Below are 128,496 nucleotides of genomic sequence, written 5' to 3'. Positions count from 1 at the left end.
GGACATGGAGGAACATAATGGAATTATTTTGGGAAATACAGTGTATGTGCAGTTTATTCAAACCGTGCATTATCATATCCCCTTCACAAATAGCTGATGTCAGGGCGGCACGGTGGTGCAGTGGTTAGCACTGCTGCTTCTTGGCACCGAGGACCTGGGTTTGAACCCGGCTCTGGGTCGCTGTCCGTGTGGACATTCTCCCCCACGGGTGTCTGTGTGGGTCTCACCCCACAACCCAAAGATGTGCAGGGTAGGTGGATTGGCCACACTAAATTACCCCTTAACAGGGAAATAAAATTCCTTCATTGATAAAAGTCTTTATTAGTTTGATGCTCTTTGAACCTCGGAGCGCAACAACACAATTGGTCTCTGTCAGTATTAATGCTCCACATGAGCCTCCACCCACCCCTCTTCATCTCCCCCATCAGCATATCCTTCTATTCCTTTCTCCCTCATGAACGCTTCCAGGGGCCAGTACAGGCTCGATGGGCCGAATGGTCTCCTTCTACACTGTAAATTCAATGATTCTATGAATCTCGGTTCCCTTTCAATGTATTCATGCTGTTCCCCTTAACCACTCGCTGTGGTAGTGAGTTCCACATTCTCACCACTCGCTGGGTAAAGAGGTTTCTGATTGAAATTCCTATTGGATTATTGAACCCCTTCATAATCTTAAGGACTTCCATCAGATCACCCTCTAGTCTTCTTTTATCTAGCGAAAAGCAGCCCCAGCCTTTCCTGAGGGTTAATGTGCAATGGGGCGGCAGGTAGCACAGTGGTTAGCACTGTTGCTTCACAGTGCCAAGGACCCAGGTTTGATTCCCGGCTTGGGTCACTGTCTGCGGAGTCTGCACATTCTCCCCGTGTCTGCGTGGGTTTCCTCCGGTTGCTCCGGTTTCCTCCCACAGTCCAAAGATGTGTGGGTTAGGTTGATTGGCCATGCTAAATTGCCCTCAGTGTCCAAAGGTTAGGTGGGGTTACTGGGTTATGGGGCTAGGATGGAGGTGTGGGCTTAAGTAGGGTGCTCTTTCAAGGGCCGGTGTAGACTCGATGGGCCTATTGGCCTCCTTCTGCACTGTAAGTTCTATGATAAAAATTCTCAGTTCTGGTATTATTCTTGTGAATATTTGTTGCATCTTCTCCAGTGCCTCAATTTCCTTTTTCTGTTATGACCCAGGACAGAAATTTATTTTTGATTGGTATAGTGCCATGGGTGTTTATAAATGGGTGTGTATATAAGTATCTGTAGTGAGAGTACCTTTAAGAAATGGGTGTTTATTACTGCAGTGATCTCAGAGAGTGGGTGGAGCTGGGCGGTCTGTCAGCTTTTTACTTTCACTTTAGGCTGTTTGCTGCAGGGTGGGTTTGGTTTCATTTTAATTTTGGAGAAGCTGAAATCACAGCTGGATGTGTGTGAACCTGCAAGCTTATGAATGTTCATTTGGGATTTTCAAAGGAGTAAATGTTCTCAATAGTGAATTTAAACCCGATCTTGGTGTTGAAAAAGGTATTTTGTCTTCTGAATGTTGTTTGGGAATTTACTAAGGATTACGGTAGTGTAGTGGTTAGCACAATTGCTTCACAGCTCCAGGGTCCCAGGTTTGATTCCCGGCTTGGGTCACTGTCTGTGCGGAGTCTGCACGTTCTCCCCGTGTGTGCGTGGTTTTCCCCCGGGTGCTCCGGTTTCCTCCCACAGTCCAAAGATGTGCAGGTTAGGTGGATTGGCCATGTTAAATTGCCCTTCGTGTCCAGAATTGCCCTTAGTGTTGGGTGGGGTTGCTGGGTTATGGGGATAGGGTGGAGGTGTTGACCTTGGGTAGGGTGCTCTTTCAAAGAGCCGGTGCAGACTCGATGGGCCGAATGGCCTCCTTCTGCACTGTAAATTCTACGATTCTACTTAGTGTTGTATTCTTTGTGGGTTGTATTTGAATTAATGGTTGCTAAGATGTTCACTGTTGTTTTAAAAAGGTTAACTTGAGTTCATAGAATAAACATTGTTTTGCTTTAAAAAACTACTTTTCCATTTCTGCTGTACCACACCTGTAGAGTGAGCCGTGTGCTCCCCATATCACAATCTAGTAAAAGTTGTGGGTCAGGTGAACTCCATGATACACTTTGGGGTTCTCTGAACTTTGGCCCATAACAATAGCTGTGAAGAAATAATACTTTGTTCCAGGAGTGTTTCCACACACAGATAGGGAAATGGTTTATTAAGACAAACTTTATTGCCACAGCATTAAACTAACTTTAACATTATAACATAAATAGCTTAAAATTGTGAGTTAAACAATGCTTAACAATAAAATGAAACACAAACTCCTGACTGCTATTTTCTTCATCTCCAATCAGGCAAAACCTATTTCAGGTCAAAGCCCATTTTAAATACAGTGAGTAAACACAGGAATACAGGCCAGCCTCTAAATAAATCATTCCTTTCAAAGACTGCTTGCAGAAAGAGGAACCCTGGAGAGAGAAACAGCCCTCAGATTCTTGCCTGTGTCAAACCACTGTTTAACTTTCCAAAAGCTGCTGTTCTGTTCACAGCCAAATCTCAACTGACTGACTCAATGCTACAGGCATGGTACAAACCTAGCTCCTTCCATTAGTTACATAATCCATGTCCCACTCAAATCCCATGACCAGATCAATTAAGTTGAAACACAATGCCTCTAATTATCTACTCTACAGAAATCACAACAAACATCCATTCGGCTTGTCCTTTTACACATTAACATGCTTGAAATAAGGATGATCTCATTTTTATGGAACCTTAATTACCTGTTTTGTAGCCACAGTGTCTGCCTGTCTTTTAAACCAGGATTTGTTTTCATACTGCAGCAGATATGTACACACACTAACCTGGCTTGTAACCATTCTGGTACCAGATGCATATAATACATACATTCATCACACTATATGGAGATCACAACTGTTGATAGTACTCCCAGTGTAGTCTAACCCTGGTTCTAAACAAGTTGAACATAACCTTTTCAGTTCTATCCCTCTAGATTGGAACCCTATATGTGGGCCCCACACTTTAGGAAATGTGAAGTTCTCAGAGAGGGTACAGAGGAGATTTACGAGAATGGTACCAGGGATGAGGGACTTCAGTTAGTTGGAGAGACTGGAGAAGCTGAAATTGTTCCCTTTATATCACAGTCATTGGTCAGAGAAGGAGGCCATTCAACCCATTGAGTCCACGCTGTGATATAGATACAGCTCTGATACATAACCTGAAATCTGTGTCCTCCTCATCCTTGTACCATCAGCTAATGGGAACAGCTTTTCTTTGTCCACCTTATGTAAACCTATCATAACCTTGTCTACCTCATAAAATCTCCCCTCAACCTCCTTTGCTCCAAGGAGAACAACCCCAGCTTCTCCAGCCGAACCTAGTGGTTGAAATCCCTCCTCCCTGGAACCATTCTGGTAAATCTTCTCTACATCCTCCCTAAAGTGTGGTTACCCAGAACTGGATTCAATAATCTAGTTGTGGCCCAACCAGAGCTTTAGAAAGGTTCAGTATAACATAAGAACTAGGAGCAGGAGTAGGCCATCTGGCCCCTCGAGCCTGCTCCACCATTCAATGAGATCATGGCTGATCTTTTGTGGACTCAGCTCCACTTTCCGGCCCGAACACCATAACCCTTAATCCCTTTATTCTTCAAAAAACTATCTATCTTTATCTTAAAAACATTTAATGAAGGAGCCTCTACTGCTTCACTGGGCAAGGAATTCCATAGATTCACAACCCTTTGGGTGAAGAAGTTCCTCCTAAACTCAGTCCTAAATCTACTTCCCCTTATTTTGAGGCTATGCCCCCTAGTTCTGCTTTCACCCGCCAGTGGAAACAACCTGCCCGCATCTATCCTATCTATTCCCTTCATAATTTTATATGTTTCTATAAGATCCCTCCTCATCCTTCTAAATTCCAACGAGTACAGTCCCATTCTGCTCAACCTCCCCTCGTAATCCAACCCCTTCAGCTCTGGGATTAACCAAGTGAATCTCCTCTGCACACCCTCCAGTGCCAATACGTCCTTTCTCAAGTAAGGAGACCAAAACTGAACACAATACTGCAGGTGTGGCCTCACTAACACCTTATACAATTGTAGCATAGCCTCCCTAGTCTTAAACCCCATCCCTCTAGCAATGAAGGACAAAATTCCATTTGCCTTCTTAATCACCTGTTGCACCTGTAAACCACCTTTTTGCGACTCATGCACTAGCACACTCAGGTCTCTCTGCACAGCAGCATGTTTTGATATTTTATCATTTTAAATAATAATCCCTTTTGCTGTTATACCTACCAAAATGGATAACCTCACATTTGTCAACATTGTATTCCATCTGCCAGACCCTAGCCCATTCACTTAGCCTATCCAAATCCTTCTGCAGACTTCCAGTATCCGCTGCACTTTTTGCTTTACCACTCATCTTAGTGTCGTCTGCAAACTTGGATACTTTGCTCTTGGTCCCCAACTCCAAATCATCTATGTAAATTGTGAACAATTGTGGGCCCAACACTGATCCCTGAGGGACACCACTAGCTACTGATTGCCAACCAGAGAAACACCCATTAATCCCCACTCTTTGCTTTCTATTAATTAACCAATCCTCTATCCATGCTACTACTTTCCCCTTAATGCCATGCATCTTTATCTTATGCAGCAAACTTTTGTGTGGCACCTTGTCAAAGGCTTTCTTGAAATCCAGATAAACCACATCCATTGGCTCCCTGTTATCTACTGCACTGGTAATGTCCTCAAAAAATTCCACTAAATTAGTTAGGCACGACCTGCCCTTTATGAACCCATGCTGCATCTGCCCAATGGGACAATTTCCATCCAGATGCATCGCTAATTCTTCCTTGATGATAGATTCCAGCATCTTCCCTACAAACAAAGTTAAGCTCACTGGCCTATAATTACCCGCTTTCGGCCTACCTCCTTTTTTAAACAGTGGTGTCACGTTTGCTAATTTCCAATCCGCGTGGACCACCCCTGAGTCTAGTGAATTTTGGTAAATTATCACGAGTGCATTTGCAATTTCCCTAGCCATCTCTTTTAGCACTCTGGGATGCATTCCATCAGGGCCAGGAGACTTGTCTACCGTTAGCCCCATTAGCTTGCCCATCACTACCTCCTTAGTGATAACAATCCTCTCAAGGTCCTCACCTGTCATAGCCTCATTTCCCTCAGTCACTGGCATGTTATTTGTGTCTTCCACTGTGAAGACCGACCCAAAAAACCTGTTCAGTTCCTCAGCCATTTCCTCATCTCCCATTATTAAATCTCTCTTCTCATCCTCTAAAGGACCAATATTTACCTTAGCCACTCTTTTTTGTTTTAGATATTTGTAGAAACTTTTACTATCTGTTTTTATATTCTGAGCAAGTTTACTCTCATAATCTATCTTACTCTTCTTTATAGCTTTTTTAGTAGCTTTCTGTTGCCCCCTAAAGATTTCCCAGTCCTCTAGTCTCCCACTAATCTTTGCTACTTTGTATGCTTTTTCCTTCAATTTGATACTCTCCCTTATTTCCTTAGATATCCACGGTCGATATTCCCTCTTTTTACCGTCCTTCCTTTTTGTTGGTATAAACCTTTGCTGAGCACTGTGAAAAACCGCTTGGAAGGTTCTCCACTGTTCCTCAACTGTTTCACCATAAAGTCTTTGCTCCCAGTCTACCTTAGCTAGTTCTTCTCTCATCCCATTGTAATCTCCTTTGTTTAAGCACAAAACACTAGTGTTTGATTTTACCTTCTCACCCTCCATCTGTATTTTAAATTCCACCATATTGTGATTGCTCCTTCCGCGAGGATCCCTAACTATGAGATCCTGAATCAATCCGGTCTCATTACACAGGACCAGATCTAGGACCGCTTGTTCCCTCGTAGGTTCCATTACATACTGTTCTAGGAAACTATCACGGATACATTCGATAAACTCCTCCTCAAGGCTGCCTTGACCGACCTGATTAAATCAATCGACATGTAGATTAAAATCCCCCATGATAACTGCTGCACCATTTCCACATGCATCAGTTATTTCTTTGTTTATTGCTTGCCCCACCATAATGTTACTATTTGGTGGCCTATAGACTACTCCTATCAGTGACTTTTTCGGCTTAATATTCCTGATTTCCACCCAAATGGATTCAACCTTATCCTCCATAGCACCAATGCCATCTGGTGACATCGGTGTCATGCCCGGATGTCATCCTTAAATAACAGAGCTACACCACCTCCCTTACCATCCACTCTGTCCTTCCGAATAGTTTGATAACTTCCCTGCTTTTATTCTCAATCCCTCTATTTCTGATGCCCAAGATCCCATTTGCTCCAAAACAGGAAAATCAAACCTTGTCGCTTGAACATAAAAAGCATTTGAATGATATTCTTAAAATGCCGAAAGGAGACGGATGGTCTTTGAGGCTGGGAGCAAAGTGTGAGACTGGGCAGTTCCGCAGAAAGAAACCATCCAACCCTCCCAATTTCCAGAGTTGGTTAAAGTTTGGGAATCTTTATTACAAGCACGCAGGGGAATGCTTCAGCGAACCACTCAGAGTAGTTACAATAACACATTTATACACAGTACGGTTGCAGCTGTTTTGTCTGCAAATTAGTGAAGTACAGGACGCAAAGGAAACAACTTGAAAACAGCTCACTTATTGACTACAGTGACTTCATCTCTCACAAAACACATCTCGGAAAACAATAGCCAGACTAGTAATCCAGAGACCCAGGGTAATACAATAGGGATCCAGGTTCGGCAGATGGTGAAATTTAAATTAATTAAAAATCTGGAATTAAAAGTAATCGATGACCATGAAAGCATTGTCGATAGTTGTAAAAACCCATCTGGTTTATTTTGGATCCATCGGTAGTGGGGGAAAAACACTATTTACTATCCAGGATAAAATAAATGTACTCCAGCCTTTGTGGATCATTCCAGTGGAAACGTGCTCTCCCCCAGGCTCAATGGGCATCAGCCCACTGGAAGCAAAGTCGTGAGACCGGCCAATCCAGCAGAAAGAAACCCTCCGACCCTCCCACTTCACCAAGTGTCAGAATGAACAAAGTTTGATCTGATTAAATTTATTCACGTGCACCGAGGTACAGTGAAACGTATTGTTCTGCGTATAATACAGACAGATCATTTTATACATGAAAAAACATAGGACATATGATAAATACACAATTTAAATACATAGACATCGGGTGAAGCATACGGAGTGTAGTGCTACTCAGTAGAGAAGATGTGTGGAGAGATCAGTTCAGTCCATAAGAGGGTCATTCTGGAGTCCGGTAACAGCGAGGAAGAATCTGTTATTGCGAGTTCTCAGACTTTTGTATCTCCTGCCCAATGGAAGAGATTGGAAAAGAGAATAACCTCGGTGGGAGGGTCTTTGATTTTGCTGCCCGCTTTCCCAAAGAAGAGGGAGGTGTAGACAGAGTCAATGGATGGGAGGCGGGTTCGTGTGAGGGACTGGGCTGTGTTCACAACTCTCTAGTTTCTTAGTCTTGGGCTGAGCAGTTGCCATATCAGTGTCATGGGAGTGTCCCTTTAAGAAATGTTTTGTCTTATCACATGGCTTCAGTGATGTCATTGTGTGTGTGGAGCTGGGCTGTGGCTCTGGGTGTTGGTTTTACTTTCGCTTTGGATTGGGGCTGTTTTGTGGCTCGGAGTATTTTGCTTTCGTTTTCACATTTTTGGCTGCTGTACTCAGAAAGAGGAGTATTTTGGCCTGTCTCGCGATCTTCATTTTAAAAGCTGTTTCCAGATTATTTGATAACTTGAAAATAAATAATTGTTTTCTGGAAGGAATTCAAACCTGCTGTTTTGGAAAGGAAACAAGAGCATCCATACCAGGTCTTGAGTGCTGTGTGCTGGGCCACACCTTTGAACAGGAGGTACTGGTTTATGGGATCTTGTTATTTAATTGGAACAGTTAAAGGGGGGAATTTATTAAGGGTACATAGATTACTGCAGCTGTGTGGGGTATTTATGTTTGTAATTGATAAAAGGGCTTACTGTGTGTGTTTATAAAAATGTTAACTAAATTCGTAGAATTAAGCTTGTTTTGATTAATAGTGCTTAAGGCCTCTGTTGAATAACAGCTGAAAGGCAGGCCCTTGTGCTCATCGTAACCAAAATCAATAAACAATTGTAGGTCAGGTGAACTCCATGATACACTTTGGAGTTTTCTGAACCCTGGCCCATAACACAAGCTGTGATGCAGCCAGATAAGATGTTTTCTATGGTGCTCCTGTAAAAGTTGGTGCTCCTGTAAAAATTGGTAAAAGTCAATGGTAATAATCTTTAGAATTGTCACAAGTAGGCTTACATTAACGCTGCAATGAAGTTACTGTGAAAATCCACTAGTCGCCACACTCGTTCACCTGTTCGAGTTCACTGCGGGAGAATTCAGAATGTCCAATTCACCCAACAAGCATCTCTTTCGGGACTTGTGGGAGGAAACTGGAGCACCCGGAGGAAACCCACGCAGACACGGGAAGAACATGCATATCCCACACAGATCGTGACCCAAGCGGGAATCGAACCTAGGACACTGGCACTGTGAAGCAACAATGCTAACCACGATGTTATTGTGCCGCCCATGTGGTAATCGCTGTGGACATGCTGAATTTCCTTTGTTTTCTGAGGAAGTATAGGTTTCTTGGTCGTAGCGTTGATGTGGGTGGACCAGGACAGAATGCTGGTGATGTGCACACCTCGGAATTTGAAGCTGCGAACCATCTCCACCTCAGCCCCATTAATGCAGACAGGGATGTGTACGATACTTTGCTTCCTGAAGTCAATGACCAGCTCCTTAGTTTTTCTGACATTGAGGGAGAGATTGTTGTCATTACACCATGCCACTAGGTTCTCTATCTCCCTCCTGTACTCTGACTCATCGTTGTTTGAAATCAAACCCATTACGGTCGTGTCATCAGCAAACTTGTAGATGAAGCGGGAGCCAAATTTTGCCACACAGTCGTGTGTGTATCATGAGTGTAGTAGGGGGCTAAGTACGCAGCCTTGTGGGGCTTGGTATTGAGGACTATCATGAAGGAGGTGTTGTTGTTTATTCTTACTGATTGTGGTCTATGTACTAGGAAGTCGAGGATCCAGTTGCAGAGGGAGGAGCCAAGCCCTAAGTTTTGGAGCTTTGATATGAGCTTGGCTGGGATTATGGTGTTGAAGGTGGAGTTGTAGTCAATCAATAGGAGTCTGACGTAGGAGTCCTTGTTGTCGAGATGATCCAGGGGCGTGTATAGGGCCAGGGAGATGGCATCTGCTGTGGACCGGTTGTGGCGGTATGCGAATTGCAGTGGATCAAGGAATGCTGGGAGTATGGAGTTTATGTCTCCAATATCTCGAAGCACTTCATAATGATCGATATCAAGGCCACCGGACGGTATTCATTGAGGCACGTTGACTGCTTCTTCTTTGGCACCGGTATGATGGTGGTCTTCTTGAAGCAGGTGGGAACCTCGGAGTAGGGAGAGGTTGAGGATTCCGCAAACAGACCTGCCAGTTGGTCCGCACAGGATCTGGGTGCACGATCTGGGATCTCGACAGGACCCATCGCTTTCCGAGGGTTCACTTTCAAGAAAGCCAATCGGACTTTGGAGGCTGTGATGGTGGGTATGGGTGTGTCCAAGGCTGCTGGACAGTTGACAACAGATTGTTGGTTTCCTGCTCAAAACAAGCATCAAATGCATCGAGTTTGATGGGGAGGGATGCGCTGTTGCTGAAGATTCTATTCGGCTTTACTTTGTAGCCCGTTATGTTGTTTAAGCCCTGCCACAACCAACAAGAGAGTCCACGTTGTTAGTCTGTGACTCTAGCTTAGTCTGGTATTGTCTCTTGGAGTCCCTGATGGCTTTGTGGAGGTCGTACCTAGATTTCTTGTATCGATCCGGATTTCCTGACTTGAACGCCTCAGACTTGGCGCCCTTGATGTTTGTGTGGCAATGGTCAAGGATGTTAGGGTCCCTGTCGGGACAGGAGATGTGTTGGTGGAATTTTGCCAGTACACTCTTGAGGTTGGCCCTGTTAAAGTCCCCGGCCACTATGCACAAGGCCTTCGGGTATTCTGTTTCACTGTTATTGATAGCGGTGTACAATTGATCAAGCGCCTTCTTCTAATCAAAGACCCCTCCCACCCGGCTTACTCACTGTCCACCTTCTTCCATCGGGCAGGAGATACAGAAGTCTGAGAACATGCACGAACAGACTCAAAAACAGCTTCTTCCCCGCTGTTACCAGACTCCTAAATGACCCTCTTATGGACTGACCTCATTAATACTACACCCTGTATGCTTCATCCGATGCCGGTGCTTATGTAGTTACATTGTATACCTTGTGTTGCCCTATTATGTATTTTCTTCTATTCCCTTTTCTTCCCATGTACTTAATGATCTGTTGAGCTGCTCGCAGAAAAATACTCTCACTGTACCTCGGTACACTTGACAATAAACAAATCCAATCCAATCCAATTCACTTCCGCCTGGGGTGGGATGTAGACCGCCGTGATGATGGCAGAAGTGAACTCTGTGGAAGGTAGTATGGACGGTAATTCACAGTCGGGTATTCCTGGTCCGGGGAGGAGTAGTTCACCAGGGTCGCCACGTCCGAGCACCAGGAGGAGTTGATGAGACGGCAAACCCCTCCACCCACTCCATGTTCAGTCCTGGATGTGATTAACAGCAGGAAAAACAGCAGAATCCAACCCGTCATCCCTTGTGAACCCTTTGATGTCTCAGCATGTTGGACGACTGAGTGAATCCCTCCCCACAGTGAGAGCAGGTGAATGGCTTCTTTCCAGTGTGAACTCGCTGGTGCCTCCGCAATGTGGATAATGTTTGAAACCTCTTTGTGCAGTGAGAGCAGCTGAACGGTCTCTCCTCAGTGTGAATGCGCTGGTGGGACATCAGTACCCGAGAGCTTTTAAACCCACTCCCACAGTCGGAGCATTTAAAGGGTCTCTCATTGGTGTCAGTGACATTGTGGTTGAGCAAGTGATGACCGAGTGAATCTTTTCCCAGTCGGAGAGGTGAACGGGCTCTCCCCGGTGTGACCTCGCTCGTGTTTCATCAGGTTGGTGGAGGTTCTAAAGCTCTTTGTGCAGTGAGAGCAGCTGAACGGTCTCTCCTCAGAGTGAACGCGCTGGTGGGATATCAGTAGCTGAGAGCTTTTGAAACCCCTCCTGCAGATAGAGCATTTAAAGGGCCTGCCTTTGGTGTGAGTGACATTGTGGCTACGCAGGCCGGATAATTGAGCAAATCCCTTATCACACACAGTGCAGATGAATGGCTTCTCCCCGGTGTGAAGTCGCTGGTGTACCTGCAGGTTGGAAAACTGAGTGAATCCCATATCACACACAGTGCAGATGAATGGCCTCTCCCCAGTGTGAACTCGTTGGTGTGTCTGCAGGTGGCATAACTGAGTGAATTCCTTCCCACATACAGTGCAGGTGAATGGCCTCTCCCCGGTGTGAACTCTCTGGTGTCTCTGCAGGTGGGATAACTGAATGAATTCCTTCGCACAGTCCGAGCAGGTGAATGGCTTCTCTCCAGTGTGAACTCGTTCGTGTCTCCGCAGGTTGCCAATGTCAGTGAATCCCTTCTCACACACAGAGCAGGTGAAAGGCTTCTCTCCAGTGTGACTGCGTTGGTGCCTTTCCAGCTTGCATGGGGCTGTGAATCCCTTCCCACACACAGAGCAGGTGAATGGCCTCTCTCCAATGTGACTGCGTTGATGCCTTTCCAGTCCGTACGGGCCTTTGAAGCCCTTCCCACAGTCCTCACATTTCCATGGTTTCTCCATGGTCGGGGTGATCTTGCGTCTCACCACGCTGTACGATCAGTCGAAGTCTCGTCCACACACAGAACACCTATACAGTTTCTCCCTGCTGTGAATGGTGAAGTATTTTTTCAGGCTGTGTAACTGGTTAAAGCTCTTTCCACAGTCAATGCACTGGAACAATCTCACGTGGGTTTGTGTGTGTCTCAGTGCTTTTCCAAACAAACTGATGTTTAAAATCTTTTGAAGTAGACAGAATAGACAAACATTTCTCCTTCTGGATTCAAAGGTTGATGATATTCGGTTCCCAAGAATTGAGTGACTCAGTTAGTTCTTGACGTGATATTTAGTTTGAGATATCGGCCTCAAACACCTCTCGTTCATACTTCCTGTAAAAAGATTTTACAAAAATCATCACTGTCAGTACAGGATAGAAATTCAGAACAGACAATTCTAGTTTCTATCGAACATTGTTAGCTCTCTCCCTTTCCCTCAAATGCTCTAAATCTCGATTCCACACGCTCTCCCTCCAGTCTCACTCTGCTGTATCTAATATTCACCCTCCCAATTCTCCTGAAGGCACTGATTCAGGCTGATCGATATATCCAAGCTCACTGCTTCCTGTCCTGGACACAGAGGCTTCCAGACAGATATATGTCTCTGTTACTGGATGATAAATGTGTGTAATATACAGACTGGATTCACTTCCTTCCCCTCCCAATTCTTATGAAGGTGCTGATTGATGCTGATCAACAAATCTAAACTCACGACCAACCTGCACAAGAGTAGAGAATCTCCATTTAAGTATATTTACTGATTAGAGATGGGATGATTCTGAGGAAGAATTTGATTTAGTCATGGAGTGGGCATGATCAGGAACCCACTGTCCACAAGGGTTGTGGAAGTCGAGATGATCAATAATTCAAAATAAAATATGAAGAAAATAAGCTTGCAGGGGAACAGGGATATCGAGGGGGAATGGGACTGACTGGATTGCTGTACAGAGAGTCAGCATTGACTTGAGTTCCCAAATGGATTCTGTCAGTGCTGCAATGACTGTATGACTGGAAATATATAATGTAGGTACAGTACTATTTACAAAACTAGAAATAATAATACATGTATTTTATTACAGAACCATCAATAATATATCTAATACATACCATATAACACTAGATATATCTCTGTACGATATAACATTTTTAAAAATTCATTTACGGGGTGTGGACGTCGCTGGTTCAGCCAGCATTTATTGCCCATCCCTAGTTGCCCTTCAGAAGGTGGTGATGAGTTGCCTTCTTGAACCGCTGCAGTCCTTGAGTTGTAGGTACATCCCCTATGCTGTCAGGGAAGGAGTTCCAGGATGTCGTCCCAGCAACAATGAAGGAAGGGCGATATATTTCCAAGTCCGTCTGGTGAGTGACTTGGAGGTGAACTGCCAGGTAGTGGGGTTCCCAGGTATCTGCTGCTCTTGTCCTTCTAGATTGTAGTGGGCTTGGGTTTGGAAGGTGCTGTCGGAGGAACCTTGGTGAGTTACTGCAGTGCACATTGTAGATGGTATACACGGCTGCCGCTGTTCGTCGGTGTTGGAGGGTTTGAATATTTGTGGAAGGGAGAGCAGTCAAGCAGGCTGCTTTGTTCTGGATGGTGTAGAGCAGCATCTTGAGTGTTGTTGGAGCTGTACTCCACCAGGCAAGTAGTGATTATTCTATTACACGCCTGACTTGTGCCTTGTTATGGTGGACAGGCTTTGGGGGTCAGGACATGGCACCGAGGTCCCAGGTTCGATCCTGGCTCTGGGTCACTGTCCGTGTGGAGTTTGCACATTCTCCCCATGTTTGTGTGGGTTTCACCCCACAAACCAAAGATGTGCAGGGTAGGTGAATTTGCAATGCTAAATTGCCCCTTAATTGGAAAAAATAAATTGGGTACACTAAAAAAAATTTTTAAAGTCTATTTATAGTTTAAGAGATACATTCCTCATAAAAATAGTGTTCAGGCATTGTTTCGTCTAGTTTTTTGCAGTAAAAGAGATAAAACTGGAAGTTTTTGCCTTATGACTCTTTAATTTGTTCACTGGGTTTAGAATTTATCTTTTAAAGTTCCTGATCTTTTCAGAAATCTTTCACAGTTGATTTAGAGCTACAAGTTTCAACTTCCCGTTAAGCCTCAGGCAACTTCTGTCTCACCATTGCTCATGTCAATGACAGCCCAGCAGCAGAGCTGAGGGTTGGATATGCCGTCACTCCTTGTAGGAGCTGGAATCAATAGAAAGAAGAACCATAGTTTCTGGTTGAGCTTTGTGTTATCTGTCTGACCATGATGACCATATATAAATAGCTAACCAGGTAATATGCTGTGATGAGGGTTTAGAAACAAACCCTGGGTAGACGAGTTCGCTGAAGCTGTGGGCTTGTCAGCTGTACAGTGAAACCAGGCATCCAACAGCCACAGAGACCTCTAATATTGGACACTTGTTTAATACTGTTCTGTATTAAACAGACCTATCTGATACTGGGGTTGATATAGTTAATCTGACCCTTAATTCATTCAATTCCAAAAGTGAATAACATTGATTCAAGTAGTGGTTACTCTGTTAATCTGTGAACTCAAAGTGGTGTCAGTTCATGCAGATCTCTGTCTGAACTCGATTTCATTACTTACTTTTGTTACTGACTGGTCTAGTGTTCAATCTAAAAGGACAGTAGCACAGTGGTTAGCACAGTCACTTCATAGCTCCAGGGTCCCAGGTTCAATTCCCGGCTTGGGTCACTGTCAGTGTGGAGTCTGCACGTTCTCCCTGTGTGTGCGTGGGTTTCCACCGGGTGCTCTGGTTTCCTCCCACAGTCCAAAGATGTGCAGGTTAGGTGGATTGGTCATGATAAATTGCCCTTAGTGTCCAAAAAAGATTAGCTGGGGTTACGGGGTTAGGGTGGAGGCATGGGCTTATGCTCTTTCCAAGAGCCGGTGCAGACTCGATGGGCCAAATGGCCTCCTTCCGCACTGTAAATTCCATGATTCCTCTGACACAGCTCAGAATAAGGATGTTTGATTTCTGTTTCCTGTCTGCAAAGCCTCTCTGCTCATCGCCTGGGAAAGGTGATTACAAAGGACATCGTTGTAAGTAAAGGGTAGAAATCCAGAACTGACAATTCTCGCCATCAGAGAACATACTTTTCCCTCTCAAACTATAAATCACTGTTCCCCACACACTCCCTATTGATCATAGATCAAATACATCCTCCTATCACATTACATGGGCACCTCACCAACAGAGACAGGAAGGTGCTGGAGGATGGACTGGAAATGGGGCTCTACCAATTAGGGCATGAGGTTTGGGACGATGTGGGGGAGGGTGGGGGGGGGTTACGGTATCGTGACCCACAGGGTTCAGTTCTCATGTCCAAAGCAGGGAGTCACGGGAACAGGGTACAAAGAGAAATAATTTGGATCCTGAACATTGGGAACATCCTTTTACTCTGGTTGTCTTTGATCCTCAAGTCATTTTGTCTTTATCACCTTGTTTGTTTCATTAATTAACATTTATTATAAAAATGTTGATTTTTCGGACTTTTCATGATTAGACTGATGCACTTTCGGGAAAGTGGGTGAGAGGGGTTGACAGGCTCTTTTTTCAAATAAATTTCAAGTAGCGAATTATGTTTTATCCAATTAAGGGGCAATTTAGCAGAACCAATCCACCTATCCTGCACATCGAGGTGCGACCCACGCAGACACGGGGAGAATGTGCAAACACCACACGGTCAGTGACCTGGGGCTGGGATCAAACCTGGGGCCTCAGCGCCATGAGGCAGCAGTGCTAACCACTGCACCACCATGCCATCCCTGAGACTCTTTTATCAGAAAGTGAGTCCCTCTAATGTAATTGGCAAAGGAGCCAGAGAGAGAGATGAGATTTTATTTTTGACACATGAAGTGTGTGTGATTCTTTAATTTTGGAGATGCACTCATCCAGGTAACTGGAGAGTGATCCATCACACTCCTGACCTCTGGATAATGGATAGGCTTTCAGGAGGTGAGTGACTCACAACAGGATTCCCAGCCTCTGACCCACTCTTGTAGCCACAGTATTTATATGGCTAATCCAGTTCAGTTTATGGTCAAAGGTAACCCCCAAGATGTTGATAGTGGGGTATTTAGCAATGGTAATGCCATTGAATGTCATGGGGAGGTAGTTGGATTCTCATGAGGGAGGTGGTCATTGCCTGCCATTTGTGTGGCTCAAAGTTACTTGCAGGACTGCAGAGCTCAGATCTGATCCATTGGTTGTTGGATCGTTTAGCTCTGTCTGTTGATTGCTGCTTTTGATGTTTGGCATGCAAATAGTCCGGTTTCATGCATAATAACACTCCTCCCTCGCAGTGCCAGAAACCCGGATTCAATTCCAGCCTTGGGTGACTGTCTGTGTGAAGTTTGCACATTCTCCCTGTGTTTGCATGGGTTTCCTCCATCACTCTGGAGTCCTCCCACAGTCCAAAGATATACAGGTTAAGTGAGGTTATGGGGATATGGCGGGGGAATAGACTGAGGTAGCTGCTCTGGGTACGGTTGGTGCAGACTCGATGGGCTGAATGGTCCCCTTCTGTACTGTAGAATTCCATTCTATGGAATAAACATCCTTGCAGATTCTTACAGCTTTGTTGCTGGGCCATTTCAGAGTCAACCACATTGTTGTGGATCTGGAGTCACATGTAGTCCAGACCAGGTAAGGAGGCAGATTTCCTTCCCTAACGGGCATTAGTAAACCAGATGGGTTTTTTCACCAACAATGGAGAAGATCATTAGACTTATAGTTTGTGTTTTTAATATATGTATTTTATACCAAACACAATCAATTATACAAACAAACAACAACCAAATACCGTTGGCTTTCAAACAGTTTCTAATTTTTCCCCTTTTCTTCCCTAAACTCCCCCAACATCCCTTTCACAACTGACCAGCCCCCCCCCCCCCCCCCCCCCCCCCCGGGCGACAAACAGAATCTTAAATAGAGACAGAAAGACCCTCCGTCTTATGCAGAACCCTCTTCACCCTCGGAGAACGTACTTAAGTCTTCTCCAACTGCAGAAATTCCGCCAAATCCCCCAACCATGCCGATACCTTCGGTGGGGCGACCGACCTCCAACCCAGTGAGATTCGCCGCCGGGCAATCATAGTGGTGAAGACCCCCTTCCCCTCCAGCAGCTCTGGCAGATCCGAAACACCAGAAAGCCCCACCAAAGAGCACGGCGTCATCGTCACCCCCACAATTCCAGCAGGGTCTCAGAAATCAATGGCCAGAATCCCCCAACTTCGGGCACACCCAAAACATGTGAACATGATTGACAGGCCCCCTCCTGTACCTCTCACACCTGTCCTCAACCTCAGGGAAGAACCCACCCGTACGAGCCCGAGTCACAAACGCAAAAAACATAACATTTGCAAAACTTGTATATACTTGTCGAGACAGAAATTTAGAAGGATTCCCAAGGCAGCGGGAGGTGTTGACAGTCAATGGATGGGAGGCGGGTTTGTGTGATGGACTGGGTAGTGTTCATGACTCTCTGAAATTTCTTGCAGTCTTGGACCGAGCAGTTGCCAGGCCAGGCTGTGATGCAATCAGATAAGATGCTTTCTATAGTACATCTGTTAAAGTTGGTAAGAGTCAATGTGGACGTTCCGAATTTCCTTAGTTTTCTGAGGAAGTATAGGCGCTGTTGTGCTTACAGCAGAATCCAACCCCTGTCATCATTCGTGAACTTGCTGGTGCCTCACCAGGTATGTTGACCGAGTGAATCCTTTCTCACACACCGTGCAGGTGAATGGCCTCTCCCCGGTATGAAGACACTGGTGTGCCTGCAACGTGGCTAACTGAGCGAATCCCTTCCCACAGACCGAGCAGGTGAATGGCCTCTCCCCAGTGTGAACTCGCTGGTGTGCTTGCAGATTGGGTAACTTAGTGAATTCCTTTCCACACACAGTGCAGGTGAACGGCCTCTCACCAGTGTGAATTTGTTGGTGTACCTGTAGGTGGGATAACTGAGTGAATCCTATCCCACACTGAGAGCAGGTGAATGGCCTCTCCCCAGTGTGAACTCGCTGGTGTGCCTGCAGATTGTGTAACTGAATGAATTCCTTTCCACACACACTGCAGGTGAACGGCTTCTCCCCAGTGTGAATTCGCTGGTGTACCTGTAGGTGGGATAACTGAGTGAATGCTGTCCCACACTGAGAGCAGGTGAATGGCCTCTCCCCAGTGTGAACTCGCTGATGTGCCTGCAGGTTGGATAACCGAGTGAATCCTGTCCCACAATCAGAGCAGGTGAATGGCCTCTCCCCAGTGTGAATTCGCTGGTGCGTCAGCAAATAGGCTGAGGTTCGAAACCTCTTTGTGCAGTGAGAGCAGCTAAACGGTCTCTCCTCAGTGTGAATTTGTTGGTGTGTCAGCAGTTGGGATGAATAACTGAACTCCTTTCCACACGTGGAGCAGGTGAATAGCCTCTCCGTGTCGTGGACTGGCTGGTGCCTGTGTAGGTTGGATAACAGAGCAAATCCCTTCCCACACATGGGGCAGGTGAATGGCTTCTCCCTGACGTGGACTGACTGGTGTGTGTGCAGGTTGGATAACAGAGCAAATCCCTTCCCACATGTGGAGCAGGTGAAAGGCCTCTCTCCAGTGTGACTGCGCCGATGAGTTTCCAGTACAGATGGGAATCTGAATCCCTTCCCACAGTCCCCACATTGCCACCGTTTCTCCATGGTCCAGTCACACTTGTTTAAAACCTTCTGAAGCAGTAAGAAGATAAACCTTTATCCTCGATTCAAAGGCCGATGATATTCAAGTCCCGGTGAATTGAGTGACTCAGTCAGATCGAGACGTGAGGTTTGGTTTAAGATTGCTGTCTGGAATTCTTCCTCTTCTAATATCCTGTAAAGGAATTTACAAATGTCATCACTGTCAGTACATGCTAGAAATTCAGAACAGACAAATCTAGTTTCTCTGGAATATTTTTTCCTCTCTCATTCCCCAAAACGTGTAAATCTCCATCCCACACACTCTCCCTCCATTCTCACTCTGCTGTGTCTAATATTCACCCTCCCAATTCTCCTGAAGGTGCTGATTCAGGCTGATTGACAGATCCATGCTCACTGCTTCCTGTCCAGGACACAGACATCTGAAAATATTTGTGCAGGCTGCCAGCCTAACGGAAATATGTAACTGGACTAAAATTGTGTTTAATGTACAGGATTGTTTCAGATGATTAAGATACAGGGGGCTGTGATTGATCACGATCTTGAACTTGCTGCCAGTGAGGGACCTCAAGCAGAGCTGATCAATAATTTCTAACTGAAATTGGATGGATGCTGCAGGGTTACAGAATGGGACCCACTCCAGACTGACAGAATTGGTCGACATCAACTCGAGTTGTCCTTCTGTGCCACAACGACGTTATGACTGGAAATCTGTTGGGTGAAAATATTCACGACTAGACCTTTCTGGTGAGCAAGAGAAGCAATGTATTGTTACAGAGCTCTGGGAGAAGAGTCCCAGACCCCGTGGAAACATCTTCCCGTTCGAGCCAGGGCTTACGCTGGTTTAATATACAGTTTCAAAAAGCGGAATTAGTTTGTGTACTCATTTACATGTAGCCAATCGATTCCCCTATTAACACATTCAGATCACATTTCTCCAATCAGGTCCTTACACATTAGGTTTGTAATTGATAATGTGGAAAGATGTGTCATTTGAAACATGGAAGTCTGACAATACCTGATTTAAGAAACATAAGAGGATGCAGGGAAAGACCCCACGAATGGTTAATAGCAGCTGCAAAGAGCAGGATTATAAAATGCAGATTCCTTCTTCCAAACAGACTTAGCAAACAGACAGGATTTTTGTAAGCATCTGGAAAAGCATGGATGAGGGTTTCACTTGAGTTAGGTGATAAATGTAAACCTTTCAAGTTATAACCAAGTGGATTTTTAGCATACAGCTAAAAGCAATGTTTCACACCTTCATTGAAATTAACTATCTTAGTAAGCAGCTGGAAAGGAAAGGATGAGATTCAGTTGAATTTGGTGACAATACCGTGTGAAATGTTGCTAATATCAGGTAAATTAAAGAAAATTGGAGACTATCAGTCTACGAGAAACATAATTTAAAGCTAAAATCAAAGTGAAAATTATGAAAATTATGGGGACACAATTGGAAAATAAAACTATAGAAATGACAGGGACCAAGATTCACACCCCTCTTGAAATCAAAGCATTTTGAATATCACAAAGGAACTTTGAACATCACAAAGGAACTTTGAACATCACAAAAGACGATGTAATCAGATCTGAGGGCTGAGGCCATGCCCAAAATGAATACTTAGTCGTGTGTTAGAAAAATTCAGATTAAAGGTACCTTTTACAATCCAAGTGAAATAAAAGTTACTTTACAATAAAGACATAAAAACTTAATAACTGTTTGAAAAATATATAAACCCAGAGACCAGAGCAGGAACTACAAGAACCAGAGGGAGAGAGAGAGAGAAGGGACAAGAGAAGCAAGCAGAGTCAGCTTACAGTCAGCTCGGTCATGGGGCAAAGCAAGGTAGCCGAGCTAAAACAGCTAATACATCTAAGGAAGACTAGAATTTAAAGAGGAGGCAGAGTCAGCTCAGAGACAGCCAGCAGAGCCAGCTCTCACAGCTCGGTACATGGGAAAGATAGGACATAGCAACCGAGCTAACCAGCGAATACATCTAAAGAAGACCAGATTTTAAAAAGATTGATTGTCAAGTTGGGCCTGAAGGTCCCTTCAACCAACCAGAAGGATCCAGAAGCAAGATCTTTTTACTTTTCTGTAAAGACAGTGATTGCATCTTTTAAAAGAAAAAAATATATAATAATAAATTAACTTAAAAGTTTTAACCTGAAATAGTGGTTATTCCAAAGTCTACTTTACTTACTTTACAATGCGTGACCCAGGATCGATACTACTAAGTGGTAAGTAAATGAAATCTTCAGTGAAGGTATGGGTTATACCGGGGGATAACTTGAAAATATAGTTTGACCTGACTTCCGGGTGCGGCGATGACCAGCTGAGTCGCACGTTTCGGCAGCTCCCTGTGAAACGGACTTTTGGGCTCTTGATAGGAGCCCCAACGGCAATTTTAAGGGCTAAAAACACCGTGCGGTAAACCAGGAGGGTGTTCCCCCTGGACACGGATGGAAAAAGGAGAGGAAAGTGGCCGGATTGCAGCGGATCCTTTGGAACAACGGCAAGGAAGGCAAGCAAAAACCAAGATGGCGTCGGAAGGTGGCAGTTTCATATGGGGCCCTGAACAACAAGAGTTCTTGAAATGCTGCGTGGAGGAGATAAAAAAGGAAATGAAGAAAGAGTTGTTGGCCCCAATACTACAGGCGATCGAAGGGCTAAAGGAGGAACAAAAGACCCAGGAGCAGGAGCTTCAGGTCGTGAAGGCGAAAGCAGCCGAGAATGAGAACGATATACAGGGCCTGGTGGTGAAGTCGGAGATACAGGAGGCACACCAGAAACGATGTGTGGAGAGGTTGGAGGCACTGGAAAACAACGCAAGGAGGAACAACCTGAGGATTCTTGGCCTTCCTGAAGGTGTGGAGGGGGCGGACGTCGGGGCATATGTGAGCACGATGCTGCATTCGTTAATGGGTGCGGAGGCCCCGACGGGTCCGTTGGAGGTGGAGGGAGCGTACCGAGTTATGGTGCGAGGATCGAGAGCAGGAGAAACTCCCAGAGCCATAGTGGTGAGATTCCTCCGTTTTAAGGATAGAGAAATGGTCCTTAGATGGGCGAAGAAAACTCGGTGCAGTAAATGGGAGAACGCGGTGATCCGCGTTTATCAAGACTGGAGTGCGGAGGTGGCGAGAAGGACGGCGAGCTTTAATCGGGCCAAGGCGGTACTTCACAAAAGGAAGATAAAATTTGGAATGCTGCAACCGGCAAGACTGTGGGTCACATATCAAGGGAGGCACCACTACTTTGAGACGGCGGATGAAGCGTGGACTTTTATTGTAGAAGAAAAACTGGAATGAGTGGAGTATGAAAAAGAACGTTTGGACAAAGTGGTGGGGCGAATGGGGGGGGCGAAGAGGGGTTTTATGTTCTAATCCTGCGGTATGGTAACTTTTCTTTCTCCCACAGGTGGTGATGGGGGGAGGTGGGGAGGGAGAGGAGATGGGGCGTTGGCCATGGGAGGCGGGGCCGAGGGAGAGGCGCGGGCTTGGTTCCCGCGCTATGATAATTATGGCGGGAATAGAGAAGCAGGAAGGAGGGGGCGTCGCACGGTGCGAGCCGTGGTCACGGGGGGAAGCCGAGGTCAGCCAGAGTTTGCTGACTTCTGGGAGCAACATGGGGGGAGTAATTACGCTAGCGGGGGGTCTAGCGGGGGGGGGGTGGGAGGGGGGAATTACTGGGTTGCTGCTGCTGGGGAAAGGGGGGAGTGGGTACGGGAGAGGATGGGCGGGGGGGCACCGCCTGGGGGTGATACAGCTGCGTGGGAACTGGGTGAGAAGCTGGAAAAAGATGATGGCTAACCGGCAAGGGGGGGGGGGGTGGGAAGCCCCCCAACTCGGCTGATCACGTGGAACGTGAGAGGGCTCAACGGGCCGATAAAGAGGGCACGAGTACTCGCACACCTTAAGAAACTTAAAGCAGATGTGGTTATGTTACAGGAAACGCACCTGAAACTGATAGACCAGGTTAGGCTGCGTAAAGGATGGGTGGGGCAGGTGTTCCATTCGGGGCTGGATGCGAAAAACAGGGGGGTGGCTATATTAGTGGGGAAGCGGGTAATGTTCGAGGCAAAGACTATAGTGGTGGATAACGGGGGCAGATACGTGATGGTGAGTGGCAAATTACAGGGAGAGATGGTGGTTTTGGTAAACGTGTATGCCCCGAACTGGGATGATGCCAACTTTATGAGGCGAATGCTAGGACGCATCCCGGACCTAGAGACGGGAAAGCTGATAATGGGGGGAGACTTTAACACGGTGTTGGAACCAAGGCTGGATAGGTCGAAGTCCAGGACTGGTAGGAGGCCGGCAGCAGCCAAGGTGCTTAAGGATTTTATGGAGCAGATGGGAGGTGTGGACCCGTGGAGATTCAGTAGACCTAGGAGTAAGGAGTTCTCGTTTTTCTCCTATGTCCATAAAGTCTATTCGCGCATAGACTTTTTTGTGTTGGGTAGGGCATTGATCCCGAGGGTGAGGGGAACGGAATATACGGCTATAGCCATTTCGGATCATGCCCCATACTGGGTAGACTTGGAGATAGGGGAGGAAACAGGAGGGCGCCCACCCTGGAGAATGGACATGGGACTAATGGCGGATGAGGGGGTGTGCCTAAGGGTGAGGGGATGTATTGAAAAGTACTTGGAACTCAATGACAATGGGGAGGTTCAGGTGGGAGTGGTCTGGGAGGCGTTGAAGGCGGTGGTTAGGGGGGAGCTGATATCAATAAGGGCACATAAAGGGAAGCAGGAGAATAAGGAACGGGAGCGGTTGCTGCAAGAACTTTTGAGGGTGGACAGACAATATGCGGAAGCACCGGAGGAGGGACTGTACAGGGAAAGGCAAAGGCTGCATGTGGAATTTGACTTGCTGACTACAGGCACTGCAGAGGCACAATGGAGGAAGGCGCAGGGTGTACAGTATGAATATGGGGAGAAGGCGAGCAGATTGCTGGCACACCAATTGAGGAAAAGGGGAGCAGCGAGGGAAATAGGGGGAGTGAGGGATGAGGAAGGAGAGATGGAGCGGGGGGCGGAGAGAGTGAATGAAGTGTTCAAGACATTTTATAAAAAATTGTATGAAGCTCAACCCCCGGATGGGAAGGAGAGAATGATGGATTTTTTGGATCGGCTGGAAATTCCCAAGGTGGAAGAGCAGGAAAGGGTGGGACTGGGAGCACAGATTACGGTAGAAGAAGTGGTGAAAGGAATTAGGAACATGCAGACGGGAAAGGCCCCGGGACCGGACGGATTCCCAGTTGAATTTTACAGAAAGTATTTGGACTTGCTCGCCCCGGTACTGACGAGGACCTTTAACGAGGCAAAGGAAAGGGGACAACTGCCCCCGACTATGTCTGAAGCAACGATATCGCTTCTCTTAAAGAAGGAAAAGGATCCGCTACAATGCGGGTCCTACAGACCAATTTCCCTCCTAAATGTGGATGCCAAGGTCCTGGCCAAGGTAATGGCAATGAGAATAGAGGAATGTGTCCCGGGGGTGGTTCACGAGGACCAAACTGGGTTTGTGAAGGGGAGACAGCTGAACACGAATATACGGAGGCTGTTAGGGGTAATGATGATGGCCCCACCAGAGGGTGAAACGGAGATAGTAGTGGCGATGGATGCCGAGAAAGCATTTGATAGAGTGGAATGGGATTATCTGTGGGAGGTGTTGAGGAGATTTGGTTTTGGAGAGGTGTATGTTAGATGGGTGCAGCTGTTGTATAGGGCCCCAGTGGCGAGTGTGGTCACGAATGGACGGGGATCGGCATATTTTCGGCTCCATAGAGGGACAAGGCAGGGATGTCCTCTGTCCCCATTACTGTTTGCACTGGCGATTGAGCCCCTGGCGATAGCGCTGAGAGGTTCCAAGAGATGGAGGGGAATACTTAGGGGAGGAGAAGAACACCGGGTATCTTTATATGCGGATGATCTGCTACTATATGTGGCGGATCCGGCGGAGGGGATGCCAGAAATAATGCGGATACTTGGGGAGTTTGGGGATTTTTCAGGGTATAAATTGAACATGGGGAAGAGTGAGCTGTTTGTGGTGCATCCAGGGGAGCAGAGTAGAGAAATAGAAGACCTACCGTTGAGGAAGGTAACAAGAGACTTTCGTTACCTGGGGATCCAGATAGCTAAGAATTGGGGCACATTGCACAGGCTAAATTTAACGCGGTTGGTGGAACAGATGGAGGAAGATTTCAAGAGATGGGATATGGTAGCACTGTCAATGGCAGGGAGGGTGCAGGCGGTTAAGATGGTGGTCCTCCCGAGATTCCTCTTTGTGTTTCAGTGCCTCCCGGTGGTGATCACGAAGGCTTTTTTTAAAAGGATAGAAAAGAGCATCATGGGTTTTGTTTGGGCCGGGAAGACTCCGAGAGTGAGGAAGGGATTCTTACAGCGTAGTAGGGATAGGGGGGGGGCTGGCATTACCGAGCCTAAGTGAGTATTATTGGGCCGCTAATATTTCAATGGTGAGTAAGTGGATGGGAGAGGAGGAGGGAGCGGCGTGGAAGAGATTAGAGAGGGCGTCCTGTAGGGGGACCAGCCTGCAGGCTATGGTGACAGCCCCATTGCCGTTCTCACCGAGGAACTACACCACGAGCCCGGTGGTGGTAGCTACACTGAAGATTTGGGGACAGTGGAGATGACATAGGGGAAAGACCGGAGCATTGGGGGGGGTCCCCGATAAGAAACAACCATAGGTTTGCCCCGGGGGGAATGGATGGGGGATATGGAATGTGGCAAAGAGCAGGAATAACGCAACTGAAAGATCTATTTGTGGACGGGAAGTTCGCAAGTCTGGGAGCGCTGACCGAGAAATATGGGTTGCCCCAAGGGAATGCATTCAGGTACATGCAATTGAGGGCTTTTGCGAGGCAACAGGTGAGGGAATTCCCGCAGCTCCCGACACAAGAGGTGCAGGACAGAGTCATCTCAAAGAAATGGGTGGGGGATGGTAAGGTGTCGGATATATATAGGGAAATGAGGGACGAAGGGGAGACTATGGTGGACGAACTAAAAGGGAAATGGGAAGAAGAGCTAGGGGAGGAGATCGAGGAGGGGCTGTGGGCAGATGCCCTAAACAGGGTAAACTCGTCGTCCTCGTGCGCCAGGCTAAGCCTGATTCAGTTTAAGGTATTACACAGGGCACATATGACTGGAACACGGCTCAGTAAATTTTTGGGGGTGGAGGATAGGTGTGCGAGGTGCTCGAGAAGCCCAGCGAATCATACCCATATGTTTTGGTCATGCCCGGCACTACAGGGGTTTTGGGTGGGGGTGACAAAGGCGCTTTCAAAAGTAGTAGGAGTCCGGGTCGAACCAAGCTGGGGGTTGGCTATATTTGGGGTTGCACAAGAGCCGGGAGTGCAGGAGGCGAGAGAGGCTGATGTTTTGGCCTTTGCGTCCCTAGTAGCCCGGCGCAGGATATTGCTAATGTGGAAAGAAGCCAAGCCCCCGGGGGTGGAGACCTGGATAAATGATATGGCGGGGTTCATAAAGCTAGAGCGGATTAAGTTCGTCCTCAGGGGGTCGGCTCAAGGGTTCACCAGGCGGTGGCAACCGTTCGTCGAATATCTTGCGGAAAGATAGATGGGGGAAAAAAGAAGGCAGCAGCAGCAGCCCGGGACTTGGGGGGGGGGGGGGGGGGAGGGATGGGGTGGGGGGGGGGGGGGGGTATAGCCTGTGACAAGGCAGTTGCCAATTAGGGCTAGTTTTCATTTTTGTTATTTAATATTTATTTATTTGTTGTTTTTTGTTGATATAAAAAAGGTCATTATTATCTGTATTGTTATAATGTTGTGTAAAGGATGCACAATGTACTGTGTTGGTTGACCAAAAATTTTCAATAAAATATTTATTTTAAAAAAAATATATATAGTTTGACCTGAATAGCACCCACCGAATCCCTGTTCACTATTTAGAATGTCGGCCCTTTTTGGTATAGGGGGACTTCGAAGAATAGTGGTGAGTTTTCAACAACAGGTTACATTGTTCCAATCAGCTCTTTACATTTGTGATTACATATTGGTCATGGTGTCTCAGGTAGTGATGCACAAAGAGGGCCTCTTCCTCTTTTGGTTGCTATTTTGAGTTTGGTCACTCGCTCCTGTGGTTGTGGAGCAATGGGTCAGTTACATACACAGGATGCACCTGGTCAGGGGACACTTGTTTTCATCAAAGTTTGTGTTCAGCAGAATTCAGTGTTCATACATTCGAAGGTGACAGGGTGTGTATTATACGGCCTTTGGGGCATGCGGCTTCACAGATGTTCCGTATCTACACCTTACCTGTAGCTCATCAACTACCCTTCACATGAAGTCCTCCGCACATTGCTCGATATTTCTGTCATCTTTGTTGTTGCCAGGTGCACATATCAAAGGGTTCAATGTTCCAGTCTCATCGTCTGTCACTGCGCTAGCAACAGGCATCATCTGAGCCACCATGACTTTACAGCAAGTATTAAAACATCCAATAATTAAACAACATATTACAAGGATTATGGCTCGCCCATGTGTCAGGTATGATCACAAGGATCCTCCCAGTAACCAATCTAACCATCCATTCCCCGGTGATTCGTGTAACTTTTTAACCTCCTGGTGGATACGATCCGCAAGGTTAGTGATGTTCTCCGAACTGTCAGGAATATAGGTACAACATTTGGAGCCAATTCTGGTACAAGTCCCACCCTCACTAAGCAGGAGGTAATTTAGGGCCATTCGGTTTTGCAGGGTCACTGTCCTTATTGCTACCATTTCGGTGCTTATCTCGATCAGTGCCTCGGTAGTATCGTTTGCCACTTCTTCCAGAATGTTAGCGACCTTTCGTAGTTCTTTTATGGCAAAGGCCACTCCTATGGTGGTGGTGGTGGTGGTGGTGGTGGTGGTGGTGGTGGTGGGGGCGGGGGGGGGGGGGGGGGGAGTAAAATTCCAAAGTATCGCTGTGTCTCGGTCTCTTTTCTGTAAGGCCTGGGTTCTCTCTCAGGGTCCGTATGTGGTGTACATAGGGAACAACATATCCTAAGTAGCAGGATCCTGTCCACTTACTGGGAGCCATGGGTAAGCTTTGTGTCCACAAATAAAGTGGACATTATAATGTACCGTTATATGCTGTGTATTGCATCGGATTAGTTCCCATTGTCACTACCCAGATCCACTCTCTTGCCCCTGGGTATGTGTTATTGGGCAACTCTTTCAGCTATGCATATCCCTTGGAGATGTCATATGTCCATCGGCATGTGCTGTGTCCCACGCTAATCACCCCGGGCCATCCCGTTGGGGTTCTTTGCAGACACAACACCTCATTAGTCCACCTCATATCAGTGATTGCGAACCATGGTGGAGCTTGGGTGAAATTATACCGGGGTTGGTAAAACCCGGTGAACACCCCTGAGATGGTACCCTGCCTTCTTCCATTGTTCTAGATGTATGGCGTATATATCTATCCCCGCGATATCGTCCATCGATTTCCCCCCCGTCTCGTTCTGCTTAATTATTCACGCTGCCACCTCCGTTATATTAAAGGGCACTGATCTCAGGGGTATTCCCCCTTTTGCATGGATTGGCACATGGGCACACACCCAACAGCTAGAGACATCTATGCCTTTCGCATATAAACATGACATGTACAAGTAGGTATTTACATGCAAGTCCCGTTAATTCTGCGTTGGGAGTCTACTCCCGGTTACTACCATCAAACATATTATCATTCTTACAGCAAACATCATGGGTCTTCTGCAGTTTTTCGGAATTTTGGTTGTGTGGAGTTACCTGATTTGAACATAAATACATATTTTTACTCTCGGTATACTTTTAATTGTGCCCAATGTTTCCATCGTCCCATACCCTTTATGTTCACACATACACAGGTATCCCCACTGATCAGGACTTGATACGGTGCTGTCCATCGGGGGCAAACCCAGGCTTTACCATCACCTTTGTCTCTGCTGTAGGGACATCAGGGAATGCGGTCCAAAATAAGTCCAGATTTTTCTCCTTTGTCTCCTGCCCAGTCCACACTGGCTGCCGCATTTCCTTTAACTGATTACTGAGCTCTAATATGTATCTACGCGTCCTGTCCCTTATCGGACTATTTCTTCTCCCCGTTATTATCCCCTGCACAGTTGCATAGCTCATCCCGTCGTCACCTCATAGGATGATAATCCAGTTGTTCGGTTTGGGCTCGCTCTTAACTTCATTAGGACAATGAGCAGCACATCTACCCATTGCTGCTGATTCTCCCCTAGAGCCTTTGTCAGGGCAGTTTTTTAGGGTCCTATTCATCTGCTCTACCATTCCTGAGCTTTGGGGATGGTCAGGGATGTGGAATTTTTGTTCGATCCCCATCGACTCACATGTTTTCTTCATTACTGTTCCAGTAAAGTGTGTTCCTTGGTCCGAATCTAGTTGCAAAGGTATCCCCCAGCGAGGAATCGCATCCTTGTCTAATATTCGTGCCACGGTTGTGGCTGTGCAGTCGCGGGTTTGGAATGCCTCCACCCATCTGGTAAATTGGTTAATTATTACTAGGCAGTATCGTTCTCCCTGGCTCGGGGGTTGTGATCCGGTAAAGTCAATTTGGAGATTCTCCCAGGGTCCCTTTGGTCTCGGCTGATGTGCCACCCAGATCTTTACGGGGCACCCCGGGTTGTACTGCGCACATGGGATGCATCTCTGACAGTGCTTAGCTATATCTCTCCCCATTCCTGGCCACCACCATTAAGTAAGTAGTCTTACAACATCAGGTTAAAGTCCAAAAGATTTGTTTCAAATCACCAGCTTTCGGAGCACAGCTCCTTCCTCAGGTGACGGAGCTGAATTTTCCTCAGCTGAAGGTGAACTTTCACCTGAGGAAGGAGCTGAGCTCCGAAAGCTAGTTGGACTTTAACCAGGGGTTGTAAGACTTCTTACTGTGCCCACCCCAGTCCAACACCGTCATCTCCACATCATTAGGAATTAACACTGTTTCCCAGTGGGCCTGTTGTAGGTTTGAGACTGATCTGAGCTTACTGTTGTTCAACATTTCTACAATGGTATGCCTGGTGTGCAAGATAATATCTCCGTTCATTACTGTAGGTTCGCTGACTCTGACCGCCCATGCTGCGCAGTCCAGAACTGCCACGCAGCGAGCCAAGCCCGTCTTGTTGAGTAATATGCCACTGGTCTTCGCCTGTCCCCGTGGACTTCGGTCACTACTGCGGCATGGAACTCACCTTCGTTCCTGCAATGTATGTAGGTCGGCTTTCTCAGGTCTGGTGGACCGAGGCCGGGGGCAGAAGTCAATGCTTGTTTTAACTTCCCGTGTGCTTCTTCCTGTTCCGGTCCTCATTCTATGGAGCAGACTGATTCCTATTGGCTGATTGCGGCAAGGCTCCCCGTGACGTCACAATGCGGAAGTGACATTTTGAGCCTCACAGTTATTCCTATTGGACAAGTGATCCACTGTGACGTCTAAAGGACGGAAGTGACATTTTGAGCTTCAGAGTGATTTCTATTCAGAGTGATTCGTACAGGATTGCATTGTGACGTCACAGGAATGGAGGGGCGTTCGCAGTCAGTTTGGGACAAACAAAATGCTGCAGATTGGAAATGAGCTCAGTGCGTCCGGCGGTGAAAGCCCCGCCCACTCCCACGTGAGGCCCGAATCCACCCTCTATTGGCTACAGGAACAATGGAAACCTGGGGAGGACCGGAAATACGCTGGGCCTGCAGCAGATCAGTGTCCGGTCTTTGTGTCAATGGCTGCACGGAGCTTCCTCCACTGGTCTGCCCAGCAAAGCTGCTGCTCCTCTGTCTGAGTGAATATCGATCTTCACACAGACTGAAACTTCCTCCTGTCTCCAACATCTGGGAGTAAAACACTTTCTTTTCTTCCCCTGTCCATTTCTTTTCAAATTCTGACCTTCAATTGCTTTTTAAAAAAAATAAATTTAAAGTATCCAATTATTTCTTTATTCCAATTAAGGGGCAATTTGGCATGGCCAATTCACCTACCCTGCATATCTTTGGGCTGTGGGGGTGAGACCCACGCAGACATGGAGAGAATGTGCAAACCCCACAAGTATAGTGAAGTGACCTGAGGCCAGGATCGAACCTGGGACCTCAGCGCTGTGAGGCAGCCATGCGATCCATTGTCACCGTGTCACCCCTGACCTTCAATTGTTGACTTATTTAAATCCCCAGGCCTCCATGGGAGGCAAGGGAGGAGATTGAAGAGGATCTGACAATTTCAAATCTTCTCTGGTCACAGGAGCGGAGCTAGAGGACAGGAGGACAGATAATGTAGTACCATTATTCAAAAGAAGTAAGAAAATACCAGGAAATTACAGACCAGTGAGTCTAACTTCGGTGTGTGGAGATGCCGGCGTTGGACTGGGGTGAGCACAGTAAGAAGTCTTACAATACCAGGTTAAAGTCCAACAGGTTTGTTTCAAATCACTAGCTTTCGGAGCACTGCTCCTTCCTCAGGTGAACGAAGAGGTGGGTTCCAGAAACATATATATAGACAAAGTCTAAGCTGCAATACGATGCTTTGAATACAAGTTTTTGCAGGTAATTAAGTCTGCAGGTCCAGACGGAACAACTGGGGAGAGGGAGAATCACAGGTTAAAGAGGTGTGAATTGTCTCAGGCCAGGAGAGTTGGTAGGATTTTGTTTCGATTTGGATTTTGGTCTGACATCAGTGGTCGCTAACTATTGGAAAAAAAACTCTGGGGCAGAATTGATCAAGGATAGTCAATATGGTTTTGTCAGGGGGAGATCGGGTCTTTCAAATTTGATCTGAATTTTTTGAGGAGGTGACTAGGTGATGAAGGCTGTACAGTTAATGTAGTTTAAGTGGACTTCTGTGAGCCTTTTGATAAAGCCTGACACAGAAGACTAGTCAGGAAGATAAAAGCCCTGGGGATACAGGGCAATTTGTCAAATTGAATCCAAAATTGGCTTTGTGGCAGGAGGCAGAGGGTGATGGTCGAAGATTGTCTTTGTCACTGGAAGTCTGTGTCCAGTGATATTCCGATGGGATCAGTACTGGGTCCCTTGTTGTTTGTAGTGTACATTAATGATCGGGTGTGAACGTAGGAAGTAAGTACGTTTGCAGATGACACAGAAATTGGTGGTGTGGGAAATAGTGAGGAGGAAAGCCTTAGATTACAGGATGATGTGGACGGACTGGTTAGATGGACAGAACAGTGGCAAATGGAATTTAACTCTGAAAAGTGTGAGGTCATGAATTTTGGGAGGATTAACAAGGCAAGAGAATATACAATGAATGGTCGGACCCTAGGAAGTACAGAGGACCAGAGGGACCTTGGTGTGCATGTCCATAGGTCCCTGAAGACAGCAGGACAGGTAGATAAGGTGGTCACGAGGGGATATAAGAGTATAGGTCAGAGGAGCAGAATTAGGCCATTCAATCAATCGGGTTATGGGATTCATGCTTCTATTGGCTGAGGTATAGAATATAAGAGCAGGGAGCATTTGATCGGCCAAAGCATACAAGGCTGTGGACCAAGTGGTGGGAAATGGGATAAGAATAGATAGGTACTAGATAGCTGATGCTGAAATGATGGGCTGGAGGGCTTCTTGTTCTGCTGTAAAACTCTGATTCTATGAGGACAGAGAGATGTCTGGTGTTGTTTTATTGCACAGATTAGATATATTATTGGTTGTTCTGGAATAAAGTACATTGATTATTCTGGTTTTGTAATATAGTCCTGTAGCTACGTTATATATTTCCAGTCAGATTTATAACAGAAGACGAGGAGTCCATTGGACGTTTCAAGTCGATGCCCACTCTGTTGAGCAATTCTGTCAGTGTCGAGTGGGTCCCATTCTGTGACCCTGCATTGCCCATCCAATTTCAGTCAGAAATTATTCATCATCTTTGCTTTAAAAATAAAGTTTTTCAGTTTTACAAATTCTTACAGAACATGCAAATTTTTATAAAACCCCAAAACATCCACCAAGAAAAAAAGAAACAAAACACAATCCGACACAAGACAACTCCACCCCCCCACCTCCCAATCCCCCCCACCTCCCAATCTCTTCCCCCCCGCCCCCGCTACAGCAACTGATAGTGACCAACTCCTTGAAGTAAGTAATAGAAGGCCACTACCTTGAGTAAAACTCTGGACTGATTCCCTCACGGTGTATTTAATCTTTTCAGTATAAAAATTTCATTAGATCCCCACACCATGCTGGGGCAATTGGTGGGGTTGGAGACCTCCACTGAGCAGGACTCACCTCTGGGTGATCAACGAAGGGAAGGCAAGGACATCGGCCTCCGCTCCCCCGTCTGCAGCCCCAGCGAGTCCGACACCCCAAATATGGCAACCAAAGGCCAGGGCTCCAGTTCGATATTGATAATCGCCGACATGGTACGAAAGAAGGAGACCTGAAAGCTCACTAGTTTGGGACAGGACCAGGACATGTGTGTGTGGTTGGCCGGCCGGACCTCTGGAACACCGCTCACACCTATTGTCCACATCCAGGAAAAAACTGCCCATCCTCTCCTTGGTTAGCTGTCCCCTAAACACTACCTTTAGCTGGACCAAGCCCAGTCTCGCACACGATGACGTGGAGTTCACCCTGTCAAGGACTTCACTCCACACCCCATCATCTCCTACAGGCCCCACATCCTCCTCCCACTTCACTTTCACTCCATCCACTGAGCTTACTTCTTCTGAAAGGATCCGCCCATAGATTCCAGACGTGTTACCCTCCTGCGATCCCGCAAGTAAAAGGATTCTTTCCATTAGAGATGCTGGCAGAGCTTGCCCTTGTTTCTCAAAGTACTTCCCAACCTGCTTCTCAAACTCCGACGCCAGTGCCCCCACCAGCATATCCACCGTGATAGGAACGGCTGCACCCACTGGAGTCAATTCCACCAACCTCCCTCCTGGTGAGCCACACGCACTCACCAAATCCGTCGAAGGGTTTCCTCTCGTAACTTCCTTCCCATCAGACTTTTTTAAATTTTCAGCATGATTTTGTCGACGTGTTCACTGAACCTTCAGCTTGACCCAAGTTTGTTCACATAAATTCCCCGGGAATTGGGCAAAAAGGACGAAAAAAACCAACCATCCTGATGGTGCGACGTAGTGTGTGACCTTCTCCAACATACAGCCACCGGAGATCTGACAGGAAGCAGTGAGCATGGATCTGTCAGTCAGCCTGAATCAGCACCTTCAGGAGAATTGGGAGGGTGAATATTAGATACAGCAGAGTGAGAATGGAGGGTGTGTGTGGGATGGAGAGTTACAGCTTGTGGGGGATGAGAGAGGAAAGAATGTTCCAGAGAAACTAGAATTGTCTGTTTTGAATTTCTATCCTGCACTGACAGTGATGTCTTTTGTTAACTCCTAGTCCAGAATATTCAACAGTGAGGATTTACAGAAAAAAATCTCAAACCAAACATCACATCAAGATCTGACCGAGTCACTCGGTTCATTAGGTCCTGAATATCATCGGCCTTTGAATCTGGAAAGAGAAATGTTTCCCTGATTTGTCAGCTTCAAAAGATTTTAACCATCAGTGTGACTGGAAAAGCACCAAGACACACACACCCGAGTGAGAGTGTTCCAGAGCATTGACTGTGGAAAGAGCTTTAACCAGTTACACAGCCTGAAAACACATCACACCATTCACAGCGGGGAGAGACCGTACACGTGTTCTGTTTCAACTGATTGTCCGACCTGGAGAGACACGAGGAGACCCAAAACATGGAGAAACCATGGAAATGTGGGGACTGTGGGAAGGGATTCAGGGCCCCATCAAAGCTCGAAGCTCATAGACGCATTCACAGTGGGGAGAGGCCGTTCACCTGCTCTCAGTGTGGAAAGGGATTCATTCAGTTATCCAACCTGCAGAGACATCAGCGGGGTAACACTGGGGAGAAACCTTTTACCTGTTCTCAGTTTGGGAAGAGATTCACTCAGTTATCCAGCCTGAACTCACACCATCGAGTTCACACTGGGGTGACGCCATTCACCTGCTCTGAGTGTGGGAAAAGATTCACTCGGTTATCCAGCCTGAAGTCACACCAGCGAGTTCACACTGGGGAGAGGCCATTCACCTGCTCTCAGTGTGGGAAGAGATTCACTCACTTATCCAGCATGCGGAGACATCAGCGAGTTCACACTGGTGAGAGGCCATTCACCTGCTCTCAGTGTGGGAAGGGATTCACTCACTTATTCAATCTGCAGACACACCACCGACTTCACACCGGGGAGAGGCCATTCACCTGCTCTGACTGTGGAAAGGAATTCTCTCGACTATCCCACCTGCAAACACACCAGCGAATTCACACTGGGGAAAAGCCATTTAGTTGCTCTCAATGTGGGAAACGATTCAATGATTCATCCGCCCTGCGGAAACATCAGCGAGTTCACACTGGGGAGAGGCTGTTCACCTGCTCTGTGTGTGGGCGGGGATTCACTCAGTTATCCATCCTGCAGACACACCAGCAAGTACACACTGGGGAGAGGCCATTCACCTGCTCTGGCTGTGGGCAGAAATTCTCTCGGTTATCCAGCCTGCAGAGACACCAGCGAGTTCACACTGGGGAGAAGCTATTCACCTGCTCTCAGTGTGGGAAGGAATTCACTCGGTTATCCAGCCTGCAGACACACCAGAGAGTTCACACTGGGGAGAGGCTGTTCACCTGCTCTGACTGTGGGAAGGGATTTACTCAGTTATCCACACTGCGAGTACACGAGCGAGTTCACACTGGAGAGAGGCCCTTCACCTGCTCAGTGTGTGGGAAAGGATTCAGTCAGTCATCAGACCTGCTGAGACACCAGCGAGTTCACAAGTGATGACAGGGGTTGGATTCTGCTGTTATTGCTGCTGTTAATCACACCCAGGACTGAACCGTGTTGATTCTGACACTTGGTGCAGTGGGAGGGTGGGAGGGTTTCTTTCTGCTGGATTGGCCATGACTTTGCTTCCAGTGGGCTGATGATCATTGAGCCTGGGAGAGCACATTTCCACTGAAATAATCCACAAAAGCTGATGGAAGGACATTTATTTTATCATGCAAAGTAAATAATGTTTTTCCTACCACTACAGGCAGATCTAATATAAATACATTTGTCTCTTTGGGAAGGATGCATCATCAATGGGTGCACACTCTCCCCGTGTCTGCGTGGGTTTCCTCCGGGTGCTCCGGTTTCCTCCCACAAGTCCCGAAAGATGTGCTTGTTAGGTGAATTGGACATTCTGAATTCTCCCTCCGTGACCTGAACAGGCGCCGGAATGTGGCGACTAGGGGCTTTTCACAGTAACTTCATTGCAGTGTTAATATAAGCCTACTTGTGACACTAATAGAGATTATTATTAAAGAAGGAAGTAAAGGATTAAACTGAAAGTGCTGCACAAATTTGAAAAGGTTTGTGTTCGGTCAAAGGTGGGACCGATTTTAAGAAGCAGCAAAAAATGAACAAAAATATAATAAAGAGGTAGGAAGGAAGTAGAGTCTGAGGGTAAACTAGCTCGAATATATAAATAGATAGAATCAGATGTGGCATGATTTATACAGTTGGGAGTTAAGGTCAGAACTTCAGCTTGGAACTGCCAACAAACAGCCTCGTCCATAGTACTTGAGGAAAAGGACAGTCACATTGCTGGGTGTTTATTGTAGACCCCCAGATAGTCAGCGGGAAATTGAGGAGCAAATATGTGCGCAAATCATGGAGGTGTGTAATAATAATAATAGGGTAATTATCTAAGGTGATTTCAACTTTCCCAACATTAATTGGAATAGTCATCAATAGTCATCATGTTAAGAGTTTAGTTAATAATCTTTATTAATGTCACAAGTAGGCTTACATTAACACTGCAATGACGTTACTGTGAAAATCCCCCAGTCGCCACATTCCGGCTCCTGTTCAGGTACACTGAGAGAGAATTCAGAATTTCCAATCCACCCAACAAGCAGATGGAGTAGAGTTCTGAAAATGTATGCAGGAGAACGTTTTAGCTCAATATGTAGAGGGTCCAACAAGGGATGGTGCAGAGCTGGACCTAATTCTGGGGAATGAAGCCGGCAGGTGGTTGATGTGTTGGTGGGGGAGCATTTTAGTGATGGCGACCACAACATGGCACAAAATAAAATGGACAAGTTGCAAAAAAAGGTTGTGTATTGGGAGAGAGCGGATTTTAGTAAAATAAGACCATGGAAGTACAAGAGTTACTTGTGGGAAAATCTACAGAAGAGCACTGGGGTCATTCAAAAAGGAAATGGGGAGGGTATAGGCCCAACATGTTCCCTCGAGGGTAATAGGAAGGAATAACAAGCACAGAGAACCATGGATGGCCAGAGACATTCAGGATAAGATGAGAAGGAAAAGAGAGTCTTTTAGCAAGTACAAAGGGAGCAATCAACAAAGGCATTAGTGGAGTATAGAAAGTGCAGGGTGGAGTTTAAGAAAGCAATTAGGAGAGCAAAGAAAGGACATGAGAAAGTTCTGGCTGGTAAAAGTAGGGAAAATCTCAAGATATTCTCTAAGTATATCAATAACCGGGGAAAGAGTCGGGCCCATTCGGGATGAGGGGGAGTCTGTGGGTGGAGCCAGAGGACATTGGCAGGATGTTGAACAAATTCTTCACATCTGTCTTCACCCAAGAGAATGAGGAGGTAGATATGGAACTCGGGGAGAGAGACTGTGAGGTTCTTGAGCAAATAGGGAATGACAAGGTATTGGAGGTGTTGGCAGGCTTAAAAGTGGACAAATCTCCATATGCAGATGATGTATGTCCCAGGATGCTGTGGGAGGGAAGGGAGGAGATTGCACGGACTCTGCCCCAAATTTTTAACTGCTCTCTGGCCACAGAGGACTGGAGAATAGCTAATATGGTCCCACTATTTAAGAAAGGTTGTAGAGATAAGCCAGGGAACTACAGAGCAGTGAGTCTCATGTCAGTGGTAGAGAAACTGTTGGCGAAAATTCTGAATGAGAGAATCTATTTCCACTTGGAGAGGCAAGGATTGATCAGGATTCGTCAGCATGACTTTGTCAGAGGGAGGTAATGCCTAACAAATTTGATTGAATTTTTTGAGCATGTGACCAAGTGTGCAGATGAGGGTAGTGCAGTTGATGGTGGTTAGGGGCTGTTTAGCACAGGGCTAAATCGCTGGGTTTGAAAGCAGACCAAGGCAGGCCAGCAGCACGGTTCAATTCCCGTAACAGCCTCCCCGAACAGGCGCCGAAATGTGGCGACTAGGGGCTTTTCACAGTAACTTCATTGAAGCCTACTTGTGACAATAAGCGATTTTCATTTCATTTTATATGGATTTCTGCAAAGCCTTTGACAAGGTCCCACATGGGAAACATATTACAAAGACAAATGCACATGGGATACAGGGTAACTTGATACGGTGGATTCAAAATTGACTTGGCTGTAGGAGACCAAGGGTGATGACAGATGGCTGCTTTAGTGACTGGAAGCCAGTATCCAGTGGTGTCCCACAGGGATCTGAGCCGGGTCCCCTATTGTTCATCATTTATATAAACAACATAGATGACGATGTGGGGGGTACGATCAGTAGGTTTACAGATGACACAACGATTGGCCGGGTGGTTAACAGTGAGGTGGAGTGTCTTGGGTTGCAGGAAGATACAGACGGGATGGTCAAGTGGGCAGAAAAAAGGAGATGGAATTGAACCCTGAAGTGTGAGGTGATACACTTTGGAAGTTGAAATTTGACTGGGAAGTATTCACTGAATGGCCTGACAGTGGGAAGTTCCAAGGAACAAGGGGACATTGGCGTGCTGTCCATAGATTTCTGAAGGCAGAAGGGCAGGTTAATAGGGTGGTGAAAAGAGGCATATGGGACACTCGCTTTTATTAATTGGGGCATAGATTACAAAAGCAGGGAGGTCATGTTGGAGTCGTGTAGAGGTTTGGTGAGACCACAGCTGGAGTACTGTGTACAATTCTGGTCACCACATTATAGGAAGAATGTGGTTGTACCGGAAAGTGGAGCTGAGTCCACAAAAGATCAGCCATGATCTCATTGAATGGTGGAGCAGGCTCGAGGGGCCAGATGGCCTACTCCTAGTTCTTAAGTACTGGAGGGGTGCAGAGGTGATTCACCAGGATGTTGCCTGGGATGGAACATTTTAAGTTGTGAACAGAGGTTGGATAGGCTTGGGTTGTTTTCGTTGGAGCAGAAAAGACTGAAGGGCAGCATGATTGCACAGTGGTTAGCACTGTTGCCACACAGCGCCAGAGACCTGGGTTCGACTGTGTGGAGTTTGCACGTTCTCCCTGTGTCTGCGTGGGTTTCCCTCGTGTGCTCCAGTTTCCTCCCACAGTCCGAAGATGTGCAGGTTAGATGGATTGGCCATGCTAAATTGCCTCGAGGTGGGGAATTGGGCCGAGATAAGGTGCTCTTTCAGAGGGCCGGTGCAGACTCGATGAACTGAATGGCCTCCTTCTGCACTGTAGGGATTCTATGACCTGATCAAGGTGGACAAAATTATGAGTGGCATGGACAGGGTGGATCCAGGGTGGACAGCAGCTGTTCCCTTTAGTTCAAAGGTCAGCTACGAGGGGACAGAAGTTCAAGGTGAGGAGCAAGAGGCTTAGGGGGATTTGAGGAATAACATTTTTACCCAGAGGGTGCTGACAGTTTGGAATGCACTGCCAGGGAGGGTAGGAGAGGCGGGTTGCCTCACAGCCTTTAAAAAGTATCTGGATGAATACTTGGCATGTTCTAACATTGAAGGACCAGGTGCTGGCAAATGGGATTGGGGAGGCAGGTCAGGTGTCTTTCATGCTTCGGTGCAGACTCTGATGGGCTGAAGAGCCTCTTCTGCACTGTATTATTCTGTAAAGATCTGGATGAAGGTTTTGAACTTCAATCGCTTTAATTGATGGGCGGGGGGGGGGGGGGGGGGGGGGGGGGGGGCTGGAAAGGACTCTCGCTGGAAATCACATGAGAGAGGAAAAAAAGACCAGTCGTCAACCTGCTAGTTGTGAAGGCAGTCTCATTGGGGAACAAGCTGAGGAAGGAAGGCTATGTTTGCTGGCTCTCTCTCTCTGCCTTGTCTAAAATTGTGTGTGGCTCTCACCCTGCAGTCAGAGAACTCTCAGTGTGACTGGTCTGCATTTAAACCTGCAAAGCTGGGACCAGTTGGTGATAAATCCCAGATTTATCCACCTGGACCAGCTTTACACGGGAAACTCCAGGTCAACAACCTGGAGACCCTGCAAACTTTATCCTTTGTTTTGTAACAGCCTCTGAAGCGAGACTCTATCTGTTTGTTGTTTGTTTGTCTATGCGTGTACTCGAGGAATTCTTCAGGAAGACATTGATAGTTTTACTTCCCAATTACAACCGTGCGTTTATCAATGCTTGCAACTTGTTAAAAGTACTTTGTTATATAATAAACAGTAGTTTATTGAAAGAAGCCTTGATAAAGACCTTTTTTGGGGAGATTGGGAGAGAAGTTGAACCGTTGGCCATTTTGGTGAGTAAATTGAAGCTTTAGGTGAATGGTACAACCTGCGGAGTTGTGGGGCGAGATACTACTCACACTCCTCCCATCCCGATTGGAACAATTTGAAGAGGAAAAGAGTAACTAAAGCTGGCATTTGTCCTCTGGAGAGTGAGTCTGGGGAATTGATAGTGGAAAACAACAAAATGGAGGAGGCTTTAAACGGGTATTTTGTGTCTATCTTCATGGTAGAAGCCTTAAAAAAATTCAGAAAGGTAATTGAAAATCAAGAGATGATAGAGAAGGATGAACATCGAACAATCACTGAGAAAAGTTCCAAGGAAACTATTGGACCCAAAGGCTGACAAGCCCCAGGGCCAGATGACTTGTATCCTAGGGTTTTAAAAGTAGTGGAGGCACAGAGAGTAGATGCATTGGTTATAATCTCCCAAAATTCCTCAGATTCTGGAAGGGTCCCAGTGGATTGGAAAATAGAGAATGTAACACTTTTGTTCAGGAAAGAAGGGAGGAGAAAGCCGGAAACCATAGGCCAGTTAGCCTAACATGTGTGTCATAGAATCATAGAACATACAGTGCAGAAGGAGGCCATTCGGCCCATTGAGTCTGCACCGACCCACTTAAGCCCTCTCTTCCACCGTATCCCCATAACCCAATTACCCCTCATAGAAATGATGTAGAGATGCCGGCGTTGGACTGGGATGAGCACAATAAGAAGTCTTACAACACCAGGTTAAAGTCCAACAGGTTTGTTTCGATGTCACTAGCTTTCGGAGCGCTGCTCCTTCCTCAGGTGAATGAAGAGGTATGTTCCAGAAACATATGTATAGACCGATTCAAAGATGCCAGACAATGCTTGGAATACGAGCATTAGCAGGTGATTAAATCTTTACAGATCCAGAGACGGGGTAACCCCAGGTTAAAGAGGTATGAATTGTGTCAAGCAGGACAGTTGGTAGGATTTCGCAGGCCAGATGGTGGGGGATGAATGTAATGCGACATGAATCCCAGGTCCCGGTTGAGGCCGCACTCATGTGTGCAGAACTTGGCTATAACTTTCTGCTCGGCGATTCTGCGTTGTCGCGCGTCTTGAAGGCCGCCTTGGAGAACGCTTACCCGGAGATCAGAGGCTGAATGCCCTTGACTGCTGAAGTGTTGCCCGACTGGAAGGGAACATTCCTGCCTGGTGATTGTCGCGCGATGTCCGTTCATTCATTGTCGCAGCGTCCGCATGGTCTCGCCAATGTACCACGCTTCGGGACATCCTTTCCTGCAACGTATGAGGTAGACAATGTTGGCCGAGTTGCACGCGTATGTACCGCGTACCTGGTGGGTGGTGTTCTCACGTGTAATGGTGGTATCCATGTCGATGATCTGGCACGTCTTGCAGAGATTGCCATGGCAGGGTTGTGTGGTGTCGTGGTCACTGTTCTGAAGGCTGGGTAGTTTGCTGCAAACAATGGTTTGTTTGAGGTTGCGCAGTTGTTTGAAGGCAAGTAGTGGGGGTGTGGGGGTGATTCCCAAGATGTTCATCTTCATCGATGATGTGGTAAACACTGTGAAGAAGATGTCGCAGTTTCTCCGCTCCGGGAAGGTACTGGACGACGAAAGGTATTCGGTCGGTTGTGTCCCTTGTTTGCCTTCTGAGGAGGTCGGTGCGGTTTTTTGCTGTGGCGCATTGGAACTGTCGATCGATGAGTCGAGCGCCATATCCCGTTCGTACGAGGGCATCTTTCAACGTCTGTAGATGTCTGTTACGCTCCTCCTCGTCTGAGCAGATCCTGTGTATACGGAGAGCTTGTCCATAGGGGATCGCTTCTTTAATGTGTTGAGGGTGGAAGCTGGAGAAGTGGAGCATCGTGAGGTTATCCGTGTGTTTGCGGTAAAGCGAAGTGCTGAGGTGACCGTCCTTGATGGAGACGAGTGTGTCCAAGAATGCAACTGAATTTGGAGAGTAGTCCATGGTGAATCTGATGGTTGGATGGAACTTATTGATGTCATCGTGTAGTCGTTTCAGTGATTCTACACCGTGGGTCCGAAGGAAAAAAATGTCATCGATGTATCTGGTGTATAACGCCCTCATAGAAATGTTCCAGCACAGAAGGCCATTCAAACCATCTTGTCCGTGCCAGCCCGAGGACTCCCAGGTGCCCTTTCTAATCCAACCTTCCTGCACCCGGTCCATAGCCCTGTAGCTCAGAGCACTTAAGGTGCAAGGCCAGGTACTAAGAGTTTAGGGTCTCTGCCTCCTCAAACTCGTGCAGCGAATTCCAGATTCCTACTAACTACCCTCTGCATAAAAAAGTTCTTCCTCATGTTCCCTCTACACTTTCTGCTTCTTATCTTGAATTTATGTCCCCTGGTTCTAGAATTCTCCACCAAGGGAAACAATTTTATCCTGTCCACTCTATCTCTCCCCCTCATAATTTTGTACGCCTCAATTAAGTCATCCATCAGCCTTCGTTGTTCCAAGGAAAATAACCCCAACCTAGCCAATCTCTCCCCGTAGCTACAAGTTTTTCTAGGCCCAACAATATGCGTACTTGTACACCAAGATCTCTCACTTCATCTACCCCTCTTCATACATTCCCATTTATTGTGTACTCCCTACAACTGTTTGACATCCCTAAATGCATGACCTCACACATCTCTGTGTTAAATTCCATCGGCCACTTTATCACCCACTCCACCAATTCATCTTCATTCAGGAGATTGTATCTGTCCTCTACACAGTCCACCACTCGGTCAATCTTTGTGTCGACTGCACATTTCCCAATCGTGTTTCCACGTTCACGTCCAAATCGTTAATCTATAACACAAACAGTAAGGGTCCTAAAATCGAACCGTGTGGAACATCACTTGAAACAACTTTCTAATTGCAAGGGAAGCCATTACCCTTTGTTTCCTGTTCCTAAGCCAACTTTTTATCCAGTTTGCCACATACCTCTATATCCCATGGGCTTTCACTTTCTTGACCAATCTGCCAACTGGGACTTTGTCACACGCCTTGCTAAAATCCATGCATACCGCATCCACTGCACTACCTCTATCAACCTTTCTTGTTTGTCACTTGCTCAAAGAATTCAATCAAATTTGTGAGGCAAGACCTTCCTGTAACAAATCCATGCTGACTATCCTTGACTAGTCCATGCCTTTCTATGTGACAGTCAATCCTATCTCTCAGGATTGATTCTAGTAATTTGCCCACCAATACACAAGACTAACTGGCCTATAATTGTTTGACTTTGTGATAGGGAAAGTCTGAGAATCCATTATTAAGGTTACAGTAGGTTACTTATAAAATCATAATGTGATCAGGCAGAGCCAACATGGCTTTGTGAAAGGGAAATTGTGTATAACTAATCTGTTAGAGTTTTTTCATGCAATAACATTCAAGGTGGATAAAGGGGAACCAGTAGATGTGGCAGACTTTAAATTCCAGAAAGCATTTGATAAGGTGTCACATCAAAGGTTACTGCACAAGATAAGATGCCATGGTGCGGGGGGGTGGGGGGGGGGGGGGGGGGGGGGGGGGGAACGTATTTACACGGATAAAGGATTTGTTAGCTAACAGGAAGAAGAGTAGGGATAAATAGATCCCTTTCTGATTGTCAAGCTGTAACTGGCGGAGTGACACCGGGATCAGTGCTGGTTCCTCAAATATTTACAATCTACATCAATGAGTTAGATGAAGAGATCAAATATATGAAAGTTAAATTGAGCAATGACACCAGGGTAGAGAGGAAAGATGTCAACAGGAGGTGGAGATTCTGCAAATGGATGGGGCCAGGTTCAGTGAGTGAGCAGACATCTGGCAGATGGAGAATAACGGGAGTAAATGTGACCTTGTCTGTTTTGGCAGGAGGAATGGAAAAGCTGTATATTAGTCAAATGGAGCGAGATTGCAGAACTCTGAGGTACAGAGGGATCTGGGTGTCCTGGTACAGGAATCACAAAAGCTTAGTGTGCAGGCACAGCAGGTGATTGGGAAGGGAAATGGAATATGGACATTTATTGCAAAGGGAAAGGATTACAAAAGAGGGGAGTTTCACTGCAGCTGTACAGGGCCTTGGTGAGACCACATCTGGAATACGGTATACAGATTCAGTTTCCGTATTTGGGAATAAAGATATAATTGCTTTAGAATCAGTTCAGAGAAGGTTCACTTGACCCAATCCTGGGATGAGGGGCTGATTGGATGAAGAAGTTGAATAGGTTGGGCCCAATCCCACTGGAGTTTGGAAGAATGGGAGGTGATCTTATTGAAACATGGAATATTCTGAGGGGACTGGACAAGGTGGATACCCAGAAGATGTTTCCCCTTGTGGGGGACAAGGGAACTCAGAGGCAGATTTTAAGAATAAGAGGTTTCCCGTTAAAGACAGAGATGATGATTTTTATTTTGTGCCTCAAGAGGGTGATGAGAGTGGAATTCTCTTCCCAGACAGCAGTGGATCATTGGCTCACTGAATCTACTCAGGGCTGAGTTCCACAGATTGTTGACAGACGAGTCCAGGGTTATGGGGGTGGGAGCAGACAGGAAGGTGGAGCCAAGACCACAGTCAGATCAGCCACGATCTTATTGAATGGTGCAGCAGGCTTGAGGGGCCGAATGGCCTACTCCTGCTCCGAAGTCCAATGTTCCCCTGTTGCTTTGCAAACTTCAAACTACCATCAGGTCACCCTTCAGTCTTCTCTATTCTAGGGAAAAGCCCCAGCTTTTCCTGAGGGTGAAATGCTCTCAGTTCTGCTATTATTCTTGTGAATCTTTGTTACACCTTCTCCAGTGCCTCGATTTCCTTTTTCTGAATGGAAATCATAAATGTTGTCAGTGCTCCCAGTGTAATCTAACCCTGGTTCTAAACAACATAACCCTGCTTTTCAATTCTCTCCCTCCAGAATGGAACCCTATATATGGGCCCCACATCGCAGGAAAGATGTGAAGTTCTCAGAGAGATTGCAGGGAAGATTGACGAGAATGGCACCAGGGATGAGGGACTTCAGTGAATTGGAAAGACTATAGAGGCTGAAATTTTCTCTTTAGATCAGAGCCATAAGGACAGAGAAGGAGGCCATTTGGCCCATCGAGTCAATGCCAAATTTCTGTAGAGCCAACCAGTCGGTCCCACTGCTCTATTCTCTCCCCCAGCCCCACAAAGTGAAATTGAGTGAGGGGTCGGAGAGAGTTTCCCTCCCGCTCGAGGTGTGGGCTGGAAAAACCCTGGGGGAAGCCCTACTTCAGGTTTTCTTGCTAATTAGTGAACATTCAATTAAATTCAATGACTGGCTGTGGATTTATTTTGAATTTGATTGTTACACTTCTCCTGTTTTTATTCCTGTTCTGATTACGCTCTGGGTAAGGATGGTTGACAGGTGACAGGATGGGAAATTGTGGTTTGGGTCTTCACTGACCAAATGTTTTATTGATCTGAACTGTGTAAAAGGGACCAAACTGCAGCAGAAATCGAGCAGAGCTGAGAACAGACGACTTGCTCTGTGGGAACAGGGAGATAAACAGCTCCCAGAGGACAGAGAAAACAAGAGTGCCTGGAATCCTAGACAACACCTGGGTATCAAGGCCATCATGTTTTCACTGCTTGGCATGGGAATGCTGACTCCCCGTACCGGGGACGGAGCGTGGGGAAGACAATTGTTTGCGAGTTTGACGTGGTTTGGGCGGGTACAGACGGTTCAATGACAGGCTTTATAATTGGTCCGTTCAAATGTTAGCTCAGCAATGATTGGGTTAAATCTGTCTCCATAGACTTTGTGATGTAATAAAGTATAAGAAGGGATTCCCCGAGCACAGAGATTTGTTGAGGTTTTACATATTCCACTGGCTGGGACCATGGCATCTGGGGCAGAACAGGGAGCATTAACCTGGAGATGGTGCTTCCACCCAGAGTGTAATGGGAATGCTGCTGCACTTTGATACTACTGCTCAGACATTAGCATGTGTCAGCTCTTATTTATACTGAATAACATCTAACCACTGTCACCAATAAGGGTTATCACTGTGAATCATTTCAGAGTTTGGGGAAGCGGGTGTTAAGGGTCGATACATACAAATTAGGAGAAGTGGGCCATTCGGCCCCTCAAGCCTGCTCCACCATTCAATAAGATCAGGGCTGATCTGATTGTGGTCCCAACTCCACTTTTCTTCCTTCACCCTTTCACTCCCTCGTCAATCAAGAATTTATCAAACTCAGCCTTAAAACCTATTCACTGCCCCTGCCCCTCCACTCTCTTGGGAAGAGAGATCCACAGTACCAGGGCCCTTAGGAGAACAAATATCCTCATCAGCATCTTAAATGGGAACCCCCTTGGGCTGGATTCTCCGCCTTGCCAGCAGCGCACCCATGCTGGGGATTTCCTGGCGGCATGGGGCTGCCCACAATGGGAAACCCCATTGACCGGCTGGTGAGACGGAGAATCCCGCAGCCAGCGGGGCGCACTGCACCAGAAAACTGAATCACAGCCCCGGTTTTTAAACAGTATCCCCGAGTTCTAGTCTCTGCCACAAGGGGAAACATCCTCCCAGCATTCTCTCTGTCAATTCCACTCAGGACCTCGTGTTTCAATAAGATCCTCTCTCATTCTTCTCAACTGCAATGGATACAGTCCCAACCTGTCAAACCTGAGGATAACCCCCTCATTCCAGAATCTGGGGGTCAACCTCTTATGAACTGCTTCTAATGCAACTATCTCATTTCTGAAATAAGGAGACCCAAACTGTGCGCAGTGCTCCAAATATGGTCTCACCAAGGCCCTGTACAACTGCAGCAAAACATCCCGACTTTTATGTTCCAGTCCCCTTGCAATAAACAACAATATTCCATTGTGCTTCCCAATCACTGGCTGTACCTGCAAACTAATTTACTGAGATTCCTGTATCAGGACACCCAGATCCCCCTGTACCTCAGAGTTCTGAACTCTTTCTCCATTTCTATAATATGGTGTTTTATTTAATCCTTCCTGCCAAAGTGGATACGTTCACATTTTTCCACATTATGCTCCATCCTTAACATTTTTGTCCATTCACTTAACCTATTTGTTGTCCTTTGCAGACTCCTTAAGTCCACGTCACAAATTACTTTCTGACCTATCTTTGTGTCATCAGCAAATTTCGCTGTCAAGGACGTCATGGTGGTGCAGTGGTTAGCACTGCTGCCTCACAGCTCTGAGGACCCAGGTTTGATCCAGGCCGGGTCACTGTCCATGTGGAGTTTGCACATTATCCCCGTAATTGTGCGAGTCTCACCCCCACAACCTAAAGGTGTGCAGGATAGGTGAACTGGCCACACTAAATTGCCCCTTGTGGAAAAAAAAGAGAATTGGGTACTTTAACTTTATTTTTGTATAAATTAGCCGCCATGCATTTGGTTCCATCATCCAACTCATTATTATCGATTGTAAATAGTTGTCAATAGCACTGATCCTTGTGACACTCCACTTGTCACATCTTCCCACCCCAAACATGACCCTTTATACCTACTGTCTGCTTCCTGTCAGCAACCAATCCTCTATCCATCCTGAAACGTCAACCCCTACACCAGGGTTTCTCAAAACCTTTTTGCCCGGGACCATTTTTACTAACCGACCATCCTTCGGGACCCACGCTGGCCGACCTTTTTTCTTACCTTCAATGCGAGAGGTGAGCCTGGGCTTATATTCTATACTCTAGATTTCATTGAATTTACAGCTCAGAAGGAGGCCATTCGACCTATCGAGTCTGCACCGGCCCTTGTAAAGGGTAGCGAAGAATGAGAAATGACCTCATCGAAACAGGCATTATTCTCTCAGGACTCTACAGAGCAGATGCAGGATGTAAGTTTTCCTCACACAAGTGGTTTACAGCCTGGGGATATAGTCTGCAAATTACAATGCGACTATTTTAGATATAGATGAGGAGGAATTACAACTCAAAATATTGTGAAACTTTTTAATCTCTAAAATTCACTATCAAAGAGAGTTCTGCATGCTCAGCCCTTGAGCATGTTCAAGACCAATCCAGGAAGACTGAATTGAATTTAAAAAAAAAATCTTCTCCTGGGTCAGGAGGAGGCGGTGTTTCTCTCTGGGCTCCGCGTGCCCGTATTTCTAAAGCCTCTTGCAGCCGCCATTTTTAAAAGCTGGACGCTGCGGCTGTTGCGCCTGAATTAACGCAATCGGGAACGCCGCGATTGATGGCTCCGTGACCCTCCCGATACCCGCCCGTGACCTACCTGCAGGTTGCGATCTCCACTTTGAAAATTCCTGCCCTATACCATGAGCTCTTATTTTGTGCAGTAACCTTTGATGTGGCACCTTGAGAAATACCTCCTGGAAATCTAGATAAACCACATCTACAGGTACCCCTTTATTGACATCCCTTGTTATTCCCTCAAAGAACCTTGATAAATTGGTCAATCATGATTGACTCCCTGAACCCCATTTTCAAACACTATGTGTCAAAAGAAAAAGAAAATCTCATCTCCCCCTCTGGCTCCTTTATCCATTACCTTTGAGGGACTCACTTTCTGTTAAAGAGCCTGCCAACTCCTCTCACCCACTTTCCCTTAAGTGAATGAATTTGAAAAGACCAGAAAAAAAATCAAATATTTTTAACAAAACAAGTTTATTAATGAAACAGAACATGGTTTAAAAAAACAATACTTGTTGATCAAAGACAACCAGAGTAAAAGAGTAACCAGAGTAAAAGGATGTTCACAATGTTCTGGACCCAAATGGTTTCTCTTTGGCGCCTCTGTTCCTGTGACTCCCCACTTTGGCACAGGGGTACTGAACTCCGGGGGTCACGGAACCATTAGCCCTGGTCACCCGCTCCAATTCCCAGTCCATCCTCCAAGCACCTTCCTGTTTCTCTGTCAGTGTGATGCCCACGGCAGTTTCCCAACTAGGGCACATTATTCCAGCTAAGGATCACACAACAGGATTTCAAGTTTTATGCTACAAGTGTGAAGTGATGCACTTGGGCAGGTCAAACAAGGCAAGGGAATACATGATAAACGGCAGGACCCTGGGAAGCACCGAGGATCAGAGGGACTTGATGTGCATGTACACCAGCCCATTAAGGTGGCAGAGCAGGAGGATCCAGTGGTTAAGAAGGCATATGGCATACTTGTCTTTATTAGCTGAGGCAGAGAGTTTAAGAGCAGGGAGGTTATGCTTGAACTGTATTAAACATTGGTTAGGCCACAGCTAGAGTATTGTGTGCAGTTCTGGAATCCACATTATAGGAGGGTTGGGATAGCACTGGAAAGGGTGCAGAGGAGATTTACCAGGATGTTTCCTGGGTTGGAGAGTTTTAGTTATGAAGAGAGATTGGATAGACTTGGATTGTTTTCCTTGGAGCAGCGGAGACTGAGGGGGACATGACTGAGATGTAAAAAATTATGAGAGACATAAATAGAGTAGACAGGAAAAAACCTTTCCCTTTCCTGGAGGGATCAGTGACCAGGGGGCACAGATTTAAGGTTAAGAGGCAGGAGGTTTAGAGGGGATGTGAGGAAAAGCTTTTTTACCCAGAGGGTGGTGGGAGTTTGGAACTCACTGCCTGAAAGGCTGGTGGAAGCAGAAACCCTCATAACATTTAAGAAGCATTTAGATCGGCACTTGCGATGCCCAGGCTATAGGCCAAGTGCTGGGAAATGGGATTGGAATAGTTAAGAGGTTGTTTTGGACTGGCGCAGACTCGATGGGCCGAAAGGCCTTTACTGTGCTGCATGACTCTATGACCCATGTGAAGTTGAAGTTACAAGCAGATCAACTGGTGTCTCTGATGGATAATCGAGTGATTCACTTCTCACATTGAGAGCAGGTGAACGGCCTCTCCCCAGTGTGAATTCGCTGATGTTTCCGCAGGATGAATAAATGTCTGCATCCATTCCCACATTGAGAGCAGGTAAACGGCCTCTCCCCAGTGTGAATCCGCCGGTGTCTCTGCAGGCTGGATAATTGAGTGAATCCCTTCTCACACTGAGAGCAGGTGAACGGTTTCCCCCCAGTGTGAACTTGCTGATGTCTCTGCAGGGTGGATGAATGTCTGAATCCCTTCCCACACTGAGAACAGGTGAATGGCTTCTCCCCAGTGTGAAGTCGCTGGTGTGTCTGTAGGTGGGATAACTCAGTGAATCCCTTCCCACACTGAGAGCAGGTGAATGGCCTCTCCCCAGTGTGAACTCGCTGGTGTGTCCACAGGTTGGACGAACAACTGAATCCCTTCCCACACTGAGAGCAGGTGAACGGCCTCTCCCCAGTGTGAACTCGCTCGTGTGACTTCAGGCTGGATAACGCACTGAATCTGTTCCCACATTGAGAGCAGGTGAATGGCTTCTCCCCAGTGTGAATTCGCTGATGTTTGTGCAGGCTGGATAAATGTTTGAATCCCTTCCCACATTGAGAGCAGGTAAACGGTCTCTCCCCAGTATGAACCCGTTGGTGTCTGTGAAGGTTGGATAACTGAGTGAATCCCTTCTTACACTGAGAGCAGGTGAATGGCTTCTCCCCAGTGTGAATGCGTCGATGAGCTTCCAGCAAACATGGGGCTCTGTATCCCTTCCCACAATCCGAACATTTCCACGGTTTCTCCATGTTTTGGATCTCCTTGTGTCTCCACAGATTGGATAATTGAAGCCTTGACCACACACAAACACGTGTAGTCTCTCCCCGCTGTGAATGGTGCAATGTAACTGGTTAAAGCTCTTTCCACAGTCAGTGCTCTGGAACACTCTCACTCGGGTGTGTATGTCTCGGTGCTTTTCCAGTCACACTGATGTTTAAAATCTTTTGAAGTCAACACTTGGGGCAAACATTTCTCCTTCTAGATTCAAAGGCTGATGATATTCAGGTCCAAAGGAATCGAGTGACTGCCAGATTGAGATGTGACGTTCGAGATTTCTGTCTAATTCGTCCTCTTCTAATATCTTGCAGAAACAATTTACAAAAGACATTACTGTCAGTACAGGATAGAAATTCAGAACAGACAATTCTAGTTTCTATGGAACATTCTTTCCTGTCTCATTCCCCAAAAGCTGTAAATCTCTGTCCCCCACAGACCTAAAACATGGAGAAACCATGGAAATGTTCGGTTGTGGGGATACAGTGACCCATCTTTGCGAGAAGCTCATCGACGCATTCACACTGGGAAGAAGCCGTTCACCTGCTCTCAGTGTGAGAAGGGCTTCACTCAGTTATCCAACCTACACAGACACCAGCAAATTCACACTGGGAGACCATTCACCTGCTCTCAGTGTGAGAAGGGATTCACTCAGTTATCCAGCCTGCTGAGACACCAGCGGATCCAATACAATCCAAATTTTCTCAGGGAATGTATAGGGCATCCATCGCACTATCAGAAGGAAAATGATTGTCTCCTTTCTCAAGGAGAAAGTCGACATAGCTTTATTCCAGGAAACTCATCTCGATTAACCTCAATTGGGGCGACACAGTGGCACGGTGGTTAGCACTGCTGCCTCACCGCTCCAGGGTCTCAGGTTCAATTCTGGCCTCGGGTGACTGGCAATGGGGAGTTTGCACATTCTCCCAGTGTCTGTCTGGGTTTTCTCTCAGTCCAAAGATGCGCAGATTAGGTGGATTGGCCATGCTAAATTGCCCCTTAGTGTTCAAAAAGGTTTGGTAGGGTTACTGGGTGACTGGGATAGGCTGGAGCATGGGCTTAAGGAGAGAGCTCTTTCAAAGGCAGATGCAGACTTGATGGGCCGAATGGCCTCCTTCTGCACTGTAGGGATTCTGTGATGAGGAACACTTTAAATTGAGGCAGGATCGGGTGGGGCAGGTTTTTTTGCCTCCTTTTCATCAAGTAACAAGGGTGTGGCAATCCTTATTAATAAAAATATCCCTTTTGTCATGATATTCAAACACACACATCATGATGGACACACCAACAGGCAAATCAGAGCACACAACACCACAACCAATCACAGACAAGAACACCAACCACATAAAAAGCACGAGCACGACACCTGGTGGTCAGTAGGTCTGGGGACAAAGAAACAAGGAAGAGCTGTTAAAACATCACAAGCAGGGAACCCCCACGTGCAGAGTGCAAAGACAAAACTGTACATAGTAAGTTTAAATAAAATAGCGTTGTACCATATACAACCGTGTTGGCTCATCTGTGTGTCAGAACACCCAACACCACATGGTACAGGAGTGGATCGATACCTGCCTACTAACCTGCCATTCTGGACATGGACCACACCGACGGACCGCAGCCGTTGCAAGTCGCGGGGAACCTAGGTACCAATTGGAAGCTCTTCAGGCAGCGATTTGACCTGTACATCCGTGCCACCGAAAAACAGAGTGCCTCGGATGAAACGAAGATGGCAATGCTCCTCTTCTACGCAGGTCAGCACGCCACCGACGTCTTCAACTCACTGGTGTTCGAAGAGGGCGAAAACCAGTCCAAATATGACACGGTCATCCTCAAGCTGGACCAGCACTTTCAAGTTGAAGTAAATGAAAGTTTTGAAAGATACCTCTTTCAGCAACGCCTGCAAGGTAAGGAGGAGCTTTTTCAACCCTTCTTGACGCACCTCCGGATTCTAGCGCAGTCCTGCGGTTACGGCACCATCACAGAGTCCATGATCAGGGACCAGATTGTTTTTGGCGTTGCCTCTAGTGGCCTACGCCAGCAGCTTCTTAAAATAAAAAGCCTCACCTTAGCGTCTGCTGTGGAAGCCTGTGTCCTCCACGAAAATGCTACCTGCCGTTTTGCCCAATTTCAGGCGTCTGAGTTGGCACGGAGGGGGTCCCCAGCCGTCGAATCGGCAAGGCAGGCCGCCCACGACGTCGAACGCATCCAGGCCGTCGATTACTTCCCGACCCACGGCCCGGACGACAGCGGCCGCTTCCCGCGCTTTTCGCGGTCTCCCGCGCCAAAAATAACGGCCACAACGAGGGACGCACTGCGCAGGCGCGCCCACCGCAAGATCGCACTGCGCATGCGCAGTGGCGCAACGAACGCCGTGACGTCATGACGTGCGGCAATTGTGGAGCTCTACATTTAAAAGGGCAATGTCCTGCAAAAAACCGACAGTGCCTCAGATGTGGCAAGATGGGCCACTACGCAGCCCACTGTCGTTCGGCTCAACCCATGGATCCGGCGCATCCTCGACAATCTCGCAGACAAGTCAGGACCGTCCAGCCCACGCATCAAGACTTCCAGTTAAGTGATGCAGATGACCAGGATGCCTTCCGCGTTTCCGTCATCGATGTCAACAAGGTCAATGCCATCAATCCAGCCGATGAGTGGTGTGCCACCCTGACGGTCAACCGATCGCGCGTCGCCTTCCGTCTGGACACCGGCGCATCCGCCAACCTGATTGCATATTCTGCAGTCCAGGCCATGAAGGTCAAACCACCCATCACGCCATCCCGGCTCAAGATGGTTGACTATAACGGGAACGTCATCCCGTCCATAGGATCTTGCCAGCTACAGGTGACCCACAAGATGTACACGGCCACACTCCCCTTCGAAGTTGTCGGCTCATCAAAGGACTCGTTACTGGGCGCACAGGCGTGTAAGGTCCTTCACCTGGTACAGCGCATTATGTCTCTCTCTCCAGATGAGATATCCGACTTCCCGGATGCTGAGTTCCACGCAAATCTCCATTCCCTCCTTGCTCACAACCAGGAGGTTTTTGAAGGCATGGGGACATTGCCATACACGTACAAGATTCGACTCAGACCGGACGCCATCCCTGTCGTTCACGCACCTCGCAGGGTTCCTGCGCCACTCAAAGACCGCCTCAAGGCACAACTGCAGATTCTTCAGGACCAAGGGGTCCTATCCAGGGTCACGGAGCCCACGCCATGGGTCAGCTCCATGGTCTGTGTAAAGAAGCCCTCTGGCGAGCTCCGTATATGTATAGATCCTAAAGATCTGAATAACAACATCATGCGGGAACACTATCCCATCCCGAAACGAGAGGACCTCACCAGCGAGATGGCGCGAGCCAAAATATTCACCAAATTGGATGCGTCCAAAGGATTCTGGCAGATCCAACTGGACCCGGCCAGCCGAAGACTATGCACATTCAACACCCCTTTTGGCAGATTCTGCTACAACCGGATGCCATTCGGCATCATTTCAGCATCTGAAGTTTTCCACCGCATTATGGAGCAGATGATGGAAGGCATCGAAGGGGTACGTGTATATGTGGACGATATCATCATTTGGTCCACCACTCCGCAGGAACACATGCATCGTCTACGACGTGTCTTCACCCGCATACGACAAAATGGCCTGCGTCTCAACCGTGCGAAGTGTGCCTTCGGCCAGACGGAGCTGAAATTCCTCGGGGACCACATCTCAAGGTCAGGGGTCCGTCCCGATGCAGACAAGGTTAGCGCCATCACAGCCATGCCACGACCGGCTGACAAGAAGGCTGTCTTAAGATTCCTGGGCATGGTCAACTTCCTTGGGAAGTTCATTCCCAACCTGGCTTCTCATACAACAAATATGCGCCATCTCGTAAAAAAATCGACAGAATTCAACTGGCACCAATCGCATCAGCGGGAATGGGAGGAGCTCAAGCACAAACTGGTCACGGCACCAGTGCTGGCCTTCTTTGACACGACTCGCCCTACAAAGATCTCAACAGACGCCAGCCAATCTGGTATTGGAGCGGTATTCCTGCAAAAAGACAGCACGTCGTCATGGGCCCCGGTTGCATATGCCTCACGAGCCATGACCCCTACCGAACAGCGCTACGCGCAAATCGAAAAAGAATGCCTGGGCTTGTTAACTGGACTGGACAAGTTCCACGACTATGTGTATGGCCTGCCACGATTTACGGTCGAAACTGACCACCGCCCCCTGGTCAACATCATTAACAAAGACCTGAACGACATGACTCCTCGCCTCCAGCGCATCTTACTTAAACTCAGGAGGTACGATTTCAAACTGATCTACACTCCGGGGAAGGAGCTCATCGTGGCGGACACTCTTTCCCGAGCAGTGAGCACACCACCAGATGCGGAGGGGTTCGTGCGTCAAATTGAGGCACACGTAACTCTGACAGCAGCAAATCTGCCAGCTGATGATCCTAGTCTGGCCCACATACGCGCAGAGACGGCGACTGACCCCCTTCTGCAGCGAGTGATGCGCCACATGACGGAAGGGTGGCTCAAAGGGCAGTGCCCCCAGTTTTATAATGTGCGAGATGATCTTACCAACATAGACGGGGTCCTTATGAAATCACACAGGATCGTTATTCCGCACAGCGTGCGCCAGATGATTCTTCATCAACTACACGAAGGCCACTTGGGCGTCGAAAAATGCAGACGAAGGGCCCGGGAGGCGGTATATTGGCCGGGTATTAATGAAGACATAGCCAACATGGTGCTCAACTGCACAACCTGTCAGAGGTTTCAGCCGGCGCAACCTCCGGAAACACTTCTACCACACGAGATGGTGACGTCCCCCTGGGCGAAGGTGGGTGTTGACCTATTTCACGCGCTCGGCAGAGATTACATCGTTATTATAGACTACTTCTCAAACTACCCGGAAGTCATGCCTCTCCATGATCTGACGTCGTCCGCAGTCATTGGGGCCTGCAAGGAAACATTTGCTCGCTATGGCATTCAAAGGACTGTCATGTCAGACAATGGACCCTGTTTCGCCAGCCGTGAATGGTCGTCCTTTGCCGCAGCATATGGTTTCACTCATGTGACATCCAGCCCTCTGCATCCACAATCGAACGGGAAGGCTGAAAAGGGTGTCCACATCGCCAAGCGGCTCCTGTGCAAGGCGGCTGCTGCCGGATCGGACTTTAACCTTGCCTTGCTGGCCTATCGATCGGCCCCGCTATCCACGGGTCTCTCGCCAGTGCAGCTACTAATGGGTCGCTCCCTCAGGACGACGGTACCTTCCATCCTGGCACCAACAACAGACCATGAGACGGTTCTTCGGAACATGCAACTGCAGCGTGATCGCCAGAAAAGTCGGTACGACACACGAGCGACGGACCTGCCCCCCCTGTCCTCCGGAGACAAAGTACGCGTCCATCAACCATATGGTGGCTGGTCAGCACCGGCCGAAGTCCTCCGACAAGTGGCTCCCCGCTCGTTCCTGGTTCGCATGCCGGATGGTTCCGTGCGTCGCCGCAATCGGCGCGCCCTTCGCCGACTTCCACGCTCGCAGCCACACAGTACGCACACGCCAGATCCGCAACAGGCTTCCGAGGATGACTTTGTGGAGCTGCCGCACATCACGCCCTTTCCATCGCCACCCATGGCCATGCCTGCACAGCAGCCGGTGGTTCTTGATCCACCCTTGAGGCGATCAACCCGAACTCGTCGCAAGCCCATTAGACTGGACTTATAATACCGTTCATATGTTTAACAAGTTGCACAATTTCACATGATAACCTGTTGTTGTTTATCGTTCCAGATGTCGTCTGACTGGACAACTGTTCAAGTTTTTTTTTCCTTCTTCTCTCGCTCGCATTTATGTTATGTTATGGTACAACTTGGTTCATGTGACGCACCCGACATCGCCCCATGTACATAGTTCCGTTATATGCACATGCTGCACACGACACACACACACTTTTAGATGCACTCACGACACGATCATATTTATTACCACGTAGGCACATATCTTTGTAAAAAGGGGGGATGTCATGATATTCAAACACACACATCATGATGGACACACCAACAGGCAAATCAGAGCACACAACACCACAACCAATCACAGACAAGAACACCAACCACATAAAAAGCACGAGCACGACACCTGGTGGTCAGTAGGTCTGGGGACAAAGAAACAAGGAAGAGCTGTTAAAACATCACAAGCAGGGAACCCCCACGTGCAGAGTGCAAAGACAAAACTGTACATAGTAAGTTTAAATAAAATAGCGTTGTACCATATACAACCGTGTTGGCTCATCTGTGTGTCAGAACACCCAACACCACACCTTTAAAGGTTGAAATCTGCATCAAGGATAAAGGAGGTAGATATGTGATCATTAGAGGTTCAGTGCATGGAGATGTTGTTTCAATAATGAATGTTTATGGATCCTCGAATTACTCCCCGGAGTTCATTACTAAGGTTTCTGTGGATTTTGTAGTCAGCTTCGACTGACTCTTTTGTGGTTGGTGACTTCAACGGCCACTTAAATCCTCTGGTAGATAAGCTCCTGGTTACCAGAACCCCACCACACACCACGCTGTAAGCTGGGGTGTTGGCCTCGGCTTGTGAGGAGGTGGGTTATGTGGATGCTTGGAGAACTTTGCACCCGAGGAGCAGAGATTTTACCTTCTTTCCAGCCCCACATCAATGTCATATTAGAATCAACAACTTTCTTGTTCCGAGGACAATCCTACACCTGGTGTCCTCCTGCAACACAGGAAACATCGTAATTGTGGATCTTCCCCCCACCCCCCTCCTCGTTGTCCCCGAGGTTCTGCTCAAGGGCTCACTCCGGTCAAGAACGTGGAGATTTGATACCTCCTGATAAGAGGTACTTCATTTACTACACATTTTAAGGAAGAGTTTGAGTTCTTCCTTTTGTTTAACTCGGCCCCTGGTATTTCCCGCTCCATTTTGTGGGAGATGTGTAAAGTTTATGCTCGGGGCTGATAATTTCTTAAACTGCTAATACAAGGTGCAGGATAACCAGAGGCTTGTTTGGCGAAGGCCAAGGAGAATCATATGGAGGCCCCGAGTAAGCTACCGCTGAAGGAGGTTAACGCAGCAAATTGGCTTTGGACTCCCTGTTGACTCAGCAGGCCAAGCTTTGCAGAGTCTGCACCCTCCCTGGATTCACTTCCTTTCCCTTCAGTTGCTGCAAGTGACCAATTGAAGGTGAGAATGAGAAAAGAAATGGAAAGGGGGAGAAGAGAAAGTGTTTTACTCACAGATGTTGGAGACAGGAAGAGGTTTCACCTTCACTTCCGCTGTGACATCACAATGGTGCCCTGCCTGAATCAGCCAATAGCAATTACTGTATTCCGCGGAGTCGTCACCGGGTTCCAGTGCGCAGGCCCAGGAGCCCCTCCTCCTGCAGCTCCTGGAGACAAGGTTTCCAGGCAACCGGCTGACGGCTCCGGCCAGAGGGAGAAGCCGTTCGGTGATCTCTCCCTCCCCCGGTCCGGGACTGCGCATGTCTCGGGGAGAGGGGCAGCTGTGCATTTGCGAATTGAGCCCGCCTCCTGCCCTTTCACCTGAGGTATTGACCAATGGGAAGAGTTGAGCGCGGGCATTGCGTGAATGGATATTGAGCTTCACACAGAGTGAAATCTCCTCCTGTCCCCAACCTCTGTGAGTAAAACACTTTCTTTTCTCTCCTTTCCATTTCTTTTCTCATTCTCACCTTCAATTGGTCACTTGCAGCAACTGAAGGGAAAGGAAGTGAATCCAGGGAGGGTGCAGACTCTGCAAAGCTTGGCCCAGGTCTCTCTCTCTCTCAAAGACATTGACATCCTTTGCTCCCTCAGCTTGACACATTTATTCGTCTGGCTAAAAGGATGGTTTCTTTCCCAATATTCACAATTAAAGGGTAGTTTCCCCAGGAGATGGCTGACATTTATGGGGATAGTAAATTAATATCGGACAGAGATATGTCTATTGTTATAAGGTACATATTAATTATATTGTTAATGGTTCTGTAATAAAGTATATTATTATTATTTCCAGTTGTGTAATATTGTGCTGTAGCCACGTTATAGATTTCCGGTCATCTCTTCCCTCAGAGGGTTGTTAGTTTCTGAATTACTCTTCCACAGGGACCACTGGAGGCTAGGGGGTCACTGAATATATTTAAGGATGAGTTGAATTTTTTTGTTACGTTTTTTTAACCATTTTATAAATCATGAATGAATGCAACAGAGTAACAGAAAAATTGGTGGAAAATGGGTACAGAGCAGAACGACTGATATTGCCACATAAGTACAAGCAACACATTGCAGAATTAATTTGTGGCAGTACATTTGAGCGACCAGAGTCTGGAGATGAAATGCCAGATCAATTGAACAACTGGTTAACAGGTTAACATAGTGAGTGGAGAAAGAGGGTAAGAATATATAAAAACAGAAGGATACCAATGCAGGTCACACAGCCCAAAATATTACAAAACAGATAAACAGCATAGTTGAATTAAAATAAATTACCTGGGGGTGCAGGTTGCCCGGGAGTGGGGGAGGGGCTCCGTAGCTACAACATTTCTAGTTTGATGGGGAGAGTGAAAGCTGATCTGGCAAGGTGGGATGGTCTCCCTCTGTCAATGGCGGGTCGGGTATAGGCAGCTAAAATGAATGTGTTGACGTGATTTCTGTTTATTTTCTAATGCCTGCCGATTTTGCCGCCAAAGATATTTTTCAGAGAGATTGAAGGAATGATTACCTCATTCATATGGGGAGGGAAGGCGGCCAGAGTTAGAAAGGTGCTGCTACAGAGGGGAAGGCATGCACGGGGTTTGGGCGGCAAATGTGCAGAAGGTGCGGAGCTGGGTCAGAGGGGTTGATTCCCAGTGGGTCAGAATGGAGGAGAGTTTGTGTAGGGGGTCGGGATTGAAGGTGCCAACAACAGCACCGTTCCAGATGGCCCCAGGGAAATACTCAGGGAGTCCGGTAATAATAGCTTCATGGAGAATTTGGAGGCAGTTTCGCCAACACTTCAGGTTGGGGGTAGGGTCAAGAGAAATGCCGATTCGGGGGAATCACAAATTTGAACCAGTGAAGTGGGACGTAAATTTTCGGAAATGGGAGCAGAAGGGGATTAAGACACTAAAAGATTTGTTTCTTGGGGGTCAGTTTTCAGGATTGAAGGAGCTGGGAGTGAAGTATGGGCTGCAACAGGGGGAAATGTTTAGATAGATGCAGGTTCGAGATTTTTCCAGGAAGGAGATACAGAGCTTCCCGGTGGAGCCGGCCTCCACCTTGTTGGAGGAGGTGCTGAGGATAGGGGGACCGGAGAAGGGGGTAGTGTCGGCAGTTTACGGGGCTATTTTGGAAGAGGAGAAGGCACCACTGGAAGGGATCAAAGCAAAGTGGGAGGAAGAGTTGGTAGTGGATATGGAGGAGGGGTCCTGGTGTGAGGTGCCCCGGAGAGTGAAAGCCTCCACCTTGTGCGCAAGGTTGGGGCTGACACAGCTGAAGGTGGTATATAGAGCACACCTCACGAGGGCGAGGATGAGTTGGCTCTTTGATGATGTGTGTGAACGTTGTGGGGGTAGCCCAGCATATCACGTTCATATGTTTTGGTCCTGTCCAAAGCTGGAGGATTACTGGTAGGAGGTTTTTAGGATAATCTCTAAAGTGGTGCACGTGAAACTAGACCTGGGCCCTCGGGAGGCCATATTCGGGGTGTCGGACCGGCCGGTGTTGGAAACGGGTGCGGAGGCAGATGTTGTATCCTTCGCCTCATTGATCGCCCGAAGGCGGATCCTGTTGGGCTGGAGAGCAACCTCTCCACCCTGTGCCCTGGTGTGGCAGGGGGACCTGTTGGAATTCTTGACTCTTGAGAAGGTTAAGTTTGAACTGAGGGGAAGGATAGAGTGGTTTTACAATTCATGGGCGTTATTCATTATGCACTTTCAAGAATTGTATAACATCGAACATTAGTTGGGGGGGGGAGGGTTGGGGGGAGGGGGACTGTGTGTGTTAATGGTGACCATGGGTGATTCCTGATTTCCTTTGTTATTTGCTTATGTTAACATGCGGGCAGTTTGGACCCAGATTTAAGGACTGGGTAAAGCTATTATATAAGGAGCCGAGGGCCAGTGTCCGCACAAATAACATCAGCTGAGAATACTTTCCTCACCACCGTGGGACTTGGCAGGGATGTCCTATGTCACTCATGCTGTTTGCACTCGCGATTGAGCCATTGGCCATCGCATTAAGAAGTTTGGGAGTATGGAAAGAGATAGTGCGGGGGGGGAATAGAGCATAGGGTGTCTTTATATGGCTATGACTTGCTGTTATATGTGTCGGAACCAAGTGTGTCAATAGGGGGAATACTGGAGCTGCTTCGGGTGTTTAGGTCTTTCTCGGGTTACAAATCAAATCTAGACAAGAGTGAATATTTTGTGGTGTCTCGTCCGGGGGTGGCGGCAGGGCTGTTATTCAGTAGGGTAGGGACTCACTTTAGATACCTGGGGGTGGAGGTTGCTCGGGATTGTTGGGGGGGAGGGGGGGGCTCCGTAGGTACAACATTTCTAATTTGGTGGGGAGAGTAAAAGCTGATCTGGAAGGTGGGATGGTCTCCCTCTGTCGCTGGCAGGTCGGGTACAGGCAGCTAAAATGAATGTGCTGCCGCGATTCCTGTTTATTTTTCAATGCCTGCCGATTTTCCTGATGACCTCATTCATATGGGGAGGGAAGGTGGCCAGAATTAAAAAGGTGCTACCACAGAGAGGAAGGCAGGCAGGGGGTTTGAGTCTTCTGAACCTGATGTATTATTACTGGGTGCTGAATGTGGAGAAGGTACGGAGCTGGGTCAGAGGGATTGACTCCCAATGGGTCAGAATGGAGGAGAGTTTGGGTAGGGGGTCGGGATTGAAGGCGCTAGCGACAGCGCCACTCCCGACGGCCCTGGAGAGATACACAGGGAGTCCGGTAGTAATAGCTTTGTTGAGAATTTGGAGACAGTTTCGACAGTACTTCAGGTTGGGGGCAAGGTCAATGGAAATGCCGATTCGGGGGAACCATCGATTTGAGCCAGGGAAGTGGGATGGAAATTTTCGGAGATGGGAGGAGAAAGGAATTAGGATACTAAAAGATTTATTTCTTGGGGGTCGTTTTACGGGATCGAAGGAGCTGGGAGTGAAGTATGGGATGGAGCAGGGGGAAATATTTAGATACATGCAGGTTCGAGACTTTGCCAGCAAGGAGATTCAGAACTTCCCAGCAGAGCTGGCTTCCACATTGCTGGAGGAGGTGCTGACGACAGGGGGACTGGAGAAGGGGATAGTATTGTCGGTTTACGGGGCTATTTTGGAGGAGGAGAAGGCGCCGCTAGAAGGGATCAAGGCAAAGTGGGAGGAAGAGTTGGGTGAGGGTATGGAGGAGGGGCTCTGGTGTGAGGTGTTCCGGAGGGTGAACGCCTCCACCTTGTGTGCGAGGTTGGGGTTGATACAGCTGAAGGTGGTGTATAGAGCGCACCTTAAAGGGTGAGGATGAGCCAGCTTTTTGAGGGGGTAGATGTGTGTGAACGTTGCGGGGTGGCCCCGCAAACCACGTTCATATGGTTTGGTCTTATCCAAAGCTGGAGGATTACTGGAAGGTGTTTAGGCTAATCTCTAAACTGTTGCAAGTGAAACTGGACCGGGGCCCTCGGGAGGCCATATTCGGGTGTCGGACCAGCCGGGGTTGGAAACGGGTGCGGAGGCAGATGTTGTAGCCTTCGCCTCATTGATCGCCCGAAGGTGGATTCTGTTAGGGTGGAGATCAACCTCTCCACCCTGTACCCAGGCGTGGCAAGGGGGGGGGGGGGGGGGGGGACCTGCTGGAATTCTTGACGCTTGCAAAGGTCAAATTTGAACTGAGGGGAAGGATGGAGGGGGTCTACAATTCATGGGCATCATTCATTGTGCACTTTCGAGAATTGGATCACATCGAACATCAGTGGGGTTGGGGGCTGGGAGGGTTGGGGGAGGGGGGCTGTGTGTGTTATTGGTGACTATGGGTGATTCCTGATTCCTTTTTGTCATTTGTTATGTGTTAACATGCGGGCTAATGTCTGGGGTTTGGTGGGAGGATGGGATCGTTGTTATTGATATGGGGATTGATATTTCATTCGTTACTGATTATTGTTTATTGTTGGGTGTAAATTTGGGAGAAAATGTGAAAAAGAAGAATAAAAAATATTTTAAAAAAGAAATCTACAAGTTGTGAATCTTTGGAATTCTCTACCCCAGAGGGCTGTGGACGCTCAGTCATTGAGTGTGTTTAAAGCAGAGACTGACAGATTTCTAAATACCAATAACACAAAGGGATATGGGGATAGTGTGGGGAAAAAGGCATTGAAGTGGATGATCAGCCATGATCGTATTGAATGGTGGAGCAGGCTCGATGGGCTGAATGGCCAACTCCTGCTCCTATGTTCCAATGATACAAAGATAGGTAGGAAAGTAAATTGTGAAGAGGACATAAGGAGGTTAAAAAGGTACATGTTAAATGAGTGGGACAAAATCTGGCAAATTGAGAATAATGTGGGAAAATGTGTAATTGTCCACTTTGTCAGGAAGAACAAAAAGGCTTATTACCTAAATGGTGAGAGATTGCAGAGCTCTGAGATTCAGAGGGATCTGGGTGTCTAAGAGCATGAATCACAAAAGGCGAGTATACAGGTACAGCAAGTAATTAGGATAGCTAATAGAATGTTATCGTTTATTGTGAGGGGAATTGAATACAAAAGTAGGGAGGTTATGCTTCAGTTATACAGGACATTGGTGAGACCACATCTGGAGCACTGTGTACAGTATTGCTCTCATTTAAGGAATGGTGTCAATGTGTTGGAAGCAGTTCAGAGAAGGTTTACTGGACTCATAACTGGAATTGGAGGCTGGTCTTATGAGGAATGATTGGACAGGCTGGGCTTGTGTCCGATGGAGTTTAGGTGACGTGATTGAACAGTAGAAGATGCTGAGGAGCCTTGACAGGGTGGATGTGGAAAGGATGTTTTCTCTTGTGGGAGAATCTAGAAATTGGAGTCACTTCAAAAGCAATAACTTGTCCATTTAAGGCAGAGGAGAACTTCTTTCTCAGGGGGTTGGGAGTCTTTGGAACTCTCTTCCTCGAAGGGCAGTGGAAGCAGAGTCTGTGAATGTTTTTAAGGCAGAGCTGGATAGATTCTTGAAAATCAAGGGGGTGAAAGTTTATCAGGGGTAGGTGGGAATAAGACCAGAGGAAATAGGAACAGGAGTAGGCCATTCGGCCTTTCCAGCCTGCAACACCTTACAATTGGATCATGGCTGAAACCAACATTTCTCACGTTCACTTTCCTGCCCTTTCCCTGTAATCCTAGGTTCCCTCACTGATCAAAAATCTATCTCAGCCTGAAATATACACAAGGACTCTGTCCCCACAACTCTCTCAGGTCCAAAGACTCTCCAAAGAATTTCATAGAACATGGAACATTACAGCGCAGTACAGGCCCTTCGGTCCTCGATGTTGCGCCGACCTGTGAAACCACTCTAAAGCCCATCTACACTATTCCCTTATCGTCCATATGTCTATCCAATGACCATTTGAATGTCCTTAGTGTTGGCGAGTCCACTACTGTTGCAGGCAGGGCATTCCATGCCCTTACTACTGAGTAAAGAACCCTCTGACATCTGTCCTATATCTATCTCCCCTCAATTTAAAGCTATGTCCCCTCGTGCTAGACATCACCATCCGAGGAAAAAGGCTCTCACTGTCCACCCTATCCAATCCTCTGATCATCTTGTATGCCTCAATTAAGTCACCTCTTAACCTTCTTCTCTCTAACGAAAACAGCCTCAAGTCCCTCAGCCTTTCCTCATAAGATCTTCCCTCCATACCAGGCAACATTCTGGTAAATCTCCTCTGCACCCTTTCCAATGCTTCCACATCCTTCCTATAATGCGGCGACCAGAATTGCACGCAATACACCAAATGCGGCCGCACCAGAGTTTTGTACAGCTGCAACATGACCTCATGGCTCCGAAACTCAATACCTCTACCAATAAAAGCTAACACACCATACGCCTTCTTAACAACCCTCTCAACCTGGGTGGCAACTTTCAGGGATCTATGTACATGGACACCAAGATCTCTCTGCTCATCCACACTGCCAAGAATCTTACCAATAGCCCAGTGCTCTGTCTTCCTGTTATTCCTTCCAAAATGAATCACCTCACACTTTTCTGCATTAAACTCCATTTGCACCTCTCAGCCCAGCACTGCAGCTTATCTATGTCCCTCTGTAACTTGTAACATCCTTCTGCACTGTCCACAACTCCACCGACTTTAGTGTCATCTGCAAATTTACTCACCCATCCTTCTACGCCCTCCTCCAGGTCATTTATAAAAATGACAAACAGCAGTGGCCCCAAAACAGATCCTTGTGGTTCACCACTAGTAACTAGACTCCAGCCTGAACATTTCCCATCAACCACCACCCTTTGTCTTCTTCCAGCGAGCCAATTTCGGATCCAAACTGCTAAATCATCCTGAATCCCATGCCTCCGTATTTTCTGCAGTAGCCTACCGTGGGAAACCTTATCAAACACTTTACTGAAATCCAGATACACCACATCAACTGCTTTACCCTCAGCCACCTGTTTGGTCACCTTCTCAAAGAACTCAATAAGGTTTGTGAGGCACGACCCACCCTTCACAAAACCGTGTTGACTATCTCTAATCAAATTATTCCTTTCCAGATGAATATACATCCTATCTCTTATAAATCTTTCTAAGATTTTGCCCACAACAGAAGTAAGGCTCACTGATCTATAGTTACCAGGGTTGTCCCTCCTCCCCTTCTTGAACAAGGGGACAAAATTTGCTATCCTCCAGTCTTCTGGCACTATTCCTGTAGACAAAGATGACTTAAAGATCAAAGCCAAAGGCTCAGCAATCTCCTCCCTAGCTCCCCAGAGAATCCTAGGACAAATCCCATCCGGCCCAGGGGACTTATCTATTTTCGCACTTTCCAGAATTGCTAACACCTCCTCCTTATGAACCTCAAGCCCTTCTAGTCTAGTAGCCTGAATCTCAGATTTCTCCTCGACAACATTGTCTTTTTCCTGTGTGAATACTGACGAAAAATATTCATTTAGCACCTCTGCTATCTCCTCGGACTCCACGCACAACTTCCCACTACTGTCCTTGACTGGCCCTACTCTTACCCTAGTCATTCTTTTATTCCTGACATATCTATAGAAAGCTTTAGGGTTATCCTTGATCCTACCTGCCAAAGACTTCTCATGTTCCCTCCTGGCTCTTCTTAGCTCTCTCTTTAGGTCCTTCCGAGCAAATTTGTAACTCTCGAGCGCCCAAACTGAACCTTCACGTCTCATCTTTACATCAGCCTCCTTCTTCCTCTTGGCAAGTGTTTCGACTGCTTTAGTAAACCACGGTTCCCTTGCGCGACCACTTCCTCCCTGCCTGACAGGTACATACTTATCAAGGACACGCAGTAGCTGTTCCTTGAACAAGCTCCACATTTCCATTGTCCATCCCCTGCAGTTTTCCTCTCCATCCTAAGTCTTGCCTCATAGCATCATAATTGCCTTACACCAGATATAACTCTTGCCCTGCGGTATATACCTATCCCTTTTGATCACTAAAGTAAACGTAATCGAATTGTGGTCACTATCACCAAAGTGCTCACTTACCTCCAAATCTAACACCTGTCCTGGTTCATTACCCAGTACCAAATCCAATATGGCCTCTCTTCTCGTTGGCCTATCTACTGTTGCTCATTTTAGCCTTAGTTTACTTATTCTTATTCTGTCACCTTTGCTCATGAGTCGCCAGGTATCTTTCTGATACCGCCACGTGGTTCAAGTCCGAGTAATGATTAATAATCCAACACACCGCTTAGTAAGAGTTAAATCAACGCTCATTTATTATATACAGCAATTAATACTTATACATTAAATCTACTGCTAAACTACTTCCTACAACTAACAGGCCAATACGTAACTTTGGAAATGGCCCACCAGGTCAGGGAAACGAATGGTCTTTTGAATGGGTTCTGAGCCTGCGGGAATCAAAAGCTGGTACAGGTCGATAGTCAGGAGTGTCTATCTGGTAGCGATCGCTGGAGTAAAACTTACGTTATCTTGCAGAAGGGTTTCGAAGGGTCGAGTTGAACTTGGCCCCTATTCTTATAGTCCCCAGGGGCTTCCCGCCTCTTGGGGCAGATCTTGTACCTGGTTCCAAGTGATTGGACTTGGTCCCAATCACTTGGTTCGACGTTCTCCAATACTGGAGCGATTCCTTGATCGAGGGGTGGATGTTTACCTTCCTTTGTGTCAGCTCCTGCTGGCGCCGAAAGGTCTGGGTCGGCTTTGTGTTGCTAATTTGTAGCAATTGTTCCTGGGGATGGCTGATTAATATGCAGATGGCTGGGTTGTTGTGATGTTGATGGTTGCAGGTATCGATTCGGTCTGGCTTCCCCAGAGGCGAATACACTGTTTTACCTGCAGCTGTCTGTTTGAGTCCTGTTGGCTGATTTTCCCATCAGCCTCTTCCGTTCGCCATTTTAAATCGGGGTTTGGCCATTCTAATCGGGAGTTAGCCATTTTAAGTGGCTACATTCTCTCCTTGTGATCCTAACGCGAAGCGTGAAGGATCACATCATTTTTTTCTTTCCATTCCCTGACCGGGGGGTGGGGGGACACCTCCTACATGGCCTCTGCTCTGACCATAGCTATGCACAAAAAATTTTAACTAACAATTCTAAGGGCGCTATGTCAGACAGGGGCATGCATTACAAAATAACAAACTTGGAACCTCTAACTTATCCTTAGTACACTACACTCGCTAAACATTTCATTATCCTACCTTCCTCAGGCATACAACAAAATCACATCATTCCATATAATCTTTCCTGGCTTGGCAGTCAAGCTCAGGATCATACAATTGTTTTGCTTATGAAAAAGTTTGTACATTTCTTTATTTATTACAACAATAAACGCAAGTGAATGCACTTTATTATTGCATTCGCGGGGGTCGGGGGTCTGGTCGTAACCGAACATAGGGGATCTGATCCTATATACCGGGGTTCGAGCGCGGTAGGCTCTCCTTCTCCATTTACGTAGGCGCATAGTCTGCACTACACAGCAGAGTATCGCCAACGCCAACAGTTCTTCGATCACATAGGACAGGGAGTACCAGGTTATGAACCTGGCACACCAGGATGATGCAGTGTCGCTGGTGACTGGGCTCTGGGTACTGCGTGGCAGTGAAACATTAACGGCTGGGAGGTTTGAAGTCATGGGGTTCGCGGTCACGCGCAACCAAATGTCCAAAAGTAGTGTGTTGATCACGATGAAGGAAGTCCTCATGGCTGTTCTCTTTTCCTTTTCTTTCTTCTCTTCTCTTTATTTTCTCCGATCCTGGAGCTTCTGGAGTTCTGTAGGAACAAGCATAGTACCTGTAACTATCTTTGTTTAATATATGGGATGCTAGTGTGTCTGTCCTTTGGTGTCAATTATTCCCTTATAATTGGTCACTATGTGTGACTCCCTTATTTTTTTTTCAAAACAAGTTTTAGGACACGGCACACTTCCCAATCATGAACCAGTGCTGAGTTACCATCCAAATGTTCCAGGATGTAAATAGCATATGGCGGCAACCTAAAGGTTATCTAAAACAAATAAAAAACTTTTTGAAATGAAAGATGTCAAATGAGGTGCGTATGGGCCGCGACGGGTAAGAGATGGATGGAGTCCCCGGGTAGGACGGCTACCAATGCCGTATCTCTCCTACCCGAGCGTAGTTGACCAGCGGGGGGGGTCCCCAGGCAGGGCGGGTCTCACGCCGTTTCTCCACTGCCTGAGCAACCGACAAGAACGGGCAAAAATGTAGTCATCGTGGTGGGGCTGCCATAGTGGTTCTATCGTTCGAACCAGAAGGGCAGTTACAATCGGGCGTCTGATACCCGAACAAATATCAGCTGAAAAGCTAGTTCCTCTGAACGAGCGTGTGGTCTCTTGACCAGTATCTGCAGATAAGCTAGTTCCGCTGAACAAGCGTGTGGAAAAAAAATTCTCCTGTCGGACAAACAACATTGAACAAACTTACTAACAACATAAAACATTCTGCAGGTTCCATCAGAAAGAACAACACTTTTCCCAAGCGGTTCCTTTAAAACGTCATCTGGACACCTCAGTTCTCGGTTGCGAACAGGGTCGCAAAGGGGTTGGCGGTTTGGGAGTCAGACCCGAGGTCGTCACCTTCTCCCGGGTGCCAAACTCTGGAGTGGATTAGGGCTGAAAGGGCTGCCTGGTGTGAGTTGGGGTCGCTCTCGTCATTGCGGACGAGGCGGTATGTGTTGTCACGGTTCCAGTAATTGGTGTCTAGTTGGGTGGGGACAAAATCGGGGTTGTCAGTGTGGTTCGGTGGTCGGTGGTGGGGTTTGTTCAGAAAAGTGATCAGGATGGGATCGCTTGGATCGTAGTCGGAGTCACTGGGCGTGGGTCCGTTTGCATGGGGATAGTAGGGAGGAGTGCTGTGGCTCTCGCCCGAGTCCCAGTCGCTGTCTCTGCTGCTGCAGTCTGTGGGCGTTCCGGGGCGGAGTGTATATTTCGGGGGTCGAGTCTGTGGCTGGGCTGGATGTCGTGGGGGTTGGTCGGGTTATGTTGGCTGTGGGCGGGGTGTGGTCTGCTGCGTCAAGCATGACGTGGTGTGCGTGGTTCGACTGTGCTCCATAAGCCTTTAACTGGTTGATATGAAACCACGCAGTCTTACAATTGGGGTACTTTATTTTGTAAACGGATGGGCTTACTTTGTCCGCAATGGAATATGGACCCGAGTATTTTGGTGCCAGGAATGTGCTGGGGTTATACACAGACAGCATCACTTGCTGTCCGATATCGTACTCCGTTGCATGCACTGTCTTGTCGAAACAAGCCTTGCTCTGTTTCTTCTTGGTGCCCAATTTTACCGCGGCTGCTAGCTGAGCCGTTTTAACATTAGCAACTAATTGCTCCACGGCTTTCTCGTATGTGAGGGCCGTTACTTCGGGGCTGGTCAGGTCTAAACCTAACAAGTATTCTGTCCCTTTCATGGGGCGTCCGGTCATGGGTGTGTGTGGGGACACCATTTTAAAAAGTGTAAATCTGGAGATGATAGTTGACTGTGCCAACATTTTTGTGAATGTAAGAAAAACTTGTTAAAAGAAAAATTGTTAAGATAAAGAATTAATTAAGTTGTAAATGTTATACAAGTTTGTGTTAAGCAAATCGTAAATTTAGTTCTGAGTTGAGATCAGAGCTAAGCTTGCAAGTTGCAGTAATTCAATTTGAATTTTCAAACATTTTTAAGTTTAAAAAAAAAAACACTGTTAGAACCTTTTCAATCGCTTTGCCAAAAAAACCCCAAAAAAACGCGCAAGTAGAGACAGGAAAGACGCGGGTCAAACAAGAGATGAGCTACGTAGTTCAATGGCTGGCCTTGAATTGACAGAAAATGATTAATTCAATAATTTAGAAAATGTTCACTAAAAGTTCCGACTGCACCTGTAACATTGTCTGCACTAATTCCAGAACCAACAGAGTATAATAATTGATATCCAGTCACTGCTCCCAGATTCCAATTATGCCAGTAACTCAAGCCCTTTTGGGTGATAGTATGGGTCCTGATTTACCATCTTCACGATCAGTAGAGAAAGAGGAGCTCTGTTTCGCAAGCCCAGTTAGCTCTAGAACCAGATCTCGGACAGCGAGAGAAGGGCTTGATCTTCACCAGAAACAATTAAGTATACCACCTAAGTCCCTCCAAACTAAGGTGAAACCGCAAGGTTTGTAGAACAAAGGAAGCTGCAACAGATGATTTTGAAGAGAAAGAACTCCCTCTAGTGACAGGGAGAGATGTCGAAGAACCAGAGGAAATAGCTAGAGTGCCCCCTGGTGAGATTCGGAGACAGTTGCCGATTAGGAAGATACCAAACCCACCCAAAGGGACCCTCAGCTCCTTTTTATGGCCCACCGTATGCATCAACAGCTTTACAACCGCCGCCCCCTCTGAGGGGCCATTGGTCTACTGGGAGACGAGGACGGGGCAGATATAGAGGGAGCAATGCATGTTATAATTGCGGCCGTGCAGATCACTGGCAACAGGAATGCCCCTTTAAAAGACAGGCAGGAGAAGGAGATTACCCGACCCAAAGGAGGGGGTACCCACCAAGGGGAGGACAGGTGAGATACACTGACTTCTTCCAGGAAAACCCTTTCCCAACACAGGATTGACTAGCTAATTTAGTCATAAGGACTCTCCAATCGGACAGGGAACCTATTATCTCTCTGCAGATAGGAGATCAACATCACTCATTTGTAATCGACACTGGAGCAGCCATGTCTTCTGTGCAATCAGAACTTCGACTACCACTATCCGACCACACGCAGCAATTGTCGGGGTTCCAAGGACAGGTGTGTGAGTATCCTATTTCTGAACCTGTGACAGTCACTTACGAGAATAAGTCTGCAGATCATCAGTTTGTAGTGACTACTGGATTGGACTGTAACTTGTTGGCCCGAGATTTACTGTGTATCTTCCAGCTACAGCTAGAGTGCGGAGACGAGGGGGTAACGGTTAAATCATGGAGGATGAGACAACAGTGCTATATTTCTATCACCCCCAGTGGTGGACGTTAGACATTGAACATTCACTGCATCACGTTACCCTGGCCTATGACAGAACTGGACAAAACAGGGAGTTGGAGGACAAATACCGGCCATTAATTGGGACCGAATGGCCACTCAAGATTACAGCCACAGTCACGGGAAAAGAAGGTACAGCCGATTTTGTTACAATACCACCACATTTATGGCCACAGTCAGCTTCGGTAAGCCCTCATATTACAAGTCAGGTCCACGACCAGTACCATGCCAGGGATCTGGGGCAAATGGTAAGGAGGGCAGTGGATCATTTGGATCCAACAGAAGTACGCACTTCAAGTCATGCCGGACGGCACTACCATAAAATATTTTGAGGTCCCTGAAACAACGAACACTCGACTGCAGCATCACTGGGGACATGATGTGTTGGAATATGTCAATCCACAGGTCTGGGCGGAATACCCATCACAAGTGGGAAAGACAAATGTTACACCTATAAAGGTAATGATTAAGGATCATGTAAAGCTACCTTCCATTCGGCAATACCCCCTGAAATCCCAAGCTGCTCTGTCAATAGACAAATTAATTCAAGAGCTGTTGCAACAGGGTATTGTGGTCCCTTGCCAATCAGAATGTAACACCCCCATACTTGCTATGCCTAAACCAGCCAAACCAGACCAGTACCGATTAGTACAGGATTTACGTTCAATCAATGCCATCGCATAGCCGTTACATGCTCTCACCCTCCAACAGGATATTACGGTGTATAGCTCCCACTCGGTCATCGCACTATTGGGGCAACTGCAGACTCAGCATCTTACCGCAGCTCGTCAGAATAGGTATGAGGTATACCTTTTGAACAATCCACGTCTGACATTTAACCACTGTACCACTATCAATCCAGCCTGTTTTCTTCGTGGTCCCCCTGTCCATGAAGACGCACCTGGCCACGACTGTTTAGCCTTGATTCAGGAAACTACCACAATAAGGGGCGATTTGAGTGACATTTCGTCAGAACAACCTGACATGATTATGTGTGATCAAATATCCCACCGGGGTTTAGTTAATGACTTACTGCAGGCCCTCCTTATGCCCGCGCAGATTTCCGTTATTAAATGCGCTGCCCACACAAATGGTACAACCCCAGTTGACGTTGGTAATGAACGAGCAGATTGTGCAGCGCGGACAGCCACGCAAATTCAACAAGTGATGGTGCCTAAAATGTTAAGTCAGACTAAACGATCTACTATTAATATGTCTGCTTCTGACAAGTCAATGCCAACCATCCAAGACGTCATAAGGTTACAGGAGGACGCTCCTGAGAGTGATAAACAAATATGGAAACGGTTAGGTTGTACATATGATTCTGTTTCCTCTTTATGGACCACGCCAGCACATCAGACTTGTATGTCTGATGTACTGGCTTTATGGGTCATTGAATGTGTACACTTTGCAACTCATTGTGGGGCTCGAGGGACTAGTGATTTTTTGCTGGACACTTGGTGCAGGGGTTGGCCCAGAGCATCAGTAATCGGTGTTTGATTTGTCAGCAATATAACACCGGAAAAGGTATCCCTTGTGGGATGGGGCAAACCCCGTTGCCCAGTGGTCCCTTTGAGACGCTCCAAATGGATTACATTGAGTTGGAAAGGTGTCAATGTTATAAATATGTTTTGGTCATTGTGGATGTGTTCAGCAGATGGGTCGAGGCGTATCCGACTATCGATAATAAAGCTGCTACTGTGGTTAAAGTCTTGATGCGGGAAATCATTCCCCGGTACAGTAGACCAGCTCAGTTGAGTTCTGATAACGGGCCTCATTTTCTTGGACAGATTAACCTGCCTCCCTTCTCCAGTGCTATTTTACAGGTGTGGAGCATGATGGGGTGGCTACGCACCGCCTGTGTGATATTTGGCCTCACCTCGCTTGGAGTGTTACTGGCGATGGACATGGAAAAGGGGAATATTATCTATGTTTGTAACCCCAACCAATCTACAAGGATACATCACCTATGCAAAGGTGATGTTCTTCGCTGCCCCCCTATACGAGGACATGGTATCGACTCATGGAAGGTCGTCAAAGTTAAGGAGAATGCAGGACTCATGAAGCAATTGCACCGGTCCCGGCGATGGGAAGGGAATATTATATGGACATTGCCTTGTTTTTGGAATACATGTAAATTTGATTTTGGATGTGTTAAGATTGGTGCAATAAAGCGTAGGAAGAGGCTATGAGAAAGAGAGAGGGACTAGAGAGAGGACGGGGCGTGTGAGAAGGGAAGTACAGCTAGAACGTAGGTTACCGGGAGATACACTTAAGTTAGTTAAAGGCCAAACTGAGGAAAACCCGGGTAGTATGAATCTCTTTTACCAGATTTACCACCGCTTGTATGGCCAGGGACGGGTTGTCTGCTACCCGAACCCCGCAGCGGTGTCTAGGTTATTTTCTGTTTCACCGCTTTGGGGCACTCCCCAAACGGTGGTTCATTGTCAGCATTCCGAGCCACTGTCTGAGCAAGTCACTCTTCCTTACGATCCGGGTTCAGCACCACCGGCTATTTGCCTTCCCCTTCCTCGGGATAATTCCCATTCACAGTATGATAGGCTGCAACGGTGGAGGGCGTACATACCTAGCCACTTCACTCCCAATAGGGATTCCCGGTCGTACGAGAATTGTTTCCGCAGTGAAGGATACGGCTGTTTGCTGGTAGAGGTGGAAACGAATATAACATGTCTGTTCCCCACCTGTACGGACAGGAGGTGCCATATCACCCAGGCGTCTGGCCAATGTATTTGTTACAACACCACTTGCGTTCCATTGAACGCCGGCCTCCAGCTCCTTTGTGGCTGGGCGAATGTCTCTCATATCACTGTTGGGACTAGGGCTTTCCGCATTGCTAGGCGGCCCAAATGGGCATTTCAAAGCTGGATAAACTGGGCTACTGGGGGATCCTTACGCAACCAATATACTGATTGTGATGCTAGCCTGCACACGGAGCAAGGATACTACTTTTTATTTAATGGCACAGCGACCAACGTTTTGTCACCCCCATTTCCCCGCCAAATTGCTATAGGGACTCTAGTCCCTACCACAGTCCCCTGCCCTTCGGCGTGGCAGCTGCATAATCAGTTAGCACGCCGGGCAGTCTCTGCTGAATTTTGCGAGAACTGGAAAAAACCTCAGGTTCTCGCACCCAACCGGGGCCACTCAGCCGGGTGGGGGATTCTGAGCGTCTTGACACTGGGAGGTGTGGGGGGTTCCTTGGCTGTCAGCGATAGGAATTATTTTATTTGTGGCCTTACCATCTTGGGAAATGAAACCTTGGGAGCCCTCGGGACAATAACCAAGGAATTGTCTCAGCTACGGTTGTTTGCAATGCAGCACCGGTATGCTCTTGACTATCTTCTGGCCCATGAGGGTGGGGTATGCGCCATAGTGCAGGGCAAGTGTATCCTGGGAGTTCAGGACTTGACCGCTAACATCACTAAATTTATGGATCACATACGGGATCACCTGGACGGAATGCAGGATCCTGGCTCTTGGGGTAACTGGGGATTTGGAGGTTGGAAGGACTGGTTGATAAATATGGCCATGTATTTAGTGGTGGCTATCGTCTGCATCTTTGTGGGCCTAGCTATCCTTAAATGTGTGTTGGGTAGAATGCGGGGTGCACTGGAACAGATCAACGCCCCTAAAATCTTAACTGTTAAAATCCATGAGGGTGCAGCAGATGAGGGGGGGCTAAGCCAGGAATTGGAAATGCAGCGACGGATCTTTTTAGATGAGGAACCGTAGCTATGGATTGGGTAGTTCGGTTATCATGGAATGATAAAAGGAGGGAATGACGAATGTGATATAAAATAGTTACTTTAGAGATATTAATTAATGTAATGTAGAGGTAGGCCAGTCTAATTCTGGTGAGTTCACAGACAAAGGATTTCAGACCGCATGGAAAAGCAGGAAGAGGTGTGTCCACCAAAGCAGGAGAAAAGGATGCTGAGTAATAGGGGCCAGAGGAAGGGATTGGAAGTGAGCCAATCAGAATAGATCAAACAGGTCAGGAGGGATATAGGATGACCTATGGGCGTCGAGTATGTGAAACTTGATACCATTTGAATTGATTTGCAGAGATCCCTTTGTCTCTTTGTTCATTCGCTTTCCTGGATGTCAGGGAGACCCAGTATCCGAAGGTTCTTCCTTCGCGCTCTGTTTTCTAGGGCCTCAATCCTTTCAATGCACTTTTTGTGGAGCGCCTCGTGCGTCTGTGTTTTGACCGCCAGGCCCAGGATCTCGTCCTCGTTATCCGTCACCTTCTGCTCCACCACGCGGAGCTCTGTCTCCTGGGTCCTTTGTGCCTCCTTGAGCCCCTCAATTGTCTGTAGCATCGGGGTCAGCACCTCCCTCTTTAGTAGCTCCACACACCGTCTCAAGAATTCATCTTGCTCGGGCCCCCATGCCGCCTGGGCTTTCTCCGCCGCCATCTTGTGTCTCCTCCCTTTCTGTCCCTCTCATTGAGGATTCCTCGCGCTGCAGCCGCCGCCGCCGATATTTTCCTCTTTCGTTGGGGGGGACGACTCCCTATTCACTCACCCCACACCGGGTTTCGTCGCGCGAAAATTTCCCGTTGGGGCTCTTAAAAGAGCCTGAAGGTCCGTTGGAGCTGGAGCCGCCGAAACGTGCGGCTTAGCTAGTCATCGCCGCAACCGGCGGGGGACAACATTTGCTATCCTCCAGTCTTCTGGCACTATTCCTATTGACAAAGGTGACTTAAAGATCAAAGCCAAAGACTCAGCAATCTCCTCCCTAGCTTCCCAAAGAATCCTAGGATAAATCCCATCTGGCCCAGGGGACTTATCTATTTTCACCCTTTCCAGAATTGTTAACACCTCCTCCTTATGAACCTCAAGCCCTTCTAGTCTAGTAGCCTGAATCTCAGATTTTGGAAATATAAATCCCCTCTCCTTCTCCGCCTCTGTTCTCAATCTTTTCTCACTCTCCTCCCCCCACAGAGGCCTGAAACGTTTCTGGCCCAGACCTGTGGAAGGTTCCCTTCCCTGAACTACATCAGTGAATCAGTTGTTCCTTTGTGAACATCTAGCAGTTTTCAAGGTCACCTTTTCCTAGTGCCGGCCTCACAAATGACCAGATTTCAGCTCAATTTCACAATCCACCATTGTGTTTTTCTGGATTTTCTCTCACTCCTTTTTTCTGTCTAAACTGATTTCACAGGATATTGGAAGGGGAAGGTTTGCATTCGGGAAACATCACATCAGGATCTGACGGAGTCGCTTAAGTTATCCTTACTGAATATCAGCAGGTTTTGAACATAATATAAGAACATAAGAACTGGAAGCAGGAGTAGGCCATCTGGACCTTTGAGCCTGCTCTGCCATTCAATGAGATCATGGCTGATCTATTGTCGACTCAGCTCCACTTTCCCGCCAGAACACCATAACCCTTTATTCTTTTATTCTTCAAAAAACTATCTATCTTTATCTTGAAAACATTTAATGGAGAAGCCTCAACTGCTTCACTGGGCAGGGAATTCCATCGATTCACATGGAAGGAAAAAACACCATTCACAGTGGAGAGAAACCATAGATGTGTTGTGTGTGTGGACGAGGTTTCAGCCAATCTTCTGGCCTGTCAAGACACAAGCGCAATCACACTCGCGCGGAACCGTGGAAATGTGGGGAATGTGAGGCGGCATTTGGTTTACCGTCTGAGCTGGAAACTCATCGACGCACTCACACTGGGGAGAGACCATTCATCTGCTCCGTGTGTGGGAAGGGATCTACTTGGTCATCAAACTTGCTGACACAACAGCGGGTTCACACTGGGAGAACCTGTTCACCTGGTTTGTGTGTGGAAAAGGATTCATTGATTCATCCAAGCGACTGAAACAGCAGCGAGTTCACACCGGGGAGAGACCATCTGCCTGCACTGAGTGTGGGAAGGGATTCACTCAGAGATCCACCCTGCTGAGACACCAGCAAGTTCACACTGACAAAATACCTTTCAAATGTCTGCACTGTGTGAAGTGCTTTAAAAGCTCTGGAAAACGGATGTACCATCAACATGTTCACACTGATGGGAGACATTTTAAATGCCCAGATATGTGAAATGTTATGAAGGCTCCTGGGAGCTGATGTCCCATCAACACATTCACACTGATGAGAGACCGTTCAGGTTCTCTCGCTGTGGGACTGGGTTCAGGCGATCATCTCAACTCACTGTCCACCAGCGGATTCACACTGGGGAGAGGCCATTCATCTGATTGTGGGAAGGGATTCCTGCAGTCATCCGCCTTGCTGAAATACTAGTGGGATCATATTGGGGTGGTACAGTAGCACAGTGGTTAGCACTGTTGCTTCATAGCGCCAGGGTCCCAGGTTCGATTCCCGACTTGGGTCACTGTCTGTGCGGAGTCTGCATGTTCTCCCCGTGTCTGCGTGGGATTCCTCCGGGTGCTCCGGTTTCCTCCCATGAGTCCCGAAAGAGGTGAACATAGAACAATACAAGAGCAGCACGGTGGCGCAGTGGTAGCACTGCAGTCTCACGGCACCGAGGTCCCAGGTTCAATCCCAGCTCTGGGTCACTGTCCGTGTGGAGTTTGCACATTCGCCCCGTGTTTGCATGGATGTCACCCCCACAACGCAAAAGATGTGCAGGGTAGTTGGATTGAACATGCTAAATTGCCCCTTAATTGGAAAAGATGAATTGGGTACTCTAAATTTAAAAAGAACATAGAATGCAGCACAGGAACAGACCCTTCGGTCCTCCAAGCCTACGCCGACCATGATAACTGCCTAAACTAAAACCATCTGCACTTCTGAAGTCCATATCCTTCCACTCCCACCCTATTCATATATTTATCTAGATGTCCCTTAAATGCCGCTACCATACCTGCTCCCACCACCTCCCCAGGCAGCATGTTCCATATATTTCCCACCGTGTAAAAAACCTGCTTTGCACATCTGTTCTGAACTTTCCCCCGCACACTTTAAACCCATGTCCCCGAGTACTTGACTCTCCTACCCTAGGAAAGAGCACCTGACTATCCACTCTGTCCATACCACTCATAATCTTGTAAACCTCTATCAGCTCGCCTCTCAACCTCTGTTGTTCCAGTGAGAACTGACCGAGTCTATCTAACGAGCTGTTGGGTAATTTGGACATTCTGAATTCTCCCTCCGTGTACCCGAACAGACGGCAGAATGTGGCGACTCGGGGCTTTTCACTTCATTGCAATGTTAATGTGAGCTTACTTGAGACAACAGAGATGATTATTATTAAAGACAGACCTTTCAAATGTCTAAACTGTGGGAAATTCTATAAAACGTCCAGGGAACTGATATCCCATCAGCTTGTTCACACTGATGAGAGACCATTCAGGTGCTCTCACTGTGGGACGAGATTCATGCGATCGGAGCAACTCACTATACACCGGCGAATTCACACTGGGGACATCCAATATTTCCTCAAAGTTAAAATTCTCCATCCCTGGTAACATCATCATAAATCTCCTCTGCAACTGGCAGCATGAGGTCCCCAGGTTCGATCTCGACTCTGGGTCACTGTCCGTGTGGAGTTTGCACATTCTTCCCGTGTTTACGTGGGTTTCGCCCCCACAACACAAGGTTGTGCAGGGTAGGTTGATTGGCCACAATAAATTACCCCTTAATTGGAAAAAAGTAATTGGGTACTCTAAATTTAAATAAATAAATAAATAAATCTCCTCTGCAGTCTCTCTCGTGTGATCACATTCTTCCTGTAATATGGCTGTGGTCTAACTGGTGGTTGATGCAGTTCCAGCACATTCTCCCTGTTCTTATAATCTCAGCCCTCGGCTACCAAAGGAAACTATCCCACCTGCCTTCCTAAGCACCGAAGAGAGTGAGTGGCAGCTGAGAGAGACAGAGGGAGAGAGAGGAAGCAGAGGGAGTGAGAGACACCAGAGAGAGAGAGGAGCACCAGAGACTGAGAGGCAGGAGAGAGAGAGGGGAGAGAAGAGAGAGACAGTCGAGTCAGTAACATGAATAAGTAATGGAATTCAGTTCAGACACAGATCTGCATTAACTGACATCACTTTATTGACAGATTGGCAAGGTAGTCACTGTACTTGAATCAATGTTATTCACTTTTGGAATTGAATGAATAAAGGGTCAGATTAACTATATCACAATCACCCAGTATCAAATATGTCTGTTTAATACAGAACAGGATTAAACCCAGTGTCCAATATTAGAGGTCTCTGTGGCTGTTGGACGCCTAGTTTCGCTGACAAGTCCACAGCTTCAATGAACTTGTCTACCCAGGGTCTGTTTCTAAACACTCATCACAACATATTACCTGGTTAGCTATTGTATCATGGTCGGACAGCTAACACAAAGTTCAACCAGAAACTATGGTTCTTCTTTCTACTGATTCCAGCTCCGACAAGCGGTCACAGCATCTCCAGCCTTCAGCTCTGTTACTGGGCTGTCATTGACATGAGCAACAGAGAGACAGCAAGTTGCCTGAGGCTTAAATGGGAAGTTGAAACTTGTGACTCAAGACCAACTGTGTAAGATGGTTGAAAAGATCAGGAATTTTGAAAGATAAATTCTAAACCCAGTGAACAAATAATGAGTCATAAGACAAAAACTTCAGGTTTTATGACTTTTACTGCAACAAACTAGAAGCAACAATGCCTAAACACTATTTTTATAGGGAGCGTATCCCTTAAACTACAAATAGAATGTTGCCCTTTTACTTTTAAGACAATCAAAAATCACACTCCATGGTTTTGTCGCTGAAGTTGTCACTCAATTCTCCTGGAACCAGCCCAATGTGATTCTTCGTTCCTGTGTTTACTTCCATTCTGTTCCTTTGCCTGATTGGCAATCCTTAACCCCAGAAGTGTATTTTGCAGTGATGGTTCTCCTGATGATATTCAGGTCCTGATAAACCAAGTGACTCTTCCAAATCCTGAAGTGGCGTTAGGTTTTTTTCTGCAAATCTTCATCTAATATCCTGTAAAAGGAATTTACAAATGGAAATTGAGATCAGGCAATTCTAGTTTCCATCCAACACACTCTCCCTCCATTCTCAGTCTGCTGTATGTAATATTCATCCTCCTAATTCTCTAAAGGTGCTGATTCAGGCTGACTGACAGATCCCTGCTTCCCGTTTTGGAGAGGCCTGAAAATCTCCATGCAGGCTGCCAGACAGAAATATGTCTATGTTACTGAACTCAAAATGTGTGCAACATACAGACTGGATTCACTTCCTTTCTCTTCAGCTGCTGCAAGTCACCACTGTCCCCTCAGAATGAGGAAAGAAATGGAAAGATAAAGTAGACTTGGAGCGGCTGCTGCCTCTTGTGGGGCATTCCAGAACGAGAGGTCATACATAGTCTTACGGTAAGCGGTAGCAAATTCAAAAGTTTTAATTAAAAAAAAATAAATACATTTAGAGTACCCAATTATTTTTTTTTCAATTAAGGGGTAATTTAGTGTGACCAATCCACCTACTCCGCACATCTTTGGGTTGTGGGGGTGATGTTGCCCAGAGGAGGAACTTTTAGTCTGAAAACCATTGATCAACCTCAACAGTGTGACATCACAAAGGGGCTCATCCTCTAAATCAGCCAATAGGAATCAATCCACTCCGCGGTGACGTCATTGCATGAGCGCGCACACGCCAGCGCGCGCACACGCGATCCCCCGCCCCCATCCTCTGTTCCCTCTTCCCCCAACACATTCTCGAGACGGTTTCCAGGGAACCGGCTGACAGTTCCGGCCGTCGGTGATTTCCCCTCCCCTGACCCGGTACTGCGCATGTCTCAGGGAGAGGGGACGCGGCGCATGCGCAGGGATGCTTACTTCCGCTGACCTGCCCGCTCAGGTGTTGACCAATGGGAAGACCTGGAGGACCGGAAAGATTCTGCCTCTCCACCAATCAGAGCTCTCCCATTGTCTCAATGCGGAAGCCGGACATGGAGGTTTTTGCCGAACAAAGCTGTTGTTCCTCCAACCCTGAATGAGCTGGAGCTTCACACAGACTCCTGTCACCAACATCTGTGAGTAAAACACTTTCTTTTCTCATTCTGACCGTCAATTGGTAACTTGCAGCAACTGAATGGAAAGGAAGTGAATCCAGGGAGGGTACAGACTCTGGAAAGGTTGGCCCAGGTCTCTCTCTCTCACTCTTAAAGACATTGACATCCTTTCCTCCCTCAGCTTGACACATTTATTTGTCTGGCTAAAAGGATGGTCTCTTTCCCAATGTTCACAATTAAAGGGCTGGTTTCTCCAGGAGATGGCTGACATTAAAGGGGCCAGTAAACAGGCCAAATCCAACCCAGCCAATTACTTCCCTGTCGGAATACTCTCCATCATCAGCATAGTGATGGAAGGAGTCATCAAATGTCCTATTAAGTGGCACTTATTCTACAATAACCTGCTCCTGGACGCTCAGTTTGGGTTCTGCCAGGGTCACTCAGCTCCTGACCTCATTACAGCCTTGGTTCAAACTTGGACGTAAGAGCTGAATGCCAGAAGTGAGGTGAGAGTGACTACCCTTGTCATGAAGGCAGCATTTGACTGAGTATAGCATCAAGGAGCCCCAGCTAAACTGGAGTCAATGGGATTCAGGGGATAACTCTCCACTGGTTGGAGTCATACCTGGCACAAAGGAAGATGGTTGCGGTGATTGGAGGTCAATCATCTCAGCTCCAGGACATCACTGCAGGAGTTCCTCAGGGCAGTATCCTAGGCCCAACCATCTTCAGCTGCTTCATTAATTATCTCCCATCATAAGATGAGAAGTGGTGATGTTTGCGGATGACTGCACAATGTTTAGCACCATTCTCAACTCCTCAGATAATGAAGCAGTCCATGTCCAAATTTAGTAAGACCTGGACAATATCCAGACTTGGGCAGATAAGTGGCAAGTTACATTCGTGCTGCACAAGTGCAAGGCAATGACCATTTCCGACAAGAGAGGATCTAACCACCACCCCTTGACATTCAGTGGCATTCCCATCGCTGAAACCCGCCACAACCAACATCAAACCTTCCACATTCAAACCTTCCACCACCGACAAATATTAGCAGCCGTGTATACCATTTCCAAGATACACTGCGGTAACTCCTAAAGGTTCCTCAGACAGCACCTTCCAAATCCACAACCACTACCATCTAGAAGGACAAGAGCAGCAGATACCTGGGAACCTCACCACCTGGAGGTTCACTTCCAAGGAACACACCACCCTTACTTGGAAATATATTGCCATTCCTTCACTGTCCCTGGGGCAACATCTTGGAACTCCCTCCTTAACAACACAGGGGATGTAGGGCAGCATGGTGGAGCAGTGGTTAGCGCTGCTGCCTCACGGCGCCGAGGTCCCAGGTTCGATCCAGGCTCTGGGTCACTGTCCGTCTGTAGTTTGCACACTCTCCCCGTGTTTGCATGGGTTTCACCCCCACAACCCAAAGATGTGCAGGGTAGGTGGATTGGCCTCACTAAATTGCCCCTCAATTGGAAAAAATGAATTGGGTACTTTAAATTTATAAAAAACAAATTTAAAAAAAACAGCACGGGATGTACCAACACCTCAAGGACTGCAGCAGTTCAAGAAGGCAGCTCACCACTACTTCGGAAGGGCAACTGGGGATGGGCAATAAATGCTGGCCTGACCAGCATTGTCCACATCCTGTAAATTAATTTTTAAAAATTTACTATCAGAGATATGTCTAGTGTTGTTATGTGGTATGTATTATATATATTATTGGTTCTGTAATAAAATACATGTATTATTATTTCTATTTTTGTAATATAGTACTGTACCTACATTATATATTTCCAGTCATACAGTCATTGCAGCACTGACAGAATCCATTTGGGAACTCAAGTCAATGCTGACTCTCTGTACAGCAATCCAGTCAGTCCCATTCCCCCTCGATATCCCTGTTCCCCTGCAAGTTTATTTTCTTCAAGTGACCATCCTATTTTATTTTAAATTATTGATCAACTGGACTTCCACAACCCTTGTGGGCAGTGAGTTCCCTGTCATGACCACTCCATGACTAAATAAAATTCTTCCTCAGAATTTCCCTATCTCTAATCAGTAAATGTAATTGTATGGAGATTCTCTACTCTTGTGCAGGTTTTAGTGAGTTTAGATTTGTTGATCAGCACCTTCAGGAAAATTGGGAGGGAAAGTAAGTGAATACAGTCTGTTTATTACACACATTTTTCATCCAGTAATATAGACATATATCTGTCTGACAGCCTGCATGAAGATTTTCAGGTCTCTGTGTCCAGGACAGGAAGCTCGGATCTGTGAATCAGCCTGAATCAGCGCCTTCAGGAGAATTGGGAGGGTGAATATTAGATACAGCAGAGTGAGAATGGAGGGAGAGTGTGTGGGATTGAAATTTAGAGCATTTCAGGGAAAGAGAGAGGAAAGAATGTTCGATATTATCTAGAATTGTCTGTTCTGAATTTCTATCCTGCACTGACAACGATTACTATTTCTGTTTGCAGGAAGTTAGAACGAGAGGAGTTTCAGGCCGATATCTCAAACTAAATATCATGTCAAGAACTGACTGAGTCACTCAATTCTTGGGAACTGAAGATCATCGGCCTTTGAATCTAGAAGGAGAAATGTTTGTCTATTCTGTCTGCTTCAAGATATTTTAAACATCAGTGTGTCTGGAAAAGCACTGAGACACACACACACACCCGTGTGAGACTATTACAGAGCACTGACTGTGGAAAGAGCTTTAACCAATGACACAGCCTGAAAAAATACTACACCGTTCACATCAGGGAGAGACTGTATAGGTGTTCTGTGTGTGGATGAGGCTTCAACTGATCGTCCAACGCGGTGAGATCACCCGGACCATGGAGAGACCATGGAAATGTGAGGATTGTGGGAAGGGATTCAAAGGCCCGTATGGGCTGGAAAGGCATCAATGCAGTCACACTGGAGAGAAGCCGTTCACCTGCTCTGACTGTGGGAAGGGATTCACTCAGTTATCCAGACTGCAGAGCCACCAGAGAGTTCACACTGGAGAAAGGTCTTTCACCTGCTCTCAGTGTGAAAAGAGATTCACTCAGATTGGCAACCTGCGGAGACACGAACGAGTTCACACTGGGGAGAGGCCGTTCACCTGCTCTGACTGTGGGAAGGGATTCACTCAGTTATCCAGACTGCAGAGCCACCAGAGTGTTCACACTGGAGAGAGGCCTTTCACCTGCTCTCAGTGTGAAAAGGGATTCACTGACATTAGCAACCTGCGGAGACATGAACGAGTTCACACTGGAGAGAGGCCTTTCACCTGCTCTCAGTGTGAAAAGGGATTCACTGATAGTGGCAGCCTGTGGAGACACGAACGCATTCACACTGGAGAGAGACCTTTCACCTGCTCTCAGTGTGAAAAGGGATTCACTGACATTGGCAGCCTGCGGAGACACGAACGAGTTCACACTGGGGAGAGGCCGTTCACCTGCTCTGACTGTGGGAAGGGATTCACTCGGTTATCCAGACTGCAGAGCCACCAGAGTGTTCACGCTGGAGAGAGGCCTTTCACCTGCTCTCAGTGTGAAAAGGGATTCACTGACATTAGCAACCTGCGGAGACATGAACGAGTTCACACTGGAGAGAGGCCTTTCACCTGCTCTCAGTGTGAAAAGGGATTCACTGATAGTGGCAGCCTGCGGAGACACGAACGCATTCACACTGGAGAGAGACCTTTCACCTGCTCTCAGTGTGAAAAGGGATTCACTGACATTGGCAGCCTGCGGAGACACGAACGGGTTCACACTGGAGAGAGGCCTTTCACCTGCTCTCAGTGTGAAAAGGGATTCACTGACATTGGCATCCTTCGGAGACACGAACGAGTTCACACTGGAGAGAGACCGTTCACCTGCTCTCAGTGTGAAAAGGGATTCATTGACATTGGCATCCTTCGGAGACACGAACGAGTTCACACTGGCGAGAGGCCTTTCACCTGCTCTCAGTGTGAAAAGGGATTCACTGACATTGGCAACCTGCGGAGACACGAACGAGTTCACACCGGGGAGAGGCCATTCATCTGCACTGTGTGTGATATGGGTTTCACTCAATTATCCAGCCTGCTGAAACACCATGTCACTCACACCAAGAGCAGGCCCTTTAAATGCTCTGACTGCTGGAGGGGTTTCAAAAGCTCACAGCGACTGATGTCCCACCAGCGCGTTCACTCTGAGGAGAGACCGTTCAGCTGCTCTCACTGCACAAAGAGCTTTAGAACCTCATCCAACCTGATGAAACACGAGCGAGGCCACACCGGGGAGAGATAGTTCACCTCTCCGACTGGGAAAAGATTCACTCGGTCATCACTTGCTGAACCACAATGTCACTCACACCAATGAGAGACCCTTTAAATGCTCTGACTATGGGAGTGGGTTTAAAAGCTCTCGGGTACTGATGTCAGACCAGCGCATTCACACTGAGGAGAGACCGTTCAGCTGCTCTCCCTGCACAAAGAGGTTTCAAACATCATCCACATTGCGGAGACACCAGTGAGTTCACACTGGAAAGAAGCCATTCACCTCTCACTGTGGGGAGGGATTCACTCAGTCGTCCAACATGCTGAGACACCAAAGGGTTCACAAGTGATGATGGTTAGATTCTGCTGTTATTCCTGCTGTTAATCACATCCAGGACTGAACCTGGAATGGGTGGAGAGATTTGTCTTCTCATCAACTCCTCCTGCTGCTAGGATGTGGCGATCCTGGCGAACTACTGCTCCCCGGACCTGGAATACCCGACTGTGAAGTGCCATCCAAACTACCTTCCATGGAGTTCACTTCTACCATCATCACGGCGGTTTACATCCCACCCCAGGCGGAAGTGAAGAAGGCACATCAAATAAAACATCAAAACATAATAAAGAGAGTTAAACAAAAACATTAAAAAATATTAGGAAATGAATAGATGGTTCAGAATTTCTTAAAGCATGAAAACAGAACAAACTTTAGTCATGAAACTTTATTCTTAAAGAAATTCTTATCAATGGTCTAACCCCTTATTGGTTTCAAATTCTCAGCTGAGGCTTCCTAATTTATTCAATTCTAGAAACTGAATTTAAGAATTTTACTGCACCAATTCTTAAAGGTACCAATAAAGCAATAAATCTGTAATCTATCAATGAGCCTCTTCCTTTGACCTAATGGAATCTTTAATTTTTCTTGTTACTGAAGCCCACTGGAGGCAAAGTCATGAGACTGCCAAGTCCAGCAGAAAGAAACCCTCCAACCCTCCCTCTTCACCAAGTGTCAGAATGAACAAAATGCAGTCCTGGATGTAATTGAAGCAGAAACAATAACAGCAGAATCCAACCCCTGGAATCAATTGTGAACTTGTTGGTGTCTCAGCAGGTATGAGGAAACACTGAATCCGTTCCCACACTGAGAGCAGGTGAATGACTTCTCCTCAGTGTGAACTCATTGGTGTGACTTCAGGCTGGATGATTGAGTGAATCCCTTCCCACACTGAGAGCAGGTGAACGGTCTCTCCCCAGTGAGAACTCGCCGGTGGGACGTCAAGGTAGATAATTGATTGAATCCCTTCCCACACTCAGAGCAGCTGAATGTCTTCTCCCCAGTGTGAACTCCCTGGTGTCACCGCAGTGTGGATGATTCACAGAATCCCTTCCCACACTGAGAGCAGATGAACGGCCTCTCCCCAGTGTGAACCCACTTGTGCCTCTGCAGGCTGGATAATTGAGTGAATCCCTTCGCACACTGTGAAAAGTTCAATGGCCTCTCCCCAGTGTGAACCCTCTGGTGTGTTTGCAGGGTAAATGACTGACTGAATCCTTTCCCACACAGAGCAGCTGAATGGTGCCTCCCAGTGTGAATGCGCCAATGAGCTTCCAGTGCAGATGGTGCTTTGAATCCATTCCCACAGTCCCAGCATTTCCACTGTTTCTCCATGTTTTGGGTCTCCTTGTGTCTCCCTAGGTCAGACAATTGAAGCCTTACCCACACAGAGAACATTTGTACAGTCTTCCCCCGCCGCTGTGAATAGTGCGGTGTTTTTTCAGGCTGTGTAACTGATTAAAGCTCTTTCCATAGTCAGTGCACTGGAACATTCTCACTCGGGTGGGTGTTCTCCAAGGGATCAAGTGACTGTCAGATCAAGAGGTGATGTTTGAGATTTCTGTCTGTAATTACTCCTCTCCTAATATCCTGTAAAAACAATTTACAAAAGTTATCACTGTCTGTACAGGATAGAAACTCAGAACAGACAATTCTGGTTCCTATGGAACATTCTTTCCACTCATTCCCCACATGCCGTAAATCTGCATCCCACACACTCTCCCTCCATTCTCACTCGGCTGTATCTAATATTCACCCAATTCTCCTGAAGGTACTGATTCAGGCTGATTGACAGATTCATGTTCACGGTTTCCTGTCCTGGACACAGCGACCATAACAAATATGAGCTGCAGTCGGCCATTTGACCCACTGAACTTTGGCTCAACCCTGTATTGAGCCCAATCGCCGATTTAGCTCAGCACCATTTCCCCACATTATCCCCCATATCCCTTGGTGACTTCAACATCTCTCAACCTATCAATCTCAATCTGGAAAATATTTGATGACTGAGGCTCCACAGTCCTCTGGAGTAGAGAATTCCAAAGCTTCACCACATCCTCAAGTGAAGAATTCACTCCTCATCTTAACTTTTCAGTCCATTTTCCTACCTGTTCCCCGTGACCCTCAACTCTCTCATCAATCAGAAATCTATCTAGTTTCACAGCGCCGAGGACCCAGGTTCGATCTGTGTGGAGTTTACACAAAATCCCCGTGTCTGCGTGGGTCTTATTTCCACAACCCAAAGATGTGCAGGGTAAGTGGATTGGCCATACTAAATTGGCCCTTAATTGGAAAAAACATTATTTGGGTACTTTAAATTTAAAAAAAGATGTTTTGGTGAGGGGGGTGGGGGGGAGGTGTCACAATCAAAACCAATTACTAGCCACATGTACCTTGTCATGTTGGGGTCAATGTCCACCCCTTCACTTTTCATCCCAGTCCCAGGAGGTTGGAGACTGGGCTCTGGAGAAGTAATGGTGGCCGCAGCTCCCACAATTCCCCCGTGCTGAAGAAACTGCTCTATCCACCGCACGGGCGAGCGGATGACCGGAACTGCACATGTCCAAGAGAGAGAGGCCCTCAATTGAAAAAAAAAAAGACTGGGCACTTTAAATTCCAAAAAATATTTCTGTCCAATTTCCTTGAATATATTCAATGAACCCAGACTCCACTGGTTCCTGTGGGAAAATAATTCCAGAGATTAACAACACTCTGAGGGAAGAGATGACTGGAATTATATAACGTAGCTACAGATTACAAAACTAGAAATAATAATCAATGTACTTTACACAACCATAAATAATGTATCTAATCTGTACCATATAACAACACTGGACATTTCTTGATCTGATATTAATTTGCTGTTCCCTTAATGGTCAGCCATCTCTGGGAAACCAGCCCTTTAATTGTGAACGTGAGGAAAGAGACCATCCTTTTAGCCAGACAAATAAATGTGTGAAGCTGAGGGAGCAAAGGATGTCAATGTCTTTAAGAGAGAGAGAGAGAGACCTGGGCCAAGCTTTGCAGAGTCTGCACCCTCCCTGGATTCACTTCCTTTCCCTTCAGTTGTTGCAAGTGACCAATTGAAGGTGAGAATGAGAAAAGAAATGGAAAGGGGGAGAAAAGAAATGGAAAGGGGGAGAAAAGAAAGTGTTTTACTCACAGATGTTGGAGACAGCAGGCAGTTTCAGTCCGTGTGAAGCTCAATTGTCATTCACACAAAACCCGCGCTCTGATTGGCTTAAGGACCAGAGTCTTTCCGGTCCTCCCAGTTTCTCATTGGCGAACACCTGAGCAGGAAGGTCAGAGGGTGGGCTCTCCTCTGCGCTGCGCAGTTCCCTGTCTCCCTTGGACATGCGCAGGTGGAGATGGAGAACACCGAGCGGCTTCTCGCTCTGGCCGGAAGCGTCAGCCGGTTGCCTGGAAACCTTGTCTGCTGATGTGCAGGGGGTGGGGAAACAACGACTGGGGGCGGGGCTCGTCTGCGCCCGCCGGGCCTGCGCACTGGAACCCGGAAACGTCTCCGCGGAGCAGTGATTCAGGCAGGGCTCCGTGGGACGTCACAATGACTCAGATGGGCGTTCCCAGCACACAGTCTCCCATTGGGAGCAACATCCCTGGTCACAGAAACAAAATATTGCGGATTGGACAACAGCTCAGCGTAAGGAGGTCAAATCCCTGTCCGCCCCCTCATTGTCTCCATGAGTGACATTGGCCAATAGGAACTTGTGGAGGATTGGATTGGCGCTGATCCTCCATCCAATCAGAATTTGGGGCCTGTGTCACTGGCTGCACGGAGTTTCCTTCACTGTCTGCCCAGCAAACCTGCTGCTCCTCTCGCTTCACACAGACTGAAACCTCCTCTAAACCCTGTAAGTAAAACACTTTCTTTTCTCCCCATTACATTTATGTTCTCATTCTCACCTTCACATGGTGACTTGTTTAAATCCTCAGGCCCAGATGAGATGTTTCCCAGGCTGCTGTGGGCCGCAAGAGAGGAGATTGCAGAGGCTCTGAGAATAATTTTCAAATCTCTGGTCACAGGAGCGGTGCCAGAGGACTGGAGGACAGATAATGTGGTTCCATTATTCAAGAAGAGTAGGGAAAATCCAGGAGATTACAGACCAGTGAGTTTAACGTGAGTGTTAACACGTGGCTAAAGGAGTGGTGCGGGAAAGAGGGATTCCATTTCATGGGGCATTGGCATCAGTACTGGGGCAGGAGGGACCTGTACCGTTGGGACGGTCTTCACCTGAACCATTCTGGGACCAGTGTTCTAGCGAATAGGATAAATAGGTTGGTCACAAGGACTTTAAACTAGCAAGTTGGGGGGAAGGGAAGGGTAAAGCTATGGACAGTATAATGGAGTCTTACAACACCAGGTTAAAGTCCAACAGGTTTGTTTCGATATCACTAGCTTTCGGAGTGCTGCTCCTTCCTCAGGTGAATGAAGAGGTCTTCATTCACCTGAGGAAGGAGCAGCGCTCCGAAAGCTAGTGACATCGAAACAAACCTGTTGGACTTTAACCTGGTGTTGTAAGACTTCGTACTGTGCTCACCCCAGTCCAACGCCGGCATCTCCACATCATGACAGTATAATGGTTAATGGAGATCAAGGCAGCAGGTTACGTGACAGGTTATTATGTAGAGATATGGGTTCAAAGACGAGGAAAATTAGGAGAAAGGGTAAGAGGAAAAATAAATTGCGAAAAGTTACTGATCAAGGTGTTACGATTCATAACAAAGACATAAAAAACAGCATAAGTGTACTTTACCTGAATGCTCGTAGTATACGAAATAAGGTAAATGAGTTGATGGCGCAAATCATCGTGAATGACTATGATTTAGTGGCCATTACTGAAACATGGTTAAAAGATGGTCACGACTGGGAGTTAAATATCCAAGGGTATCAGACTATACGAAAGGATAGAATGGACGGTAAGGGCGGTGGTGTAGCTTTGTTGTTTAAGGATGGCATCCGGGCAATAGTAAGGGATGATATTGGTGCCATGGAGGGCAAGGTTGAATCAATTTTGGTGGAAATCAGGAATAGTAAGGCGAAAAGGTCACTGAAAGGAGAAGTCTATAGGCCACCAAATAGTAACAGGATGGTAGGGCAGGCAATAAGCAAATAAATAACGGATGCATGTAGAAATGGTACAGCGGTTATCTTGGGAGATTTTAATCTGCATATCGATTGGTTTAACCAGGTTGGTAAAGGCAGCCTTGAGGAGGAGTTTATAGAATGTGCCCGGGATAATTTCCTGGAACAGTATGTAATGGAACCTACAAGGGAACAAGCGGTCCTAGATCTGGTCCTGTGTAATGAGGCAGGATTGATTAATGATCTCATAGTTCAGGATCCTCTTGGAAGGAGCGACCACAATATGGTGGAATTTGAAATACAGCTGGAGGATGACAAGGTAAAATCAAACACTAGTGTTTTGTGCTTAAACAAAGGCGATTACAATGGGATGAGAGAAGAACTAGCTAAGGTAGACTAGGAGCAAAGAGTTCATGGTGAAGCAGTTGAGGAACAGTGGAGAACCTTCCGAGCGATCTTTCACAGTGTTCAGAAAAGGTTCATACCGACAAAAAAGAAAGACGGTAGAAAGGGGAAAAATCGACCTTGGATATCGAAGGAGGTGAGGGAGAGTATCAAATTGAAGGAAAAAACATACAAAGTGGCAAAAATTAGTGGGAGACTAGTGGACTGGGAAGTTTTTAAGGGACAACAGAAAGCTACTAAAAAAGCCATAAAGAAGAGTAAGGTAGACTATGAAAGTAAACTGGCTCAGAACATAAAAGCAGATAGTAAAAGCTTCTACAAATGTATAAGACAAAAAAGAGTGGCTAAGGTAAATATTGGTCCTTTGGAAGATGAGAAGGGAGATTTAATAATAGGAGACGGGGAAATGGCTGAGGAGCTGAACAGGTTTTTTGGGTCAGTCTTCACAGTGGAGGACACAAATAACATGCCAGTGACTGATGGAAATAAGCATATGATAGGTGAGGACCTTGAAATGATTGTAATCACTAAGGAGGCAGTATTGGGCAAGCTAATGGGGCTAAAGGTAGACCAGTCTCCTGGCCCTGATGGGATGCATCCCAGAGTGTTAAAAGAGATGGCTAGGGAAATTGTAAACGCACTAGTGATAATTTATCAAAATTCACTAGACTCTGGGGTGGTCCCAGAGGATTGGAAAGTAGCAAACGTGACACCACTGTTTAAAAAAGGAGGTCGGCAGAAAGCGGGTAATTATAGGCCGGTAAGCCTAACTTCGGTTGGAGGGAAAATGCTAGAATCTATTATTAAGGAGGAAATAGCGGGGCACCTGGAGGGAAATTGTCCCATTGGGCAGACGCAGCATGGGTTCACAAAGGGTAGGTCGTGTCTGACTAATTTGGTAGAATTTTTTGAGGCCGTTACCAGTGCAGTAGGTAACGGGGAGCCAATAGATGTGGTATATCTGGATTTCCAGAAAGCTTTTGACAAGGTGCCACACAAAAGGTTGCTGCATAAACTAAAGATGCATGGCATTGAGGGTAAAGTGGTAGCATGGGTAGAGGATTGGTTAACTAACAGAAAGCAGAGAGTGGGGATATGGGTGTTTCTCTGGTTGGCAACCTGTAACTAGTGGGGTCCCTCAAGGATCAGTGTTGGGCCTGCAGTTGTTCACAATTTACATAGACGATTTGGAGTTGGGGACCAAGTGCAATGTGTCAAAGTTTGCAGACGACACTAAGATGAGTGGTAAAGCAAAAAGTGCAGAGGATACCTGAAGTCTGCAGAAGGATTTGGATAGGTTAGGTGAATGGGCTAGGGTCTGGCAGATCGAATTCAATGTTGCCAAGTGTGAGGCTATCCATTTTGGGAGGGATAACAGCAGAATGGATTATTATTTAAATGGTAAGATGTTAAAACATGCTGCTGTGCAGAGGGACCTGGGTGTGCTGGTGCACGAGTCACAAAAAGTTGGTGTGCAGGTGCAACAGGTGATTAAGAAGGCTAATCGAGTTTTGTCTTTCATTGCTAGAGGGATGGAGTTCAAGACTAGTGAGGTTATGCTGCAATTGTATAGGGTGTTGGTGAGGCCACATCTGGAGTATTGTGTTAGTTTTGGTCTCCTTACCTGAGAAAGGACATATTGGCACTGGAGGGAGTGCAGAGGAGATTCACTAGGTTGATCCCAGAGTTGAGGGGATAAGATTATGACGAGAGGTTGAGTAGACTGGGACTGTACTCATTGGAATTTAGAAGGATGCGGGGGGATCTTATTGAGACATATAAAATTATGAAGGGAATAGATAGGATAGATGCGGGCAGGTTGTTTCCACTGGTCGGGGAAAGCAGAACTAGGGGGCATAGCCTCAAAATAAGGGGAGGTAGATTTAGGACGGAGTGTAGGAGGAACTTCTTCACCCAAAGGGTTGTGAATCTCTGGAATTCCTTGCCCAGTGAAGCAGTTGAGCTCCTTCTTTAAACGTTTTTAAGAAAAAGATAGGTGCCTTTCTAAAGAATAAAGGGATTCGGGGATATGGTGTACGGGCCAGAGAGTGGAGCTGAGTCCACAAAGATCAGCCGTGATCTCATTAAATGGCGGAGCAGGCTCGAGGGGCCAGATGGCCTTCTCCTGTTCCTAATTCTTATGTTCTTATGAGTGGTCAGGAAATAAATATTCTGAGGGACAGAATTAATCTCTGTTGCTGAGGCAAGAATTAATCAAGGATAGTCAGCATGGCTTTGTCAAAGGGAGATTATGTCTTATAAAGACCGACCCAAACAAAGGCTGTAACAGGTTTCTGAGCAGCAATAGCAGTGCCTCTGGTTCTGCACCAGAACAAGGAGATGGAGCAGAGGCTGTGGACAGGGCACGTTCTGCACAATGTCCTCTGCCAATTTGGAGACTTGGAGTCAGACCTCTACATGCTGCTTGACAGTGAAGGGGACTGACTGTCTGTCAAGCCAGCCAATCCACTCAGCATCTCAATGTTCACCCTCATCCGTGCCTTTAAAATCCTCATCTGAGTCCACCCATAGCAGAACCCATCTCTGACCTCACCATCCAATGAACTGGCAAGCAAACTATATTTCACCCTGACCTGGATCCAGTTCCAGTGTTTCACCACAGCTGATCCCAACTCTATCGTGGCTGCTAAGTTTGTGCAGTGTCATATCTGAGCTGGTGGCAGAGAGGGACAGATCAAATGGCTATGTGTCTTCATGAAGTGCTAAGCTGTTGCACTCTCTTTTCATCTTTGACCTGCTGTGGCTGAACAGGCAGCATTTTCACGATGGGCCGAAGGGCATCTTTCTGTGCTGTAAAACTCTCTGATTCTTAAGTTTTGAGTCTCTGAAAGCAGGAAATGAGAAGGAGAAAGTTGGTTTGAAGGAAGACGGTGGAGGGTTGGAAAGGAAGAGATCTATGGTCTACATTGTGTGGTGTTTGCTCGTTCTTCCCGTGTCTGCGTGGGTTTCCCCCGGGTGCTCCAGTTTCCTCCCACAGTCCAACGATGTGCAGGATAGGTGGATTGGCCATGAACAATTGCCCCTTAGTGTCCAAAAGGTAGGTGGGTTAAAGGGGATAGAGAGGGGGAGTGGACCTGGGTAGCATGCTCTATCGGAGGGTCGGTGCAGAAGGATTCTCTGGATTCGATTTCATTTGCATTTTCCGAGGAGGTGACTAGGTGTGTAGTTGAGGGGAGTGCAGTTGATAATAATATCTTTTGTCACAAGTAGGCTTACATTAACACTGCAATGAAGTTACTGTGAAAATCCCCCAGTCGCCGCATTCCGGTGCCTGTTTGGGTACATGAAAATGAAAATCGCTTATTGTCACAAGTAGGCTTCAAATGAAGTTACTGTGAAAAGCCCCTGGTCGCCACAATCCGGCGCCTGTTCGGGGAGGCTGGTACGGGAATTGAACCGTGCTGCTGGCCTTCCTTGGTCTGCTTTAAAAGTCAGCTCTTTAGCCCTGTGATCAGCCAGCCCCTGTATGTACATGGAGGGAGAATTCAGAATGTCCAATTCACCTAAGAAGCACGTCTTTCGGGACTTGTGGGAGGAACCCAGAGCACCCGGAAGAAACCCACACAGACACGGAGAGAACGTGCAGACTCCACACAGACAGTGACCCAAGTCGGGAATCGAACCTGGAATCATGGAACTATGGAGCAACAGTGCTACCCACTGTGCCGCCCACATGTAGCCCATATCGACTTCAGTAAGGTTTGTGACCAGGTCTGACATGGGGGACTGGTCAAGATGGGATCCAGGGCAAATTGATACCAAAATTGGCTTCCTGGCAGCAGGCAGAGGGTGATGGTCAAAGATTGTCTTTGTGACTGGAAGCCTGTGTCCAGTGGTGTTCCACTGCGATCGGTGTTGGGTTCCATGTTGTTCGGAGCGTACATCAAGATCTGGATGTGAATGTTGGAGATCTGATAAGTTAGCAGATGACACAAAAATTGGGGGTGTGGGAAATGGTGAGGAACGCCTCAGATTACAGGATAATATGGACGGGCTGGTTAGATGGCAGAACAGTGGCAAATTGAATTTAATCCTGAAAAGTGCAACAGGTCAAATTTGAGTAATCTCTCCTAACTCAGCAACTGGAGCTGTGTATATAGTTAATGTTAAATAAAATAAGTTTTGTTTTCTCTACAACTCGGTGTTATACTCTTCATTGTCCCGTATTAAATACCCATATCCCTGCACTCTCCTGCCACTCAACCAATTTCCTAACCGTGTCAATAATTTGCCCTCAACTCCGAGGGCTTCCACCTTAGCCAACAGTCTCTTGTGTGGGACTTTATCAAATGCCTTCTGGGAGTCCGTATAAATGACATCCATAAACATTCCCCTGTCCTCTACCCTAGTCACCTCCTCAAAAAATTCAGTAAAATAAGCTGTCCCTGATCGAACAAAGTTTTTAAAAGTGTTCAGTTACCCCATCCCTAATTATACACTGCAGCAGTTTCCCCATCATAGATTTTCATAATAATCTTTATTAGTGTCACAAGTAGGCTTACATTAACACTGAGGGAGAAGACAGACTGTCCGATTCACCTATAAGGACGTCTTTTGGGACTTGTGGGAGGACCAAGATAAAACCTACGCAGACACAGGGAGAACGTGCAGACTCCACACAGACAGTGACCTAAGCCGGGAATCGAACCTGGGTCCCTGGTGCTGTGTAGCAACAGTGCTAACCATTGTGCTACCATGCCGTGTTCGGTTCGTGGTCTGTAATTCCCTGTTTTTCCCCTTTCACCCATCTTAAAAAATGAATCCCTTCCCACACTAAGAGCAGGTGAATGGCCTCTCCCCAGTGTGAACTCGCTGGTGTATCCGCACTTCAAAAAGTGCAATTCTCCAATCCAGAGGGACTACTCCTGAATCTAGGGAACTCTGGACGATTATCGTTGGGGCATCTACAATGTGCTCCCCGACTTCCTTTAACACCCTCGGATGGAAACCGTCAGGTCCTGGGGATTTGTCACTCTTTAGTTCCATTAGTTTCCTAGTTAGTGATGGTATAGTTATGTTAATTGTATTAAGTACCTGTCCTCTATCGACTATTAATTTTTTGGGGACTTCTGGCAAGTTATCCTCCTTTTCAACTGTAAATACTGAGGCAAAGTAATTGTTCAACGTGTCTGCCATTCCCCCATTATCACTGACAATATCTCCATTTCCAGCTTTTACTGGGCCTACATTGCTCTTCACCACCCGCTTTCCCGTTACATAACTAAACATTTCTTCTCATTGATATTGATGTCGCTTGCAAGTTTCCTTTCATAATCCCTTTTAGTTGCGCTTACAAGCTGCTTTATGACCCTTTGCTGGTCCTTGTACCTATCCCATTCACCCGGATCTGTACTATGTCTTGTACATTTGTGCGCCCTTTCTTTTAGTTTTAAGCTGTCCCTAATCTCTTTATTTGTCTGTGGCTGTTTTCTTTTTGTGAAGTGGAAACTTTTCCTCTCAGGGGTATATACTTGCTCTGTATATTGTTAAATGTTTCTTTAAACATTCTCCACTGATCTTCAGTTGTTTGACCCATTAACAGATCTCCCCAGTTTACCGAGGACAGTCTCTGTCTCATCCCGTTAACGTCAGCCTTACCCAAGCCTAAAACTCTACTGTCTGTAACTTGCTTTTCACTTTAAAACACTACACTGAATTCAATCATGTTGTGATCACTATTTGATAAATGTTCATGCACAGTTAGGCTACTCATTAAATTGGGCTCATTACTCATAATTAAATCTAATATTGCCTGTCGCCTTGTTACATCTGGAACATATTGCAGCAGGAAACTATCTCGGACACATTCCAGAAATTCACTCCCTTTCTGACAGTTGCTTGTCTGCCTCTCCCAATCTGTGTCAGTTATAATCCCCCATTAATACTACTCTGCCTTTGCTACACACTTGCCTAATTTCTGCCTTTATACAATCTAGCGCCTCAGAACTGCCACCAGGGGGTCGATACACAACACCCATTACAGTTTTAGATTTTTTTGTTCCTCAGTTCCACCCATATGGGGCGGGATTCTCCATCCCGTCGGCCAATGGGGTTTCCCATTGTGGGCACCCCCATGTCGTCGGGAAGTCCGCGGGCGTGAGTGCACTGCTGGTGAAGCAGAGGATCCCGACGACGGAGAATCCAGCCCATGGTCTCCGCTGGATACTTCCCCCTCATTATCCTCCTTCACCATTAAGGTGATAGTATTTCTAATCAGTAAGGCTACTTCACCCCCTCTGCCATATTCTCTGTCCCTCCTGTAAACTTTATAACCGGTATATTTTGTACCCAGTCCAGACCGTCCTGATACTTGTTTTTGGAACTGTATTGAGTTCTCCTGAGGCCTTCCCCTCCCCCTCCATTTATTAGTTTAAAGTCGTTCTGACCTCCCTATTTATCCTTTCCACGTGGACACTGGTTCCAGATCGGTTCAGGTGGAGACCGTCCCAACGGTACAGATCCCTCCTGTCCCAATACTGATGCCAGTGCTCCATGAAATGGAACCCCTCGTTCCCGCACCACTCCTTTAGCCACGTCTTTACTTCCCTAATTTTCCTCATTCCTACACCAAATTACACGTGGCTCGGCAAATAATCCAGAGATTATAAGCCTTGAGGACCTGTTCTTTAATTTTGTTCCTAGTTCCTGATATTCCCCAAACAGGTCCTCTTTCCGAGTCTTGCTGATGTTGTTTGTCCCAACGTGGACCCCAACAACTGGATCCTCCCCTCCCTCTCCAATATCCTTTCAAGCCGGTTAGAGATGCCCCTCACCCTGGCACCGGGCAGGCAACATACCATGTGGGACTCTCGGTCCTGCTTCCAAAGGATGTTCTCAGTTCCCGTAATTATAGAATCCCCGACAACTACCACTTCTTCCCCCCTCTTGGATGGCCTCCTGTACCAGGGTGCAGTGGTTAGCCAGCTCATCCTTCCTACAGTCACTGCTCCGATACCCTGCCCCTCCGAGTCCACTCCCTGGAGACTCGGCAGTGAATCCCTGAGGTAAGGTTTTTGTCCTCACAGCTCCGAAACTCCATCCCTCCGAGTCCGCTCCCTGGAGAGTAGGTCTGGGGAATAGGTATTGGAGACAGGTATTGGGGAATGAGAGGTAGGAATGTTCCATAGAAACTAGAATTCTCTGTTCTGAATTTCTATCCTGTACTGAGTGTTGACTTATGTAAACTCCTTTTACAGATATTGCAAGAGGAGGAATTACAGACAGAAATCTCAATTGTCACATCTTGGTCTTACAGAGTCACCTTGGGACCTGAATATCATCGGCCCTTGAATCTAGAAGGAGAAATGTTTACCCAATCTGTCGGCATGAAAAGATGTTAAACATCAGTGTGACTGGAAAAGCACCGAGACACACACACCCGAGTGAGAGTGTTCCAGAGCACTGACTGTGGAAAGAGCTTTAACCAGTTACACAGCCTGAAAAAGACATCACACCATTCACAGTGGGGAGAGACCGTACACGTGTTCTGTGTGGAGTGGACGAGGCTTCAACTGATTGTCCAACCTGGAGAGACACGAGGAGACCCAAAACATGGAGAAACCGTGGAAATGTGGGGACTGTGGGAAAGGATACAGATTCCCATCTCAGCTGGAGACTCATCGACGAATTCATACTGGGGAGAGGCCATTCACCTGCCCTGTGTGTGAGAAGGGATTCACTCTGTTCTCCAGCCTTAAGACACACCAGCAAATTCACACTGGGGGGTGGCCATTCACCTGCTCTCAGTGTGGGAAAGGATTCACTCAGTTACCCAATTTGCAGGCACATCAGCGAGTTCACACTGGGGAGAGGCCATTCACCTGCTCTCTGTGCAGGAAGGGATTCACTCAGTTATCCAACCTGCAGAGTCACCAGCGAGTTCACTCTGGGGAGAGACCGTTCATCTGCTCCCAGTGTGTGAAGGGATTCAGTAAATCATCCAACTTGCGGACACATCAGCGAGTTCACGCTGGGGAGAGGCCGTTCACCTGCTCTCTGTGTGGGAAAGGATTCACTCAGTTACCCAATTTGCAGGCACATCAGCGAGTTCACACTGGGGAGAGGCCATTCACCTGCTCTCTGTGCAGGAAGGGATTCACTCAGTTATCCAACCTGCAGAGTCACCAGCGAGTTCACTCTGGGGAGAGACCGTTCATCTGCTCCCAGTGTGTGAAGGGATTCAGTAAATCATCCAACTTGCGGACACATCAGCGAGTTCACGCTGGGGAGAGGCCGTTCACCTGCTCTCTGTGTGGGAAGGGTTTCACTCAGTTATCCCACCTGCAGAGTCACCAGCAAGTTCACTCTGGGGAGAGACCTTTCATCTGCTCCCAGTGTGGGAAGGGATTCACTCAGTTCTCCAACCTGCGGACACACCAGCGAGTTCATACTGGGGAGAGGCCATTCACCTGCTCTCAGTGTGGGAATCGATTCACTCAGTTATCCAGCCTACAGAATCACCAGCGAATTCACACTGGGGAAAGACCATTCACCTGCTCCCAGTGTGGGAAGGGATTCAGTGATTCATCCAACCTGCGGACACATCTGCGGGTTCATAGTGGAGAGAAGGCAATCACGTTCTCTGAGTAAGGGAAGGCAATTAGTGTTCCATCCCGCCTGCAGACAGACCAGTGAGTTCACCCCGGGGAGTGAGCATTCACCTGCACTCAATGTGGGAGGGAATGTGGTGTTTCCTTGTACCTGCCGAGACACCAACAAGTTCAAAGTGATTACAGGGGCTATTGCTGTTATTGTTTCTGCTCTCGGTTACATCCGGGACTGCATTTTGTTCATTCTGTCAGTTGGTCACTGGGGAGGGTCGGAGGGTTTTGTTCTGCTCGACTTGGCAGTCCCATGGCTTTGCCTCCAGAGGGCTGACGCTCTTTGAGCCTTGTTGCGACTACCTTGGTTCAAATTTCACAAGGATCACAGAGTGAAGGGGTGTTTGGAAGTGAGAAGATATTCAGTTTGCATTTCTGTTTGGATCCCTCTAAATCCTGCCACATTACCATGAAGATGGGCCTTGGTGGTTCCATGTTTTTGTTTAATTTATCTGGGTGAACATCCAATCAGGGTATGAGGGGCAAGTTGTCTGAGGTAGACTGGGAAACTGCATTAAATGGTATGGTGGGAGACAGGCAATAGCTAATATTTTAAGGCATTATTATTCATCTACGGGGGGTGGGGGGGGGGTGGGGTCAGTTAGCTCAGTTGGCTGGTTCATGATGCGGAGTGACTCCATTAGCTGGGGTGCAACTGTCGTACTGGCTGAGGTTATCCATGAAGGGTCCACCTTCTCAACATTGCCCCTCGCCTGAGATGTGGTGACCCTCAGATTAAACCACCAGTCATCTCGCTCTCGCTCCCTCTCTCTCTGATATCTTCAGTCTGGATAGGCCCAGTGGACCAGGCTATTCTGGGTCTGGATATTTTATTCTAATTGAATTCTCCCTTAAGCTTTGAAAATGGGACAGTAACATGGCCAATCAGAACCATCAGGAAAGATCAGCTTTATGACCATCCAATGTGGCAAAAGATAAGAATGATTGTGGCCAATTACAGATGGAACCAGCATCATTCACTGGTAATGTTCCACCGTGTACCAAACAATACCCATCAACCCGTCCCCAACCAAAGGGATTTTACCCACAGTAGAGCAACTGGAGGAAAGAGGAGTGTTAATTAAAACACGCAGTTCGTCAAATAGTCCAGTTTGGCAAATGGTACAGGGTGCCTGACCTTTGACGACTGAAAGGCAAACCTATATCAATCTGGGATCCACCTGTGTTCCAGTGAAAGTCTGGAATGTTTATATGGGATGAATAAGTTGATCACTTTCTCCTGGAAATATTTACATCCTGGCCCATGAATTTTGTTTCAAAGAAATCCACATTTGAAAGCCCGGCCAAGACATGAAATATCAACACCATAACAGGGCAGATAAGAAAGACAGACAGTCACTTTGATCTTCAGAGCATCTGAGAGTTAAGAAAATGTGACATGATTTTGGGATACCGGTGTGGGTGTGCAGATGTGATTTGTTACATGTGAAAAATAACAAGCCTAAATTCACGGTGAAATGGACTGAAGACCGAGTCCCAAACACACACAGCTACTGGAGACACAGCAGGAGATGAAATGGTTAATGTGGCCAGGGGATTGAGACACCATTGTGACATCATCAAGACATTGACACACTCCAGAGTGAAACTGACTTTAAAACAAGCAGAATAGAATTAAACACACTGGACATGGGCAAAGTGGGAGTGAAATTAAAGCGATAATGGGACAATGAAGGGCTTGGGAGAAATAATACTGAGTAAGAACTGTCCACAAGTTGGATGGGGGTAAAGGGGGAGTTGAAGAATCTTATACATCCATGCTTGATCTGTTGCTTGAAGCATCTGTCCTTATGTACCAGTAACCTAGAATTTGCCGCACAAGAAGAAAATATGGAGTAGATGTTACCCCAGGCGGGGCCAGAACTGGACAATAAAGGAGTGAAATTGAGTGAGGATTTGTGGAGAGAGTTTTGTAAATTCTTAATGGAATGCGGGAGTTGCTGGACCAGAATTTATTGCCCTTGAACTGAGTAGCTTGCTCGGACATGTCAGATTTTAACCGGGTCTCCCCGATTTCTAGTCTCTGCCACAAGGGGAAACATCCTCAGCACCGTGGGCTGCATGGTAGCACAGTGGTTAGCACAGTTGCTTCACAGCTCCAGACTCCCAGGTTCGATTCCCGGCTTGGGCCATTGTCTATGCGGAGGCTGCACGTTCTCCCCGTGTCTGAGGTTTCCTCCGGGTGCTCCGGTTTCCTCCCACAAGTCCAAAGATGTGCGGGCTAGGTGGATGGGCCATGCTAAATTGCCCTTAGTGTGCAAAAAAGGTTAGGTGGGGTTACGGGGATAGGGTGAGGTATGGGCTTGAGTAGGGTGCTCTTTCCAAGGGCCGGTGCAGACCTGATTGGGCCAAATGGCCTCCTTCTGCGCTGTAAATTCAATGAATCTCTCTGTCAATTCCACTCAGGATCTCATGTGTTTCAATAAGATCATCTCTCATTCTTCTCAACTGCACTGGATACAGTCCCAACCTGTCAAACCTTTCCTCAGAGGATAACCCCCTCGTTCCAGAATCTGGGAGTCAACCTCCTCTGAACTGCTTATGATGCAATTATCTCATTTCTGAAATAAGGAGACCCAAACTGTACACAGTGCTCTAAATATGGGGTGGGATTCTCCATCCTGTGGCGCTTCCCTGCCAGCAGTGGGATTCTCCATCCTGCAGCGCCCCCACCTGGAATGGCCAATGGGGTTTCCCATTGTTGCCAGCTCCACGTCGTCTGGAAGTCCCCAGGTGTGGGTGCGCTGCCGGCGCAATGGAGAATATACAGTGGAGAATCCAGCCCATGGTCTCACCCAGGCCCTGTACAACTGCAGCAAAACACCCCAACTTTTATATTCCACTCCCTTTGCAATAAACAACAATATTCCATTCACCTTCCTAATCACTTGCTGTACCGGCTGTAAGGGCCCTTCCTTTTCATAACCTTATTTCCCCTTTCTTTTATTGTTGCCGTTACATTTTGTCCATGGATGCTTAATGGACATGTCACTTTAAGGCAAGCAGCCTGTATCTTTAATTCAAGCAGAAGAATCCAGGCGTCTGTACTGGTTTAAACAGGAGCTGCAGATCTTTAGGCACCAGTGTGGGAATTGGGGTTGGGACTCGGTTTGATTGATTGGCTGGTGGCCAATGAATTGGCCCAGAAGGCTGTGCTCCAAGGTAACAGGCGGTGATTGGATCCTATCCCGCTGGGATGTTTTTCACAATCCCAAGCTTTTAGTTTGATTCTAGCAGCACAAGAGGCAGAACTGACTACCTCTCTCCAGAAGGCAGCTGTGAGTGCTATCTCTCTTCCCAGATAGCCTGTGGGTGCTGTCGTCCTGAAACCATGGAGACCTGAATACAAACCACAAACTGAAATGTTTGAACAGAGATGAGGTGCCTCTCCAGAAAAGTGTGAGTACTGCATTTCTAAACTCCAGAGAACCTGAGCAAATTAATCTACAGAGAAGATCACTACAGGCTGTAAACTAAAGACTTTAATCTGCAAGCTTGCTGTGAAGAAAAGTGCCAAAAACCATCATCTGAAAAAAAGAATTTCTTTAACTTATGATTTTATCCCTTTCCACCCCTCTGTGTTTGTCTGTCTATGTGTGTGTGTAGAGGCTGGGGGCAGGTTAAAGTGGGATTTAGGAATTGGCTTATAGTTAACCAGTTGTGTTTGCTGCATATTTTATTGTTGTTCTTGTAATAAATAAACAGTAATTGTGTTTATATTTGCAACTATGGTGACTGATTGTTGGGCAGCCGAGGACCAAAGACATAAGGGGCTGGATTCTCCGTCCCACAGTGCCAGATTTCTGGTTCAGTGTGCTGTCAGGTTTCGCCAGCTGATCAATGGGGTTTCCCATTGTGGGCCAGCAGTCCAACGCTGTCGGGAAACCCCCGGGCTGCCGGCAAAACGGAGCATCCCGGCGGCGGAGCATCCAGCCCAGGGTATTTTCATAAAAATTATTGATTAATTCACTTGTGCTGTGACTCTGGGGCACGTGGGGCTGGAATTGACCGCGCACTAGCCCAGGGTGTCGTAACACAGCAAACTAACTTGTGATTCCTGTACCAGGACACCCAGATCCCTCTGTGCCTCAGAGTTCTGTAATCTCTCTCCCATTTAAATAATGTTGTTTTATTTAATCCTTCCTGCCAAAGTGGGCACGTTTACATTTTCCCAGGTTATGCTCCATCTGTCAATTTGTTCTCACTCAGTTCATCTATTTGTTGTCCTTTGCATTCTCCTGAAGTCCACTTGGCAAATTAATTTCCAATCCCTCTTTGTGTCATCAGCAAATTTAACCCCATCCAACTCATTAATATAGATTGTAAATAGTTGAGGGCCCAGCACTGATCCTTGTGATACTCCACTTGTCACATCCTACCAACCCAAACATGACCCATTTATATCCACTCTCTGCTTCCTGTGAGCTAACCAATCCTCTATCCCTGCTGATATGTTGCCCTCTAGTCTACACCATGAGCTCTTATGTTGTGCAGAGACCTTTGATGTGGCACCTTGGGAAATACCTTCTGGAAACCTAAATAAACCACAGCTGCAGGTTCCCCTTTATTGACATCCCGTGTTACTCCCTCAAGGAGCCTGAATAAATGAGTCAATCATAATTGACTCCCTGAACCCCATTTTGTGTGTCATAGTGGCAGCATGTGGCGCAGTGGTTAGCACTGGGACTGCGGCGCTGAGGACCCGGGTTCGAATCCCGGCCCTGGGTCACTGTCCGTGTGGAGTTTGCACATGTCTGCGTGGATTTCACCCCCACAACCCAAAGATGTGATGGATTGGTCATGTTAAATTGCCCCTTAATTGGCAAAATAAATAATTGGGTACTCTAAATTTATTTTAAAAAAAAGAAAAATCAAATCTCCTCTCCCCCTCTGGTTCCTTTGCCAATCACCTTAGAGGGACTCACTTTCTGTTAAAGAGCCTCTCAACCTCTCACCCACTTTCCCTGAACTACATCAATCTAATCACGAAAAATCCAGCCAAATCAAATATTTTCTTGTTAATTGTTTATTAATGAAACAACATGGTTAAAAAAACTAACAGAAAATTACTTGAGGATAAATAGCAAGCAGAGTAAAAGGATGTTTACAATGTTCAGAACCCAAATGGTTTCTCTTTGGTTTCTCTGTTCCCGTGACTCCTCACTTTGGACACGGGCACTGAATACCGGGGGTCACGTCACTTACCCCAGTCACCCCCTCCTGTGTCCTAATTGAACATAGAACATAGAAAAGTACAGCACAGGAACAGGCCCTTCGGCCCTCCAAGCCTGCGCCGACCATGCTGTCCATCTAAACTAAAATCTTCTCCATGTCCGGGGTCCATATCCCTCTATTCCCATCCTATTCATGTAAATGAACATCATAAAAATAGACAATAGAACAATGAGAACACATTGAACACAGGGAGAATTGGTTGGAGGTCCATTTCCCAGTCAGTCCTCCAGAACAAAGAACAAAGAACAAAGAAATGTACAGCACAGGAACAGGCCCTTCGGCCCTCCAAGCCCGTGCCGACCATACTGCCCGACTAAACTACAATCTTCTACACTTCCTGGGTCCGTATCCTTCTATTCCCATCCTATTCATATATTTGTCAAGATGCCCCTTAAATGTCCCTATCGTCCCTGCCTCCACTACCTCCTCCGGTAGTGAGTTCCAGGCACCCACTACCCTCTGCGTAAAAAACTTGCCTCGTACATCTACTCTAAACTTTGCCCCTCTCACCTTAAACCTATGCCCCCTAGTAATTGACCCCTCTACCCTGGGGAAAAGCCTCTGACTATCCACTCTGTCTATGCCCCTCATAATTTTGTATACCTCTATCAGGTCGCCCCTCAACCTCCTTCGTTCCAGTGAGAACAAACCGAGTTTATTCAATCGCTCCTCATAGCTTATGCCCTCCATACCAGGCAACATTCTGGTAAATCTCTTCTGCACCCTCTCTAAAGCCTCCACATCCTTCTGGTAGTGTGGCGACCAGAATTGAACACTATACTCCAAGTGTGGCCTAACTAAGGTTCTATACAGCTGCAACATGACTTGCCAATTCTTATACTCAATGCCCCGGCCAATGAAGGCAAGCATGCCGTATGCCTTCTTGACTACCTTCTCCACCTGTGTAGCCCCTTTCAGTGATCTGTGGACCTGTACTCCTAGATCTCTTTGACTTTCAATACTCTTGAGGGTTCTACCATTCACTGTATATTCCCTACCTGCATTAGCCCTTCCAAAATGCATTACCTCACATTTGTCCAGGTTAAACTCCATCTGCCATCTCTCCGCCCAAGTCTCCAGACAATCTAAATCCTGCTGTATCCTCAGACAGTCCTCATCGCTATCCGCAATTCTACCAACCTTTGTGTCGTCTGCAAACTTACTAATCAGACCAGTTACATTTTCCTCCAAATCATTTATATATACTACAAAGAGCAAAGGTCCCAGCACTGATCCCTGTGGAACACCACTGGTCACAGCCCTCCAATTAGAAAAGCATCCCTCCATTGCTACCCTCTGCCTTCTATGGCCTAGCCAGTTCTGTATCCACCTTGCCAGTTCACCCCTGATCCCGTGTGACTTCACCTTTTGTACTAGTCTACCATGAGGGACCTTGTCAAAGGCCTTACTGAAGTCCATATAGACAACATCTACTGCCCTACCCGCATCAATCATCTTAGTGACCTCCTCGAAAAACTCTATCAAGTTAGTGAGACACGACCTCCCCTTCACAAAACCGTGCTGCCTCTCACTAATACGTCCATTTGCTTCCAAATGGGAGTAGATCCTGTCTCGAAGAATTCTCTCCAGTAATTTCCCTACCACTGAAGTAAGGCTCACCGGCCTGTAGTTCCCGGGATTATCCCTGCCACCCTTCTTAAACAGAGGAACAACATTGGCTATTCTCCAGTCCTCCGGGACATCCCCTGAAGACAGCGAGGATCCAAAGATTTCTGTCAAGGCCTCAGCAATTTCCTCTCCAGCCTCCTTCAGTATTCTGGGGTAGATCCCATCCGGCCCTGGGGACTTGTCTACCTTAATATTTTTTAAGACACCCAACACCTCGTCTTTTTGGATCACAATGTGACCCAGGCTATCTACACCCCCTTCTCCAGACTCAACATCTACCAATTCCTTCTCTTTGGTGAATACTGATGCAAAGTATTCATTTAGTACCTCGCCCATTTCCTCTGGCTCCACACATAGATTCCCTTGCCTATCCTTCAGTGGGCCAACCCTTTCCCTGGCTACCCTCTTACTTTTTATGTAAGTGTAAAAAGCCTTGGGATTTTCCTTAACCCTATTTGCCAATGCCTTTTCATGACCCCTTCTAGCCCTCCTGACTCCTTGCTTAAGTTCCTTCCTACTTTCCTTATATGCCACACAGGCTTCGTCTGTTCCCAGCCTTTTAGCCCTGACAAATGCCTCCTTTTTCTTTTTGACGAGGCCTACAATATCACTCGTCATCCAAGGTTCCCGAAAATTGCCGTATTTATCTTTCTTCCTCACAGGAACATGCCTGTCCTGTATTCCTTTCAACTGACACTTGAAAGCCTCCCACATGTCAGATGTTGATTTGCCCTCAAACATCCGCCCCCAATCTATGTTCTTCAGTTCCCGCCTAATATTGTTATAATTAGCCTTCCCCCAATTTAGCACATTCATCCTCGGACCACTCTTATCCTTGTCCACCAGTACTTTAAAACTTACTGAATTGTGGTCACTGTTACCGAAATGCTCCCCTACTGAAACATCTACCACCTGGCCAGGCTCATTCCCCAATACCAGGTCCAGTACCGCCCCTTCCCTAGTTGGACTGTTTACATATTGTTTTAAGAAGCCCTCCTGGATGCTCCTTACAAACTCTGCCCCGTCTAAGCCCCTGGCACTAAGTGAGTCCCAGTCAATATTGGGGAAGTTGAAGTCTCCCATCACCACAACCCTGTTGTTTTTACTCTTTTCCAAAATCTGTCTACCTATCTGCTCCTCTATCTCCCGCTGGCTGTTGGGAGGCCTGTAGTATACCCCCAACATTGTGACTGCACCCTTCTTATTCCTGATCTCTACCCATATAGCCTCACTGCCCTCTGAGGTGTCCTCTCGCTGTATAGCTGTGATACTCTCCTGAACAAGTAGCGCAACTCCGCCTCCCCTTTTACATCCCCCTCTATCCCGCCTGAAACATCTAAATCCTGGAACGTTTAGCTGCCAATCCTGCCCTTCCCTCAACCAGGTCTCTGTAATGGCAACAACATCATAGTTCCAAGTAGTAATCCAAGCTCTAAGTTCAATCTGCCTTACCCGTAATGCTCCTTGCATTAAAACATATGCACTTCAGGCCACCAGACCCGCTGTGTTCAGCAACTTCTCCCCGTCTGCGCTGCCTCAGAGCCACACTGTCCCTATTCCCTAGTTCTCCCTCAATGCTCTCACCTTCTGACCTATTGCTCCCGTGCCCACCCCCCTGCCATACTAGTTTAAACCCTCCCGTGTGACACTAGCAAACCTCGCGGCCAGGATATTTATGCCTCTCCGGTTTAGATGCAACCCGTCCATCTTATACAGGTCACACCTGCCCCGGAAGAGCTCCCAGTGGTCCAGATAACAGAAACCCTCCCTCCTACACCAGCTGTTTAGCCACGTGTTTGTCTGCTCTATCTTCCTATTTCTAGCCTCACTGGCACGTGGCACAGGGAGTAATCCCGAGATTACAACCCTCGAGGTTGTAATCCTTCCGGTCTCTCTATTAGTGCGACGTCCATGGCAGTTTCCCAACTGGGGTGCAGGCCCCGTTATTCTCAACTAAATTCAGCCCTCAGCTCCATCTCCTGGCTGTCACTGACACAAGAATAGTGAGCCAGAAAACTGCCTGAGGCTCAAATGGGAAGTCAAAACTTGTGGATTAGGATCTCTGGACAGATCAGTAACTTTAAAAAAAATCAATTCCAAGTCAACAATGTAAAGGATCACACAACAGGCCTTACGGTTTTCTGGCTTTTACTGCAGCAAACAAACCAGAAGCAACATTTTGTTTCTAATTTTTCCAATTAAGGGGCAATTGAGTGCGGCCAATCCACCTATCCTGCACATCTTTGGGTTGTGGTGGTGTGACCCACGCAGACACAGGGAGAATGTGCAAACACCACACGGACAGTGACCCTGGGCCGGGATTGAACTCGGGTCCTCGGCGCCGTGAGGCAGCAGTGCTAACCACTGTGTGACCGTGATGCCTTAGTAGCAACATTGACTAAACACTACTTTTGCCAGAAACCTCCACCTTTATTTATAAAATAGAACTTGTCCTTTTACACAATCTAAAATTCCACTCCACGGTTATACTTTACTCTGCACCAGAAATCCAAACTGAAGTGTCTCAGAACGGTAGCCTTGTGGATAGCACAATTGCTTCACAGCTCCAGAGTCCCAGGTTCGATTCCCATCTTGGGTCACTGTCTGTGCGGAGTCTGCACATTCTCCCCGTGTTTGCGTGGGTTTCCTCCGGGTGCTCCGGTTTCTTCCCACAGTCCAAAGATGTGCAGGTTAGGTGGATTGGCCATGCTAAATTGCCCTTAGTGTCCAAAATTGCCCTTAGTGTTGGGTGGGATTTCTGGGTTATGGGGATAGGGTGGAGATGTGGGCTTGGATAGGGTGCTCTTTCCAAGAGCCGGTGCAGACTCGATGGGCCAAATGGCCTCCTTCTGCACTGTAAATTCTATGATAATCTAGGAGTACAACAGTTGCACCCCTGCAATTGGAGTCACTCCACATCATGGTCAGACATCCAGCCAACTGAGCTAACTGACACCCCCCTCTGGCAGATATATAATTCCTTCACTATTAGCTATTGCCTGTCTCCCATCATACCATTTAATGTGGTTTCCCAGTCCACCCCAGACAACTTGCCCCATATACCCTGATAGTTTTCTTCTGTGAGAAACACCTAGATAAATTAAACAAAAAAAACTTGTAACCACCTAGGGCCCATCTTCATGGCAATGTGGCATGATTTGGGGGGCATCCAAACAGAAATGCAAACTGAATATCTTCTCACTTCCAAACACTCCTTCACTCTGTGATCCTTGTGAAATTTAAAACCAGGTAGTCGCAACAAGGCTCGAAGAGCGTCAGCCCACTGGAGGCAAAGTCGTGAGACCGGCCAGTCCAGCAGAAAGAAACCCTCCCCATTGACCAACTATCAGAATGAACAAAATGCAGTCCTTGATGTAACTGAGAGCAGAAACAATAACAGCAGAATCCAACCCCTGTAATCAATTGTGAACTTGTTGGTGTCTCAGCAGGTGGGATGAATCATGGATTCCCTTCCCAGACTGAGAGGTGAACGGTCTCTCCCCAGTGTGAACTCGCCGGTGTCTCAGCAGGTGGGATGGTTCACTAATTTCCTTCCCCTACTCAGAACACGTGATTGCCTTCTCCCCAGTGTGAACTCGCTGATGTGTCTGCAGGTTGAATCCCTTTCCACACTGGGAGCAGGTGAACGGCCTCCCCAGTGTGAATTTGCTGGTGACTCTGCAGGTGGGATAACTGAGTGAATCTCTTCCCACACTGAGAGCAGGGGAATGGCTTCTCCCCAGTGTGAATTCGCTGGTGTTTCTTCAGGTCCGGTAACCGAGGGAATCCCTTCCCACACTGAGGGCAGGTGTATGGCCTCTCCCCAGTGTGAACTCGCTTATGTGTCCGCAGGGCGGATGAATGTCTGAATCCCTTCCCACACTGAGGGCAGGAGAATGGCTTCTCCCCTGTGTGAACTCGCTGGTGTGTCTGCAGGTTTGATAACTGAGTGAATCCCTTCCCACACTGAGAGCAGGTGAACGGCTTCTCCCCTGTGTGAACTTGCAGGTGTGACTTCAGACTGGATAAGCGAGGGAATTCCTTCCCACACTGAGAGCAGATGAACGGTCTCTCCCCAGTGTGAACTCGCTGGTGTGACTTCAGACTAGATACCTGAGTGAATCCTTTCCCACACTGAGAACAGGTGAACGGCCTCTCCCCAGTGTGAACTCGCTGATGTTTCTTCAGACTGGACAACAGAGTGAATCCCTTCTCACACTGCGGACAGGTGAACGGCCTCTCCCCAGTGTGAATGCGTCGATGAATCTCCAGCAGAGATGGGAATCTGTATGCCTTCCCACAGTCCCCACATTTCCACGGTTTCCTCATGTTTTGGGTGTCCTCATGTCTCTCCCTGTTGGACAATCAGTTGAAGCCTCATCCACACAGAACACATGTACGGTCTCTCCCTGCTGTGAATGGTGTGATTTGTTTTCAGGCTGTGTAACTGGTTAAAGCTCTTTCCACAGTCAGTGCCCTGGAACACTCTCACTCGGGTGTGTCTATCTCGGTGCTTTTCCAGTCACACTGATGTTGAAAGTGGGCAAACAATTCTCCTCCGAGATTCAAAGGCTGATGATACTCAGATTCCAAAGTATCGAGTGACTCTGTAAGACTGAGACGTGTCAATTAAGATTTGTCTGTAATTCCTCCTCTTGTAATATCTGTAAAAGGAGTTTACAAAAGTCAACACTCAGTCCAGGATAGAAATTCAGAACAGATAATTTCTCTGGAACATTCTTTCCTCTCATTCCCCAATACCTCAGCTCCACTACCACAAGACCATAAGACATAGGAGCAGAATTAGGCCACTCGGCCCATCGAGTCTGCTCCGCCATTCAATCATGGCTGATATTTTTCTCATCCCCATTCTACTGCCTTCTCCCCATAACCCTTGACCCCCTTATTATGTCTTGAAGACACTCAGTGATTTGGCCTCCACAGGCTTCCGCGGCAAAGAGTTCCACAGATTCACCACCCTCGGGCTGAAGAAATTCCTCCTCATCTCTGCTTTAAAGGATCGTTCCTTTAGTCTGAGATGGTGTCTTCTGGTTCTAGTTTTTCCTACAAGTGGAAACATCCTCTCCACGTCCACTCTATCCAGGCCTCGCAGTATCCTGTGAGTTTCAATAAAATCCCCCCTCATCCTTCTAAACTCCAATGTAAACAGATCCAGAGTCCTCAACCGTTCCTCATACGACAAGCTCTTCATTCCAGGGATCCTTCTTGTGAACCTCCTCTGGACCCTTTCCAAGGTCAGCACATCCTTCCTTAGATACGGGTCCCCAAACTGCTCACAATACTCCAAATGGGGTCTGACCAGAGCCTGATACACCTATTGCCCATACCTAGTCTCCAGGGAGCGGACTCGGAGGGGCAGGGTATCGGAGCAGTGACTGTAGGAAGGATGAGCTAGCTGACCACTGCACCCTGGTACAGGAGGCCATTCAAGCGGGGAGAAGAAGTGGTAGTTGTCGGGGTTTCTATAATTAGGGGAACTGATAACATCCTTTGGAAGCAGGACCGAGAGTCCCACATGGTATGTTGCCTGCCCGGTGCCAGGGTGAGGGGCATCTCTAACCGGCTTGAAAGGACATTGGAGAGGGAGGATCCAGTTGTTGGGGTCCATGTTGGGACAAACAACATCAGCAAGACTCGGAAAGAGGACCAGTTTGGGGAATATCACGAACTAGGAAAAAAATTAAAGAACAGGTTCCCAAGGGTTATAATCTCTGGATTATTCCCTGAGCCACGTGCAAATTGGCATTGGGATGAGAAAATTAGGTAAGTAAACACGTGGCTAAAGGACTGGTGCGGGAAAGAGGGGTTCAATTTCATGGGGCACTGGCATCAGTATTGGGACAGGAGGGATCTGTACCATTGGGACGGTCTCCACCTGAACCGATCTGGGACCAGTGTCCTCGTGGAAAGGATAAATAGGGAGGTAGTCAGGAACCTAACGTCAGGAACTGCAGCTAATGACAAAGCAAGTAGCATCCTGGTTAACGCAAAAGTGAAAAGTAACAAACAAGCAAATAATAAACAAGCAAATAACAAAGAAGCAAATAACAAAGAAGCAAATAACAAAGAAGCAGTGCTGAGGGAGTGGTCAGGGGGAACAGTCCGATTCAGAGTTCTGTAGACAAATGCACGGAGTGGAAGGAATAAACTAGACGATCTGCAGGCGCAAATGCAAGTTGAAGATTATGATGTTGTCGCTATTACAGAGACTTGGCTGCAGGATGGTCAGGACTGGGAACTAAATATACCGGTTATAAAGTTTACAGGGACAGAGAATATGGCAGAGGGGGTGGAGTAGCCTTACTGATTAGAAATACTACCACCTCAATGGTGAGGAAGGAAACAGTGAGGGGAAAGCATCCAGTGGAGACCATAGGAGTGGAACTGAGGAAGAAAACAATCTCAAACTGTAATGGGTGTTGTGTATCGACCCCCTGGTGGCAGTTCAGAGGTGCTAGATTGTATAAAGGCAGAAATTTAGCAAGTGTGTAGCAAAGGCAGAGGAGTATTAATGGGGGGATTATAACTGACACACAGATTGGGAGAGGCAGACAAGCACCTGGCAGAAAGGGAGTGAATTTCTGGAATGCGTCCGAGATAGTTTCCTGCAGCAATATGTTCCAGATGTAACAAGGGGACAGGCAATATTAGATTTAGTTGTTAGTAAGGGCCAGCACAGTGGTGCAGCGGTTAGCACTGCTGCCTTACAAAGCCGAGGACCTGGGTTCGATCCTGCCCCAGGTCACTGTCCGTGTGAAGTTTGCACATTCTCCCTGTTTCTGCCTGGGTCTCACCCCCACAACCCAAAAAGATGTGCAGGGCAGGTCAATTGGCCACGCTAAATTGCCCCTTAATTGGGGGGGGAAAAAAAGAATTGGGTTACTCTAAATGTATTTGAAAAAAGATTTAATTATGAGTAATAACCCAAATTTAGTTGGTAGCCTAACTGTGCGCAAACATTTATCAAATAGTGATCACAACATGATTGAATTCAGTGTAGTGTTTGAAAGTGAAAAGCACATTACAGACAGTAGAATTTTAGACTTGGGTAAGGCTGACGTTAACGGGATGAGACCGAGACTGTCCTCGGTAAACTGGGGAGATCTGTTAATGGGTCAAACAACTGAGGATCAGTGGAGAATATTTAAAGAAACATTTAACGAGATACAGAGCAAGTATATACCCCTGAGAGGAAAAGGCTCCACTTCACAAAAAAAAAGCAGCCATGGACAAATAAGAGGTTAGGGACAGCTTAAAACTAAAAGAAAGGGCGCACAAAAATACAAGACATAGTACAGATCCGGACGAATAGGAAAGGTACAAGGACCAGCAAAGGGTCATAAAGCAGCTTGTTAGAGCGACTAAAAGGGATTATGAAGGGAAACTTGCAAGGGACATCAATATCAATGAGAAGAATGTTTAGTTATATAAAGGGAAAGCGGGTGTGAAGAGCAATGTAGGCCCAGTAAAAGCTGAAAATGGAGATATTGTCAGTGATAATGGGGGAATGGGAGACACGCTGAACAATTACTTTGCCTCAGTATTTACAGTTGAAAAGGAGGATAACTTTTCAGAAGTCACAAAATAATTAATAGTCGATAGAGGACAGGGACTTAATACAATTTATGTAAATATAGATTAGATTTATATTTATTGTCACGTCTACCGAGGTACAGTGAAAAGGATTGCTCCGCGTACAGTCCAGGCAGATCCTTCCATTTATGAAGAAACATAGGACGTATAATAAATACACAATGTAAAGACATAGACATAGTGTGAAGCAGACAGAGTATAGTGCGAACAACAGGAGAGAAGATGCAGAGAGAGATCAGTTCAGTCCATAAGAGGGTCATTCAGGAGTCTGGTAACAGCGGGGAAGAAGCTGTATTTGAATCTGTTAGTGCGTATTCTCAGACTTTTGTTTCTTCTGCCCGATGGAAGAGGTTGGAAGAGAGAATAACCCAGGTGGGAGGGGTCTTTGATTATGCTGCCCGCTTCCCCAAGGCAGCTATAGTATCACTCACAAGGAAATTAATGGAACCAAAGATTGACAAATCCCCAGGACCTGACGGTTTCCATCCGAGGGTGTTAAAGGAAGTTGGAGATGTTAAGAAAAATGCGAAAGATGTCATTTGAAATGAGAAGGTCTGATGATAAAACCCAAGGAACATGAGAAAAAGCAAAGTAACAGAAAAGATCCTATAAATGTAAATGTAATGAAATGCTAAAAAATGATATAGCAGAAGGCCCTCGAAGGGTCAACTGCAGACAAATATTCTTTGGAATGCAGACGGCCATTATCACACAGGCCTCGAGATAACGAAGCAGCTCATGCTGTAACCTGATATCTTTAGTTCAAGTCGGAGAAAGTTTTATAAAAGTTAAGTTTTAAGTTACATAAAGGGAATGAGTTTACTACCCTTTAATAGAAGTTAATTAGTTTAGCAAGCAATTGATTGGAATTGCCAAAATCTTAAGTTTGAATTACTTGAAATAACATTTATTTGTGAATGATAGAAATTTAATGACACCAGTTAAAAGTGGAAATCTGGAGAGAAGAGTTGATTTTAATACCGGACAATTCACCGCAGCTCACTGCTTCTTTTCAAAAAAGCAGTCAATAGCTTGTTGTAAAATTGTAAAAAGGGAAGAATATAACTTGAAACATTTAGGAATACAAGAAAATACAATGCTTAAAAAAGATAAGGGATTGAAAGTCTGGAATGCCACAGAATAATTAGCAGGACGTCTCCCTGCCAGTGAGCTGACAAACCAAGGTCAAGCTTAACATGAAGGCACTCTCATGTTCGACATTACGGAAACTAGATGTGGAATCATATGGACAGAAAGGGTATTGCGTTAAGGAGCAGAAGAAAATACTTAAAAATAATGTCATGTAATCAGCAAGGCTGTTGGAAGGGTGATATATATCCTGAATAGCTCTCAGCCAGGCACTCACTCTCAGCTTGCAGGGTGATTTCGGTACATGGGACTGACAGAATACGAAAGCCGAGCAGAACCACAAAATAACCGGGAGAAAACCAACAGATAAAGAAGAGAGATTGTCAAGGAGGCCCAGGAAGGTCTGATCAGCCAACCAGGAGAATCCAGAAGCAAGGTCTTTTTGCTTTTCTGTAAAGACAGTGATTTTATCTTGTAAAAGAAAAAATAATAATAAAATAATTTAAAGTTTTAACCTGAAACAGTGGTTATTACAAAGTCTACTTTACTGACTTAGCAACGCGGGACCAAGATCGATGCTACTAAGTGGTAAGTCGATAAAATTCTTCTCTAAAGATATGGGTTATGCCGGGGGATAACTTGAAACACTAGTTTGACCCGAATAGCACCCACCTAAGTCTGCAGAGGAGTCAGGGAGTGAGAATCCCTGTTCACCATTAAGAATATCTTGACCCTTTTTTGGTACAGGGGGAATTCTAAGAATACTGGTGAGTTTTTTACTTCAGGGAGCATATTGTAGATGTCCTAACAAGAATCTCCCAGAGTTCCCTAGATTCAGGAGTAGTCCCTCTGGATTGGAAAACTGCACTTGTCACTTTTTAATGAGGGGGGAAAGGTGGAAACCCGGGAATTACAGACCAGTTCGCCGAACATCTGGGGTGGGGAAATTGCTGGAGTTTATAATCAGGGATGGGGGTAACTGAACACCTTAAAACATTTCAGTCCATCAGGGAGAGCCAGCAGAGATTTGTGAAGGGAAGCTCATGCCTGATAATCTGACTGAATTCTTTGCAGAGGTGACAAAGGTAGTGGACAGGGGAATGTCTCTGGATGTCATGGACTTCCCCATTGGGTGGGTAAATTGGGGTAGGTTTGGACGGGAGAGCGGTGATGGGGAGTGTGCCCTTTGTTTCTCTTTGTTTGTTGCTGGTCGGGAGGGTTGAGGGGAAGGGACGGACTGGAATAGTGAGAAGAAGTCAGAGGCCTTGGGCAGGGACCGCCATGCGAGCTGGGCAGGCTAGTTAATGGGAGTGAAGTTGGGGGTTGCCAGGAGGAAGGCATGGGGGAGGGGTGGAGAGATATTGGGTTGGTTCTTTGTTTGCTTGTGAGAGTGGGGAAGGGGGGTGGTTGGTGTGCCAAAGGGAGAGATGACGGTGAACATCTGAGGGCGGGCCTGAAGGGGCGCATGCTGGGGGCTGGCTTAAATGGGGATCTGGCTGTTCGGCAGGGGAGGGGAGCGGGGCCCCCCTCCCTGGCCAGCTGGTCATGTGGAACGTGCGAGGGTTGAATGGGCCGGATAAACGATCGCGTGTTTTTGCTCGTTAGAGGAGCCTGAAGGCAGACGTTGTGCTCTTGCAGCAGATGCAGCTGAAGTTTGGGGATCAGACGAATGGGTGGGGCAGGGGTTCCACTCGGGGTTAGACATGAAGACGATGGAGTGGCAGTGTTGGGTTATAAGAGAGTGGCTTTTGAGGTGGGGGAGCATTGTGGCCGATCCGAGGGATGGGGGGTAGCTCTGTGATGGTCAGTGGGAAGCTGGAGGAGATGCCAATGGTGCTGGTGAATGTTTAAGCCCCGAATTGGGACAACGTGGATGTTAGAGAGGATCCCAGACCTCGACACGCATCGGCTGATTATGGGGGTGATTTCAATACAGTCCTAGATCCAAGTGTGGATCGGATGCGTCCTAAGTCGTTGAGGGTGTTGGTGGTGGCGATAGAGTTCAGGGGTTCATGGGCGCATTGTTTGCAGGAGGGGGGGGATACCCATGGAGGTTTGGGAGGCCGAGGGCGAAGGACGTCTTGTACTTCACCCACATACCCATATGCACGGGGCATATTCGCGGATCAACAGTTTTGTTATGGACAAGGTGCTGCTGCCGGAGATATTGGGTTGGTTCTTGGTTTGGTTGTGAGAGTGGGGAAGGGGGGGTCGGAGGTGGCCGACTCGGAGTACTCGGCCATTGTGTTTTTCGACCACGCGCCCCATTGGGTGGATTTGAGGATGGGGGGCCTAACAGCTGCAGTTGGGGGGTTGGATGTGGGGCTACTGGCGGATGGGTGAGTGGGTAATGGCTGCTATGTCGAGTTGAACGATATGGAGGAGGTCCCAGCCACCACGCTGTGGGATGCACTTAAGGCTATAGTTAGGGAGGAATCCGGGAGGATAGGGAGAGGGTTCCCACCTCTCCCTCCCTTTCAGTCATTGAGTTCCAGATTCCAACAAACCTCTGGGGAAAAGCTTTTCCTCACATCTCTGAACCTCCTGCTCATTACCTTAAATCTGTGTCCCTAGTTATTGATCCCTCCACTAAGGGAAAGAGCAGCTTCGTAGCCACACTATCTATGTCTCTCAGAATTTTATACACCTCAATCAGGTCCCCTGTCAGCCTTCTCTGCTCCAGGGAAAACAATCCCAGTCTCTCTTCATAACTGAAACACTCCAGCCCAGGCAACGTCCAAGTGAATCTCCTCTGCACCCTCACCAGTGTAAACACTTCCTTCCTATAGTGTGGCGAGCAGAACTGCACAGTACTCCAGCTGGGGTTTAACCAGCATTTTATACAGCTCCAGCATAACCTCCCTGCTCTGATATTCAATGCCTCGGTTAATAAAGGCAATATTCCCATTGGCCTTAACCAGCTTATCCACCTGTCCTGCTGCCTTCAGAGATCTGTGGATATGCACACCAAGTCACTTTGCTCTTCTGTACTTCACAGGGTCCGACCATTCATTGTATATTCCCTTGCCTCGTTAGTCCAACCAAAATGCACAACGTCACACTTTTCTTGCTTAAATTCCATTTGCCACTCTTCTGTACATCTTTTTAAAAATAAATTTAGAGTACCCAATTATTCTTTTTACAATTAAGGGGCAATTAAGCGTGGCCAATCCAGCTACCCTGCACATCTTTTGGGTTGTGAGGGTGAGACCCACGCAGACACGGGGAGAAAGTTAAAACTCTACACGGACAGTGACCCGGGCCGGGATTGAACCTGGGTCCTCAGCGTCGGGAGGTGCCAGTGCTAACCATTGCACCATCCTGCTGCCCCCTCTTCTGCCCATCTAGCCAGCCTATCCATATTGTCCTGTAATCTAAGGCCTTGTTCCTCACCATTTACTACACCACCAATTTTTGTGTCATCTGTGAACTTCCTAATCTACCTCCTACATTCACATCCAGATCATTAATGTGTACTACAAAGAAGTGCCCCAGCACTGATCCCTGCAGAACACCGCTGGACACAGGCTTCCAGGCACAAAAGCAACCTTCAAACATCACCCTCTGCCTCCGACCACTAAGCCAGTTTTGGATCCAGTTTGCCAAATTGCCCTGGATCCTATAGACTCTTACCTTCTGCATCAGCCTCCCACGTGAGTTTGTCTAAAGCCTTACTAAAGTCCATGTAGACTACATGAACCACACTACCTACATCTACACACCTAGTCACTTTCTCAAAAAATTCAATCACATTTGTGAGACATGCTCTCCCTTGTTTAATCCTTGCCCCTCCAAGTGGAGATTAATTCTGTCCCTCAGAATGTTTTTCAGTAGTTTCCCTGGCAGTGAAGTTAGACTCACTGGCTTGTAATTTCCTGGTTTGTCCCTACTTGCCTTCTTGAATAATGGCACCACATTAGCTGTCTTCCTGTCCTCAGGCACCTCTCCTGTGGCCAGAGAAGATTTGAAAATGTTTGTCAGAGCCTCTGCAATCTCCTTCTTTGCCTTCCACAGCAGCCTGGGATACATCTCATGTGGCTCTGGGTATTTATCCACTTTCAGACCTGGTGAAACTGTTCATACCTTCTCCCTCTCAATGTCAAGTTGTTCAAGCAAATCACCATGTGCCTCCGTGATTTCTATACCTACATCATCCTTCTCCGTAGTGAAAACAGATATGAAGTATACATTTAAAACCTCACCTGTATCTTCCACTTCCATGCACACATTGACTCATTGGTCCGTACTCTTACCCTGGTCAACCTCCTGCCCCAAATATACTTAGAAAACATTGTTGGATTTTCCTTTATTTTACCCGACAGTGCTTTTCCAAGCTCCCTCTTTGCTCTCCTAATTCCTTTCTTAAGTAATCCTTTGCACTTTCCATATTCCTCTAAGACTTCCACTTTGAACCCTCGGTATCTGTGATAAGACTCACCTTTAATTCTTTATCCAACCCTAGATATCCCTTACATCCAGGGTTCCTTGGACTTATTGCTCCCACCCTTCCCTATCATGGGAACATAGAATTTACATTGCAGGAGGCCATTTGGCACATCGAGTCTGCAACATCCCTTGGAAAGAGCACCCCACTGAGGCCCACACCTCCCCCCTATCCACATAAACCCCACCTAACCTTTTTGGACACTAAGGGCAATTTAGCATGGCCAATCCACCTAACCTGCACATCTTTGGACTGTGGGAGGAAACACGAGCACCTGGAGGACACCTACGCAGACACAGGGAGAACGTGCAAACTCCACACAGACAGTGACCCAAGCCGGGAATATAACCTGGGACCCTGGAGCTGTGAAACAACAGTGCCAACCACTGTGCTACCGTGTCGCCATGTGCATTGTCTATTTCCTTTTTGGCTGAATCCCACTGCTCTGATGTTGATTTTTCTACAAGTGGCTGCTCTCCGGTAATTTTGTACAGCTAATAATGTCTTATTTTTTAAAAATTTGCCCTCCCCATTCTGTAACGTATGAGACCCCAACCTCAAATTCAGAAGTTTCAATTTTATTGTAAGAAGTCTTACAACACAAGGATTGTTTTGAATCAGCTTACAAAATCCTATCAACTGTCCTGTCTTGAGACAATTCACACCTCTTTAACCTGTGATTATCCCTCTCTCCAGTTGCTCTGTTTGGACCTGTGAAGACTTAATTACCTGCAAAGACTCGCATTCAAAGTACCGTCTTGCATCGTTGACTTTGTCGATATATATGTTTCTGGATAAAAGCAACTAACTGCGGATGCTGGAATCTGAAACAAAAGAGAAAATGCTGGATAATCTCAGCATGTCTGGCAGCATTTGTGGGGAGAGAAAAGAACTAACGTATCGAGTCCAATGACTCTTCGTCAAAGCTTTTCTCTCCCAACAGATGGTGCCAGACCTGCTGAGATTTTTCAGCATTTTCTCTTTCGTTATATGTTTCTGGAACCTACCTCTGCATTCACCCGAGGAAGGAGCAGTGCTCCGAAAGCTAGTGATTTGAAACAAACCTGTTGGATTTTAACCTGGTGTTGTAAGGCTTCTTACTGTGCTCACCCCAGTCCAACGCCGGCATCTCCACATCAAATTTATTGGCTTGATCCTCCTGGGCTTTCCATGAACAAATTCAATTTATCCATTTCAAGTTGACTATGTTGTTAGTCAGTTTGCCAATACTTTGGGGTGTGTGAGCTGCATTGTTATCCTCCTGTTTTTATAGAATCTAACCCTCTTTCCCCACTCACTGTGTGAACATGTTGACTGGGTGTTGAATTGCTGACATTTCATCTGGAGGCTGTGCTCCCTCAGATATCCTGTTCTGAATGAATTCTCAATGTCTGGTTGTATTTCTGCGGCAATATCTCTTGTTCTCGGGGCCCATTTCCCGCCAGTTTTTCTGCTGCTTTCAGTGTTTGAAAAATGGTGAAAAGAAAATAAATAAAAATATTGACATTTGCGGGTGTCTGGCGGGAGGTGCGCGGCTTCCCTTCCGACAGGGAGTCAGGGAGCCGCTTCAGCTCTTTCCGTGCAGCCTGGTCAAGCTGCCGAGAGCCTCGGGACTCGCTGCTCGGTGTCGCCGGTCGGTGCTGCGGGTCTGACGGGAGGACAACCCAGTCAGTGACCTTCCCCTCCCCCGGCCCGGGGCTGCGCATGTGCGGCGGAGCGCCCACCCCCCTGACCGTCCGGCTGACGTTTAACCAATTAAAAGAATTGGAGGACCGGGAGGACTTTGGGCTACCAGCCAATCAGCGGGCGGGCTTTGTGTAAATGATGATTGAGCTTCACACCGACTGCAACCTCGTCCTGTCTCCAACCTCTGGGAGTAAAACACTTTCTTTTCTCATTCTCACCTTCAATTGGTCACTTGCAGCAACTGAAGGGAAAGGAAGTGAATCCAGGGACTTTCCAGACTCTGCAAAGGTTGGCCCAGGTCTCTCTCTCTCTCTCTCTCTCAAAAATACATTTTTGCTCCCTCAACTTGACATGGGGAGAACGTGCAAACGCCGCACAGACAGTGGGACCAGGCTTTTGGGCCGAACCCCTGGGTGGTTCCAATGTGCTTGGCCCGGCGGTCTCCTGTCCCCGACCCACACTTGGGCTGATGTGTTTATGTCACAAAGGCCGCTGGATTAAGGGGGTAGCTCTGCCTCCCTCATCCAGGTAGATTGTACGAGGGTCAGGCCTGAGGGAATGAGTTGCAGATCTATTGGCCTCCTGTAGGGTTAGAACCTGGGAAAACGATGCTGAGGTAGAGGGGCCAATTATCTCATTGAATGGTTGAGCAGGCTTGATGGGCCAAATGCAGCTCCTATTTGTTCTGTCTTCAAGCGCATGATAGCATAGTAATTAGCACTGTTGCTTCACAGCTCCAGAGTCCCAGGTTTGATTCCCGCTTGCGTCACTGGCTGTGCGGAGTCTGCGCATTCTCCCTGTGTCTGCGTGGGTTTCCTCCAGGTGCTCCGGTTTCCTCCCACAAGTCCTGAAAGGCATGCTGTTAGGTGAAATGAAAAATGAAATGAAAATTGCTTGTCACAAGTAGGCTTCAAATTAAGTTACTGTGAAAAGCACCTAGTCGCCACATTCCAGCACCTGTTCAGAGAGGCTGGTATGGGAATTGAACCCGCGCTGCTGGCCTTATTCGGCTTTACAAGCCAGCTCTTTAGCCCATTGTGCTAAACCAGCCCCTCAGTAATTTGGACATTCTGAATTCTCTCTCTGTCTATCCGAACAGGCGCCGGAATGTGGCGACTCAGGGCTTTTCACAGTTATTTCATTGCAATGTTAATGTAAGCCTACTTGTGGCAATAAAGATTATTATTATAAAGCAATGAGCATGGATCTGTCAAACAGCCTGAATCAGCACCTTCAGGAGAATTGGGAGGGTGAATATTAGATACAGTGAATGGAGGGAGAGTGTGTGGGATGGAGATTTACAGCTTTTGGGGAATGAGAGAGGAAAGAATGTTCCATGGAAACTAGAACTGTCTGTTCTGAGTTTCTATCCTGCACTGACAAGTGATGTATTTTGTAAATTGTTTTTCCAGGATATTAGAAAAGGAGGGATTACAGACAGAAATCCCAAACATCATATCTTGATCTGACAGTCACTTGATTCTTTGGGTCACACACACCCGAGCGAGAGTGTTCCAGAGCACTGATTGTGGAAAAAGCTTCAACCAGTTACAGAGCTTCACAGCGGGGAGGGACTGTACACATGTTCTCTGTACGAGTAAGGCTTCAATTGTCTAACCTGGAGAAACCCAAGGAGACCCGAAACATGGAGAAACAGTGGAAATGCCGGGGCTGTGGGAAGGGATTCAAAGCCCCATCTGCACTGGAAGCTCATCGGCGCATTCACACTGGGAGAGGCCATTCAGCTGCTCTTTGTGGGGGAAGTTTCAGTCAATCATTCACCCTGCAGACACACCAGAGGGTTCACACTGGGGAGAGGCCATTGAACTGCTCTCAGTGTGGGAAGAGATTCAATCAATCAGCCAGCCTGACATTCCACCGGCGAGTTCACACGGAGGAGAAGCCGTTCACCTGCTCTGAGTGTGGGAAGGGATTCAGACATTTATCCACCCTGCGGAGACATCAGCCAGTTCACCCCGGGGAGTGAGCATTCACCTGCACTCAATGTGGGAAGGGATTCTGTGTTTCCTTGTACCTGCTGAGACACCAACAAGGTCACAAGTGATTACAGGGGTTGGATTCTGCTGTTATTGTTGCTACTCTCAATTACACCCAGAACAGCATTGTGTTCATTCTGTCAGTTGGTCAATGGGGAGGGTCGGAGGTTTCGTTCTGCTGGACTGGCCGGTCTCACGACTTTGCCTCCAGTGGGCTGATGCTCTTGAGCCTTGTGGCAAATACTTGGCTTCAAATTTCACAAGGATCACAGAGTGAAAGGGTGTTTGGAAGGTAGATGACAGATAGTTCCTGTTTCTGTTTGGAACCCCAAAGAATGCAGGTTTAGATGAAGATAGGCTTTGGTGGTTACATGGTTCTGTCTCAGAAGGAAACTGTCAAGCGATGAGGGGCAAGTTGTCTGCAGTTGATTAGGAACTTACAATAAAATGTGTAATGATACAATCGCATTTAAGGAATTATCACATATTTACATAAAATATAGATTCCTTTAAGAAACAAAAATCCAAGAGGAAAAGTGACGCAACCGTGGCTAACAAGAAAAATTAAAGGTTCCATTAGGTCAAAGGAAGAGGCTCATTAATCGATTACAAATTTATTGCTTCACTGATTTATTGGTACCTTGAAGAATCAATGCAGTATAATTCTTTAAATTCAGTATACATACAGACAGAAAATGGAATATCCACAAGGCAAAGTCATTGTTTCAGATAAAAATATGAGAATTGGTCTTCCGGGTGCGGCGATGACCAGCTAAGTCGCACGTTTCGGCAGCTCCCGGTGGAACGGACTTTTGGGCTCTTAATAGGAGCCCCAACGGCAATTTTACCGGCTAAAAACACTGTGCGGTAAACCAGAAGGGAATCCCCCCTGGACACGGATGGAAAAAGGAGAGGAAAGTGGCCGGATTGTGGTGGATCCTCTCGAGCAGTGGCCAGGAAGGCAGGCACAAAGCAAGATGGCGTCGGAAGGAGGCAGTTTAATATGGGGCCCTGACCAACAAGAGTTCCTGCGGCGTTGCGTGGAAGAACTTAAAAAGGAGATGAAGAAGGAGCTGTTGGCCCCGATATTACAGGCGATTGAAGGGCTAAAGGAGGAGCAAAAGACCCAGGAGCAGGAGCTTCGGGTCGTGAAGGCAAAGGCTGCTGAGAATGAGGACGAAATACAGGGCCTGGTGGTGAAGACAGAGATGCACGAGGCACAACACAAAAGGTGTGTGGAAAGGCTGGAGGTGCTGGAGAATAATGCGAGGAGGAAGAATTTAAGGATTCTTGGTCTTCCCGAAGGTGCAGAAGGGGCGGACGTCGGGGCATACGTGAGCACGTTGCTGCACTCGTTAATTGGATCGGAGGCCCCGACGGGCCCGTTGGAGGTGGAGGGAGCCTATCGGGTTATGGCGTGAAGACCGAGGGCTGGAGAAATTCCTCGAGCCATAGTGGTGAGATTTTTCCGATATAAGGACAGAGAGATGGTCCTCAGATGGGGAAAGAAAACTCGGAGCAGTAGGTGGGAGAACGCGGTGATCCGCGTATATCAAGATTGGAGTGCGGAGGTGGAGAGAAGGTGGGCAAGCTTTAATCGGGCCAAGGCGGTGCTGCACAAAAGGAAGGTTAAATTTGGAATGCTGCAGCCGGCAAGACTGTGGGTCACACATCAAGGGAAACACCACAACTTTGAAACGGCAGAAGAGGCGTGGACATTTATTGTCGAGGTGAAACTGGAATAAGCGGGCTAGAAAAAGAACGTTTGGGGTGATTATGTGGGATGAAGGGGGGAAAAAGGGGGAAGAGATGATTTCCCAAGTTGTTAATCCTGCGACCCTGTAACTTTTCCCTCTTCCCCATGTCGTGGGGGAGGGGGGGGAGGGAGGATGAGGAGTTGGGGAGGGAGGATGAGGAGCTGGGGGCGCCGGCCATTGGGGGCGGGGCCAAATGGGAAGTGCGGGCTTTGTTCCCGCGCTATGGTAATCATGGCGGGAACAGGGAAGCAGGAAGGAGGGGGCCTCGCACAGTGGGTGCCGAGGTCACGGAGGGAAGCCGAGGTCGGCCAGAGTTTGCTGACTTCTGGGAGCAACATGGGGGGTGCAATTACGCTAGTGAGGGATCTAGCGGGGGGGGGGGTAACTGGGTTGCTGCTGCTGGGGAGAAGGGGGAGCTGGTATGGGGTGGGGTGGTCGGGGCGGGTGGGCGCCGTTGGGGGGAGATACGGCTACGTGGGAACCGGGTGAGGAGCTGGATTGAAAAAGGAGATGGCTAGTGGTCAAAGGGGGAGGGGGTAAAGAGCCCCCCAACCCGGCTGATCACGTGGAATGTGAGAGGGCTGAACGGGCCGATAAAGAGGGCACGGGTACTCGCACACCTAAAGAAACTTAAGGCAGATGTGGTTATGCTGCAGGAGACTCATCTGAAACTGATAGACCAGGTCAGACTACGCAAAGGATGGGTGGGACAGGTGTTTCATTCGGGGCTAGACGCAAAAAACAGGGAGGTGGCTATATTAGTGGGGAAGCGGGTAATGTTTGAGGCAAAGACCATAGTGGCGGATAGTGGGGGCAGATACGTGATGGTGAGTGGCAAATTGCAAGGGGAGGCGGTGGTCTGAGTGAACGTATATGCCCCGAACTGGGATGATGCCAACTTTATGAGGCGTATGTTAGGACGTATCCCGGACCTAGAGGTGGGGAAGTTGGTAATGGGTGGAGATTTTAATACGGTGCTGGACCGAGGGCTGGACAGATCGAGGTCCAGGACCGGAAGGAGGCCGGCTGCAGCTAGGGTGCTCAAGGACTTTATGGAGCAGATGGGAGGAGTAGACCCCTGGAGATTTAGTAGACCTAGGAGTAAGGAGTTTTCGTTTTTCTCCTATGTCCACAAAGTTTATTCACGGATAGACTTTTTTGTTTTGGGAAGGGCACTGATCCCGAAGGTGACGGGGACGGAGTACACGGCTATAGCTATCTCGGATCACGCTCCACATTGGGTGGACCTGGAGATAAGGGAGGAAAAAGAACAGCATCCACCCTGGAGAATGGACATGGGATTATTGGCAGACGAGGGTGTGTGTTTAAGGGTGAGGGGGTGTATTGAAAGGTACTTGGAACTCAATGATAATGGGGAGGTTCAGGTGGGAATGGTCTGGGAGGCTCTGAAGGCAGTGGTTAGAGGGGAACTGATATCTATTAGGGCACATAAAGGAAAGCAGGAGGGTAGGGAAAGGGAGCGGTTGTTGGATGAACTGCTGAGGGTGGACAGACAATACGCGGAGGCACCGGAGGAGGGACTATACAGGGAAAGGCAAAGGCTACATGTAGAATTTGACTTGTTGACTACGGGTAATGCAGAGGCACAATGGAGGAAGGCACAGGGTGTACAGTACGAATATGGGGAGAAGGCGAGCAGGTTGCTGGCCCACCAACTGAGGAAAAGGGGAGCAGCGAGGGAGATAGGGGGGGGTGAGAGATGAGGAGGGAGAGATGGAGCGGGGAGCGGAGAGAGTGAATGGAGTGTTCAAGGCATTTTATGAAAGATTATATGAAGCTCAGCCCCCGGATGGGAAGGAGAAAATGATGTGCTTTCTGGATCAGCTGGAATTTCCAAAGGTGGAGGAGCAGGAGAGGGCAGGACTGGGAGCACAGATTGAGACGGAGGAAGTAGTGAAAGGGATTGGGAGCATGCAGGCAGGGAAGGCCCCGGGACCAGACGGATTCCCTGTGGAATTCTATAGGAAATATATGGACTTGCTGGCCCCGCTACTGATGAGAACCTTTAATGAGGCTAGGGAAAGGAGGCAGCTGCCCCCGACTATGTCAGAGGCAACGATATCGCTCCTCCTAAAGAAGGAAAAAGACCCGCTGCAATGCGGGTCCTATAGGCCCATGTCCCTCCTTAATGTGGACGCTAAGATTCTGCCCAAGGTAATGGCAACGAGGATAGAGGATTGTGTCCCGGGGGTGGTTCATGAGGACCAAACTGGGTTTGTGAAGGGGAGACAGCTGAATACAAATATACGGAGGCTGCTAGGGGTAATGATGATGCCCCCACCAGAGGGGGAAGCGGAGATAATGGTGGCGATGGATGCTGAGAAAGCATTTGATAGAGTGGAGTGAGATTATTTGTGGGAGGTGCTGAGGAGATTTGGCTTTGGAGATGGGTATATCAGATGGGTACAGTTGCTGTATAGGGCCCCGATGGCGAGCGTGGTCACGAATGGACGGGGGTCTGATTATTTTCGGCTCCATAGAGGGACGAGGCAGGGATGTCCTCTGTCCCCGTTATTGTTTGCACTGGCGATTGAGCCCTGGCCATAGCATTGAGGGGTTCCAGGAAGTGGAGGGGAGTACTCAGGGGAGGAGAAGAACACCGGGTATCTCTGTATGCGGATGATTTGTTGTTATATGTGGCGGACCCGGCGGAGGGGATGCCAGAGATAATGCGGATACTTGGGGAGTTTGGGGATTTTTCAGGGTATAAATTGAACATGGGGAAAAGTGAGTTGTTTGTGGTGCATCCAGGGGAGCAGAGCAGAGAAATAGAGGATTTACCGTTGAGGAAGGTAACAAGGGACTTCCGGTACTTGGGGATCCAGATAGCCAAGAATTGGGGTACATTACAGATGCTTAATTTAACGCAGTTGGTGGAACAGATGGAGGAGGACTTTAAGAGATGGGACATGGTGTCCCTGTCA

The 128,496-nt window shown here is 47.2% G+C and overlaps 4 protein-coding genes and 1 long non-coding RNA gene across 5 annotated transcripts; 3 read left to right on the top strand and 2 right to left on the bottom strand.

The window, feature by feature from the left end:
• Positions 1 to 16,789: 16,789 nt before the first annotated feature.
• LOC140418011 (uncharacterized) lies at positions 16,790 to 121,403 on the bottom strand. Its single transcript, XM_072501442.1, has 5 exons — positions 121,176 to 121,403; positions 110,659 to 111,628; positions 68,211 to 68,219; positions 49,835 to 50,404; positions 16,790 to 18,622 (listed from the first exon to the last, which is right to left on the bottom strand). Exons 2-5 carry the CDS (start codon positions 111,291 to 111,293, stop codon positions 17,563 to 17,565), a joined length of 2,274 nt encoding a protein of 757 aa, XP_072357543.1. The 5' UTR covers positions 111,294 to 111,628; positions 121,176 to 121,403; the 3' UTR covers positions 16,790 to 17,562.
• Positions 33,958 to 39,990, top strand: LOC140420318 (uncharacterized). The gene has a single exon (XM_072504339.1). It carries the CDS (start codon positions 34,297 to 34,299, stop codon positions 35,389 to 35,391), a length of 1,095 nt encoding a protein of 364 aa, XP_072360440.1. The 5' UTR covers positions 33,958 to 34,296; the 3' UTR covers positions 35,392 to 39,990.
• LOC140420331 (uncharacterized) lies at positions 79,963 to 89,226 on the bottom strand. Its single transcript, XR_011946297.1, has 3 exons — positions 89,113 to 89,226; positions 88,343 to 88,627; positions 79,963 to 80,330 (listed from the first exon to the last, which is right to left on the bottom strand). It is a non-coding gene; the product is annotated as an uncharacterized lncRNA (long non-coding RNA).
• Positions 81,221 to 86,493, top strand: LOC140420316 (uncharacterized). Its single transcript, XM_072504334.1, has 2 exons — positions 81,221 to 81,378; positions 83,847 to 86,493. Exon 2 carries the CDS (start codon positions 84,162 to 84,164, stop codon positions 85,644 to 85,646), a length of 1,485 nt encoding a protein of 494 aa, XP_072360435.1. The 5' UTR covers positions 81,221 to 81,378; positions 83,847 to 84,161; the 3' UTR covers positions 85,647 to 86,493.
• On the top strand, positions 89,626 to 103,817 carry LOC140420319 (uncharacterized). Its single transcript, XM_072504340.1, has 2 exons — positions 89,626 to 89,821; positions 98,676 to 103,817. The coding sequence occupies exon 2, from the start codon at positions 99,031 to 99,033 to the stop codon at positions 100,066 to 100,068; it is 1,038 nt and encodes a 345-aa protein (XP_072360441.1). The 5' UTR covers positions 89,626 to 89,821; positions 98,676 to 99,030; the 3' UTR covers positions 100,069 to 103,817.
• Positions 121,404 to 128,496: the final 7,093 nt, after the last annotated feature.

This window comes from Scyliorhinus torazame, chromosome 5 (genome assembly GCF_047496885.1).
Source record: "Scyliorhinus torazame isolate Kashiwa2021f chromosome 5, sScyTor2.1, whole genome shotgun sequence".
Taxonomy (NCBI): domain Eukaryota; kingdom Metazoa; phylum Chordata; class Chondrichthyes; order Carcharhiniformes; family Scyliorhinidae; genus Scyliorhinus; species Scyliorhinus torazame.
Note: the sequence above shows the minus strand (reverse complement) of the source record. Positions and strands in the feature narration are given on the sequence as shown.

Coding starts and splice junctions, on each gene's coding strand:
- LOC140418011 (XM_072501442.1), bottom strand. CDS start 111,293: ATGAGGAAACCGTGGAAATGTGGGGACTGTGGGAAGGCATACAGATTC. Junction 18,623..49,834: donor TGCTCTCAATGTGAGAAGTG/AATCACTCGATT, acceptor TCGAGGATAAAG/GTTTATCTTCTTACTGCTTC.
- LOC140420319 (XM_072504340.1), top strand. CDS start 99,031: ATGGAGAAACCGTGGAAATGTGGGGACTGTGGGAAAGGATACAGATTC.
- LOC140420318 (XM_072504339.1), top strand. CDS start 34,297: ATGGAGAAACCATGGAAATGTGGGGACTGTGGGAAGGGATTCAGGGCC.
- LOC140420316 (XM_072504334.1), top strand. CDS start 84,162: ATGAGGCTTCAACTGATCGTCCAACGCGGTGAGATCACCCGGACCATG.